Here is a 140960-nt window from a genome sequence, read left to right on the forward strand (position 1 = left end):
GCATTAGCTGTGCGTGGCAGTCGGGCTTCCCCGGCTTGAGTCGAGCCGTGTCAGCCCGAGCGGTCCCGACTCTTCCGCATCGTATTAAAAACACTGGAAAGGTCCCGCTTCACTCACCCCACAGTTTTGGTAGCTCTCTATGGCTTTCGCGGCTGTCTCGGTCAGCTTGACGTGCAGTACGGTGACTCTGTCGGCGCTCTGCTGGCCACAATTTAGTCCGTACCTCCCATCCTCGGAGAGCGCCGCCGCCATCTTTACCAGCCCTCCACCATCGTCCCTCTGAGGCCGGAGCATTTAGCAGCCCGGACTCCCTGCGCTCACTGCGAGCCGGGGAGGGACTACAGCCTCTGCCTCACGGCCCCGCCGCTCCGGATTGGTTTCACCGTGTTAACCTGTTCCAGTTTGTCACTTTCCACTCAGCCACTGTCAGTTCCTACACCTCATGCACGCGTTAGACACACGCACATTGCTTCAAGAGGGATATGATTGTGCTTTGCGTGTTTCTTTGTGCAGCTCTACAGAGCTCTGCTGTGCGTTTGCAAAAAAAAACAACATCAGGACCTTGGGTCAGATTCTGTGTTTGAAAGTGTTATTAGAAATTAGAAAAACAAACTGTGAAGTCCCTAGTTTGTTTTTCTCCTCAGACCCAAGGCTGGTCGCTGAAGACACAGTAGCCGGTCTGCTCCTGCTCCTTTCTGCTGACATGGAAGAACTAATTCTAGCCTGGGGAAGCTGTTAAAGGTAGCTTTTGTGACTGTGCACACACCCACACACACATGCACGACTCTTTATAGTTGTGAGGACATTCATTGGCATAAAGCATTGCACTAACCTTAAACTTCATAACAACATCTCTAACCCTAACTCTAATTCTATCCGTAACCCTAACTCTAATTCTAACCCTAATCCTCAAACCAGGTCTTCACCCTCAAACTGTTTTATGAATTTGTGAGGAGCATCCAAAATGACTTCACAAAGTCAAAATGTCCTCATGATGTTGGTATTGAACCAAAATTGGCATTCATAACTAAAGATAGACATGTGCACACAGTTCAGCAAACATCAAAATAAAGGGTGTGAATGAACTAATCAAACGATCAAATATGCTTTAAGCAAAGATAGTTCACGTTTATTTCAGATTTTGGTCCACATCAGTATGAATATGAATTAAAATGACCAAAATACAGCACATACATATGGAATACATATTTCACACTTCATGAGTCCACAGGGACTATTATATACTTCAGTTTCAGTGTTTTCCAAGACGAGGTGAGTAACTTTCATCTCGGTTAAGGCCCTTATGATCGTGTTTTTTGAGTCAGTTATTCAAAAAATTTGAAAAGTACATTCCTCGGCAGAGCATGAACTTGTGGACCTTGCCGGCTACAAATAAGTGAGTTGCACTTTTCCATCTTGGAAGCTTGAGTAAAATTCAGAATGCATCATTACAGGCTGAAGGTTCAGTATTTATTTATTTAGATGCATTGTGTAAGCACAGTGAGGAGATATCTTAGTAATTGTTCTACCTAAGATTTGTAAACAATTTTGCTCTTATCAGGTGTCTTTAAATGTGATAATTATCAATATTGACTCATATTTAAATTTTTGTCCTGGTATCAGTTTATGTCTTAAAGCCCAACTCCGACTATAAACACATGCATCAACCAAATTAACATAGCATGAGTCACCATGGCCAGCTACTTTGCCTAAATGTTGCCCTAAATCATCTTTCATGTGGTTCCTCTAATGATATGCGGTGTCACGTGACATCAGCTTAATGGGCACAAGTGTGTCCTCCGATGCGACGCTGCTCCTCTACTATCTCCCAATGTCAGTCCCCTTGACCTGATGATTAGGGCAGTGTGTTTTGGTGTGGCGTCGCCTCGGGCAGGGTGGAGAAAGGCCTGTGTGAATCCAGCAGATTACCATAGCTCTACACACCCAACCCATCCCCCTGACGAGTGTCTCTCTCACACCCACACACACACACACGCACACACACACACGCACACACCAACGTTATTTGTGGAAGACTTCTTGCACATTACCCTTCCACTAATTTGTCTTATCTCTCGAATAAACCGCTCCACAAATTCAGTTTATGTAAAGATTAATTCAGAACATTTTCAGAGTGCACAACACACCCCTGCCTGGGTTGAAAGCCTAGCACTGTGCCTAGTTTCAAACACAGTCACAATCTGTTTAATTCCAGAGGTCCAACGGTTTGTCAGACAGGTCGCCTGCTGTGCAAACAATTAAATAAAGCCTTTGGGGTGGATAGGACTCATTGATTTCCAAGCCTCTGTGTTTACAGAAGCCCTGAAGGTGTCACCTGATGGAAGCTTAGGAGCACAGTGTAAAGAATAGGTTAAAATTACACGTCCTTTGTTTAACGCTAAACATAAAGCACAGGAAGACCACGGCTAACGTAGCAGTGATGTCCCTGCTTAATGGTGTTACCAGGAACGCAGACAATCAAATTGAATTTGAATCTTTTTCGTTCCACAACAGAGGAGCAGTCCCATCCTACCTTTTAAAGCACTTGTCATGGCAGTTCTCTGTGGCTACCTTAAAAGCTGCCCTGCCCGTCTACAGAGGTTAATCATTCATAGTTGCATTATTTGGCCAGGCTCCAAATTGGCTGCTAATCAGAGGCACATGTTTTAGTGGCTGTGGCATGGGGCCTACAATCAGTAGCAGTGATAAAGATGCTCTTATTTTCTCCAAAGGGTTTATATTTAAAGTTACAACCCATGTGATCCTTTTGCGTATTGCTAATGAAGTAACTCCAGCATGTACAAGTATTTCTCGCTCTCGAGCTCAGTGTCATTTCTTTTTTATGATTATTCAAAGGTTCCCCTGTTAATAAGACTTGTAAGCCTCTCTAATGAGCATCAATTTCTTGCTGAATTGACTCATTTTATGTGAAACATTGCGGCTCTTTCCCGTGGTTATATGCACAGACGTTTCCGTTTGGTCAAAAGAAAATTAACGCATATATTTGCCAGAAGTTGAATAGTTTTATCGAATAGTATTAGCAGAGGAAGTACATTTTAAACATAATGCACAAGGTATGGGCAGCGCTTGTCATAGAGATACAGACGGTTGATTCAATTCAAGCTCAAAGGCCATTCAGTAGCTCCTGGGCTGAAAAGTCAAAACTGTAACTTCGATATGAGAGATAGATACAGCAGATAAGAAATGAATCGCATAGCTATATAAATGAATAGGTGTAACTGTGTACAGTTAAAGACAGGAAAAGTAAAGTATAGGGGAATTGAATTATCAACAGCTACTTGGGGCTGAGTAATTGCACCATCATCAACAAGTCTCCGGCTGTTTAACTTACCTGAAAGTAACCTGTAATTGAAGCTAATAAGCAGGCGCTGCTGTGGCACAGTGGCTCATTAGCCGGCACCATTGCCTTGCAGCAATATCCGTGGTTGGTTTTTGTCCAGATGCTCCGTCGTCCTCATTCTGTCCAGACACATGCAGGACAGTTGAGCTCTAGATCCCACCAAACTCAGGATTACCTCTTGGACTAATTGATAATGTAGTATGCTTCTTCTACTTTATCTGTTCAGTCACATATATAATCTCTCTGGCTATCAATTTATATACTGGTATGTCAGTCATGAATTACTCATCATTAAAACGACCTATTTCTTACATAGTTACCGATAAATTACAAGAGCTATTCACCATCTCAAGGTTTTAGTACATAACATTACTGAAGCTACACACACGGCGCAGTGTCAGCATGGCAGATGGGGTTTAAGTGCTCTCGGTACGTTGTCTTTGTATTCAGAAGAAACATGCAAAATCATCACCACATACCAGACACATTCACATGAGGAAACGCTAAAGTAGACCAGAGGAGAGAGGTTCAGCTCAACCCTTGAGCACATCTCGGATGCTTCTTCTGCGAGATTCATTATTCAGCGCTTAGAATAATAGTTGACAATCACAGAAACAGGATTGCATGCGTATACATCCTCATGTTGAGGATTGCTATACTGCCTCCTCATCTGCCTTAGGTCCTACTGACCACCAGTGAACCACATGGCAAGGATTAAACCAATAATTCTTTAAACTGCTTTGCATTGTGTCATGAAAAGGGGGACTCAGCATGGATCAGGCAGCCTATGTAAAACAAAGCTTTCAATACAAGTGACAGAGGCATTTTCAACAAAACTACAGCAAGTGTTATAGGATGTAGAGGAACATCTGCAGAGGGCAAACACATTGGGCTATATTTATATGATGATATATGAAAGCAGAGTGTTATATCATGGACCTTTTTATTCTTTAGGCAAATATAGTTTACATTTGAATAGAAATCAGATGAATTGGTAAATTGAAACACAAGTATGTAGCAAACCAATGATCATTTAGGTTTCAGTGAAAAAAGAAAAGAAAAGAAGGAAAATTGACTTCTGAGGATTTTCTGAAGTTCACCTCCAACTTCACTCAACGTGGCGATCTGGCCCTGAGGACAGATTCTCTCTGGCAGTGAGAAAAAGCCATCTGCTGCTGCTTAACCCTCCCATTAAAAAAACAGCACACAAGGAAGAGAAAGCAGTGTGAACGTGGGAGCGGGTTTGTGTGTGTGTGTGTGTGTGTGTGTGTGGGAGAGGAAGAAGACGGCTGACAACATAACAACCACTGAAATCAGGACATATGAGTTTTACTTATTTTACTCCAATTCATAATGGGGGGAAACAATAATTTTCCATGGGAAATTACTTCAGCACATCCTGAACCAGATTCCTCCGTCTGCTGATCTTCTAACATGGCAGCTTCTGCTCATGTAACCCGACAGCAGCAGCATCTTGTTGTATCCATTCTGTCCCCACCTGGCATTTAAAGACCTTGAAACAGCAGCCCATCCAGTTAATGATTGGCCACTGTGGGGAAAGTGTGCACTCACACTGTTGACTCTTATCGCTGCTGACCACAAAGCTGCCGGAGCAGTATCTCCTGGGCTGACATTAATGGAGAGGACAGTGCTTGGTTTAAAGAGACAGGTCAATTTGTTGTTTTGTCTGCAGTGGGAGATAGAGCAGCCACACAGAGGTGCTGTTCACACAAATGGGCCTTTAATTGAGAGAATGTTTTACAGTTTGCATCTGTCTGTTTGCAGACTGCATTTAAAGAACAGAACATTTAATTGGAATATGTGTTTTCTTTTATAACTGCTTGCTTGTCTTACCAGGAGCCTTATCCAAATGAAATGTAAAACATAGGTTGTTCATATATATGCGAGATACTTTGGTGGATTGAGCCAGCGCAACCCACCGATTACTCAGCATCTCCTCTCCTCTCTCGTCTGTTTATCATAAGACTCACATTGTCTTCCCAAAGAGACCAGCCTCTGTACAGGCACGTCAGCAGCCAGGGCCGAGTCCCACCAGCTGTACTCTGGAGACAGCACACTGGTCGGCCTGTGGTCGATCAGGTAGCGGTTCAGGTAGCTCTCCTCGAGGCCCCTCGCCACCACCCCATTTGCCTGGTCTTGGAAAATGAGCATGGAACAGGCGCGGGACATTCTGTACATCTCAGACACCGACCCACCGTACAGTTCCGAGGTGTAGTAGTAGTCCCCTTCGTCCTCATCCACACAAGCAGACGAGTCCTCTTCGATCTCGTAAGGAAATGCATTTCGAGGCATCCCATAGAGCTCTGGGTGCAATGTGGCCACCAGGTCTCCGAGGATCTCCTCCCCCACGGGGGCCACAAACTCCTGGTCAATGTCAGCGCAGAAGATGTATTCAACCTCGCTGCCGATTTCGTCTCTGATGGCGTCGGAGACCAGGGCCATGCGACGATAGGCCAGCCTTTCCCACCCGGGCAGCTCTGCGATGGGTAACACCTTCAGCTGTCGTTCAGGCCCCAACTTGACAGGGGGGTCCAGAGAATGGGGTCTGTCTGTGAGGATGTAGTAGGTGACCATCTGACCAGGGAGGAAGTGGGTTTCAGCTGAGGAGAGGAAACGTGGCATGAAGTGGCTGTACGTTCCCACCATCAGTACCAGCAGACCTGTGCGGATTCCACCTTGGGCCAATTTAGCTCTGCGCCAGGCGGAGTTGCGGGTGTCCCCCCACACTAAAGGAGCGCCCCATGGTGTCTCCACAGGAGTTTGTGGCACCGCTGCTTTGACGACCATCATGTCTGTTATAACGCTTCCTCTGTCCAATCCCATGGCATTAAAGATGGGATGAGACGGCTTCACACCGGCAGCTGCCTTACGTCCATGGAGAAAATCTGAGGAAGAAAAACATGATTTATTTTCTTTTTATTTCAAAATAAAACTACAGTATTTTCACTTTGGGAAAAATACTTTAAAGATACCTTTGGACTTATTTAAACTACCTTTTAACTTTTTGTGTCTTGATTATTTAGAGGAAATATTAAATATATATATATATAAAGTGCTACAATAAAAAATCATGCAAATATAGAAATTTCAGGACTGCTAAACATGCAGCTCAAAGAACATGTTTGTTTGTTTTTATCTCCACTTAATGTGATTTTACTGTCCCGGCACAAAATGTTAGAGTAGAAAAAAAGCCTTCTGTAAACTTACATATGATAAGAGACAGGAGAAAACAGTACAGGACCAGTTGTATTCTGGTCACTCTGACCGGTCCTGTGTGAAGGACAAACACACACACAAAACACAGACACACACACACAAACACACCAATACACACACACACAAATGAAAATGTAATGACAGTAGCAGCAAGTCCAACTGTAGCCTACTCTTCCAGAAAGTTACTTGCACGTGTCCCTATAAACCCTGATAAAGGTAAAAAAAAGCATAGACTGAATATAGAAAATATGCTGCTAAAGAAATATAAACCTGGGATTGTACAAATAATGTCATCTCTGAACCATAGGCAGTAATTGCTTAAAATATAGCCCTTGTGATGAGATAATCATATAGTGTAAAGTCCTGTTCTCTATTTTGAGGAAGTTTAATAAAAGGACAAATAAACATGTGATAGCTCAAATAAACAAGGAGCTGTGTCTGCAGTATACAACATAATTAAACCATGTCATCTAAACGTGCAGGCAGGAACAGCAGGACGCGGACCGGCCTGATTGATGGGTGTTTTATGAAGAGAGATTGGTGTTGAACCAAAACTGACCCATAATTGCACAAGACAAACCCAGAGCAGAAGCACAGCTGAGTGAATAATTCTCCACACGTGTTCCGGTGACGTGCACGCTCTTTGCACAAGAGCTCTTGAAAGAATCATGGGCTTTATTTTGCCTCCTTGGAGATATGCTGAGGCTCTGTTTGCTTGTGGAGGAGCACTGAACGATTTAAAACTCGTTGGTATTTGCACGTCATCTTCCCTGCTGGCTCGGTGCGACTCTCGTCGTCTTAAAAGCAAGCCGAGCTCCCACCAAGCAGTCACAAAGCAGTGATAGGTGAGGGGGAAACAAACCATATGGCACACGCAAAGGAGGTGGAGCGATGGCTGATGGTATACTGACCTGTGGGCGTCTTGCAGAAGGGAAACAACGCCATACTTTGACCTGCTGATGGATAAGCACACAAACTTTAGTTTGAGGCTGCATCCCCAAATAAAAAGAAATCCCTGCCCCTCTCTCCCTGTTTCTCTCATGCTCATGCTCTCTCTTCCTTGAAATGTTTCTGTTTAACTCTCTGTGTTTCGCCAGTGGATCGTTTCTTACCTTGCCCCTCTTTCTCTTTCTTCGTGTTGCTTTTACAATATTTTCCTCTCTTTTCTTCACATACCTTCCGTCTTGCCCCCCCTCTCCTCTCCCTCCCTGCGCTCTCTCCCCCTCAGGCTTTTCTGCTGTATTCAGTTTTGGAGCAAAACCAAAAAGACCAGATGTTTGGGGAATTTGAGTGAATGGGAGGAGTTGAGAAGTGGAGGATAAGAAATGGACAAGGAAAGACAACCGATGAAGTTTATTGTACATGCAGTTAGTGGAGAGGTGGCCGAGCATTCTTTCCTCTTCGCTGTGCATGTAGGATGTATGACTCAAATTTCTTCAAACTAATTCTCCTTACAGTTAACGCTGGTTTACTCTTTTACAGACTTTTATACAGGAGAGTAAGAAGTAGACTGTTGTTTTAAAACTGTTCACTAAACGTCAGCATAGTGTTGTACTCTTCATTTCCACAAGGTGGAAGCATTTTAGAGAAAATCCAGGAAGAGGAAGTTATGGCCTGTCAACAGTAAACATGACAGCAAACTTTTAAGTGCCAGAACTATCTTTTTATCAAGGTATCTGTCACTGTAATATAATTATATTAATAAGAATATTTTGAGAATTTGGAAAATAAAAATTAATCTCTACCAACTAGCTCCTGAACGCTACAAGACAAGGTTTCTAGGTGTCTAAGTACAATAAATATATATTGTACTTAGACATGGAGATAGCATAGCATATGACTGAGCACTTGCTTTAGTTTAGCTGAATGTTCAAATGAGCATTCAGCATAATGTTTTAACTTGAAGCATGTTCTCCACTTTAACTCAGCTTGTTTATTACTGACATGTATTAATAACCACTAAACACAGATTATGTCGGACCGATTACATTATCTTTGCAGGTATTTGATCATGAACTAAATTATTGATGATGGCCAAAAGTTAAAGGATCACCAGAATGACCACAGTTCATCCTCAGGTCACTGTGGATAACATCCACCTCTTTTCACTCAAAATCACAAATGTCTAATGCTCAAGTAATTGTTCAGCTATTTTAGGCTGGACTAAAATGTTGGACCAAAACATTGTCATTGACTGCTCCCGTGTATTTTATCCCATGGACTGTCAGTGCCATTTGCATCCATTAGTTATAATTCACACATCCAACCGTTAGAGAGACAGAGTATAAAGAGATGGAGCGAAGCTAAAAGCATCTCAGTTGCCCTCGGATGGTTGGCTGGCTCACAAAGTGGCAAGATGGGAGCGTTCATATCCATCTCATTTTTGGCTTAATATCTGGATAGTGGGAGGATTGTCCATCTTTATGTACAGCATGTGCTCGGAACAGACAGAAGCTGAAAGTCCACTCATTAATTCATCTATGACCTCTAAATTATCTTATCAGGCATTTTCATTTTATGATACACAGAAACATTTTATTCATCTTCATAATGCTAAATCTAATGAATTCATATGAATTGAATTACCCTTGTTTCGCCCTTTACTCTCATTACTTTTCGACAGAATGTTAACAACAGTTGATAACTGCTCGGTGCCAGAGACTCAAACAGACTCAAGAGGTCACTTTGCAGTTTATTATGATAAATCTCTTCTTTTTTTTTTTTTTGTACATCCATACAGAATTTGCAACATAAATATTTGTTTGTGTAATCAACTTTTGACTGAGGCATCAGTCAAGAACAAAGAATCAAAATAAAGAAAACAACACAGGTTACACTAAAGAACAGATCAATTACAGGGTGCATGTAAAGCGTTGTCCCACACGTCTTCTTTCTCCTGTCACATTGTTGGCAGAGAAGCGGGCCAGGCAGTTCCAAGCTGGAGGATCGAGACTCTGCACAGAGGCTTACGAACTACTCATGTCATAAATTCCTAAGACTAGCATCGGCAAGTGGATCTACACCGCGTGGAGATGAGTGAGCACATTTATCATTGAGCAAATATTAAGGCGTTGAAGACAAATCTGCTTGGAGCTTGCGGTGCAGAGCCCCCATACTACAGAGTCTCTGGTTAGCTCTGATAGGTCCTTTAATACCAAATGAATAACAATATGTGTCAGACTCAAGGAACTGACTCGAGTTGGCTTATTACTGGTGATGAACAAACAACATGTTTGTCATTTGCGCAGTCAGAGAGTACACAAAGCTTTTAGACAGCAGAGATGTTGGCAGTGTTTATCAGTAGTTATGAGACGTACCAGTTAGTGAGTTAACTGTGCCAGAAAATAAGGTTTTGATACTGTATATATTGATATTATTTCCATAAACTATGAGGATCCTTAGAAAAATATTTCATTTAATGCAGCATTGTACTTGTACAAAATCAAAGAAACTGCACCAGAAGATAAATCTGTTATTTTTTTCCACTTTGAATGTATCTTTACTTCAACTTAAAGACTTTCCCGTGCTCCGTTGGCATTTGTTATCAGCAGAATCAAAGCTTTTTAATTTTCAATTGTTCACGTTACAACTGTATAGTTTCATGTGCATACTTTAATAATAGATTATAATAAATATACTTCTCTTAATACTTACAATCCACAATACAATTATTTAACTTTCTTGAGCTTTGCAGAGACCCTGAGAATAAATCGTTAGTCAACATGTTTTCAAACTGCTGGTCAATTAAGGTTTTCTTTTAATTGTTACTCTAATTAATTTTTTTTTATGAGAATCAATTCTGTTTCTAAAGTAAAGAAAGTGAGTAAGTGTCCTGAAAAAAAAACAAAAAAAACAGGAAAGACATGAAAAAAATGTAAACGTATAAATAGAAACAGGATTTTTGAACGTGTAGATTTGAGATGTCAAGTGTTTTCAAAACCATATTACAATCATTGTCTTTGTATAATATATGGTGTAGATAATATGTAGATACTCATACAAAACGTATATTCTAAATGTTGCATGCTAGAGCAGGCAGTGAAGAGAGGAGACACAAGGCGGCTCCCTTCTTTTCTTATACGTTTAAACGTTCTCGCTTTCATTACATGGACATACAGTTTGTAGCACATATGTGGTCAATTTTCCACAACTGAATAAAAGGAATAGTTAATGAATGGAGACTGGCAGATGAACTTAAAGAGATCAGATATGCAGCATTTTGGGGGGAAAGACTGGAAGAGTTTTCTTTCCTGTATTTATTCTCCTTCACTCCTCCAATGCCTCATCCCTTCCCTCCGCTTTCTCTCTTCGCCTTGTTCCTCTGCTCCCCGACCAACACACAGCACAGCTCCCCCTTTTCTCCTCTCCTCTCCTCTCCTCTCCTCTCCTCTCCTCTCCTCTCCTCTCCTCTCCTCTCCTCTCCTCTCCTGCAGGTCTTCACTTGCTGTTGTCGTCGATCATGTCGAACAGGGCCTGCAGCAGTCGGTCGTCTCTGTGCCTGTACGGCTTGGTGCTGTAGAAGCCGTCGCTGTAGTCGCTGTAGATGCTGTCCTCGGGGCCGCTGTACTTGTTGATCAGGTCCAGAGCCTGGTACAGCTTCTGAGGGGGGAGTCTTGTAGCTGGAGGTGAGAGGTTCCTGTCCTGCTGCTGCTGCTGCTGCTGCTTCCGCCAGATGGAGGCCCTGGATGTGGCCGGGGGCTGCTGCAGGACCGGGCTCTGCCTGTTGAATGCAGTCTGCAGGAGACGCAGCAGGGCCTGAGAGGGGGAGTAGGGTGGGTTTGAGGGCCTCTTGGGCATCTTCTGTGGCTTGGAAGAGGGAGCGGCTTGAGCAGCTTTAGTCTTAGGAGGTGGGTTGGCCTGTGTGGGCTCCTGAGTCAGCAGACCAAGAAGAGACATATCATTGGTATATGAGACACACAACGAGTTTGAATTTGAATTTAAAGTTAGATCAGACGATTGACAACGCTCTCATCCCTCATTCAATATGCACAGTAGCTGAAGTCATCGAGCCAGGTAGCTTAGCCCAGCAGAAAGAGTGAAAACAGAGGGAAACAACTAGCCTGGCTCTTTTCATTTCAAAGGAAATCTTATGATCTACACATTTTGTTACCTGTAGACAGAGGCAGGCAGCTGGTTTACAGTCATTACGCCATGATCATTTTTTATTTTAATATTTAACTTAAGGTTTATTTCATGATTTGTTTTTAGGAGTTGTATAAGAACATTTATGGAATCTTAAGAAGTTCAGCTCTACTTTGTTATCAAGAGTAGGTTGAGTGTCACTACAATGAGCTGTTATTGTCATGGGCCTAATATGAACACTCATCAACAACAGCCAGTGTTTCCTTGTCGACCTCCACCTGTAGTTTACACTCACCTCTAACATGTCATCCATATGTTCCACACCCCGTCGGTCATTCTGCACGGCGTTGTAGGGAACGTACACTCGAGCTTTCTTCATGTGATCCGGCTTTTCTGACGTTCCATGAAGAATCAACTTCCAATTCAAAATCCGACCCTGGTTCTGCATGCGGCCCGACTGTGAGGAAGAGGGTAAATAATGTTGAACACTGACTGCGCTCAATAATACCCACATTTTGTAGAAGATTTTTCAAGACCATGTTTATGCTTTTAGTATTTTCTAACCCTAACCCTAACTGTGTCCAACTCCAACTCACGGTGTCTGTGATCTTTAGCGTCCATGTCCCAGCAGGGTCTTCTCCCCACGTGTGGACAGACATGAAGTCCCAGTTTCGGAACCCGTTAGAGGACGTGTCCCTCTCTCGCTCAGCCAACAGCACTGTACTGGTGCCTGAACGTCAAATGAGATACAGTAAATCCAAAGGCATACGTCAAATGAAGGCTTTGTTATTGCACTTGTAAATGCATGTTTGTGTGTCTGTGTTTGTGTGTGTGTGTTTTCTCTGCTCTAACCGGATGGGGAGGTGAGTGTGATGTGCAGGTCTCCTCTCCTGGTGTACTCGATGCTGGCCTCCACCTGCACATGCTCCAAAGAGCGGACTGCGTTCTCCTGCCCTGCACAGGCTTTGGTTGGAATCTCTATGGTGATCTCCCCTGCTGCCTTCAGCTCCCTGTGGGACACATTAAAATAGCCGGGGATGAGACACACAAACAGCTCTCCATGACAACACAAGTCCGTCATTAGTCCTCTGACATCTTCATGATAATGTAAGTAGGTCTGAAAAACGACAGGCAAAATGGATCACACGCATTCATAAAATGCGTAGACAGATTTGGATGCTTTTGGTCATTCATTTGCTAAAACAGATAATCCTCATCTCTGCTAGACATGAATGAAAGGATTTCCATGTTCAAGCTGGCCTAAAGCTGAAGGGGGGGGGGGGGGGGGGGGGGGGTTGTAGACCACTAAGCAAAGCGGAAATGTCAAGCCAAATCCTTTGGATTAAACAGTGATGGAGAAAGGTAATGCGGAAACTGGGTGTCAGTGTCACTGAGTCTTATAATCCAAAGCAAATTGCTAAATGGACACTTAAACAAACTCAGAGCTCAGTTGGACTTCATACAATATGAAGTCAAAAAGTTTTATATGTACATGTACACACAAGTATAGCATATTGGTTAATCCAAACACCAACGAAACATCTGCTTAGACAACAGCTGGGGGTATTCCCTCCCCTGCATGAGTTTCTGTCCATGCTCGGCAGATTTGAATTTGGATATTTAATCCAATTGTTTGGCAAATTATAATTATCAAAAAGTGTTGATATTCATCTGACCTCAAATCAAATTGATCGAGGATCGTCATGAAAAACAAAAACTTTGTAATTCATTTAGATTTTCATGGTCCCTAAAACCCGAATGGGCTAAAGACTTGTTATTGTCACGACTCCACATGAACAAAGCAACAGATGCATCTTTAATAACACAGATGGTTTTATCTGTTTGCTTCATTGGACCAAAAATCTCTGCCTGGTAGTGAGCAAAATTCTAACTCTCTCTGTCTCTCTCTGGAATTAGATCTGTTAGTTTGTCCAAATGCTGACAATCCCATGAATAAACTAAATGTTTAAACTCAGAAGAGCGTATACCTCCGCCAAACATATTCTCACACCAATTATCTGAATCTGGATTAAAAACCCATAGATCTCAATGCATAAACTACTTTTAGACCCAAACAGGATTTCTTCTGTAAAAAGATAACAGGTAAATGTACCTTGGCTGGAAAGAGTCATCCCTGACGATACACTGTGTCTTCTCGGGCACGTGCTTCCATGTGGCCGGGTCAGCGAGATCCACGAGGGCTTTAGCGTTTAGCAGGCCAAATCCAAAGCGGCTGTTCACCATCAATCCTGCTCCGTTCCTTTTCCAGCCGGGATTATTGGCCAGGGGATCGAACTCTGAGGTCCAGACTACGATGTGCTGCAGGTCTCTCCAGGTTAGATCCGGGCTGATGATGGGATGATAGATAAGTGAGTATATACTGATATACAAGTGTCAAATCACGAGTAATAGTTGTGCCATTAACGGTGGCTTGTTTTGCAGTGTTACATACTTTTGTTCCAGTGCCAGGGCGAATATCCCAGCAGCCAGCGGGGCAGAGGCCGACGTTCCCGTGTGAGTCTGAGTGCACTCATTGTGCAGATCAGCACTCGTCTGAGAGCAGGCAGGCAAAGAGTAGCACAGGGACAGAATTAATACATTGCGATGACCTTAAATAACCATGACACAACACAGCTAAAAATAGAAGAGAGCAAGTGAAGTTACTCACAATCCTCTGGTCGGTGTAGTCTCCACTGCTGTACGCTGTGGCCAGAGTGGAGGAGCACTTCTCAGCGTACCAGGGGGACAAGCCCTGCTGGGAGGCACTGCTGATCGAGATGGTGTAGAGGCTGTCCGTGTAGCCGTCACAGTCACAGTTATCGCCCTGACGCCCGCCATTCCCTGACGCCCAAACAAAGATAGAGCCTTTCCCCCCACGGCCCTGCAGGAGGTGTGTTGGAGAAAATAAATACTCCCGTCTTATACTGAGAACACATTTTTATGTAGAAAACATGCAGGAAATGAACCTATTTTCTGTCCTGTCTAAATATTATATATAAGTATGACTGATGGCATTTTGTCATTAGAAGCTTTATTCCCTGCAGCAGTCGACCTTGAGCTTATTGATTTACATCAGTGCGGCTGCAACAGCTCCCATCAGATCCCACAGCAAGACTGTTTAATAAAATGCCAGTCTTGTCATTCACCTTCTGGATCCCGTACTCAAAAGCCTTCTGGGCGAGGCGGCCGGGCCCCTCCACTGTCTTGCCATCATCGTTGGGTCCCCAGCTGGCACTGTAGATGTCCACATGGTCCGGGTTGAAACCAATAGAGCTGGCCTCGATGGCATCGGTCACAATCCCATCCAGCATACGAATCCCTGAGCAGAGAGAGAGAGAGGAATGGAAAATGTTAGCACAGTGCTCTGTTGCTCTGGTTTTACTCATATTCAAACTCAGGAACCCAATGTAAATCGTCTTCGGGAAATAAAAAGGAAATATTGCAATTTACCCCTTTGTTAAATATACAAGATGTTAGTCTTCTACGTATCAGGAACACACTGCTTTGTTTTCAGGACAGCAACGTTCCTATGTTCCTATTTTAAGACTCAAGTCCTCCTGGGAAACTATAAGAACCAGCTGTCCACCCAGATGTTGCAGCCCTAAAAATTTGAGATTTACATTCTACAACCATCTGCTGTACAAAAAACCAGGTCTCCACCAGGAAACCTTCTTTTACTGGTTCAGCAATGATGTCTAAAGGCAGAGAGATGGTGTCAAGTCATACTCTATGCATTCTATTCTTGTGTTCAGCTTCTACCTACAGTGGTTGCATTAGCACGTACTACACATGTTTTGTTGTTTCTGACAAACAAACACACTAGCTTCCATTGGATTCCACCATTACATACCTATATCTTACAATCACAGTCAGCTAGGTTGTGCAGCATGACACACACACAGAAGAAATAAAAGGATTTACCTCCAACCTTTGAGTTATAGGCCACTCCAACTCCACATTTATTATTGTCTGCCTGCATAGCGATTTCCCCAGCACACCTGGTGCCATGCCTGAGGAGAAACATCATATTTAATAAACACGTATAAGGAAAACAGCCACGGTAGTATGTCTGTGCAAAACCTTTAAATAATGCATTTCTTTATCGAATGTTTTTCGGCAAGAGTTGCAAATTTTTTTTTTTTGAATCACAAGAAGCCACCACATTTTTGGTTGTGGAACTCCTCTTTGAATATTGACACTTTGGGGACAGGGTCAATTTCATCATCTGGAAATGGATTTATTCATCTGTGAGACGAGGCTTCAGGCTGCGGACTACTCTGATAACAAATGATAACAGGGTTCTCGATGGAGTGTGTGTGTGTGTGTGTGGGTGTGTTTGTGTGTGTGTGTGTGTGTGTGTGTGTTTGTGTGTGTGTGTGTGTGCGAGCATGTGTGGTTACTCTTGCCTACTTTATACTTTTTTTATAAATATTTGATGATGCAACCTGTAACAATTACAAACAACCAAATGGTTTTAAGCACATTCCCAATCTAATGGAGGGTAAATAAACCAGATGTTCATGATGAGGTTCTGCCAAACCAGGGGCAGATTTCTGCCAGTTTCATAATAAAAGGAGAGACATCCTTTTTTGATGATGTAGCCTTACTTGTTTTCATTGGTGGAGTCGTATCTGGGGAAAGGGTCGGGGTCATTGTCGTTGAAGTCGTAGCTGGCTGCTGCGTCCTGAACAACAGAGAGGAAATGATCAGACATCACGACGCGATGACGTCAGTGCACATCAGTGACAAAGGCTCGTCACGGCCTATCTGCTGTCATGGAGACGTATGCGATTGTTGACAGGAGGAGAGAGCGATGTGACCAATTATTGAAATAACCCATGCTGAATAACTCTGAGGATGAAGGAGTGCTCGACTGCAGCGATCTGCTGAAAGCTCCTGATTGCTTTCGAATGCGGGTTCTGCCTGGGGGTTGTGTCATGTGTTGACAAAGTGCAGAGTTCAAATGCTCCTCTGTGTGTGTGGCACGACTCGTCTGCTTCTCTGTTATTCCTCTGCACGCAAGGTGTTCCTAAAAGGGTCGTTTTGAAGCTTCCTCTCAGCAACAGGTTTACTACCCGATCTGAATTACTGAAGCTATGCAAATGCAGCGCGCTCGTGTGACTTGATTGTTGAGGATGAGCACCCTCGCTTGATTGAGCTCCTTTGATTAATCCGTGTTAACGTAATTACGCTGGGAGTTGTTTCCATCAGCTCTGTTGTCGTACATCACTTCTCTCTCTCCCTCCCTCGTTCCTCCTCTTTCGTTCACTTGCGAGGCGCCGACCACAGCTGGAGGCTTTTTAGGGTTCCCGCCAACAGGAGAAACTCCGCCGCGGTGAAACCTCTTTAGGCTGCACTTCAGCCATGATTGCTCTCACTGGCTCGTAATTGTCCTCATAAACATACAGGCTGTCAAAACATTATCGGAGGAGTCAGGGTTATTTCCACATCACTGTACAGTGAGGAGGAAGGAAATGCCTGTTTTTAAAACCCAGAGATTAAAACCCCCTAGCAGCTCCTCGGAGGCAGACACTATCATTTCGGAGACCTGTTACTCTCCTCGTGAAGCGGCTTGTGAGGTGTCGCCGACAGTGTTGCTATGACGACAGCAGGCCCAGACTACGGAGGCTGTCTCCATGGAAACAGGGGTCTTACGTAGTTGGAGTAGATGTCTGTGTGGTTCCACTCCAGCCCGTCATCCAGAACAGTGATGACCACTCCTTTCCCTGTGATGCCTTTCTGCCACACGGGGATCACGTGCAGGTCCAGCTTCGGCAGCGAGGAGGACGTCCGTGTGTCTTGCTGGAAGACAGACATAGAGATAGGGAGGATATGTTATGGTGTCAAAGATATGAGCTGAGACAGATAGGCCTGGTGTTTTCCTGCTTTGGATTGTGAGATTACACACACATAATTCAGACTGAACTGAAACGAGCGGTTTATCTGAGCAGGCTCTCAAGTGTTAAAAATGTCAGGTGAAGTGGAGCCTTTCAGACTGTTCCTCCACTGACCTTTACTGAAATTCATCACCCCATTGTTGGCTTTGTCAGGGCTTTGGTCCACTCCTGCTGCAGATGGCCACTTGCAAGGAACACTGCTCCCAGTGCGTCATTATCATACAGGCTTTTGTGTTTGTCCACTACAGCAGCTCGACTGATTCATTTTAGCCTCAAGATGCTATGAGTCAACCCACAGTTCTTCTGGCTCGTCCCACTTTAATTCCCTGTGCCGGATGGTTCTCAAATCCATTTCTGAGGCCTACAAAATATTACACAGGGTGGGAGCTGCTGCTATTGTTTCCACTTTAAAACTTTTAAAACTGTTTATTTGGCAAAGTTTAATATAGACACAGTCTGGTTTTTAATGTTTTTTCCCCCAATATGTCCCTTTCCTCAAAATGTACAAACCCCTTCAGCTTTACTTTCATCCATGCACTTGTTCAGACTCTGCAAACATCCCTGCTTATACACATCTTTGCCTCCACGTTCATCCATTGCCCCCTGTCCCTTTAATAAATAACAAAAAAAAGAAAAGAAACAATAGAAAAAACAGGACAAACAAAGATTTACGATACAACACATAGACCAAATGAAGTGATAAAACAATAGCACAGGCATTAGGAGGCTGCAATAACCCCACATGTTGCCTCGATTATTTTTTAAGGTGAAGGGGGATCGAGGCTTTCTTGGGGGAAGATTATGATTCAGAGCTGGAGACTAAAAAAAGAACTGGATTTGCTCTTTCGCTCTGTGCGCATTATGCACAGACACTGCAGAACACCACCCCAAGATGTGACTCATCTCTGTGATGTATCTGCTTTTTTTCCCTCTCTTCCTCACTTTGAATCCTCTGTCCCCCCCCCCACCCCCCCCCCCCCCCCCCACCCCATCCTCTCGCTAGGATCTTATTTCTCTCTTTGCAACGAGGGCAAACAGGACTCCAATCTCAAGACATGCATACTGTTTTGCTACAATTTGCTCACAAGGCCTTGTACTCCCGACCACCTCTCATCTACAGTTAGGTTGTTTTGGTGTTTATCCAAATGACTCACTTGGTGATGCTGGCAGCGGACACATGGACTTTAATGGCAAACAGCAAAAAGCACAGCAGTTTATAAAACCAGTGAGTGGACATGACACGACATGAGCACATCATGCAAGAGACAACACAAAGAAATCCCTCGATGCACAAGTAACACAGACTGACACTTGCACTGCCATGGATACTCTGTCTCTCTCTCTCTCTCTCTCTCTCTCTCTCTCACAAACACGCACAACACACAAAGCCATGGAAGCAGGAGGAATTTCAAGCTACAAGTATGAGTCACTCCATGATTAAATAATCAGGCAGTCACCCACTCTTGAAAGATAAAGACATTCATCAGCTTCACAGGCCCAGCCTCTCCCCCAGTCACACAGCTCCACCCCACGTCTGCCTGTGTCTCTGTCCTCCGAAGTCTCCCCCTCTCCTCCATTATCACACCTTTTATTCATTTGAAAATACTCGAGGTAGATAAAATAACGTTGCAGCGCAGGCAGACAGTCCTCTCCCGACCAGAGTTCTATTCCTGCAGAGCTGTGTGTGTCCTTGCTGAATGGACGAGGCGAATGAATCACGACACATCAGAGGGACTGTAATCGGGGCCGTGCACCCTCACAGACATGGGCTCATGTGGAAATAGACTAAATGGCACTTTAAGGCCAATTCCATTAGAGGCATCATCTGTGATCGGCAAAAATGATTCATCTCAATTTATTTTCTTATTCCACGAAAGCTTGTGACTCATGTTTGGTTAGAGCAGGTGCAGGGACGGCTCGGGGAGCGTATCACCTCTCTCTCTCTGAGCTGCAGATGCAAACACCGGAGCAACACATATGTACATACACTTCCTCATTTTCCGGGAAAGCAGGGACAAACTAATGAGTGCGACCGAGCTGAAGATGATTCAGTGACATTTATTAACTCATCAGGACGGATATATAAGATCAGGTCTTTCTCCCGCAGCTTGTGGTGAATATGTTGTGTTGTATTTCCGAGGCTTTCAAGAAAAACGTACTGATTCAATTCTTATTCTTAAACTTTTAATCATTACCGTCCCCTGGTATATTTACAAATCTTTACTAACATTTGCTTTTTATTTTGCATTACTTTTGCCATGGTTCACACATATTTCTGTACTTTATTGTGTTTGCTATGGTTCAGTATTTAGTATTAATTAACTGTCCCTACTTGTATTTATATATATTTTTATTTGATTGCTGCCCATCTTGACCACGACTCCCTGGCAGAGGAGATAATGGGACCTTCCTGGTTAATATAAATACATTTGTATTATCTTCAGCTTGAGTACTTATTTATTTAATTAACTGTTGTATGTTAAAAGAAATACATCAAAGAGAGCAACATATTACACTGCACTAGGTGAGAATTCGATTTTATTATCGTTTTGTTCGAAAGCAGTTATTTTATTAATGAAACTCAACAGAACACGTATCAGCAAATTAAAATCAAAATTTTTAAATAAATTACCTTATTCCATGGAGTTATCTGAGAATGAAATTGCTGTTTTTTCCTAATCTTTGGTAATTTATTTATTTATTTTACTGCTCAGTCATTTTCCCAAATGACTGATCAATAATATAGGAAAATACTCGTTAGCTGGAGCCCTAGCTGTGTAACAGAGCACAAGGTGTATTATAGTTTGATGTGGTTATATATATAAAAGCAGCCTCCAAAACACTCACTACATTATCCCCCCAAAATACATGCAGCCACCATTACACCAGCATATATGAGCTGTGGTCAATGGGACAGAGTCCCTTCTAATCTTACGGACTAAACTCAGCAGCGATGTCATTCAGCGTGGTGATGTCAGGGTCGTCCTGCGGTCAGGATAACGTAAACCTGTGAGTAATGGATGCTGAAGGGGATACACAGCTGACAATCTACTGTTCACTGCTACTTACTTGGCCTCAAAGGGCTAAAACATCCCATTCAGGGTAAATTGGGACTTAATGCACAGTGCTCTACTCTGCTCTACTCTGCTCCATCCTGCTGGATTATAGTCTCTCGCCCCCTCTCAGCTCCACATGGACTTTGTTCCCAATTAAGCAAATAGCTCTTTTGGTTGGAACTGCTTGATAACGTGCTGTTGTTTTGCTGTTTTCACGGTTTTTCTCTGTTTGTTGTTTGTTTAAATTGTAGCATTCTTGCACGTTACATTTACTGGACGCACACATGCATGCATGTCCTTGCTGGCATGACCGTGCGCATACATAATGCACACATACATGAGAGCAGTGAGCGGTGTGGAGTAGACAAAGCATTCACAGGGATTCAGTACGTCTCAGGGGAAATCGGACCAGCTGCAAGGTAACAGAAGGCCAAACCAGTACACAACATGTGACCAGCAGGGTGGACATCCGCTTAAATCTGTGGTTTATAGAGCGTTGGGAAGTACACAATGTTCAGATATTGTCACCATCAGCTAGATTAATTGTTGAATCACTTGTTGAATTTGTGGTTTGTCAGCATGACGAGCTTAATTCCCTGCTGCGTGTGTTTTTGTGTGATGTTCAATCGAAACTGGAGACTCACCAGGTACCACTGCTGGTTCCACATGGGATCATCAAACAGCTTATCCACGGGGCAGTCCCTGCACCCCCCGAGGGACGCTCGCTTGCTGCGAGTTTTCTCATACTGCTGCTCTGCCCACAGCACCTACACACACACACACACACACACACACACACAGACAGGGGGAGACATTCAGTCTGGGCGGATCTCGCACAGACCAGGACAAGATGATATCTGAAAAGAGAGACCACTCACCCGATCATCCTCCGACAGCCGCCTGGTGATGTGGTTGGCGCTTCGTTTCATTCTGCTAGGATGATTGCGATGTTTGAACAAGAAATGGTCCTTCAGGGCCCCAATCTGCAGAGAGGAAGACATGAAATGAGACCGGCTGAATATTTGATAGGAAATGACATGATACCATCAATCTGCTCGCCGAAGCCACTGTGCAGGTCGTGTGTTTTCTCATTGAGACTGTAAATGATTAAAAAAATCCTTCTGGTGTCGACTTCTGCCCTTTATTTTATCTGAGTGGTATTTCCTATCAAATAGAAAAATTTAAAGTCAGATGAACAGACAGACTTTATGTATGTTTTTTCCCCCCATTGATTTCAGCTGAAAGCAAACAAAACACAATGTACAGAGCACACAGGTGAATGTTCCGCTACTAAGGAGGCACTATGTGGATCTGTATGGCAACCAAAGCATGTAATATCCACATTAGTGTAAATGATTGATGTGTAGCAGTAAAAGTTCTAAATATTTATCCATTCCACAGTTGATGACATGTTCTTTGTTTCTATGGAGACTGAATACATGTATTGTAAACTTCTATGGACATGAAAGTCTTCCAAATTAATGTTATGTTATATAAAGTAGAAGAAATACTGTGTCTCAGTGTCTACCACATCTTAAAGCTCATTAATCTCTGAGCTCATGGTCACAGACACAGGTTAGAAGGAATGGTCCAGATTAATGCTTCAGACTGGACCTGATGTATATTTGCGAAGGAGAAGACTGCATTCGACTTACATTTACTATGAAACCCAGTCTGTGGTAGTTGTTTATCAGAAATGAGTCACACACTGATTAAAATCTTGCGGCTGTGTGCTCGTGGGCTAAAATAAAGGAAATGAGTCTCCATTCTAATGGCCTTATCAAGCACTGATACGGCTATTGCCTGGTGCTGCTGTTCCAACACAGTCCACAGCTCACACTGTAGGAAGCAGGCTTCATTAACATCCAATGATTAATTTGGCTTTTTATGGTTTTATGAAAGAAAAGACTATTTGATACATAAATAACTAAAAAATAACAACTGGCACAAACCTCCTTATAAAGTTTTTTGTTCTTCTGTTTTCCTATTTGTGCATAAATCTGTGTCAAACTGGTGCCTGGTTACCTGTCGGACCAGCTTGTAGTCCAGCTCCCTGGCGATGGCCTCGGCGGCAGACATTCCGCCCGGGATCTCCACTGCCCACTCGTTCAGGTACTGTCTGTCCGTGAGGAGAGAGCCCAGCGACCGGGGCAGCGCGGAGCACAGGAGCGAAACAACACAGCACATCAACGCGGGACGACATCTCACTTCCATCTCAAAGGGAATTCAGCCAGAAGAGGAAATGTGTCTGCTGCCAGGGAGAAAAGGCAAGAGGAAAGCTCTGTGCTGATAATAAAGAAGATGTCCTCGCTTGTTTCTGTGCTCACTCCGGAGGAGAGAGCAGCTGGGCTGAGATGGAGCGGACTGCGCGGTGTGGTTTGGACCGTCTAGGAGAGCAGATGCTGCTGATGGGGAGGGCGGATCTGCGTGCTGGTGTGACGGGGAGGTGAGGGTGGGTGGAGGGGGATCACACGTCAACTTACTGGTGCTCTGACGTCAGATTGGCGTCTACCTTTGGTAATGTGTTGGTTTGAGTCCCCTGGGGGAGGGAGGAGGAGGGAGATCCGACTAAAAATATCCCACTGTTTGTCCCAGGAGGAAGAGGAGGAGAAGGAGGAGACAACACGAGGAAGAAACAAACAGTATTTAATCTGCAATAAAATAAATTTTTATTTGTGTTTGTGAGAATACATATTTAGTGTGAGGCAGATGTCGTGAAGCCTCTTTCTCCTGCACATCATCCTGTGTGAGACAAGAGCTTTTCTTTCTGCAAAGGTTGTTATCCTTAAAAGAATTGATCTGTAAGATCCATCTCTGTTTGCTCTCTACTGACGTCACAGAGAGAGAGAGAGAGAGAGAGAGAGAGGGACAGAGAGAGAGAGAGAGAGAGAGAAAGAGAGAGAGAGAGAGAGAGAGAGAGAGAGAGAGAGAGAGAGAGAGAGAGAGAGGAGGCTTCAGCACCGCGGACAGCTCCTCCTCCTCCTCAACGTCGCACGTTGGGTTGCACGTTCTCATCAGGGGATGAAGAGATGAAAGTGAAAGCAAACACTATTATAAAAACACATTTTGACCAAGACAAGAAATGCTTATCAACTAATGATCAACGATCTGTAATGACATACAGTCGGTGCTGTGACGTTACAGCAATGCAAAGATTCAGAATGCATCCTCTTATCAGTAGAAGGACATCCTTTGTATTCTTCTGTTTGTCAGAAATACTTTCTCCTGTTCTGCAGCAGAATGGTCCCTATTACAGTTTTTCTCCATTGCTTTGGGTCATTTCACGAAACAGAAATGACATTCTCAAAACAACACGTGCAAACCTCCAAACCACTGGGCACTTGTTCACAACAGATTGGAATATCTCATTCCTTTAATCAAATTGAAATTGTATTAGCACATCCTTTCAATGACAAGTACAATTTCCAACAGCTTGCACAAATTTCAAATGATTTAGAACACCTTTGCAAACGGTTAGGTACAATTGCCTTCAGTTAGTTCAATTACCAATTGAATATATATTGCTGGTGAAAACTGACTGTCGCTTCTCAGTCAAGTGGTTGTTCTCTGCAGAACATGTTTGCATAATTTCATTGTTTACATCATCACCTGCACAATAGTTCACTCTACTGTCAAAATCGTACAGGCACATAATACCATGAAAAACATCATGGTATATACTGTAATAAGGATATCTTGGATCATTGGCTTAATTTTCAGGTGCAACTAGAACTTTAGTAATCAAGGTTGAGTTTCACACATCTGATCACCAATCACACAGTAAGTTTACAGTTTTTCTCTATTGACTCAAAAACAGAAATGACATTCTCAGAGCTCTAAGTGCAAATGGCAAAATAGCCCATATGGTTCAGCACAACTACATAGATCACCTTCAAAAGGTCATATCTCACTATGCCAAATTTTAGTTTTGATGTGCTTATTGTTTGACAGTATATTGTGCTGTACACATTTTCTGTTACTGTAAGCACGGTGTATGGCAATTACTGTAACAATTTCCATGGCAGTATGAGTTCAATAAACATATTTTATGTGAAACCTTGAATTAATCTTTTTTCTGTTTGATACACATAATATTCTGGAAGGAAAACATCTACTGTAACCATTCAGTGACCATTCAAGGACTGAGCTAAGATTGAAATGTGCACATGAGGGATATTTCTATGGTCCACTGCCATACTGACAAAACATCTAAACATTTTGACCTGTAGTGTTTAAACAATGCCAAAGGGACTTTTCATTTTGGGGGCACTGACTATTTGTATGAGAAAAGGATTTAGTTTTGACTGATGAGTTTGCTGTTTTTGGAGAGATATGACCTTTTGCAGGTGTGCTATGGAGTTTTGCTGAACCATCTATGTTATTTTGAGAGATGAGCCACAGCAATCGAGAAGGAAATTTTCATTTTGGGGGCACTGACTATTTATATGAGAAAATTGTTTGGTTTTGAAACTTGAGTTAACTGTTTTGGGTGAGATATGACCTTTTGAAGGTGATCTATGTAGTTGTGCTGAACCATATGGGCTATTTTGCCATTTGCACTTAGAGCTCTGAGAATGTCATTTCTGTTTCGTGAAATGAACCAAAGCAATGGAGAAAAACTGTAATATGGAAGTGCATCCTGAGCTGGAGGAGGAGTGTGTATTCTGTTCACAGGTTGAGACCCTGAAGCTTTTAGTTCTTCAGTGTCCTCGGCTGGTCGCAGCTGTTTGAGCTTTTACAGGCGGCTTTCAGGGTCTCAGGGAGGTTTTTTCTTTTATTGGTTTGTTTATATTTGGTCCAAAATACTGTGCCAAGAAGAAACGTGCTCATTCACAGTAAACGCTCCATGTGTGGCAGTAGTGTGGAGCTGGAGATGTATATGAGCAATTTCAATGGATATTTTCAAAGTCTGTCTAATAATGAGTTGCCCATGCAGGTTTTGATTGTACAAACTATTTATCCTGGTCCTCTCATCCATGTAAACATCACGGTAATGTGCTGTCACTTCAAGACAAGGCGGAACAAAAAATGTTTTCCAGTTTGTTTAGGCTCGTGAGGCTCCAGGAGTCTGGATTAGATAAATAGAGTTTGCATCGTATTCTGTGCTGAGCTGCGGTGAAAGGATGGTCACAAAAATACATTTTGTAATAAAAAGACTGCACCCTTTGAAGCTAATCATTTGATTGGTCATAGTCAGCTTCATATTGTTGTTCACATTTCTACACAGAACAGGAAAAATGGATTTTGTCCACCATCATTTACAGTAAATTAATTGAGGAATATATATTTTTAGAGGAAACAACAGGTGGAAGCATTACAGTTGAGAAAACCCCTATTAGTGTTCATGAGCACATGACCCAGGTGTTGATATGGACTTTTAGAAAGTGAGCTTGTCCTTTAATGAACTATCAATATGGCGGAGGTGTGAAGTAGTGCTAACACAGAAATAAGGATTCTAGAAACATACTTTACAGTAACACAAAATGAAAATACACAGGTAAAGTACAACTGAATATGACTTTACTACTTTGTACTTTGAATCACAGTCACCACTGTCGTTGTTGATGTGTATTCTCAATAACTTCTTCAAAATCGTCATATATTTGTTCATGTCTGTATAATTTGGCAGCTGTATTGATCGTTGAAGTACTGAGATACATTTACAACATCTGTAGCTGTACAAATATTCAAATTATTTAAATCAGCGAACAGAAGGTTTTCAAGACTGAAGTCAAATACTTTATAGGTAAATATTCCAATAAGCCGTGTGAAGTAATGTATTTTTACAGTCACGATTCATTATTTATCATTATTATTTGGAGATGTTAAATATAATTCATAAAGGAAAAAGACATTAGGAATATAACTATATACGGAGCTGCAGATAAAATATCCACATATCACAAACTCTTTTATTAACTATTATCTGAGTCGCCGTATTAAAAAGGTTTTTCTCAACTTTGTGGGAAATGGGCGTGATAATTGTAAGTCAGGGATGATGTAAAACATGCAGTTTTTAATGAGTGAAACACAGGAGGGTTTCGCATCATGAATGTTGGCATCAAACTGATATAAAACTCATTGGTGTGTAACAACTGCTGGTACATAACGTCAAAATGTATAAATACGGTAGGAAATGTTGTCCTTCATTTAGAAATCTACAATGGGTTTTTCCAACTGAAATGTAAAGAAGGAATGTGTTCTGTCGATCAGTGTTTGCAGGCTGTTAATTTTGACAACCTCTGTTGTTTCATGATGGGAGCAGTGGGCGAAGTGCTCCGATTGAATCCACAGATAAAGGCGTCGTAAGAGAGGAGGTTCTTTTTTTTCCTCTTGGACACAATGGATGTGGTGTCCGGCTGAAGTTCATCTGAGACAAAGTGTATAGGTGCAAATAAACACAACAATATGAGGAGCATCATACAGTTTAATTCAGACGCACAGTGTTTGTCCAGAATGCAGAATGGGCTTGTTAGTCATTGTGAGTTAAACTTGTGTGAACTGATGATGTCTAATACCTTTGTTCATCTGGCCGTGTGCAAACAGGTCTGCGCCAGATCTGCAATATAATCCACCTTTACCTAGCAACCGCTGTTTGCTTTGACCGAAGCTCACACTCAGGAACACACACAGACACACACACGCACACACACAGCTGGGGAGCTGCAGGAATATCAGCCAGATGGAAACGAGTCTCAGGATATAGTTTCATTACAAAGCACAGAATCTTTGACTTTATTTTTCGCTTATTCTCATCATCATCGGTTCTTATCTTTGTGCTGTGAGGTGGAGCTCGCTGTGGTGGCCTGAGATCACACATCCGGCCTGCTTTATTCCACTGAGAACACACACACACACACAGACAGACACACACACAGACACACAAAACCAATACACAGCATGAGTTTTTCGTCAAATGAGGTCAGAGGTCTTTCCGTGTTTTTTTCAGCTAATTATTTTCCAGCTCCGGAGACGGAGGCTGAAGGAAAGTACTTGCTTTTAGCTGGAGGATGACGCACATGAAGCCAGAGTGACACGGAGCCACCTCGACAGACACTCAACCAAAATCAATAAGGTGAAGTAAATGGATGGAAGACTTCAGCCGCACTTCCTCTTGATATCAGAGTACATGTATGGTTCACCAACATGTGACAGTATTAGATTGATTACTATGTATTATATAGTTTTTAAGATATTATATTTTAAAATAATAAAATGATCTTTAAATTCAATATAAAGAAGAGAGTTAATGTTAAAATGTGTTGGTATTAAAATCATATGAAACGTATGATCATATAAAACGGGCTGTCATAGCATTACCCTGTAGTCTATAATAATCATAAACCCATTGTGAGGTAAAAGAGATGGATAGTATTATAGTGGTGAACATGATTCATACATTCCCGTATCACTCACCCGCCCTGCGGTGAAAATCCAACGCCTGTGACACGACAAGGACACGATCACCATGCCAACAGCCCCCCCATCCTCACTGTCACTGTGGATGAATCACATAGATCACGGGTCACTAATCACAGTATCTTTCAATAAAAACTCGTTGTTTTTTATATATGTCACAGATGCATTGAGTTTCCTTTTTCATTTGCCATAGTCAGATCGGTGCTAAATTAAACTAATATTTTAACAAGTTAGATCGAACCCACTTATGCTTTCAATGATAGTAAATATACATTTTCATTATATATTAGGTGGCCATGTCTGTAAAATGATGTATAATTGATCAAATATCTGATGACAGGGCATATGAGGTTATATTTAAAACATGCAGTAATTCTCAGCGATATTACAGTTTACAGACGTTTACATTACTGATGTAAACGTTTTTTTCCCCTGGAAAGGTATCCAAAGGAAACTTAATGAGAAAATTCGAGAAGAAATGTAAGTTTCAATATATATTTCAAATCAAAGCAAATCTTAAGCTTAAGTTTGAACTTATAATGAACATTTCCATAACAGATACAGGCACAAACCAGAAAACAGAACATTGCTAAATACACACACACACACACACACACACACACACACACACACACACACACACACACGGTGAGAGAGAGTGAGAGAGTGAGAGTGAGAGAGAGAGAGAGAGAGAGAGAGAAACCTTCTGAAACTGGGAATAAGGGTTTATTTCTATAATATATTCTCAGACCAGACTGCTTCATGATTACATTTTTCTTTAACATTTTTAAATCAAATCTTAAATATTAAATAAATAATGCATTGCTGCTCAGATATATGTGATGTGGTCCCTTTCAATGAAACCACATTTCTGGCAGCTGAATCCTAAACCAGAGTGATGGTTCTAACTTAGTTATTTGTTTCTAAAGCTTATTTATTTATGAATCAGTCATGAAGAAGTCATCAGAGGCTACTCAGGCTACAGCAGTGCAGAGCCTGCAGAATAACCCAAATGATTCCCTCACTGACAACATGAGTAAGGCTTGGGGGGGAAAGCAGCAAAGGTTAAGAATTGAATTCATTCGTGTCACCAGAGCTCAGTTAACTCAGGACAAATGTCAGCCGTTATCAGAGGGCTCTGTAAAAATGTCTCTGTCGTGTCAGTCAGATTGGCATCACTTTGCAGGTGATAGACTGAGGTGACAGTTAATGGATGTGGGGGCGTTCATACTGTTATCAGGAGGTGGGAAGGTCACGTGGACTCTGAAGGGCATCGCAGTGACGGACACTGTCGGCTCTCATTCAAACATGCGAGTCGCCGCTTCCTCCGTGTATCACTGACATCGAGGTCGCCAGCGCACAAAGACAGAGATAAGGGATGATGACAAAGCCTCAGACATCACACAGGAAATTAATCTCAGAGATGAATTTAATTTGCTTTCGTTCTGAAAACTTTATTTTTTGCTGAACGACAATGATCTTTTCACATCATTTCAACCAGTATTGTTATTCTGATACTAAATATACCACTGATGTTTAAAGAAGTTCATGTTAACAATTAACTGATTGTGTACGTAAAATTAACCACAACTGTAATCATCTATTGTATCACATCACTATCCAGATGATATCCACAGGTCAATGGTTTATTAAAAACATATATCGTTTACTAGTTGATGGGTTTTTGGACTCAAAGTGCACAACACAAGCACGATGTAGGTCATTTTAGATAAAAAAGCTAACTTCTTTATATAATAGATGGTAAAGTGCTGATTGGGCTAACTTCAACAATAAGTGATTGTACACTCGGAAATACAGGGTCCAGAGGGTCCACAGCTCAAAAACTAAAAGCTACTCAAGGTAAGACGAGGCAGAGTGAGCATTAGTGTGCTGATCAGGTGGGTTGCTGGGGGGGGGGGGGGGGGGGGGTCTGCCAGTAAGCAAGCAGGTGACCCCGAGCACGAGAGGTTAGACCACTGCAGGAGGAAGTAGATTGTAGACTTAGCAGAGATGCACGTCATATCCTTATCCTCCTATCCCTTTACCTGATACATCTACATGAATCTATTATATTTATTCAGATATTTTTGTTTTTTTTTGCTTTCGTTGACGGAGCAATTCGAGCGTGAGAAGAGCCAAACCTGCTGCAGGAGGAATAAAGCCCCTTCTATCCATATACCATACTATACTATACTTTATTGTCATTCTTTAATCATCATTATTATTAAATGATCAACTTAAAGCAGACAGACATATATTTGTAGTACCAATTTAATATTATGCCGACACAGGAGACATGACCAACATCTAGCTGAGTGCCTTTAAAGAACACACTGAGTGGCAGCTAAGTGATAAGATGATTATTTTCTTCAGTACTGATTATTGTTTATTCTGAACAGAAAGAGAGAAAGTGGAAATGACCATCACAGCCCAATGTGACGGCTTCATACTCAATTTAAATGTCTAATGACAAAAGACAAAGAAAAACTAGATCGCCTCTTGCATTTTACACAAAAGAAAATTAAAAAGGATTCTTACTTATATTACTGAAATTATTCATTGATTAACAAAATAGATACGGATGGCTGAAATATGATTTTTGACAGATGGACAGATAGATAGATAGATAGATAGATAGATAGATAGATAGATAGATAGATAGATAGATAGATAGATAGATAGACAGACAGACAGACAGACAGACATATATAGATAGATAGATAGATAGATAGAGAGATAGAGAGATAGATAGATAGATAGATGGGAAATATTGATTTGATTTTATGTTTACAAAGAAAGTTGCATCAGCTCTTCTGTTCATGTGAACCTGCCGTGGCTTTGTGTGGACTGGGACAGTGACATATTTTGGCCGCCAGGTGGCAGCGTTGTACTTCTCACAGATGAAGCAGCTGAAAGTGGAGAAGAAGGATAAACAACATAAGCGGTGAGTCAACTCTTCCCTGAGCTGTGAGGGTGTGTCCGCATAGCAAAAATAAAAAATGAGGTCCTCGTGCTGCATGTTTGACTCAAGCAGAGACATAATTTCCAATGGTCTGTGAATGTCTGTACATCTACATCCACACAGACCACACACACGTGTTGAACTACAGTGGGTCCTGTTGTGTTTGATGACACCAGTGTGGACCATCACAGTGGGAACATGGATCTGATGAAGCAAGATCTCACACGCACATTTATAAACGCACGTAGCTGGTACTAAACAATCTGCCCGAGCCAGCCTGCACCTCCATCAGACATCTGGAGCCTCCATTAAAGTTTCCACAGCGGGAGGGGCCAAGCGTTTTGTCTCCAGAGACGCAGATCAGCCTGTTTCTGCTTCAGAGGAGCGAGGACGTGTGTCAAGATGCCCCACAAGAAGAGAACCCATGGTCACCCCAAGCACCCGAAGGAGGACAAGGAGGCCCAGGAGGTGAGTTCACACCTTTTCTTTGCATCGCAGCCTTCACGTCCAGGGAAACGTTTTTTTGATGTTGCAAACAAGCTCCAGAAACACTCGCATGAGTGAGTCCACGTGTACAAAGGAGAGGGAACCCGTTGTTTTCATGCTCAAGACCCAGATAAACGAGGCTGGTTGCATTTTTTTTTTTGTAACAGTGTCAAACTTATTCAAACTGCTAAATAAAGTTTTGAAATCACATTCCCTGACGTCAAAAAACAACTCCCAGCTTGAGTCCAGTCAGAGTGCTGTGGTTGATCTGGTGTGTGGGCTGTGTTTGTGTGGAGGTAGGTTGCACAGGATGCTGCAGGGGCTTAATGCACCGATCAACATGGTCTGAAGGATAATTCAGGATCAATAATCGGGTGGTTGAAGAGATATAATGGTGTGTCTCTCTCTGTGTTTGTGTGTGTGTGTGTGTGTTAGTGTGTGTGTGTGTGTGTGTGTGTGTGTGTGTTAGTGTGTGTGTGTGTGTGTCTGTGTGTGTTTGCAGTTGTTATTCCCAGTGCTGTAAACTACAGCAACAGCATCAGGCTCAAAGTATTTTGGCCAACCCCCCTCAACAGTTGAGCTGGGGCCGATTACATTAGTAGTCTATGTAAGTTCCTCCTCAGGAAATCTCTCGCTCTCTCTCTCTCTCTCTTTCAGTGTGTGTGTGGTAATGGCAATGGGGGTGGCAGCTCTCACATAAAAGTTCACTTCTTGAGAAATGTCTGGCTCAGCTCCAGTGATCTTTGCTGGATAGGAGCGATTCTCTCTTTCGACTGGAAGCTCACTGAGTCAGAGGAAGAGTGCAGCTCAGACACAATCATGTCTGTGTGATAATCACCTGCAGAGTGCAGTGGGGAGTGGCATCGCCGTGTCAGAGTTTTTGGGAGGCTTGACAGCGCACATCTTGTGGCACGGCTGGTTGGACACTTCCCTTCTCCCATGTTCACTCTGCTCCTGGTCCCTCATGGCGTATGCAGCGTACTGGATGAGCCTTGTAAGTAGCCTAAAACTTTTCTCCCTCCTCCTCCTCCTCCTCGTCCTCCTCCTCCTCTTATCTCTTGTCTGACCCTCTGGCGATAAACTTTGAATAACTCAAGTCAGTTTTGGAACCTGTAGAGACACTGCATTTGTGCCATCGCTGGATTAAAACCTGCAAAACTGGTCTGAAAGAGTATCAGCTCTGATGAATGCTCTCTAAACTTGGCATAGGCTGCATTATGATAACCTTTGATTTGATAGTAAATACATGCAAGTCGGGCTTTGCCCACAGTCTGTCGCACACAGTATTTGCAGTGAGCATAAGGGTGTGTGCGTGTTTGAATTGAGATAAGCTTCACACACACTCAGGTTTGAATTAGACTCAAGCTGAGGATCAGATGTAAAACGCACTGCAGGGTTTTGTGACCGTTTCTACTTGTTTTCAATATATTTCAGACAATATTAAACATGTTGAAACATTCAAATATATTGCATAGCATTGACACAGCAGCATTGTTAGACATACAACAGTAACTTGTACTGATAAGTTGTATCTGTCCAAAACCTATAGTTGTTATTCATTAGACTGCTGATAATAATGCTTCAAATAGTAGCCTGCATTTTGATTTGCCTCATTTTGTGATATTAGACTTTTTGCGACAGTTTAAAAAGCATTAGGATTTTACAACTTGTACATGAAACATTTTTCGTCAGATGTTAAATGAGTAATCCACCAACACAATAGGTTGTAATCATAGCATCCGTTTCTTCCCTTCCATTGAATTGAATGGCAAAAAAAACTTGTTGGAAGCCTTTGCTCTTACAATAACATGCTGGTGTGTGTGTGTGTGTGTGTGTGTGTGTGTTTGTGCATGTAGCAAAAAGGAGCAGCTTCCTCTCCACTTGACGTCCGACCTAGTAACAGGTCTTCAGCCTACTGTCCCCCGGTGGGTCACTGCTATGGCAAGGTACAGCCTCCACCATCTACCTTTCTCTCACAGACGAACTCCCAGATGTCTTCAGAAAAATCTTTTTGGGAGTGAAACATTTTCTCCGGTTCACCGTGTTCACTGCTTTGTATCTCTATGTCAACACCGATAACTAACATTATGTAATACTAAGAAACACTCCCGAATCTGTACCTTAGAGGGCCCACAACCTTGAAGCAGATAAGACTGTGGTATACATGCCAAAGATTAACTTATTGATTTCACATAGTTTTCATGAGAAACTGTGTAAAATCTACTTTCTACGTGTGAATGAAAACCCTTCACAGATTGTATTGTGTGGTACAATCGTAGGGCCTTACAATCCAGCCACAGCTGAGGAATGTGTAACATGTTGTACCTGTGTCAGAGTAGATTAGTGCACATTGTTCACAAGGTTGTATTTCTGAGCCGATTTTGCTGTACAGACCGGAAGGAGAATGAGAGTGAGTGTTTGTCTCCCTCTGCTGAGCGCGGCCGTGCAGTTACGCTGTTTCCTCAGATAAGAAGCGTTGGTCTGTAAAGCTGCAGCCGGGGAAAGTTGTTTGTGTTGGCTCTGGAGGAGGCGAGAGCCACGTTAAACATCAAACGTCTGTACCTTGGTAATTTGAGGCACTGATCGTCTTCCATGATCTCATCTGCTGCGTGTCATTAACCTGCCATCAGGTTCACTGAGCGCCTGGAAAAATAACATTTACTCTGTCTCTCGGTCATTCTTTTCTGAATCTTAGTAGCCACTTGTTTACTTAATTACTTTTATTAGTGAACAGATGTTTTCTTTGTATCATGTTTATCTCAACAAGGATTTTGTCCTAATCTTTATAGTAAATGTAAATCATTCTACTGAGATTACATTCAACATTTCACCACTACAATAAACGCTTTCCTGACCTGTAATGATTTTAACATTAAAAAGATTGTATGTTATCAGATTACAAAGTGAGTAACTAAAATCAGTCAAGACGAAATTTAGAAAATAAGCTTATTACATTAAAGTTATATTGTTGAGGATTTAATGATTTCTGAAATCTTGTAAAAAAAGATTTATCCTTATACCACCTATCCTTTCTTCATATAACTAACACGGTTAACTAATGAATAAGTGACTTACAGAGTTTTATAGACAAGTGTCCCAGTTTGTGGTTGAAGGTTCAAGCAGCAGCAGTTTCTCCAAAACCTAAAAATTGCAAAGATACCCATCAATTCAACATCTAATGTGTGCAGCACAGTTCCATCTAAGTCCAGTGCAATTTTTGCAAACATGACATATCAGTATTTGAAATAAACCCAACAAAACTTGAAATCTGAAGAAAATCTGAAGCTATGACTCCGTCTTAGTTACTAATACTAGTACTTATAATAATAATAATAATATTAACACTGATGGAGAAAATGAGTAAATACAAAAAGTAGTAATGACAGCATCACGTAAAAGCAGCAATTACAAAAACTATCAATAGGAACAATAAAAACAAGAGGATGACATTAAAGGGCAAACCAATACGAGTAGAAATAAGATAAATGAAGATGAAAAGACGACATTACATGAAAGCAAGTCTGTAAAATGGGCTTTAAAGAGGTGATTTCAAAGAAGTCAGTGAATCTGCTCGCCTTATCTCCTCAGGCTGGTTGCTCTAAAGCTGAGGGCCCGCATGTCAAAAGCATTGTCCCCTTTGTTTGAAGTAATCCAAAAGTATCCAGATTAGATTACATTCATATGTAAACCATTACCTGAATTTGTATTTAGAATCTGATAACCTTTCACACTAATCTGACCCAGCCCTGATGTTTGTGTATGATTCATACATTCCCAGACTAGCTGGTGTCCCAGCTCGCTGCAGGTGAAGCAGCGTGTGAGGTGGGGACAGTGTGTAGATGTCTGTACCACCATGGTGGAGAGAGCAGCGACTGTAGGGGGACAGCTAAATATAGAGATGAGCTGCAGTTTAGCACAGGTGTCCACTTACATATACGTACTCCTGTTCATACACCGGCCCACAAACATGTTGATGACAACATCTAGTATTTCCTCATTCACTTTCATTACACCGATACAGCTCATGGCGATCACACAGGTTGAACCTCTTTTTGTGCAAATGTAATGGCGGCTCCACCACACGTCACGCAGGTGATACAGGTTCCTGTTGGTGTTCGGTGAGTTATACAACATGACTTGACTTGTTTCTGCACCAGCTCGTTCTGCAGGCTGGCTCTGTTGGCACTTCACATTGCCAAAGGTGTGTCTCTCAGTTTGGGAATGTGCCAGGCCCTGGGTTTGGTGGAAACCTCTGTATGAACACGTGGAAGCACCATTTTCTAACACTTGCACTCTAAACATGTTAAATACACCCACACACACATAGAGCCGTGTTTGCTCCTGTGCTGCTCATGCCTGGTTTCACGTTTTTCAGCTGACACATGACGGGAGACAAAAGATTCAAATGCAGACTTGTGTGACTTCATTCCATGACTGTGTGTACAGTGGCTCATCAGACTGACCTGCATTGTTTTCCCACAGTGTGACTCTGTGACCTCCCTCACACAAAACTATAAACCGTCTTTCACCTTTATATGTCAAGTTTTTAAAGCAAGGCAAATCCATAACAATATTGCAGGAACGTAAGAACTATGAAATTATAGTGAGAAACTACTGTTCCCATAATGCTATGGGGCTTGCAAACAGGAAGTAGGACTCTGGGAGGGGATCACTGAGTGAGCTGTGGCTGCAATTCGAACCCAGTTTATTTTGAACCCATGACTCTCAGGCAAGTTATAGAGAAATAAGAAGTGTATCATTTGTCCATGACTTCGGAGCACAGTTATGAATATACCTGTGAAATTATTCATGAAGTAAAAAAAATGTAAAGGCCCCCATTTCAAATTGTATTTGATTGTCTGAATTTTAGTTTTAACATTTCAGACCCTCTAATGCATTGTCAAGACAATACTACACTGCAGGAAGTACAGTACTGTGAATTGCTTCCACAAGGGTGAGATAGAGGCATGAGATAGGGATTTATTCTACAGCGAGATAATAGATCATATAGATTACTAGATAGATCACAAACTATTCAAAGTCATTGTACCGTCAAAAGTTACCATGGATGATAAGTGACACGAATCATCTGCACAATGGGTGATTTGTTGTTTTTAGAACTGCGTGCACCTGTCTGTTTCACCTCAGGTCTTATTTTCGCCCCTTGTCTCCCCCTCCGCTGCCTCATAGTTTAAAAAAACCTGCAGCGTGACAATGTACACGTCACATGCAACTTCAGCAGAACACACATGAACGTGTCATCAAGTGAATTATAGTTGGCATGTGTAAAGGGGCAGCTCTCCTCTCCATACGGCTTCAGAGACAGCTCAGCCGCCTTTGTGCTGCGCAAACGGGAGTTTCATGTCGGGCTGGTTTGAACATTATTTTCATATTTTGCTGAGGTGTGCTATTACGAGGCGAAAGGCTTGGCTGTCAGAATTATTGCACCACAGTGACTCACTCTAAGACAGCATTGTCTGCTCACTCCACCCAAGCCCGGCCCAAAGCGACGCACAATACACCCAGGTCACCGCTGGAGTACAGCCTCGGTGATGGAGCTGGAGTTGTACTTTGCACTGGACTTTAACAATGGGAACGATATACATAAGCCTCGGCTGCATTTTCTTACACTGTCAGTCATTTCATATCAGAAAGTGCTATTGAATCGCAATTTGAATCTGGTTGAAATACATTTTTTAATAAAACAGCTGTCTTAAAAAAACTGTAGGTGAGGGTTCAGAAAGCCAACACCCATGCCGTAAGCTTGGGGAACCTCGAAACACTCCCTTCATTCCTGCTCTGTACATTCAGCATTTGCCTCTGAGGGGTTTTCTTGGGATCCGACAGCAGCTATTGATCGATTCTGATCATGTGACCAGATGTATAACGTGGCTTTAATCATTCAGAGGTCATGTTACCAGCACAGAGGTTTAACACTGAACGCTTCCAGCTCAGCCTGGTCTCTCTTGGCCATTCGATGATGCAGATGTAATGCAAACCTAATGTCTGGGCCCCTCCTGTTATTCTCACAGGCAATTAGCCTCAGCCGGGATAGTTGCACAACCTGGGTTTTACGGCTGCGTGCCGATAAGAAGTGTGTAACTGTGTTCATGTCTCTGTGCCTGTGTGTGCACAAGGCCTGCATTTCATCATGAATCTGGGTGTGTGCTTGTTGACAGTGTGTCAGATTAAAAGGAGGGAGTTTTACAGGAGGTGCACTGTAAGAAAATAAATTGTTCTCATAGGCAGACCTGTTCTTAGTCTTATGTATGCATGCCCTTGTGTGTGTGTGTGTGTGTGTGTGTTGGTGATCTATCTGTTTCCCTGAGAAGCGGCTCAGATGTGGCCCCCTCGTCAAGAGGGTGTCAGTCCACGATCAGCTCACTTCCCTTTATAGCCCGGAGAGCCTCCTCTGACTTCCACGTCCGGCCCTTGCCCCTGCTCTGCTCTGCTCTGCTCTGCTCCACAACCACGCCCACCCCTTGGTCCCTCTGCCCTCCCCTTCTCTCTCTCCTCGCTCCCTTCTCTGCGTGTTGGAAACATGCTGCAAGCCGACAGACAAGGCAGGAGCTGATAGACACACACACACACACACACACATACGCAGTCGGAGGCACTTTCAGCCAACATGGGCCAGATACTGAGCTGGATCCGAGGCCCACGGGATTCCCCGGCCCTGCACGATGTGGCGGTGGAGGAGCAGGTGTGTGCAAACGTGTGTTTGTTTATGTGTGGGCGAGTGTTTGTGCCATGGTGTGTGCTGAACAACTAATCCGATGGGCTTCCACGTGTGTTTTGTTTTGTTAAAGCAAGGCAGCCTGTAGATATAAAAGTAGAAGTTTGCTGTTAGTGCTGTTAGCACAGTTTGTACTGCATGTCTGAGAAAGGCTCTTTTGGGAAAAGACGCAAGTCGAAAAGCTTTCTTGGCTCTAAACCAAGTCAGACCCTCTTCTCTCTCTCTCTCTCTCTCTCTCTCTCTCTCTCTCTCTCTCTCTCTCTCTCTCCCCCTCCCTCTCTCTCTCTCTATCTCTCTCTTCCTCTGGAATGTGAGAGGCTCCTGGTCAGCCTCTGAGAGTTCAGTGGGTGGATGTTTTCTAGAAGTGAGATATTAAACCGAGGCCGGGGCAATGCTTGCAGTGTTTGTATCCAGTTGCCACATGCACCAAACCACAGGGAGGTTCTGACAGACGAGTCTCTGTTGCTGTTCTGAAGGTTGTAGGTGTGTGTGCAGCTGAGAGAATCCGGTGTTTTTATTCCATATAAAAGAACATCAAGTTCTGTTTGGGAACCTTCATGGGAAAGGGTCTTGATCTTTTTCGGTTTTGCCCAAATAGCATTCTCCAGTTATTATCTACACTAGCAGACTTAAAGGGTGGGTAGCTCCAATAATTGATCATTCTTTCATTTATTATATTGTTTTTGTTGCACGATTAAAAATGGCGTGTTGTGCAGGTCTCATGCTGTAGCCTCAGCGTCACTGTCTTTTTTCTAAATTGTCCATCTGGCAGAGAAACTGATTGCGTGTTGACATGTAACCGGTCAACAACGTCTGTCCTGATGCCATTACTGTGTTATCAGGGCTGTGTTCATTTGCTGTGACTCACCTTTATGTGTGAAAGGTTAAATAGCAAATGTGTCCAGGGTGGAGTTCAGTATCTCAGTGGTCTCAGTGGTCTGAGTTCTGGTCTGTAGCAGTCTGCCCCCCAACTTAGAGTCGGTCATCAGGAAATGGCCTCAGGGAAACGTATCTTGACTGCACGACTGTGTCCATCAGAGGACAATGGCTGAGCACGAGTACACACGTCCAGTACATTTCCTCACTGCCATACACACCCAATCCATTATGAACTCTAATGGAGCTTGTACACATCCGTCTTGACAGCTGACACTTGTGTTTTCACACTTATTGAACAGCATGACAGCAAATTTCAGTCCTGCTGTGTTTTTTCAATAACCCTTAGCCCATCATGTATTACAGTATTAAATCAACTGAACCTTTACGGTGTCTCTGACCTGTGCAGCATTGTGAGTTAACAGTAGGACTTTGTCATTCAGTCTTTTACGTAAAACAAAATGTCTATGTTACAAGTAAAATGAGTGGAAAACCTCTATAATCAATATGTTATAATTTATTATAGCCTGAAACTGTGGTTCCCATCAGCTTTGTAGAGCTTCATAGTTGTTGTTATATCACATAATTAGTTAATTATGATTAATGCATTAACATTTAAGCAGCATGTCACTGTTGCAGCTGTTGTAGCTACGTCATTGTCAGATCTTCCCAGGATTTGTTTACACGTACTGATCAGGAACTGAAGGCATGAGAATATCAGCTGTATTGATGAGGTGCTTCGTCACGTGTTACACAGTCATCAACCCTCGGGCTGTGTGTGTGTGTGTGTGTGGCAGACGAGAGGGAGAGCAAGTTGTGCGATCATAAACACACAGACGTTTTTTGTTGACACATCCTGTACGGCTCAATATCTTCCTCCCACAGCCTGTGAAATGTGCCCTCGAAGGTTGGGCTTTGTCCTGTGCGTTATTATTTCCCAGCAGCACTCATCCGGACTTGCGCTGCAAGATTCCTCACTTCACTGCCAGTTCGGCTCGAACTCAACGGCTGAACCAAACGTTGCTCTCATGTTTTTGTTATGTCATTAAAATCATGTGATAGAAAAGCAGCTCTGGTGTCCGGCCTCACCGGAGAAAAGCTGTTGCTCAAGATAAACATGATGTTTGTCTCGATCAGTAATGAAGACCGAGCAGCCTGATGGTTACTGGAAACTGTAATGATATATCTGACCAACGTTCTTGGTAACTTCACAATAACACATGTAAGTGGAAGCTGGTGATGACGTGTTCACAACGGTGTGATTATGATGTGCTAATTTCCTAAATTGCTGACACGTTCTAACTTGATCTTGGTGTTATTCATGTTTTCCAAAGATTTATTAAGAGAGCAAACAGTTGGAGGAGGGTTTTCTCTGCACTGTAACTCTAAGACACAGGCCTCAGTATATGACAACGGATATTGTCTGTATGAAGACAAAGTCCAGATTGTCTTGTGTGGGTTTCTTGAGTGGGTTCAAATGTGGGTCAACAAACCAGGGGGTAAAGTGTAGCGCTAAATTTAGAGAAGGTCTTCTGATGTGCAGCAAAGGGCGTCTATTTTACGGTAGGGTATGGGGGACACAATGGAACAAGAGTTTCACCATGGTCCCTATTTGTCTATTTGCACCTCCACCTTAAGATGTTTTTCATCAGTGGGTATTATATTGATTCACTGAATTGCTCCACCTTTTTTTTTATAGTCATTATTAATGGTTCAGTGAGTAGAATTTAATGAACACATCACTAGGATTATTTTATGTTCAATTTCTCCCAATAGATCCCTTTCACCTAAATCACACTGGACTTTTTAAATAAGAAAACTTTTCTGCTTGACTATGATCTATGATGAACTGAGCTCTCTGATTAGCATTAGTTGTCATGGTCATGTATATTCTCTTTGTTGGAATTTAGATTTTATGTGTGGATTTGTGGAGTGGTTTTTACCACCCAGCTCTCATTCCCCATATTTCTGATCGGCACCTGAACATATCATGCCTATGCTATGACATTATAAATGACTTAAAATGCCATAGCAACAATAAAGCAATTTGTTTTCAAGCAATGTGTTTCCCTCACATGCAAGAAAACAATGCATTAAAACAGTTTGCATAGACGTCTTGAAGTATGTTTGATGGCACAGGCCCTGCATTCCTCCCTGTGTGAGCCAAGGGTTGAGAAAGTTCAGCAGTGGATATTGTGGAGCTCAGCCTTGAATTAAACAGAATATGAATGAGAATATATGGCACAGTTAACAAAGATAACATGGCTTCCTCCCATTTTTTAACCATCCAACAATTATGTTTGCTGTTGTGTTATCAGCTGTGCGGGCTCAAGGGGCACTACCTGTTCTTGTTTCACATATAGGATGCAGTTAACTGCATATACAAGTTTATTCATTATATCACTGTTAAAGAGACTCTCCTCAACATACTGATTCATCTTCCTGTTTCTCTGCGCCTGATAAATGAAATTCCTTTCAGATCTATTGTTCTCTCCCTCCCTTTCACTTGTTGTTGCCTGTTCTGTGATAGGTAGTTACTCTTCTTAGTCAAATGCCAGAGCTATGGTTGATGTGAGTGGAGAGACTGAGCCCCTGTTTTTATGTGTGAGATTTACAGTGAATCCCCATGTCTCTGGTGTGATCTCTCTGCTAACTTATATTTAAGCTTATGAATATTTTAATGGTCTGCTCACTATGTTTTATCTAGTTCCTTTATCTCCTAGTTGCAATGCTGTCTACTTGTCATGGTGCTGGCCAATTATATAATGAGTATAATACGTCAGATAAGACGGATACTTTTTACAAACTTTCACCCCCCATTTACACCTCCAGAGATAGGATTGGTCAGACCCCTCATGATGGGCGGGTCTGCTTCAGCTCATTACTTGTCAGCTAAGATAAGTCTTACCATGAGTTACCAAGGAAGGCATTGCATCCAGTGTAAGAATGTAACCACACACACACAAACACAATAACCAGTCACACAAAGCTAAAGAGGGAAGGTTTACTTCGTGTTTTTGTCACCCAGAGACAACGCTGTTAAAGAAGGTTTATTTTGAAAGGTCCAGGAACAGACACAAGTATTTTTGCCATGGAGGTGCTAGGGTAGTGGATTGTGCAGTGAACAGCTAGAACTAAAGACTGCATTCTTTTCCCTTTTTGAAGATATTTTTAGACAAATGACACTGATGCTTTTGATTTTTCCAGGGTGATAAATAATCCTGTGTTGCAACCATCTGCTTGGTTTAGTTGATGTTTAAGCAAGACTGCTTATGGTCAGGAAAGAAATGTTTCACAGAAAATGATGGCTTGGGTTTATTATGAGGTAATATAATAAGTTAAGTGTGCATGTCATCATATTTTCAATTTACATTAAGTATCCCACGCCAAATTCCTTACTAAATCTAGAAAAAATAAATAACAATAAAAGTTTTATAGATATATGGCTAACATCGACATGTTGCTCATAAGTAAGATATTGTGCCTTTATAGCGGAGACAATGCAAACATGACATAAACTGTAGTTGATATGTATATTCTTCTATAGATGTTAGTCTTGTGTCCATGAAGCATGAGCACAGACGGATATATAAGCTGACTCATTCGGCCCACACAACAGTTTCAGTAATCACACTGCACAATCGTCCATTCATTTACACTTATGTGCTATGAGTATTCTTAGACACAGGGGGGTGCTCTTTTCTAAACTCTTCTCCTATCAACACCTTTTACTTGTTTTGTGGTGTGAAATGTTCAGTCTGAACAAATTAAGAATCTGCGGATTGAATCTAGGAGGTCTGCTGGGTTTAATCTGTGGCAGTGTGGAAGAAGGGAGATGTTACACTGCTTCGTGTTTTTAGTTTTGTGTTTTTATTCTAACGTGGCCTTTGGCTGCTGTCCAGAAGCTGCGTTTCCGGTCTGTTCCTTTGTCCAGGCTCGACTTTAAAGCACCGCGGAGGCCAGGGAAACCATGTCTGAAAGTTCTGTTGACGACCAACTTGTTTAATGGTCTCCTCCCTCCATCTTTGTCTCTCTTTAATTGGCAGTTTTTCTTTCTCTCTGCTCTGGTTGTCTTTGGGTGTGGATTAGATTCATGTGATGTGATCCCTCCTCCCTATCTTCTTTTCTTTCTAAACACACACACACACACACACACACACACACACACACACACACACACACACACACACACACACACACACACACACACACACACACACTCTCTGTTGTTAGACTGGCTCTGACGTCTAGATTCCTGAGCAGTGACTCTCTCTCCGACACACCCAGTCTCTGCCAAACAACACTGCTACAGCAAATCCACTTCTGCCTCATTACATTTCACAGTCTAGCGCAGCCTCCATAATGCCGCTCCCTGCGATCATCTTGCTGTGGGTCATCGGGCCGTCTTATCAAAGTGCAACATCCCTCCTTTAAAAAAAAAGAGAAATCTCTGGCCTGGCCCAGCCCAAAGTTTCCCTCAAGCTGCCTCACTTATTTTTCCTGGCAGTCAGGGAGCAGTGGGCGGGCCTTTGTGTGTCCAGCCGTCCTATCCGACGCAGGCTGCTCTGTGCCTTGTCACCGAGGAGGTGGAGCCTGAGCAGCACAGACTTGTTGTGCCTCTTTCAGGAGGGCGGGGCAGCAAGTTTTTGCCCTGCTGACAGGGTGTGTGTGTGTGTGTTTACATGTGTGTGTCTGTGCGCGCATGTGTTTGACATACAGTGTCGACTCCATCGTTTCCACAGAGGGAAATCTAAGGTGAAGCGGCCTCAGTGGAGTGTATTGGTAGTGTACAGAGCAGCATATAAAAAGGATACACACTCACGATCCCACCTATGGTATGTATCTGGGCAGTGAGCTCGCTCTTTTCTGAATTCCTGTGCGTGGAGGGGCTTCCTGTTTGATACCTGTCAACTAGACGGCTGTTGTGTGTCAGAGCAGTAGTTGTGATCTGACAGTTTGAGGCTCGTTGTTGTCGTGTTCGCAGCAGTTCACCACGTTCAGTGCGAGTTCTGCGAGAGTAAGATTGTGTCTTTTTTGCGTAACTAGTTAAGGAAAGCTGTAAAAGGGAATAATGATCACTGTTTTACTGTTATAGACGCAGAGAGGAGTTGTTGCCGAGGTAACAACAAAATAAATAAACAGTAAACAGTGTATTTATATCGAGGGGTGGTGCTCGCGAAGTCTGTTTGTTTGAGAGTCAATTTAAACTAGATTGTGGTGTCAGGGTGTGTTATGTACTGAAGAAGTGAGACACTATGCACCTGATACACATATAAAGGCACACAATGTAAGATCAGCATCTCTGCTTTGTGTCTTTTTATCGGGGGTGATTTTTTAAAACTTTACATACTGTTCAGAATCAGGCAGTGTGATAAACTAACATCTAAAAACCAAAAAGTGTTGTTGTTTTCCTCATCCTAGGCTCTGCTGTTGTAAAGTATATTCACAGCACAATGTCGGCACAGATAGACGATTGGGTTCTGTTCGACCAATGATATCCGTTGTGAGTTTACCAAGCTTCCTTCCCAACTGCAGTAACCTCCATCCTCGTGCAGCTCGACAAACTGCAGTTACATAACAACAGTTAGCTTCCGTGCTAATCTTACACTTCTGCTCCAAATGCTCTCCTCCTAACACGGGCTGCAGCTTTTCTCCACTTCCACCACTGAGCCTGACCATTTTGCGAGGGCTATTTAAAAGCTGTGACAGCAACTACAGCAACAAAGTCATTTCATATATTCACATACGCATGTTTGTGGTTTGGTCGGGTGGGGCCAAGCATTAGTCATCGGTTTTCATAGCAGGGCTCAGCTACTGCTTTCATCGCTCTTGTTGGATAAGTCCTAGATGAACTGAATTGTTTTTTCATGTTTGTCATGATTGGTTCTGGATCATCTGATGTACGTGCAGGTATCATGCCCTTAAAAATAAAGGAGGGACGTCAACCGGTTCTGTCAGAGGACGATGTGTCCAGCTGAGAGACTGGAAATCTGAAAAGCTTTCAACTGGCACCTTACTGCCAGAATCCACATCACCTTACTGCACAGTCATTGGTGCTTCAAGTCATATGACAGAAGCTCTTCAGCTTTAAAACCCTGTGTCTAATTTTGGCCACACTCACTCGGGTTCAGATGGCAGTGTGCCCAGCTCTCTCAAAATGATATACCATGCTGATATATCAGTTCCCTGCCACCAGCTACGTCATCCAGTAAGGTCCTCGGGGAGAAGCCCACAGAGGCCACAGAAGGAACTGGTCAAGCACCAACACAAGGGATGTTGGTTTGTGGGGTTTTTTGGTCTGACTTGCAGATTGTGTTGACTGGAGGCCACTCGGGTTCTGGTGAGCAATAGGTCGCCACTGATATGACTAACGAAGTCACTTTTGCAGCTGATTCAACAAAAAAAGCCGTTGTTTCCACCAGTGTCCTGCTTCACTGCAGCTGTGCATGAGCCCCGAACTGACGCTACTTGGACTAACCAGCCTCTATGTGCATCAATGTAAATTAATCATGTGTGATTTAATTTGTGTCAGACCACATGTTTACATCGATCTACTGCCCATGAGTTGAACTATTGTTTAATAACCTCAGTATTTCCCTTGTGAAACAGATTCATGGCAACTATCGACCCCTTCCCTTACCCCGACAAAATTTCTATCAGGTACAGCTGGATGAAATTTCGACCGACTGCACACTCTGATTTTGTTTGTGTTCGGGGGCTGGACAAAATAACAGGAACATGAGTATGTCATGTAACACATTAATTTCCTTGTCTATAAAAACCACTGCACTGCTGGTTTAATTATGGTCTACAAATATAATTTCCTGATGAAGGTATTATTTGCACATCGGATACTGTTATTTTGTCTTCTCCATTTATGGCCATTGTCGGCGGTGCGAGAATAAACTTCAGATGGAATGAACCACTTAGGACTGGCTTGATTTTGCCAGCTTAATGGTTTCTCTTTTGTTTTCGGAAAAGCTGACATGACTGTTAGGTGTTTCCCTTCTAAAATCAATGGTCAGAAAATAGATTTACTTTCTATAACAATTCACCTGCTATTGCCACAGCTAACAAGCTACCACACCTACTATGCTGCATACGCCTGGTTACTGTCAAAACATTGAAAACTAAGTACAGACGGTTGGCACAAATACATAAATTCTTTACTACATGATCAGATGGTTCATGATTTCAAAAGATTTGTAACCATTTTCAGACATTTTATTTTATTTTTTTTACATCTGCTCTAGTAGATGGAGCTTTGAAGAAAAGTCTCATTTTATTTAGATATTACTAAAATAAAACTGGTTTGATTTTGGCAAAGAACCTTGGAGGGTGAAGTCTCACCTCTTACCTTTGAATATGTTAAGTAAGTGTCATGTTCCTGCTTTTCCAGAAAAACAAACTCTGCTAACCTGGAGGAAGGGCCGGACTTAAGCTGTGTTCTTTATGAAAGCATCAATCGCATGAGGTTTTAAGAGCGGCTTGTAGTGTGTGTACTGTTTGTGGCGTCTGTGATTGACGGTACTTAGTCTGTACAGGAGGTTTGAGGAATGGAGTAATGGCTGCAGTTTCATAGCACACGTAAAACCCGGTCTCAGCTGATATTTCAGTTCTCAGATGAGCACAGACCTGGTTACACAATGACTCCCTGGTTCAACTTTAGCTGTTCATCATAAATAAGTTGAATAGTACTGAACTTCCCCTAAGCGTTTGAACACCCTCAATTTCACCTTCTATTTAATAGCGCACTCTGGGCTGCCGATTGGTAGTAGTAGTTAGTATAGTCGGGAAGGTTTAGTGAGTTTTTTCTGATTGATTTCTTTACTTATTAGTTGAAATTCTCTTAACGTCCCGACAGCTATCAATAAGATGGTGTCTGTCTGTGGCCCTCGCAGAACTGTGATAAACGTTACCAATTGGAACTGAAAGAAAACGATTGGCTGGTGTCCCTGCGACGCAGAACTAGAGCTTCTAGCAGTTGTTAGGCAGTGCATATTTGTTTTTTATAATGGGAGTATCAGGTGTTTTTTTTATTTATTTAAGTATAGCCTTCTCTTGCTAGTCTCTCCAGAATTACCAACCCTGGCTTTAATTTAATTCCCTTATTTATTTATCTTAGAAAAAGGTTTGAGTCCCAGGACAGGCTAACAAAACTCAAAAGGAGCCTTGTTAGCCCTGTGCTACATTACAGAGAAATGCAAAGCGGTCATAATGACTCTTTTAAAATATATATTTTTACAAGCACACATGATGCTAGTTATCTGTCAATGACACCAACCACAGCTGTAATGATTCTGAACGTTGCAGAGCAGAGAACAAGAACATTTTGTTGATTTATTTCAAAATATTACACAACCTATGACCTTGTAACACCAATACAATCCAATACCTGGATAAGAATGAAAGTGCATATTTATGAGTACTGTCTAATGTTGGATGAACAGCTATGCTAATTGGTCAATGTGTTTCAAAGGATGAGCCATGTTTAAGGTTGATGATAGATTGGTGTGGATCGGTCATGTTTTCAGGGAGCAGCCCGACTTTCTCGAGGCCTTTTTTGTTATTAGTATCATAACAGCAGGAGTTGTCTCGTAAACATGCTGACGCGTCGAGCTGTGTCCTCTCCTTCTTTTCTGTTATACCAAAGCATTGTTTTCCTTTTAATGATTTGTAATGAAATAACCGGCCTGTTTGCATGTAAGGAAGGATCTAGGTGGTTCACTGTGTGCGCTGCCTAACCAGTCATCTGTCACACAGCAGAGGTTGGGCTGGTGGTTTTGAAGCATGGTTTCAAAATATGTCCCCTCAGTGCAGTGCGTATGGATGCTAATCGGCACAGCTTGTACAGTTGTTTTGACTCTTGGAGTCTTTCTACTTTAATGGTTTTGTTCCAGCTCTTTGTTTGTGGAATGCTCCGCTCTCATATGAATAAAAGGCAAATGAGTCACCACATCGGATCGACTGAGATTATTTTACACATGTATTGACAATGTAGTGTGATAGTAAATTTAATTTTAAGATCCAGATTGTTTGAACACTGATAATTGTTTTATTTGTTTCCGATAAGATTTCTGGAGTCACACAATAAGTTAACAGAATCTTTTTATTTAATGGAACTAGAGTAGCGTTTTTAGTCTCTCTTTAAACTATGTCAATGTTGTACCCAAGGCTGGGTAAACCTCAGCATCATTTGAGAAATCTGTTGACAAGCTGAGCTCAACATATGGGAAATATGTTTATTTATTTTCTTGCAGAGAATTTGATCACTGCACCTTATAAATTCAGGCAAAATTCAAAATTTAAATTTCACTTACGGTTTTAACCCAAACAACTAACCGGAGCATCATAAATATACTTGCTGCATGACCATGTTTGCCTTTTATCTTAATTAAAGGCTAAAGGCTTTTGTGGTTACTTGGTAAAAATCATTATTTATAACCGTAACTGAAGCAACGTGACTTCCCTTGTGGCAGGGGTTGCCCTGGCTGCTTGTGACGTCACTTCCTCCTCTGTGCCATTTCCTCCTTAGTCACTCTAAACAGTAATGTGGATTGTTCAGACTGTCAGTAAATTAATAATACAACTATATCTTATAATGGAAGTCAAAAGACGAGAAAAGAACCAGTATAGGACAGGTAGAAGGAATGTTCTTTGCAGGACAAAAATTTAATATTATTTCTACCACTAATTTCACTAGTTGCATAAGATCTAAATGTAAAGATATTCTTAGAGTAAGATCTTTTGAATAAATATTGAGGGTATGTGGGGGAAAAAAGGCCCAATAGTTGACAAAAAGTTAGTGAAGGCAAAGGTTGTGAACCTTCAGCTGGCCGTGTGTGTGTGAAATGGAACACTAGTGTGTTAGGCAATCACTGACATTTCTAAATCTGACATCCCAGATGGCAGAGTGGTGCAATTCACCGTGTCCTCAGCGTCTCTGTGTCTCATATGTATCTGTTATGTTTATCTGCTTCAATCACTAGAGTCATTTAGAGACATGCAAACTGTCTTTGCCCTTCATGCTGTCCGCTCAGCAAGAACTCAAACTTCATGGTGCACAACTGGCTGAGCAGTTCAACTCAACCTGGCTACCATCCGCCTGTACTATGATACAGTTTCATACAATGCAATGGGCTGGATGTGAAACTAACAGCAGAGGCCTGGTGTCAATGGGGTGGAGGCTTTGTCCTCATTATTTGCACCAACTGAAGGAACAGGGCTGGGCTCTGCAGCACACAGGACTCCACCTGGACTTAGCAGCTCCTGAAACCTGTTCAGTAGACTGTACTGTGTGTGTAGCTCTGTAAAACTAAAAGTGCATATCCTTTAGTTATTCAACTGCATTAGACATTGAGTACACACAATATTCTGCTTGTCATTTCAAGTAATCCCACGGGAAACTGGATTTTACTTCCTTCTTTTTTTAAGTATATCCTTGTATCTCATGGAGTAGGTCCTGGATCTGATCAGCACATGTGATACACTGGTGACCTGTTCCTATGGTCCCCTGCCTTTCAGTCAATACCCAGGGGATAAGTGATGAAGTGAATTATCCAGGTCAAAGACCCTGGTGCTTGAACAAATGCAGTGGTTCATGCTGAGGAGGCGCTGAAATCAGTTTCATACGTTCAGAGTTAAGAGTAAATACAGATTTAACAAAATCAGAAATGAGAGTTTAAGACTAGTAGATTAAAAGTTGAGTCAAACAGACGGGATCTGTCTAAATCAAAGTCTTATGTCTCTTTTGTCTATATGACGACAGATGTCAATGATCTCAGTGTTCATTTAACATACTGTGATGTCATCAAGAGAATAACCTATGTTGCCGTGGCGACCACAGAAAACAATAATACTCGGCCTCTTTGCTCTCCGCTGTCAAACAGCAGTCACACCCTGTGGTGTGGAATGTAGTACTTGTACTCTACCACCTCTGGTAGCAGTATGATGGATGGCTGTTTCAGCAGTAAATGACTTCACTGTAGTTCTTCTGGTGTGTGGTTTCTTCCTTTACCTCTGTCTTCTTCATGGTTTACAGCTGGAGAGACATTTGCCTGTGTAGAGATGAGCTGCACTGAATGTTTTGCACCAATCTTGCCTCTGTTGAATCCAAGATGTTTCTGTGTGTGAATCTTGAAATGATGACGATGGTTTCTTGTTCAGTGTAATTTTTTGTCACTGCACATGTGTAACTTTTCTGTCTGTGGCTCTTTTTTCTCTCTGCAGTCGCTGCCTAACCAGGCCGCACCCAAACCAGCGGCTCCGGTCTCCACTGTGAAGCCGGCCCAGTTTGAGGTATTAAACATTCCTCTGTAATACCAATTAACCTCTCCTCACCCTCTGCCTGACCCTCCCTGACCCCACCCCCTATTATCAGGACTATGTGTGCGACCGTTACACAGACAAGAACACTTTTTTCTTCCTTCCATTCAAGGACCAGAGAGGTTACACCCATTTTCTCAGTCAGTAGGAAGCAGTTAAAAAAGTGTAATGCTCTGAAACAATGGATCAAAGTGGTTCAGTGTGTTTATCACGTTGGTTCTGCAGGTTTATTCTAAGGATCGTGGTTCTTGCTAACATACTGGCATGATGTCACTAGCTAGCAAGCAGTTGGCAGAAAACACCAAAACTTTTTGTCATGTGGCTCAAACTGTATTTTAAATAAATGTCTCACCAGGGCAGTTTATAGGAGACAACATCAGGGCAAACTGGTCTCTTTGGTCTAAATTAAAAGTCTATTTCTCTCAACGTTTGGCTCCTCGATTAGTAAAAGAGCTGAAAGTCTCCTAATGTTTTAGTTTCTATGTTGAAACAGTGACTTAAACCTGTTCTTGGCCCCAGGACAAGGGGCGTCCATTGCCTTCTTAAAGACATTGTTTTGAAGGAACAGTACCAAACTGAAGTGTCTTCACTTGGCTCTAAACACCTGCAGAGACTTTGTCTATTCTGGTGTCTGGCCTGTAGAGAGAGGCTTCAGTAACATATGTGGCCATGAAACAGCAATATTGAAAATAGTATTTAATCACAGTGTGAAAGAATTTTTTTTTGAAGTTACAGAGCTGTTTATAGACTCCGCTTGTATTACTCAGAAATTAACCTTCAGCTATAAGGGACTCTTGTTAGTATTTGACCTTGGTGACCCCTCTCATAACTCTTAATGGGCTTAGCCATAGTGGGCTACAGCTACTCAAGTTACAAGCAGTATATATGATCACATTGTACAGTTTGAGTCTCTGCTATTGGACAAGCTGTGAGAACACTCTTTCCTACATTTCCCATCATGCAGCCCTACCCGTAATTCCATCGGACCTTCCCTGTCCTCCACACACACCTATTTCTAACACAACGTCCCCTGTTTGTAACATTTACTTGTATATGTGCACATGAACCCAAGTGGAGATAACTTGTGATGTCACCATGATGTCATCAGGGTCATTTTCTCAGTGCCGCCCATAGACTGTATATATAAAGGTTCTGCCTAGAGGACATTATGTACAACTGTTTGCACAGGCCGAGTTGAACTCCTAATGATGAGTAAACTGCGTTACAGAAGGCATCATCAGGATCTGCCATGGCTACAAGGCCTGGGGGGGTTACCGCAGCAACGGGCAGAGCCACAGGAAGTGGTGTTCCGGCAGCAAGAAGTGCTTCGTTAACGGCCAAAACAGAGGTAGAGAGACTCAGGATGTGTAGCTACGCGTGCAGGGGGCTTTTGGCTGTTTGGTGTGATGTAACATGGATCACCGCTGTCTTTTCCTGGTCATGACTCTCAGCGTGTCGTCATCAACAGCTCCCATTTCTTCACCACTGGCTCTTTCTTTACATCTTGCAACATATATCTCTACCTCCATTTTTACCTCTTTATGCGTTGTCTCTCGGGCTCGGGCCGTCCACACATCTGGATCCGAACGCTCACTGAGTTCTCATATTGTCACGCTTGGGACTTGCTCTTCACAGACTGTGGCGATGACTTCATCAATAACCTTATCATGGCTTCTCTTTAAACACATGCTCCTTGGTTTGTAGACTAACACTACGCAGAGGGGTGCTACTGTTATTGACATGTCGTCCGCTGGGCCTGCTGTTGTTGACATGACGTCAGTAGGGGCGAGGGGCGGTCCTCAAGCAAGGCCAAAGGTAATGATGTCATAATGTCCAAAGCGCCTGTCTGTGCTTTTCCATGGTTTTACCCTGATTATCATTTTAACTTTTAAACTGTGGTTTTTACATTACTGCTGATTACTGGTACTTTCTGTTGATAGGCATTTCCTCATACTGGATGTAACATCAGTTTTATTTTCTGCTGGGGTTTTCAACAGAAACTGCAATCTCATGTGATGGTGGGAAACAACAACATACATGAGTGTCAGCTGCTCAACAGTGCCATTTTAAACCTGACTACTAAACTCACATGACCCACATGATCTTCCCCAAACCAAAGTTTGGTTATTGCATTGCTTATTATCTTGTGGGATAATTGTTTGTAGCATACAGTTATTTGTGAATAGAAATCCCAAATTCACTCGAGGGCTTCCATATTCCATGAATGTAAATCACTGTAATAAATTCAAATAAAAATAAAATAGAAAGTTTAAAACAAGTTCAGCAGTACTGTAAAGTGTAAAGTTGGTTCTAAATGACTGACTGGAAAATAAACTCAGCATTTCAGAAATTATTTTTATATTTTTTGGGCCACAGTGACAGATCTGACCAGTTATCACGGAACATTTTCTGTTCTGTGTTCACCAGCACAGTTAAAATGCTTCACACGTCTTTGTCAGTATGTTTACAGCTTTAGTAAAGCAGTGTATCTGTCGTCCTTGTGTTTGAGTAATCATGTGGCCACATGTTTGTAGACGGCACCTGTCTCCCAAGTCAAAGCTTCAGTTCCCTCTCGTGCCACTGGAACAGCTGCAGCCGCTGGCACGGCAGTGACCGCTGCTGTGACCAAACCTAAAGTGTCGCCCAAAGTCACAGCCAAGGTAGACTGGACTGCTGTAGGGATCTCTGACCCTTCATGACTCTCTCGGGGTGTTACCTTCCAGGCTTGCTTCGGTCATTGCTTTTTCAAAATCTGTTTCCTACGAACTTTCAGTTTCTTTGAGAATTGCTTCCTCAGTCTTCCCTTTCTTCTTCTTTGGAGATGACAATTCGATATGAAAGGACAGATCTCAGCTAAGCATGTCTTTGCTTGTTGTTGTGTTAGCTCATGGTAAGTCTGTCCACTTGCAACATTACACATGCATCAGAAATCTGAGTCAGCCAGAGGAAACAAATGGAGAGGACAGGCCCACACTTTGTTAACTGAATCATGGGTCATCGAACTGCCGGAGGCTTTTCTTTCACTCCTCACTGTCCTGTCTTTCATCTGTATATTTGGATATATTTATGACTTTCTACGCATAAAGTGGTCCTGTTATATTACTTGATAAGTACTTGGCCGATAATAGATTTTTAATTAATTGTATTAATGGACATGGTTGTATAATTGTCATGGTGCTGGCTGTCCCCTCTCTGTGGGGCCTGTAGGGAGTTTTCCTTCTCACTCTTTCACCCACTTTAGGGAAATGTCTTGGGTCTTAAGAAATGATCAAATCTCATGTGTTATGATTTTCCCCGGGGGATATTATTATGAAGCAGTTTTTCACAATTTGTATGTCTCTTTTTAATCATTGTCTTTCTATATCCACCATGCAAACACATTTGTTGTTGCCTGTTCAATTTCAACTGACTCTGGATCTCTTTTGCAGGTACAGGTGGAGGTTCCTTCCACAGCAGCTAAAGCCAAAGAGGTAAACAGTTTTGGGTCGGGTTTGCTCTGAAATGCATGTTGCTTGCTTCCAGTGTGCTAACTTGTATTGCATTCTCAGGCACCTGCAGTGGATCCATTCGATGCCCTGGCCAGCATACTACCATCCGCTGATTCTATCGTGCCCCAACAGCCGGTGTACACCGGGCCAGAGGTCAAAGAGGTACAGCAGAGCTACAGTGTGAATGCATATGTGTGTGTTCATAAACTGACCAGGTATGTGATTGTAGGAAGCTGAAGCATGGATCTGGTGTGAGTAACTGTGTGCTGCGTTTGTATCACAGCATGGCGTCACCTCGGAGAAGGGTCACAAGTGCGGAGAAAGAGATGACACACTGCCTCCAGGCTACAGATTTGAAGATATGGTCAGTTCTTCCCCCGTGTACCTCTCTTCATCACCTCCTCTGATTTTGAGGACATTTTGTCACACCGCCAGTGGAGGGATGTTTTTGTTATTTCGTTATAAAAAAGATTTAACAGATGTCTAGTTATGTTTATACATTTAAATGAAAAATGTATATTGTATTGTATTATATATTGAAAATACAGATCATTTATTAGGTATTGTGGAGTCAAATATCTCAAAAGCTGAACTAAAGCTACCTTCATGGCCGGGTTTCTGCAGAGGAAATGGGAGAATGTTTTGAACTGAGCCTTTAAGGCAGCTTCTGATATTTCCTGAATTATTTCAGCACTTTAGTTTTTTCTTTGTCCTTCAGTCTAAAATGAATCTGTATTTTCTAGGCTCCAGGTCCTGCTGACGTGAAACCCATGGACGTGCCTGTAAGTGAATCTTTCATAACTCACATGTAGGGATGAGACAATAAGTTCAGACATGGTGAAACTCTTTCCAGAGTTTTTCAGCCAATCAGAACACACTGACATCACAGACACACAGATACAGGAAGCTCTGTTTCCACTGCATGATCCGCTGGTTCCTCTAGAGTGGGGAATGTTGCATTACATTGGTGGGTGTTGTCTGAGCAAACAAACACACAAGACCCACCTTCCCCATTCAAACTTGTTTGCTCATGTCCTACCATACCCCAGGACTTGTGTAAATACGTGCATGGGCACACACACACACACACACACACACTCCGACAAGAATAAGCAGGTACGGTAACACTTTGATGTCCACCCATATGTCAGTTTTTATATACTCAACACACCCACATTTATCTCAGAGCCAACTCCCACTTTGTCATCTCATCTAACTTAACTTTTTTCTCATGATGGGATTTTATCTTCTCCAGTGTGAGTTTAGTTGTGTGTATCATATTTTTGCCAAATCTGCACAAATCTACGTGGTACATGTTTCTATTTTGGTAGTTTATTTTGTATTCATGGAATTTTAAGGGTGTGTCTGTACTTTTCCTTCACTATCAGTACATGCAGTCTGGTTCGCATTACTTCGCCCTTTTGTTTAGTTGTACATGCCCTCTAGTGGAGGATCATGTGACTGATGTGGAGCATTAAAATCAGTTTTAGGTTGAGGTTATTTAATATTAAGGTTTTTGTTGAAAAAACAAATCTGATAAGAAAAAGTTTTGTGTTGTTATCTGCTGCTGATGCACACCCTGTGTCTTTCTCTCAGAAACCAATGAACAATGATGAGGCCCTGGATCTGCTCTCCACTGGATTCATGACTTCTCCTGTTTTACCTGCTTCCAAGAAGCAAGAGGTCAGAGTCGTAAAGACAAATATGACATGCATGCAGCACCCAGTTGCTTGTCCATGTTCTATCTTAACAACTCATGTGCTTCCTTGTGCATATTTAGAATTATCAGTGTTATAGCTGGTATAGGCACAAATGCCTTAAGTTCTTATCTGAAAGGCATATGTAGAAGGCATAGCTAACAACTGTCATAAACAATGTTTGTTTTTCCTTCATGAAATATTTAGATTACGGACAAGGTCTGTTCAGCATCTGCTGGGCCGGCAAACTTTGCACCGCCTCCTGTAAAGGTAAAGTAATTAATAACTTGCCGTTAATGGCCTTATAGTGGCCTCTGATTGAAGAAGCAGAGACTTTAAGTCGAAATGTCACCCTGTTTGCAGAAAGGTGAACGTCCTGCAGCTGCTCCTCCTGCTGATAAGAAAGCCAAGATGGAGAAAGTCTCAGACGATTTCTCTCTGGAGTCTGTACTTTCCTCTGAACCTACCACGGTATGTTTCTTGCAAGGGTGTCTTGGCTGGTCAGATATCAGTCTTAAAATTACAAAATGTTGTGTGCTTGAATGAGTTAGTATTAGACGATATAATTCCACTCAGTGAAAAAGACCCGAACTGACCTGGTATTAACAAACGTCATGACTGATATGATCTCAAGTGGTCAGTGCTAAGTTCGGGTCTGAACGCACCCAAATTCATGAGCCCTGAGATCCTCAGGGCTCATTATGTTGGGAAGCATGTGTCCACATTCTTTTTGCAGTGTGAGCGCAAATGCATCCTGCATCACATATGAAGGACCAGCTCCTCAGCTAAGATCTGTGACCTGCATCAGTTTGTGTCTCAGTGTCAATGATTTGATTTGTTTGTGGCCACAATATCACCACAGGATATATTTTTTCAAAAGTATCAGCATCAGTATCTCTCTCTCTCTTACTCTGTCTCTCTCACAGACACACACACACACACACACACAGTGACATCAGACACATCTTTAAACTCAAGACTGGGCAATAAAACAACATAAGTCTGTCTTTTGGACAGAAATGACATTTGTATGTATTTTCATATCGAGCAGGGAAGTGATCCAATCCCAGGTGGTCACACGAGACACATTCAGGACGCAGTTTAATGTCAGGTGTGAACAAACGAACTGTCCACTTGTGATCACATCTCTCAGAGTGGACGTTACTACCAGGTCTGAATTTAAAATGTACAATCATACTACTACATTTAAAACTAAAACTTGCAGTGTTTTTTCTGTTCATGGTGTAGAAAGCAGCTGCTCCTGCGGCTGTGTGTACTGCTCCCCCCGCTGATAAAAAAGCCAAGATGGAGAAACCCGTGGTCACCAAGCCCAAGACTGCTGAGGTGAGATTTACAGGATATGCAGAGGATATTATATACTAATATGCACCGCCTCTAGCCCTCTACTGTCTTATTTCTGTATTCAAACACTACATGAGGGAGCAGTCGATCATTCATTTCCTCTCCCGTCCTCTTTGCAGGGTGCGTCAATGTCTCTGGACGCTCTCAGTGCTCTTAGCGACTCGTTGCCAGAAGCCGCACCGAAACCTGAATCTCCCAAACTCAGGCCTGAGGACATCGTCTCGGTAGGAGCACAAACAATGTCTTGGCCTCACAGCATTTCAATGCCTCTCCTGAGAGCAGTGAAAGACACTCATTGTCCTACTAACACCTACATTTCCTACCAGAAAATATTTTATCTCTTCCTCCTTTTCCATTTCCTTTTCATAGGTGGACAAACTAAAGGAGGAGAAGGGGATGCGTGTAGGAGATACGGAGGAGTCAATTCCTCCAGAGTACAGGTTTAATAGGGCGGAGCTGGAAAAACTGCCTGCTCCTAAACCTGAGGTGAGACCTGGACAAGTTCTCAGATTATAAATCATACTTTAGAGTATGAAGCTCTAATTTCACTGATGGATCTTTCACTGTGGCTCCTCCTGCAGCCCACCATGGCCACAGGTGACGCTCTGGACTTTTTGTCTGGAGACTTCATGACGTCCTCAGCAGCTCCGTCAGTTCAGGCTCCTGTCGTCGCCTCAGCTTCTGCACAGGTACACTGTGGATCTATAACTTGTAACGGTATAGACTAAATCATACAAACAAAGACCCAGAATTCAGTATCTCATCCAATGACATCTGTGTTGTCTGGTGTAGAAAGCTTCTACCGTTCCTCTGAATCTTAGCGGTGACATTTGAGCTATTTCTAAATGTGTTTTCAGTGTCGTAACTCAAATCTAAATATACAGACATCATTCAGACACTGATACAGTCAGGGTAACTCACTCTTTCCCTGTTAAAGTTACTGCATCGTTTCTAATGTCCATTAAAGCTTCACGTCCATAGTAGTGATCATCATTTCAACAGCTTCAACAGGAAGTGCCACCTGCCAGAGCAGAAAGACCTTCTTTGATGCCGATTTGTTAGATAATGAGGCTGCAAGCTGAATACAAACGTGTGGTAGATTTAATTTTAGTATGCTCATATCCATTTTTCAATTCATATTGTCAGATTTCTTGTTCATTACCGTAAAAAGCTTTGCTGATGAGTGCTAGGTGTTATTTTTACATCATGATCCCGTATTCACGACTGCACGGCACCTTATCAACTGGGCAGTAGATCAGTGAGATAACTTTCAAGCTGCTTCACTTTTCTATTAGCATAGACACTTACCTACCTCTTCCATCATTGTTTCACTGTTAAAACCTCTCACACGACTTCCACTAATCATTTCCACCGAGACTATTGACAGTTAAAGACAAATCAGGCTTCATTATTTGACTACAAGAGTGTAAACAGATACAAATGTAATAGATTAATAATGCTATAATAATACTAACACTAAAATAATACTATAATAGCTTTGTGCTCCCACCACTGCATTATCCATTTGAATACAATTTTGTATATACTGTCTATGAATATAGCCAATAATTGATTACACAAATGAAAGCGAGTTATTACTACACTACTTCAAATCAGATATTTTTTTATTCACTCTTAACTCGATTAGGTTATCGCAGATTTTTAATTCAATCGGTGATTTGTGTTGTAGAAAGTTGAATCCTCTGCACTTCCCCCTGCTGATAAGAAAGGAAAAGTGAAGAAAGCCCCGGCTAAAAAGGACACCACTGATGGCAAGCTCCAGGCTAATCCGGTAAGACACAGATCCACAGATTACTTTTCCTACCTTGCCGTTTTTTATTTTCCTCTGCCCTGTTTCGCCTTGTTGTCTTGTCATCTTTCGCATTGGGAGAGACAGTTTTCCATGTTTATGAATCCGATCTCCTGTTGTCTCCTCAGGGCGACTCCATGTCCCTGGACGCTCTCAGTGCTCTCTGCGACACGTTGCCAGAAGACGCACCAAAACCTGAAGCCCCCAAACTCAGACCTGAGGACATTGTCTCGGTAAGGGACAGATAGCTTCCTGGTGTCGGCATACCAGTTCCATTTGTGTTTCATCGAACTGCTTTCTCACAGTGTCATTATCTCCCGCCCCTGTTCATAGGTGGACAAACTGAAGGAGGAGAAGGGGATGCGTGTAGGAGATACTGAGGAGTCAATTCCTCCAGAGTACAGGTTTAATAAGGCCGAGCTGGAAAAACTGCCTGCTCCTAAACCTGAGGTGAGGCCAGCACAAGTTCTTAGATCTTTAAATCATACTTTAGGGTATGGAGCTCTAATTTATCACTGATGTACCTTTCACTGTCTCCTCCTGCAGCCCACCATGGCCACAGGTGACGCTCTGGACTTTTTGTCTGGAGACTTCATGACGTCCTCAGCAGCTCCGTCAGTCCAGGCTCCTGTCGTCCCCTCAGCTCCTTCTGCACAGGTACACTGTGGATATGTTGTCAAGATAATCTTTTAAGGATTGTGTATTTAATTTCGTTCCCTCTGTGTTAAAACACAACACTTTCATCTCTTTTATTTAGACCAAAGTGGAGGATTTGTCAGCTCTGGATTTGCTCGCTGGAGACTTTGTTTCTCCAGCTAAAGCTACCGGAGTTAAGGCGCCCGTCCCTGTCAGGAGGGAACCCGAGGTAAAGCTGTTACAGTGAATGTATGTTTGTGAGTTTCCATATCGGGGATCCACTCTGTCCTCTTACAGCAGGGAAGGGCTATCATTTTTCCTGAGGGGCCACATAAGAAACCCAGATTGTTGCCAGGGGCCAAACCAACTCTGTTAAAAAATTATAAATATTGTGCACTTACTTTTATTCCTCAGCATTTATTATATTGAAAACCATTAGAAAAAGCATCCTATTTAAACAATTTAATATACAGGAGTCTTTAAAAATAATGTAGAGTTTATCCAAAGCAGCATAATATCAGGGACTCTGTCATGGATTAAACCCATCCTGTATTCCTCTTATATCATTTATATGAACTTAACAGCCAAACAAAAATCCAAACGAGTATAACATCTCCTGTCCTGACCAGGTTCCTTTTTTTAATGATTGAGAACAATTCGTTTTTTATTGTTTTTAATGTCCTTTGTCATTTTCCATCTATGTGTCACACTGTATTTCCCTATGTGTCTGCAGATTATGGTTTGTCCTATGCCCACCCCCGTCCAACAGAAACTGGAACAACCCAAGACAGTAATCGTGAGGATTCAAATCAATCTCTGTCTGAAATGCTTTAATTTCACTGTAGATCTCTGTTCATTTGCAATCACACTTCAAACTGAATATTTAATAAAAAATAAATGTTTATTTTCAGATGTCTTACTTTAGCCCCTCTTGCCTTGCTTTTATTGATTAGCCTAAGAATATGACAAATATAACAATCTCCTGTTGTCTCCTCAGGGCGACTCCATGTCCCTGGACGCTCTCAGTGCTCTTTGCGACACGTTGCCAGAAGACGCACCAAAACCTGAAGCCCCCAAACTCAGACCTGAGGACATCGTCTCTGTATGAAGCACACAATCTGTCCTCAACATACACACATTATACAGAATTATACAAAGTATCTACAGAGCCATGCTGAAACATTGGCCTTTTTTCTCTATTTCTGTGTATGAAAATGTGAAAATATTGATCTCACCAGGTTTTGTTTACTTTTATTTTCCTTTTCATAGGTGGACAAACTGGAGGAGGAGAAGGGGATGCGTGTAGGAGATACGGAGGAGTCAATTCCTCCAGAGTACAGGTTTAATAAGGCGGAGCTGGAAAAACTGCCTGCTCCTAAACCTGAGGTGAGACCAGCACAAGTTCTTAGATCTTTAAATCATACTTTAGGGAATGAAGCTGTGAGACATGATGAATCAATGTCAAATCAATTTGCATCAATAAGTTTATCACTGATGAATCCTTCGCTTTGTCTCCTCCTGCAGCCCACCATGGGCACAGGTGACGCTCTGGACTTTCTGTCTGGAGACTTCATGACGTCCTCAGCAGCTCCCTCAGTCAAGGCTCCTGTTCCCCCCCGCTCAGCTCCTCCTGCAAAGGTACACTGTGGATCTGTTGTTAGCATCTGCAGCCAAAAGCAGGGTGATGTAGAGATCAATCATTTTGTTTGTCAAGAAACAGTAGTGATGGTGGAATGACAAATTTATTTTAACTAAACTTTTTTTATTTTAAGTATCACAACAACAGGTTCTGCTTGTACAGGCTGTTTTGTGAGTGTTGAGAGACCAAGGCTGTTTCATTCTGTTTTCACTCTTTGTGCACGGCTATATATTTATTACCAGCAATGGCAAATAACACAAGACAATTTGAACTTAATAATATTGGAGCTTGATGAAGTTAGTGCTCAAGCTTCAGTTCAGTTTTTTAAGTTCTCATTCAGCGGTGATATTTTTTTCTAATCAATGGATACAGTAATAAATGAATGGACGATTCATCCTTGCCGTTCTTTCCCTCCTTCAGCCCTCTGCAGACTCTGCTCTTGATGCCTTGGCAGGAGACTTTGTTGGCGCCACTGCTGCTCCAATAGTGAAGTCTGCTTGTGCTCCGACGGAGGCTGATCTGCAGGTAAACATACAGATACACACTTTTTAACTATTTAAACATTCCAAAACCCTGCAGTCACATAACAATATTTTTGTCTGTGTGCACTCAGCTGGCAGCAGGAGCCGACAGTGCCCTGGATGCTCTGTCCAACACCTTGGAGGATATCACACCCATCCCTCAGCCCACCCCGGTTCCTACCAAAGACATTGTGAAGGTAGCTAGGATGCTTCAAGAGCAAGAGCAAGAGGGAGAGAGAATATAAAAAAAAAACAGTCACTTCAACTCATCTGTTTGGTTGTTGCAGGAGAAAAAGGTTGTGGAGGAGAGGTTGATCATGATGGGAGAGCGAGACGACTCTCTGCCGCCAGAATATCGACTCACTGAGGAAGATCTTAAGGTAAACTGACGTCTACATTTATACACTATGATACAGTATGTGATTTTGAGTATTAAAGGTGTAAACTGACCCTATATGACTTGTATGGCTAATAAAAGATAAATATAATAAATAGAGTGGTTGATATGAATACTGTGATGGCCGCTGTCTATTTATTTGTACTGCAACTACAGTAACACAAAAATGAATGCATCAGAAAATCTACTTAAATGTTTAATTGGTACATCAGGGATGGAGAAGATCTGTCCCATAAGGGGCCTTTCAATTTTCATAACATCCTTCACAGGCCATATTGAGTTATTGAGCACATATAACACAATAGCTTTTCACATGGGATGGCTGGAGCTGCTTCTCTGAGGCAAGGCGTCTGATGCCAGATGGTAGTGATGGTAATGATGCTACTCACAGCCAGTTTAGACCTAAACAAGTTGCTCAAACAAATCTTCACCCACTTTTTTTTAGTGTCACACATGACTTGAAAAGACAGCGATTCCTCAGACATATCAAACTCAGAAAGTGGGCCCACAAACAAAAATGGCTAGTTAAGCATTACTTGTTTTGTTACTTATGTTTCTTGTTGTAGTCTAGCCGGTCTTTTACTTCAACAAAAAAGTATTTTACCTTATGCCATCTTCTTTTTATTACAGAAAAATAGAATACACGGCCGTATGCCCCTGATTTATAATTGTTGCTTTAGTATGTGTCTAATTTACATCTCTTTCATTCTGTAGAATATGGCAGAAGCAAAGGCAAAAGCAGCTGCAGCACCCAAGGAGGTAAGTGTGTCACAGAGTAGATGAATGGTAATACAATATATATGGAATGTGCAGATAGGGTGTAACTTCCTGTCCTCTTCTGCCCTGTAGAAGGGCCTGGATGATGCTTCAGCCTTGGACCTGCTGTCCCTTGATTTCTCTGCTGCTCCTCAACCCGCTGCTCCGGTCCAATCAACTGCAGCCACGACAAAGCTTGAACCTCCTGCGCAGGCCTCAGAGCCACTGAAGGTAAAGCACAGACCCTGAACTGCAAAACAACCTTTAGTGAGGGTGGTTTGGCTTTATATAACAGATACCCCTGTATATGTTGACGTGGCCGCATTCCATTTAGGCAAGGCAGTTCCAGGGTCCTCGTATCGTGCATATTAGTATTTCATCGCAGTGCAAAATGTGATTGTTCTACCATGTACATAAAAGTTGGAAAACTGCTTTAAATTGTAACTTAAACTACTGTGGGTTTAATATGTTTGTTTATCCCCCTATTTTCTTAGCCGATGGCCGGCGCTGTTCTGGACTCCCTGGCGGACACCTTGCTCCCGGACGCCAAAGAGTTGAAATCCAAAACAGACCAGGCAAAACCAAAGGTACAGAGAACGGAACAGGACGTGACATCAGCTCTTCTTGTACACATTTAACTTGTAAATCTGTCAAACTGAAGAAACCTCTTATAACATATCTTGTGACTTCATGCATTACATTTTTGTTTCAGCTCAAGTAGTAATCACAATCAAGGACGTTTTTTCTACAGTCACATCCAATAATGTCTCGGAAGTTTTCACCGTTATTTCTGTCCTGCAGTCTTCTAGGCAAATACATATATCTCTGTATCTCTACTGTGTTACATTTGAAAAGCATTTTCAAGTTTTATAAAAACCTTTAAGTAGCGAACTTGTTTTTGCAAGTTGGAGCAAGAGTGAAATATTTCACCTTCACTTCAGCGTAAACACAGTCACAGATTTATATCTTTGTATAAGCTGACATCTACTGGTAAAAATCTCTTACTCACTAATGCTGGTAAGTACAAACATGTTACTGATGTGAAGACACTTTATCAGCTAAATGGCGCCCTCTATAGGTTGTTTACTAGCATTTACTGAGTCAGGGGTCACCACCTCCCAGAGCGACACGGGGCCGTTGAGCCTAACCAAGGTGTTGACTTTGTTACAGGGCAAGAGCAAGTCAAAGTCAAAGTCCAAAGTAAGCAAAGTGCCTGCTGCATGGAGACCGGAAATAAACTGGATCGATTGAGCTGATGCATCATTATGGACTAAATGAATCTGTGTGCTTTTGATCAAGCTGAAGTTCAAACTCGAATGTTGGAGCCTGTGCTCCCTCCACACAGCTGCATGTGATGCACTCTATGCTACTGCTTTACGTGATCATCATTTCTTTAATAATTATATCCAATCTGTTTGTGTGTATCGTCTTTGTCTTTTATGTTATATTTGTGTACTTGCACTTTAATTAGTACAGTTTGTACAAACCTAATTATCGTCTGTTGCGTGAGTGCACGTGTGGATTGTCACTAATTTGCTGTTAATCTGTGCAATGACAACAAACCAACCTACCTACCAATCAGACTACCGACCTACAAACCTACCTACAAACCAAACAACCTACTTACAAACCAGACTACTTACCTACAAACCTACAGACCTACCTACCATCCTACCAGCCGACCTACTTATCTACCCACCTTAATGCCCGCCCGCCTGCCTGCCTACCTATCAAACTATCTCTATAATTATTGCATGCAAAGGTGCTGCTCCTTCTATTCCTTTATATAGATACTAAAAACAACTTTAACCCTGCGTTTCAGAAACATCATGCAGAGGAGCCATCTGCCACTGACCTGTTATCAGCTCAGCTAAGCTCAGACGTTGTGTCAACAACTACAAAGAAGGGAGGCAAGAGCTAGATCACCTTGTAAGTTCGGTTCTCCTCTTTTTTCACAATTGTACCTTATAAAAGATGAGATGTGAGATAATGTCTCCACAGCGCTCCACTGACTGCTGAACGTGTCACATGTTTTTTACAGGTGGTCGGTGCCTTTTGTCCTCGAGGGACGCAGGGACTCATCAGTGTGGGATCTGCTCTGTGGATAATTGTTCTATTTTTCTAAATCATCAAGAATGTACATTGGATGAAAGACAAACCCACACTCACACACAAATGCACACAAATGCACAAACATGCACACACGTACACACACACAAACACACATACACACACGCACACACACACCTCTGCGTGTAGTGCCTTTCTTGTTCGGTTTCACATGTGTTGTTGGATGAGGAGCTCTTGGTTTCTGTCTCTGCAGAAAGTGACTTTTTTGAAACATGGATGGATATAAAGAACGAGGGAAGAACAGAAACAGAAAGAGGGGAAACTGGGGAAAGAGAGGAGGTTAAGGCACGTTAAAAAAAAAAGTTTGTTTTGCTGGTTGCTGTGCTGAGTGTGCTGATGGAAGGAAAGCCTGGTGGTATATTGTGACGCTGATTGGAGTGGTGGCGACTGTCAGCTCGAGTGGGAGAAGTATGTAGGGGGGGTTATAGTATCGGGATGTTTGTGCAATCTTGTTGTACACAGAAAAGTCAAGTTTTCTATCACCAAGTGGTCAGATGCCAATAAGACACTAGTGTACAGCTTCGTCTGCGTATATTTTGGACAGCGCATAGTTTACATGATTAAATGTGTGGAGGATTCACGGGAGGTTTTCTGCTTAATTCTGCATCTGAGAGCTTCTTCGCAAATGCCTTTTTACTTTCTGTAGAGAAATATATGTCAAGAGAAGAAGGGTCTTTTTTTTTGTGTGTGTGTGTTTGGCCTTGCATTAAAAAAACATTACTGGTGTCCAGAAGAGCACTTAGTGAACCGAGGTGGTTGCGAGTGTGAACTGCCATTCTGTATACTGTAAAAGAAGATTTTTGTTCTGTATAAGACAACACTGTATAATTTACAAAAGGCTTTCAGCTGTAAGGTCGAATCACTATAATTTCCCCAAGGTAATTTTTTTCTTCCTGACACAGGTTTTGTTGTGTGGGTATGTGTCAAAAGATATAAGAGGTGTTTTAGATGTGGGAATACTAATTAAATAAAATGAATGTAAAGTTTTAGATTTAGAATGTGTAGTTATTATGAGAAGTTGGATTTGACAATTTGCACAAAAGCAAGCATGAAGTGCCTTAAAAAGTTAAATATAGCAGGACAAATATATCATATCAAATCAGTCAACAATTATATTTTCTTACAGGTGCAAGGGAAGTATGTGTGTGTATACAACCGAATGAGAACAGAATCTCTTCTTAAAAAAAAAAATTCTCTCATCTTGAATTAGTTCCTTTTCTGTTTCACTCTGCGTAGTTGTAGCCCACTTCCTTCTCTCTCAGGGGGATCAACAACTAAAAGTCTTTCGCTCAAACTTTATATTTTTGTGCCAAGAACCTGAATGACTGATGGTGGATGCAAATGAGTGGGTTTGTTGTGTAAAATAAAGAAAAATACGAAACTTAAATAAAGACAAATGCAATTCATTGTAGTCGTGGAAGAAATTTGAGTGGTATTAAAATTCCTTTTATTTTATGGGTTTATTTTTGTTTTTACAATATTTAAAAGAAAAAATCGACCAGTTCTAAAACACTGTACATCCATTTATAAGAAGACAACAATTCAATACTTGCTCCTCATTACTTTGAAACCAGAGAAATTATATTCACACCGGAAAAAAAGCTTTGATATATTTAATATAAACTAATTCACATTTCAAGTTAGCATCCTGCCAGATATAATTTCAGCAGAGAAGATTATTTTCGTCACTATAGTCTATTTCTTCTTTTCGGGTTGAAGAGAAGTTAAATCACAAAACTACCAGACGTAACTAAACAACAAAAAGACTGTAGTTCAAATAAAAAATCAATGCAGCGAAACAGAGAAAGGTTAAAAAACAACGGTGAAAACGTGGCTTACAAAACACGAACTTATAAATGTAGCCATAAATGAGATCTATACAAAAGGGAAATTATATACATACTTTTTTTTTCACATAAATGTTGATTCAAATTCTAATCTTTTTTTTATTGTTATTATTATTTGGATTGATAGTGATTGGATAAATTAACACTTTTTAATTTGAGTAAAAGAGATCACAGTGATTGCGACAGAGCGGCTCGATCGACAAGTTGACAATGAAAAACTTTCAAAGTCAGATTAGTATTTGACTTGATAGATTCTTGTTTTGTATTTTCTGTCACACACAGTGAAAAGGTTTTAACTTGCCAGTAAATTATTCACAGTGTAATTAAACTGTAAATAAGATAATTTTAGGAACAATAACAAATAATTACAGTTAAAAGAAATAAAACAGCCACATTGAGATTAAACGTGTGTGTTGTTCTTCATCTGTTTTCCATGAGCCATCGTACGCGGCCTGTTTAAAATAAACAAAGTATTTAGAAATAATAAGTGAAAAGTTATTTCAGTGACTTGTGTTTGCACAAAACAGGAAACAGGTCTATGAATACACTGAGGTCTGGTTTAAATGAAAACTTTTATGAAACATGTAACAAATAAATAATTCAGTTTCAGCGATACTAAATCCCTCTATTGAAGAGGCTTTGGACAACATTGAGGCCTTTGTGGATATAAAACTAGGCGTTAATCAAATGTCTTAATAATTTCTTTGAATATTTATACAAAAAGCAATATCATAAATTACACTGATTACAGGGTAAATAGAGACAAAGCTCTCAAAGTGATTTGAGCTGCAGTTATTGTTGATTTAATAAGGACGTTTTAAATATTTTCAATATTCTTGAAGAAGGTATGAAAATGATTATTTAAGAAATATGTCTGGGGTTCGTTTAGAGGACTAATGACTTTAAAATCCTGGCTAAGGTTTGTAGTGGAAGGAAAACTTTGACTAAAATTAGATAAAAGAAAGACTTACTTTCTTCTGTGGTGGTGGGGGCATCTCCGCGTCCTTATTTCTACAGCAAATCAAGAGTGTTAATCATTACACACATTTTACAGCAAACCCATCAAAGTTTAAATCAAAAGCAAGAAATGAATACTGAAAAATGTTCAGGTGGATAATGTAAAATTAAAAATAACAGGTTTCCGGTTTCCAAAGCGTAGACGTTTATTCAGCGTGTGTTAAACTCCATTCAGCGTGGTAAGACGCAGGCAGGCCCACGAAGGCTGGAGGGCTGTCAGGTCACAGATATCACACAAACTTACGGTTACAGTACAGGCTGGTGATGATGAGGAGGAGGAGAAGAAGGCCACAGCCGCCGGCCAGTGGTCCCAGAATGATGGTTGAGCAATAGATGGAAGGACTGGTTTCACCTACGAAACATGTCTCCGGTCAAACCCATTTTTTCTACAGAGGATTGCTAAACTGAAATGCTCGTTACTTGTTTTAGTGCCGCTCTTACAAACACAGGCCTTGGTGGTCACGGGGGGGTTTGGAGTGCCAGTGGTGACGAGTGGTGCTCGGGTCGCAACCACAGCTTTTTTCTCTAAGACACAGGATGAATGCAAGGTAAAGATAAATCCACCATGTGTTGATCAGACCAGACGTACAGGAAACTAATCTCACCTCCTTTCAGTCGAGTTTCTTTGCCAAATATCAGCTCGTTGTTTTTGATGCAGGCACAGCCGTAGGCGCCGCTGTCCCGAGCTTTGTTGAAGGACTTCAGTGTCAGGACTCGTTTGTCCATCTTCGAGTCATCGACGTTTGAGGAGAGGGCAGTCGGGGTCAACTTTCTCTTGCCATGCATGTCAAAAGATGCGATGAATTCCATCCCTGATTTTTCCAGAACTCGGAACCAGATGACCATGGAGTAAGCCCCAGGAGGCTCACACTTGATTTCAAACGTGTCCCCCTCTTTTAAGACTATTTCACTGGTTCCTGAGGCACTCGCTAAAAAAAACCCAAAATAAAATGGAAGCATTAAAAAATATACATCACCTCTCAGTTTCAGGGGCCCTCGATTCAAGATGAGAAAAATATCACACGGGCCCTTCAAGGCTTTTTATGAATAAACTTTATATCAAACTTACTTTGATAAAACACCAGAATCACCAGCATCTGAATCCACTTTTGGTCCATTTTGATCTCACAGACGACAATAGGTTGAGAACCAGGCTTTGTGGTGCTTGCTGGCGCCTGCCTAGAGATAATTCAGCGAGATATCAAACCACGCCCCACCTGTAACCTTCTTCTCCGCCGTGTCAAATGGGATCATTGCAACGCAGCTTTGCAGAGGCCTCCTGCAGCGCGGTCGTGGTCTGCGACATGTTTTGAAGATGGAGCCCACCGATGTGCAGCTCCTTCACTCCTCCGGCACGAAGCATCGAACAGACTCCATCCACGGCCCGCTGGCCCAGAAGTGCCACAGTGTGTGGGCTGAGAGAGGATGAGGGGCACAACGTGCACAACACAGAGAAAACATGTGTGTGGCAGCTCACTTAACACAAATACAGCCCTGTTGTGGGTGTGAAAAGTCTCATTTGAATTTCAGTAAGAACATATTTCAACAGACTCGTCTTTATACACAAATGGAAGCAGGAACCTGTGAAGGCTCTTTAAGTAAGAGACTATGACCTTTCTCCCTCCTGTCTGAGATGTGACATATGTCTTTCATAATACTTTGAACACATTACCATTATTCCAGCGTAACACTGTGTTAAAGGTTCATTGTGTAAGATTTAGGGGAAAGGGATCTTTTGGCAGAAATTTAATATAAAATAATCCTAATGATGTTTTCACAGTGTGTTTCATCTAAATTGTACAATTGGATGTTTTCTTTACATTACAATTCATTTAGCTGACGCTTTTAACCAGAGCGACTTACAATAATTGCATTCACCATGAGGGTATAAACCCAGAACAACAAGAATCAAGAAAGTACAATTTGCTTCAAGAAAGCCAAACCACAAGTGCTACATGTAAGAGCAATACGAGTGCTACTAAAGGGCTACTTTCTTATTTATTTAGGATTTTTTTTATCCAAGTTATAGGAAGAGATGAGGACTTTTTGCTTTCCTGATGTCATTGTGGAGCTTGTTCCACCAATAAGGAGACAGGGACCTTCTCTTTACCCTAGAATGGGCCCTTTATATTTGAATACTTTATATTTACATCGGGAGCGGGTCCTCTCTACAGAGCACACCGTTTTTTACAGTGGCCCAGACTGGACAAACTAAACACCTTTTGAGTTTTTCTGACAACTGAAGGCTTCCACAGGTTTTCTTTCATGTTCGGAAGGGGAGGGTGATGTGAGGGGTATTCAGCTGCAGCAACTCTGCCACTAGATGGCACTAAATTCTACACTCTGAACCTTTAATGTGAAATAATATGTCACTGCAGGACCAACAAACGCTGACAGAGCCAATGGAAAATGACTCCTGTGACATCAATGGTTGGGTTGTGGTGAAAAGTGCAACATGTCTGAGTGATTGTCATGGGTTCAGATTGTATTTAAGTCAACTCAAAGTGTGTTTCCTTCTGGCTCTACCCCTTGTTTTATTTTTAATTTCAATTAATTCAGTTTTTTCGGATTGGATCTGCCTTGCTTCTGCTTTTGGTTCCACCTGCTCATCCCACCCTGACAATCATGACGTTTCACACCATTTTAAGAGTTAAAAATAAGAGATGAAAATCTTAAACCTTCACAAACATCAGTGTAATAAGAAATACCTGAGAAGACAGAAACCCTAATTGAGATACATTTATTGTAAGTTTTAGATCTTTATTTGGGTCCAGGTCCCATCATCTAACGGAGCAAGGGTTTATGATCATATTGCAGCCAGCCACCAGGTGGCCATTGAACAACTGGCCTCACTTTTGGGGAGCTGTCATGTCGTCCATTTTTACAGTCTAAAAGGGTCCAATAAGAGAAACTGTTAGTGCCAATTTGAAATTTTGAAAGAGCATCGGCCAACAGGAGAATATTCAGCCACTCGCGTTAAACAATAACTTTTTTTTTTCAAAAAGATTTGAGGAAAGATGACACCAGAAACAAAATTCACCACCAATCAGTCCAGTAACATTGCTGAGTATCAGTTTGTTATGTTCATGTGAACACAGATTTCACAAGCTTTGCTCAAGGAATTCAAAGGAAAATTCTAACATAACCCTGTGTGACTTGATTTAAACTCACTCGCTCACTGTGAAACCTGCTCTAACAGTTGTGGGGAAGTGAAACTAATGCGATCGGATGAGGAGAGATTGAGAGCTACAGCAGCTGTGGCGCAACTCCGGGCCCGTCCTATTTCCTCTACAGTAATGGAAAGTAAAATGCAACAATTTGGTGATGGGCAACAATAGGTGACATTTTGGCTCCAGTGGGCGATTTATCTGTTCCACTGGTGGGTGGAGAAACAGAGAAAGAGAGTTGAATAGCAGAGAGGAGGAAACATTAACCAGCTGTACAAACTTCCTCTTCCCCCTCTCACACAATTTCTTAAATCTTCGTTATCATCTCAACTTACGTTTGATTTGTGTTTTTCAAAAGTTACTCTGATAGCTATTACAAATGACACCGTGATGGAAACCATGATGGTTTCAGGTTTCGGCCAGATTTTCGGTAAGCAGGGGATTCTGTTGATGCTGTGTGTCAGAGGGGAGACCCAGTCAGAACGTCCTCAGTGAGCCCACCTCACCTTTCCATCCTCTGTTTCAGGTCTGAGTCACTCCAACACCTGCATGGGCTTCCCTGTCTTAGTCACACAGAGGGTATCCAACCTGAAACTCAAACCTGTATGTGTGTGTGTGGCATGTAGTGGGTGACCAGGGAACGTCGGTGAGAGAGAACCCTTGTGTCGCACAGCTTGAAATTCAAAAGCGGACAGAAAGGACGTCCTTACACTCGGACAACAGCCTCTATATTAAGGCATCTTCTTCACTTGTCACTGTTCCGTCGCTGGACCGGCAGTTTCAGGCATTGTGGGAAATGGAGTTGCAAGGGGGAAGTAACAACCAGGGTAAGTTGCGATGGAGAGCTCTGAAATGGAGGAATTGAACACTAGCAGGTGCCTGACTGATGCAAGTGTTCGTTCAGCATTTGTCACCAGGACTTCCTGTTGACACTGCATATGTAGGTTTGCAAATTCATTTTCATGTTTAAATTATAATTAAGTTTTTGTCTCTTGTGAAAAAGGGCGAAATCAAATCTTATATATTTCTATTCAGTTTACCACTTGTAACTGTAAATGTATACATAAATAAAGGGTATATGAAAAAGTGATTATATAGAATTTATATCATAAACAGACTTGTATATTCATTCAGTCTCTTGTGTGACTTTGATTGTTAAAATAGATAAAGACTTACACTATCCTGTGAATATACATGAAGTTAAACGATCCTTTAAAGCATGAGCCTGCGTATTTGTTGTGTTGCAGACTTCACCACTTTACATTTTCATTTTTGAAATCAGAAATTCTATCTTTCAGTTGTGTCCTTGTATTTTGTGCATATTCTTGATTTAAACATTGGGGATTTAGGGGAAAGGAATCTTTTGGCAGAAATTGAATATAAGATATAAACTCAACTGTATTTTCCCGATCAGCGATGTACGACATATGTCTCTCATACGTATTATACTTTCTCATATATAAAAATATATATCATCGAATGCTGTGAAAGTACTACATTAGAATATTAAGAATAAAACAGTGGGTCTACATTAGATTGTACTTTAGTTCAACATCTGATTTCCCGGCTGTTTTTTCTTTTGACTGTCTTCAGTTGAATTTGAGAAAGAAATTAAAGATATTTTTATGAAAAACTGAACTATTTCTACCTAACTTAAACTATAGTCAGGTGAGTGTATGTTTATAACATTTTCAAACATTTCAACACTAAGATTACTACACATTAATGTATCTCTCTAAATGTTTATGAAGGTAATACAATTTGATTATGATTCTACTCAACACACAGTAGAGGAGCAGTTTTTATATGTAATTAGTTACTAAAAGAAAGTGCAGTATTCAACTCAGACATATGTTTTTTTATCAAATACCCTGGTCTGTATTTCATTTGTACTGTGTTTTTTTTATTTTTACAATTATTTACACACCTATGTAATTATAAATGAGTTCTCTGCACTCGACCATGCCTCCTGGATTCATTCATGACTCTTGGAACTGAGAAATGTGACAAAATCTTCTGAAACATCTACCAAAAACGATGATAATGCAGTAGCCAGTTTATTAGGTCAGCCTACACCTAAAAAGACTCAAATTAATCCATCCCGCCATCAATCCTTGACATTAGTTTTCTCTAAAGAGTTTGACGGCTGGTTCTCGTGGTGCTGATGCCTTTGTTTGAATAACTTTAATCACTCAATGAGTCAAACTGTAAAATTAGTAACTGGATCTAATCTTGGTCTGCTTTCCTCTAAATGTACATGTCGGGCAGGACACACACAGCACTATTAAAGACTGAAGATGTTTGATTTGATTTTAAAATAACAACGGTAGATACAGGAATCCATCAGGCATGTTCCTTCACTCTCCTTTAATTTAATGTAAGAAACTCATATCAATTAATAAAGATGCAGACATCCATTTGAAGAAATGATGAAGATGATGATGATGTATTACATCAAATAAAGCACACTACCAAAAGAAGTTGTCTTCAAGTTTTTTATACAGTTTTCTCATGTCAAACGTGTCAGGCTCTCTGTCGTTCTCTGTCAGTGCCTGTGGTTGGGTCTGTGGTATTTTTGTGGTCTTTTTGTTTTAGGGGGGATGAGGAGCTCAAAGCTGAGCGAAGCCGAGCATCTCAGTGAAGACGGCTCTGTCTCTCTCCAGCACACAGGAAAGGGTCGTGCACACGCTCCCCGAAACCTGAAAACCCATCAGCTAGGTCGTTTCTTTACACTCCTCCATCGCACAGGTGTGTGTGTGTGAGAGAGAGAGAGAGAGAGAGAGAGAGAGAGAGAGAGAGAGAGAGAGAGAGAGAGAGAGAGAGAGAGAGAGAGAGAAACCTTCTGAAACGAGCGACAGACACAGTTTGCAGTGAAGTGACTTTAAGATTTAAGACTGTATCATTGAAGTTAATTGTTTCCATTGGAGGCAGATCAACAGAAACTGAATGTGATGCAAGTTTATACATCAAAAGTAGAGGAAGAAACTGAGCCCTGTCACTCACCTACTCAACTTCCGCCAAACACAATATCGACGATGGAAGAACAAAAGTACGACACCCACTCCCAAACTTCTCTTTCTCTTCTTTTCAGGCACAGAACTCTTTCACTCGTACGACACATAGCAACAAACAATTAAAGTGTCTGACTTCTTACTAACATTAGACAATAATGCACAAGTCATCGTTGTCATTGGAGACACAATCAGCATTTGAGCTGGACCTGTGTTATCATTATTGCTGTTGCTGAAGTGCCCTAGAGCAAAGCACACAAAAAGTGTGACTATCTGTATATAGGAGACAGTGGATTGTTATAAAACAAATTTAATAAGTATAAAGAGAGACACACCTGTAAATGATTGGAAATATACAATTTTATTGATTCATTGATTTTATAGACGAATCTTCACAGAAACGAAAACTTGAGCGAGTTGTTTCCTTCAAGATTGTTGTTTGAACACTTACACTTAAAACAATGTAAAATACGAAACAACTAAAGTAGATAGCAAAGAAAGCAATTAGCGATTCCTATTGGAGCTGTCTTATGATCTACCTGCTTTTTATGTGTCAATTAAAATATTCCGGGTAATCTACATAACACATTTGTACCACAGAAAAGTACAGCTTTGAAGTGTCCCAACTTTTATTTATAAAATTATAAAATAACACCTCACAAACCTGAAATCTGCATATTGATTTTTACAGATGAAAATAACAGCACTTGGGTTAAATTCAAACTTGCTGGAGCTCTGTGTTGTAAAACATGCAGGAGAAATTAGTCGATAAATCACAATTTACATATATCACATATATCTGCTGCTGAAGCTACAGTCCGGGCGAACATTTAATCTGACTGCACCCGACGGGTTGTCGGCCGCAGAGCAGATCTGAATCCCGGCCGTCATTCTCCACTGGACACCAGCTTAAATGAAGCTCTTCAGCTTCTGTAGAAACAGAAGCAAGTGTTGGTTTATATGAAAGATCTTAAATATTCAGACAGAATTAACGACCCTATGATTTACCTGAAAACATTTGATTACACATACAATAAGTCATTTATATAAATAGACTAGCAAAATTAACATACCGTGAGTCTCAGCTGTGGATGTATTGATTCAGGGCTTAAGTCTTATCCTTAATGGAGCAAAACAAAACAAATAAATGCTTAAGTATAGCCAATGAGGTAAATCTAGATTATAAAATAATATAATCTAGATTTTGCAGTTTCTAGTCTATATTTATTTTTCATCATAAAGGAAAAGTAATCACTCTTACCTCTCAAAGTGGTGGCGGCATTTCTTTGGAAGCCCTGTACGCGAGAAAGTGTTAAAATAAAATGAGACCCATAGATATACAAATATATGTCAGTATACTTTGAACTCTATAAACCATTTAGCCCTATACTCACGACTGAAGTAGTACAGTGTGCAGATGAGAGCCAGAGCCAGGGCTGCAGTGGCTCCAACCAACGGCCACAAAACCAGGTAGTCACAGCCATCTAGAGCAGACACACAATATACACAGCAAGGTTTCCCTTAAACCAGGTAGCTTATTGCATTGTAGCCATCGGAGATATAAGACATGGCTTCTTCTGGAGCAGCACAGACGATTTAAAACATGTAAACTCACAATGTGCTTTCATATCATGAGGCCTATGAACCCGAGCGATGACATACAACATACAGATTATGAACTGCCATCTACGCAAGCTCTCATTTTCCTTCATAGCTAATTCTAGATAACTCACCATGGGTAGGTTTCTTCTTTGGGCTACAGCGGCAGACGGACTTGACCGGAGGTTTGGGTTTTGGCTTTGGAGGTGGCGTCGGAGGGGTCCCTGTCAGATAAGAACCATATAGACAGATGACAACTAAGCAAACTGAAGCAAGACGATAAGGAATCTTTTAAGGACCTAAACAGATCTAGACATTTCCAACCTGTCCCTATTTTCGAGCACAAATCATACATTTTACCGACCACAGTCTAAGGCACATGTTCTTTCTACAAATACATCATGTACATTGCTTGCGTATGACTTGCATGTACCTGTTGGGCCAGTGGACAGTTTTGCTTAACTCAAAGACATTAAAAATGGACTGTACACGTACATTTTAGAAAGATGTCAGTTCTATCTCTCCAAAGTTTTTGATTGTACATAAATTTGGAGCTTCCGATAACTCAAAGAATTCGGCCGGCGCACTCAGATCAGTGAGGCTACCTTGAAAACACAGCATTTGGTCAGAACTAATGATCTAAGGCAAAGGATTAATAACCAGTGTCCAATAAGATAATTTTTTTGATTTGTTAGAATAACTTTTTTCAAGGATCGTAGAAAGTGGAGAGTTAGGAATGATAATAAGAGAGCGACTGTGCACGCAGCATCGTACCTGGTGCTACATAGAGTCAACATTTTAATTGACAATAAGTGTTAAAATATTGTGTTTGATGTCACTCAGATAAAAGGGCAGATATTTGTTTATTATTTTCATTCAAACTCTTGATATTTGCTGCTGTAAATGACGCTCTTGAAATTTCAGCATACAAACCTCCCGGCCGAAGAACAGTCCCAGACCTCCACGTTTCTTGACCGCTCTTGTCCTTTAGGACGCAGGAATAAGTCCCTTCATCGTCCGCCCTCACACTGTTGATGCGCAGCACAAAGGCAGCATTCCCTCTCTTAGTGAGTTTAAACTGTGCCTTTTCTACACCAGTCCCGTAGGTAACACGCTCAGCAGTGTTGCATTTGCCCAGGAACTGTAGGTCGCGTTGAAGGGAAGTCCTGCGGAACCAGTAGACAGAGTCACAGGAGTTGATGCAGTCGCACTCAATATTCTCCAGACTCGAGATCTCAGGATACAGAACTTTGACGGGTTCTTGTACGAGGATCTGGCTCGAACCTAAGCAACAGAAAACAGAAGAAGGTTTGAGACACCTTTAGTCAACTCATACAGCCTGAATTGAGAGTTTTTGCCCTTTTATCATCAACAGTTTAGGCTTTCGAACGCTATAGCGCAGTCGAGGCCAAACTCTGAAATCATGTATTGTCTTAAAATGTTTACTCAGTCATCTTTGGGGTACAGAAACTTTTGTACACAACGTGCATGTGCAGTCTCTCTACGTAAAATTAAGAGTAATTGTAAAGTAGAAGCACAAAAAAGTGATTGTACTTCAACGCAGAAAAAAACCAACATAGAAACACTACAACTATCGCCCGTGTCACGCGACTGGAGATGAAGCCGGGGAGTGAAGAAATCTCTCGTCTATATTTTAAACTTGTGAAGGTGACATTTTAAAATGGGTTTACGAGGAGACTGCTTTAGCATTTATGCAATGTTTCAGGGATGGCTTCATAGGAAGAGCTGTTTCAAGTCAGGTGTGTAGGTTTACGCCTGTTGCAATGACTCGTCTTATGAAATGTCTAAAGGTAAGAGAGGCTGCCTGTGTGTGGGGAAGGTTAAGACTCACTGAACTGATCATCTTGTTCTTGTCAACATATATGAAATTTACGAAAAGCGCGGCGTTCAAGAATTCACCAAACAGATGATATATTTATATAATGAGTCTGACTTTACAAAACACCTCGTTTAAATACTTTGGTAGAGCGACAATATATAATAAATATAAATGAATGATATAAAATGAACCTGCCGCAGAGCACCAACAGGGTCATGACTGTAACTTTAATCATCACTGTGCATTTTGCATCTTTGTACTAATCAATTCAATTACGTATTAACTGCATCAGTCATGTATCGTATTGTATAAATCCTAAGATAGAAAAAAATGAGGTAACCTGCACGGCAGTTTGGCGAATACAGTTTTAACAATTCAATCAAAGGCTGCTGGATCGGCCGGTTCAAACTGTCCAATGCAAGAGATGGATCCTTCAAAACATATTTCATCTCTCAGCCCAAACTATTAGGACTAGAAAAGTTTATGACATAATTTAGGTTATACGTGAGATACTTTTCAGCTTGAGGAGACATCAACACTTCCCTCGCTGCAGGCCCCTGACCGAGTGATGATGTCGACAATGATGGAGCCTTACAAGCTAACGCAGATATTTAGAAATACCATGGTCCTACCTGCTGTACACAGAGAAACAGTCAACAGTGTCCATGCCAGCGGCAGCGTGGTCATCTTGGCTTGTCGCAAGTGTGTGTGTGTGTGTGTACGCGTGTTTATGTGCTGAGTGGTAGCCGAGGGAAACTGCTGATACTTTCTTTTCCTGCTTATCTATCTGTCAGAGAAGATGGGAGGAACTGAGTAGACAGGGCCCTGTGAGTCGTCAAGGTGAAACCCCAGTGTGACGCACTCAGGGCCTATCAGAGTGGGTCTCACAGCAGCACTGCCGAAAAGACCACTTACACTGAAGCCTGTGTAACAACACAGCAGACAGCGGGGGAACATGATTCCAGCATTAACCAGATGCTGATCGTCTGATCCTGACGTTTGTGTCCAACAAACAACAGTTGTTTTCACCTCAGAGATGCAGGTTGTTAATGGAGAAACATTCAGCTCTACATAATATTTATGAAGTGTGTCATGGATGATGGTTAAGAGATGAAAACATGGAGTTGTTTCATCACAGCTGACATGAGACCACATATCAAGCAATATAAAAGTAGTGTGTTCACTTGCAGCAGTTTGCAGCACTGTGGTCTCTGCCCAGGTGCATGACCTAGAGCTCAGCGGAGTCCCACATAGAGCAGCTTCACGCCGCGCTGCAGAGCACGGATAGGGAATACCAGTGTACGGAGCTTAACGTTTAGGTAGGAGCTGGAAACAAGGGGTCAATAGTATAAATGATGTATAGTATGTTGGTTCAATTATTTCTCTTAAACTGCAGGAATGAAGGCACGTTTCTTACATGTGCACGGTATCTGGCAAACATAAACCGCTGAAATGCTTCATCCTCTCTGAAAAGGTTCATTTTTATTCAGCTGCATCAGGATAAACTGCACTGGTATCAGTATCAGTGGATACATAAAGTTTAACAATGAAATAATTCATTCTTAATTATTTCAACAGCTTGAATATGTTTTCCAGTTATCTTAATGAGCAGAAGTTGATTTTAAGTGGGATGTTTTAACTTAGTATATATTCTAAAGAAATGGCCCTCTGCATTTCTTCTTGATCCTTTTCTTTCTTTGTCACATGAATGTTAAATCATTCTCACTTTGGATCAATCTGACATAGTTCAAAATAATTAAAGGCAAATATCCACTTTTTAATTATAAAGTAGATCCTTTGACTAACACTATGAAAAAGTGAAAACGAGGGGGGCTGGTTTGTGTTCAATCTGGCTGTCATCTGGCACTCACATATACAGTATGACAGGTTCAGTTTGTTATGTAACTAATGAGTAGTTAAGGGTCTCAGCTACCAATTATTTACAGCATTGATTGATTTGTGTATCAATTGTTTAATGGCTCAGTCTTTAAAATGTCAAAAAAGTGCACGATTTCCCATTGGAATCCTCAAAAGCCTCAGGGATTTTCTTTAAATAGACTTTACTTTGCCAAATATCAGCCGAAGGTTCCTCACATGTGACAGAAAACAGAAAATCTTTACGTTTGGAAACAATGAACGACACAGGACTTTTGCTCGTCTATTGATGTAACAACCCCAAATTACATGACAGACTCAGAGAGATTCTGCATTCATGAGCGGTTTTGACATTATGAAAACCCAAGGAACCACAGGTTATTTCATTGTAATTTATATCTGACTTAAAAGACAAACTTAAAATGCTTTTGCCTGTTCACAAGTCCTATCATCCACAGAACTCAGACTGATGAAGCTAAACGTGTGTGTGTGTCAAGGTGAGGGCGTATAACGGTCTGGCGGGGGTCTTAAAAATGAGAGGATGTGGGCACCGTATCGCTCTACGGGGGTCGAGGCCTCGAGCGACACAGGGAACAAGACCACAGGATTCTTTGAAAACAGGAGATCTCAGGGGGCCTCAGACGGAGCTGCTCTTTACACATCGCTCCGCTACAAAGCCTTTGTTGCTCTCTGTGCGCCGACGCTTCAATTCAAAGGCAAATCTTGTTCTCATTTCACTTCTCTCCTGCTGTCATCAGCCAATGCTGTGAAAGTTTAGTTTAGGTCCATGCCATTGCAAAAGTCACACATCTAGGAGTTGAAAATTCCTAGATGTGTGACTAGGAACACATCTAGGAATTTAAAATTCAAACATCAAGTCTTTGCCACAGCAGCAGTTCATCATCTTCATCAACTTTCGTCATTTACATTTGCTTTTAACACGTGTATTGAGCTATGATCAAACTTTAATTCAAAGTCAATTAAATTTTCGCTTTTAAACATACTTTAAAGCAGATTTTTCACTTTGAATCCAGTGAAACACTTATCAGTTATTCCAACAAGTAAATACTGTGCACCAATCTGTTCCAAGGCTCCTGACACAATGCAAAATAGTCCTTATACTGAACCTTCAACTGACCTGTTAATCTCATGGCCTGTTAAGAGCATGTACCGACAGCTTCTTATGGCACCTGCGTGTAGAGTAGTGTGACCACCAGTTCAGTGTGAAGTCTTGTCAAAGTCCAGAATGCCTTCAGAACTGTTCCTTGAAAACTCTTCAGCAAAATAAAACCAACCATCTATTTCATACGGCGGACAACAGTAGAAAGCTATATATCACTTATTGGAAAGGTTTTCGCAATGTTGTCCACGAACTACCCTGTTAATAGTTTGAGGAAATATAGACTCAAAAAACATAGTAATGCGGGCTGAAGTGTTTTATGGCGAATAAGTACATAGATCAGACAGCTGCTTGGCCAGTCCGGGTTTTTATATTTTAGACACGTCGGAAACTTCTTTCCTAATGGATCAAGAAGGGAAAAATGTGGATTAACGTAAATAATGTGTCTCTTTTCCGGCACCTTTAACTATTGTAAACTGTTTCTGTTCAGTTCATCACATATTGCACCTGAACATGAATTCTGAAGTTTGTAAAGAGCTGTCCTCATTTGAACTATTGCACCTGTCTGACCCCAAACACTTTATGTGCTTTTTACATGTGCAATGGGGGTGTCACACATGCACGCAGAATGCACTGGGGCAATGCCTCCACACCCTCCTGTTTGTTTATAAACAGTATTATGGTGTTGAAGTGAATGTACAAAGTGCTCAAGGCCTGTTGTATCATATCATTAACATTATATTCAGTTAGCCTTGTTTGTGTGTTTCTTAAGTGCAAGCAGACATTACTTCACAAGAAATGAAATGACTTGAACTGTGGGCTTCCATTTGCGTTACTGTTCCGTTGAAGCTCAACAGCGCCAACCACAGGCTGCTAGAGGGAACACAATCAAACGCAGCCTTGCGAGGAGCAGATATACAAACATAGTAGTGCTAATCAATAGGTCAAGATGAGTGATTGATGATTCAAAAAAATAGGCAAGAAAATAAGAGTTTATAAACATGACAGACATTATCTGAGGTTGACTGTGCACATTGATTTACTGAAATATTTTAATAAGTGCCATAGTGAAAAAACAAAGTTATCACAGCTGAGCTATGTGTAACGTAAACCCTCCAAACACAATGACACAACAATTATTTTGTGTGTATAAGTTAACACAGCTATGGAGAACACTTCCCCTGCAGATGGTGACATTAACCCTTTGTTAACTGTTGTCAACATGAGTTTAATAAATGCATTTATACTTTTTCAAAATCCTGCTCTAACAGCCCAAGATGGAGACATCCCATAGCTTCTCCTCTTCCGTCCTAGTATCTTCTCTCTCTTTATTTTTCTTCTTCTCTTTCCTGTATTTGGGTTTGGCCGATTCATCCTGCTCCCCCTCCTCCTCTTCAACATTAATTTCAGCCTGAATATGCACTTCAGTGTATTTTGTATTGTCCATCTCTTCTGGATTTGCATTGGTCATCGCCCCATCTCCTCCCTCCCCCTCAAAGTTCACATCCAGGTTTTTTTTGTCTTTTCGTCTCCTCTTGCCATGTTTCTTTAGCTTTTTCCCCCTCCTCTCTTGCTCCCACTCTCCAGATTCCTCCTGTTTCCTCATAAATTCATCATCGTCTCGTTCCTTCCTCTGCGATTTTCCCTGCCTCTCTTCTTTGTCGAACTCCTCATCTCTTGCTCTCCGCCCTCTCTCCTTCTTGGATCTTCTAATCCTCCGTTTTTCTCTCCGCTTGTATTTGCTGTCATCACTGTCACTCATGCTGCTTCTATCAGAAGAGGAATAGGAGGAAGAGGAAGATGATGACGCAGTGAACGAGGAGGAGCTGGACGTTTTTCTGGGTCTCCTTCTTTTCATGGGCCGACTGGTTAACTGTGGACCGCCTGGGAGGACTGGAGGAGGGAAGTTGTAGTCCCAGCTGTGAGGAGGCCAGGGAGGGCCCTGATTTGGAGGATGCCGCCCTTCAGCTGGGTAGCAACTACTAGGGCGTGAATGACGAGGGTCAGAGGTGGTAGTAAGGCTGGGCATAGGTTTATTTAGTTCTATGATATGTCTCTTATCAAACGCTACCTTTACTCCCTCTTCTTTTTCCTCATCCTCCATTTGTGTGTCACCCAGATGTTGGACTTGACCTGACTTGGGAGTAATTCCACGAGCTCTCTGAGCCTGAACGTAATCCGCCAGCTCATCTGCAAACGTGCCGTAGACTTTCTGTTGGGATTTGCACAGGTCGGTGACCTTCTTCTCCCTGTTGAAAAGAATGTGAACAGGAATTAAGATGCTGGTCAGTCTGGTGATAGATTGTGATTGTTAACCGTAGGCACCAGAAAAACAAACCTACAGAAATGTAAATTATACAACAATCAACTTCTTTAGGTTAAATTGACATGTCGAATTATTCCTTACTTACACAACCAGCAGACAGTGCAATACGGCCATCCTGTGAGGTTGTATGTATGATAAAAGCAAAGATAGTGTGCATACTGAACACTGGAGGAATTCTGGAGGCCTTCTTCCTCAGGCTGGTGGTAATTATCTCATAGAGTTTGCTATATTCAGGGTTAAGATGATGTTATGTCCCATCTCAGGCTGCTTTTCTCAACCAAATTGTGAGTAGCTGCTTTCAAACATGCACTGAACTCTGGATTATCTCCAGCAATAATCTAAAGAACAAAAATCTCCAGGTCAGAGGCTGCAGACAATTTCCTGAGTTTCTCCTGATGGCCCTCGGGTATAAACTCCAGATAGGGAGGGATCCAATGTAAAGAAAAAAAGAATAAAAATATCTCTGGATGAAAAAGAGGTGCGAAACAAGTAGAGGACACAGCTTTTGATGATAATGTTGATGTTCAGTTAACAATAACATGTGATATTGTTTACATAATTTATGTTATGTCCTGCCTCCTGCGTCAGCCCTCAATTGAACGCGTCTGACTGTAGAATCTCCTTCTACTTTCTTCATATGTGAAAAGACAAACGGACAAAGTCTGGACCAAATTGTCGGGACATTTTCCTGTTGATGTATGAAAACAGCCAATGGACTCAGCCACAAAGCTGGTTATAAACCAGCACATACAGTGGGGTTAAAAAGTCTGAGACCACTGCCCCAATATAAAGTGGTCTCAGACTTTTGGCGCAGAAGTCTAGTCTAATAAAACTAGGCTTTAATGTCAACAAAGTTCTCTAAAGGCAAGTTGAAGTGTGGTGTAGCAGAGGCTAAATTGATTATAAAATGAAGACACAGTGATAATGACCATGGTCTTTTGTCTAAACATTCATGCCCTTACCTAAACTGGTGCTTGTTTCCATGAACGTGTGCTTGATACATCTCCACAGAGTTAAACTGCAGACTACATGTCTGACACATCAGGGAGTTGGCTGCGGACAGAGAGCCAACATTGTGTTATTATCTAAGAGAGACACAATATGACCAAGTAAATCATGTCAACACCAGTTTATTTTCATAGAACTAACACCTAACAGTCTCATCCGATGAAATCACACCTTCATGGCAGACTGGGACTTTATAAATATCAGTGTTATTTTTAGAAAGCTTGGAAAATTCATGGGGTTTCTCTTCACTGTCTGTGCAGCTACCACCTATTAATGAGGTCATGTTTTCACGCCTGTCTGTTCGTCGTTTGTAAGCAAGATTATACAAAAACAACTTAATGGATTACCATGAAATGTGGTGAAAGGATGTTTGGTGATTTTGGTACTGATCTGGATCAGGGGGAAGATACAGGAATATTTTTTCCACTTTCTTTAACATTGTGAAACAGGTATTTTATTTCAACATTTACGCCAATTCCCCGGGCAATAATTATTGGATCTTAATAAAAAAAAAAACTGCCATGTTTGGTGAACTGATATCTATGAGTGTGTGAAATGTGGTGCACCTTGATTGAATTTCAGGGGACTGTTGGGCCTTGGCTGAGATATGTACTGCACTAAGGCCCATTATAATTGTTTCTTTTTCCTTTTATCTTCATTTATATGCTTGTTTGGGCTGCCGTGCTGATGCCAGCTTCTACTTATGTTATTTATTGTGTACAAGGACACTTTGTGCATATAGTGTGTCTAAAAATATTAAATGCATTCTTTTAATTCCATATTGCCTATTAAAATACATGTCAAATAAAGTGTGGCTAAACTTAATTGTCCTGCTTTACCTTGTTGGACATCGTCTCCCAGCTCTTTGATCAGCTCCTGTTTGGCCTGATTTCTCTGGTGTTTGCGTCCATTGTAGTGCTGCAGAGCCATTTGACGGTTGTTGAAGGAAGCTGCACACAAAGGGCAGTACCTGTTCGGGTCCTTCAGATCAACCTCTGTGCTGGGGGTAGTCGTGGTGGCTGCCTGGGTCTCATGATGCTCCACACCCCCCTCTGGGGGTGACTTGTGATCAGCATTTTCAGCATCGTCAGTCAGCCTTGGTAAATTACACACGTCTGTGTACTTGGGCAGGACTAGAATGAGAAATTATCCCATTTAAATCAATGTGAGTTGTGTTTTGAAATTAGTCAAAACTTCAGTTAAATCATACCATAAACAATATTTACAGTTTATCTGTCAATATTAAAATTCAAATAGTCTACGATGAGTTTCCACCACACAACCTACACTTTCCTGGGGGCTGGAGACCTTGTTTTCGCAGATTTTTTGCATGGATTTTTCCTTCATAGTGAGATTTTGCCGACAGGTGGGAACTAAACACCATGCTACACAGCTCACAGAAACGGTCCTTATCAGTAGGCATGGTCCACTGCAAAAGAGCAGGCACAAGAACAGGCTGAATATGCTTCCTGGCACAAAATGTAGTAAGTAGTAAGCAAGCTATCAAGATATCTCAGATCAGTTTCATCAATTTATACAGTTTGCATACAAGAAATTGTGTTTTGGGATTTTGTTATGTTGTATCCTTATGATACATTATTTTATTAAAAACTATTTTACTAAAACAAGAGGTAAAACTTAAATATCCACTGACACAAGTATTTATATATATATATATATATATATATATATATATATATATATATATAATGAAGGGAAAATTGACAAAAGGTGAACGGGAGGCTGCACACACCTTGTAGTGGGACAGTCGCTGAGATTCAAATAGCAGCACAGCCTCACACACGTGGCAGTAGTTGTCACTGAGGAGGCCCTTTAGGAGCTCCTCTTCTTCCTCGTCTCCTGGAGGGGAGAGCAAACTGTTACGAATAAACCCCAGACAACAAAGTGGGAGATTATTTATGAAAAAAGAAAATGGTTTATTAAATCACTTCAACAGAAAAGTGTTCAAACTTCAATTTCACAGACTTCTAGATAATGCAAATCTGTATTTAGCAAATAGTTGTAGATTAAAAACAATCTGACTTTTGCCCCATGTTAGATGATTTGGATCAATCACAGATTCATTTGTATTTCTGAATAAAAAAGATAATGCTTATTTGTTAATTTTTTGTTGTAAGATTGATTTAAGATTGCATCCGACATTCATGAGTGAGAAAGATAACACAAAACAATGGCGAGAAAAACAAGCATTTCCTGCAAAACATGCTTTAATGACAACTTCCTGTTCAATGGAAAATGCTGTTACTTATCTTATATGTTAAAAGTGTACAGAATTTCACATTGATTCAAGATGCATCCTCAGGACGCATTTAAAGAAAGACGTTATCCCTCGTAAAAGAGCATATGTTGTATTTACTATTTACGATAAGTTCTTCGGAAAACAACTGTGAACTAAGAGCTCTTATCCTCATTAAATTATACCAAACACCCAAACTGCTGTAAAAATTTTAAATGTGATTATTCTTTTTTGACATTAACCTCTCAAACACTTGCAGCATATATAATGAATGCCTCATCCTGCGTGTTCAATACCAGATGCATGTTTATTGCTCACTGTACTGAACCTTTGAGTGCATGAAGAGGTCGAGCACTTTGGCCGGGCTGCATAAATACAGTGGACAACGCTCTGCATACTCTCACACAATTATTCAGCACTCACAAATTTCTGACTTCCTGCAACAACACTGTGTGAGAACTACTCATGAAAGCTCAATTGGTTGTGAAGAAGCAATCTGTGAAATGTGAGTTTCATTATGAGATTCCTGAAAATAAGTCGATAAAAAAAGATCCTGACGTTTAACTTCACCCTTCATCGTAATTTCCCCATTACATGGTTTGGTGCATGAATTGATATGGTATGCTGTAATCATAGGGTATAACTGATCCATGCTTTTATGACTGGTGGTCATATTGATTTATTATTTAAATGTTTGTCAGTGCCTCAACTGCAATTACTTTTCCTCTGTTTATGCACTTTTTACAAATTAAGATGTATGTTTAAGATGATCAGCTGCAAGTGAATAAATCATTAACAGCTGCTGTATTTTTCAGTGCGGAAAATGACCATCGCAGCTCTGTCAGGTGTGAAACTGACACTGGAGTTAAGGACTAAGGACATCTTTATAATTGTTCCATGAGTTCCTAGAAAAAGGCATTTCTTTGTGTATTAGTTAAAATTATATTCAAAGCTCCATAACATTTGGACAGCCATAATTAAAACTGTGTGTACAGGCTGATGGATTCTGCGGGAAAAAGTCATGTCTGCTGATACATGTCAAATGTCGTACTTACCAAATGATAATCACAGTACAAATTAAAAGAGAACAGAGAGTGTCGCTGCTGCATCTCAAATCATGTTTCAAACCTTTAAATAGGAGCAAATGTTTCCAGTCACACCCTCATCTTGAAAGTAATGTTATCCCACTGCTTGGTCCGGCCACAGAGTGTGGCTGATTCTGATGAATGACAACTGAAGAGGGTGTGAGAGCCTCCAAACTGCCTGCCTACCAGAACCAAATATGTTTAAACAGAACTAGTCCTAGCACTTAACTAGCACTAAGCTATCATGTAGGGATAAGTCAATGTCACCCACTGACAAGTATGTATATGATGGCTTCCGCTCTGAAAACCTGTTGGATCCCTAACCAGAGAGGCTGAACTACCAGTAAGAGGCAGTGGTTTAAATGGTAAGAAAGGCTTTCTGTGTTGGGGGACCGACAGCCACTTACAGAGCTCTGTGAAGACGAGCAGCCCCTGACTCTGTGTGGTGGCACGATCAGGCTGCACTGAGGATCAACAGGGTCCTGCTCCAAAGCAATGAGAAACCCCCAGCGTTTCAGTTAGCGTCTAACAGCTAGCACTAGCGGGTTTAGCTAAGGAGCTAGCTAGCCGATACCGGAGAACACGCAGGTGCAGCCGGGTTTCCGCTGCTTCCACCCCTACTCCGGGCAAGTGAAATTAATTTTATCTGCCGTGTGCGACGCCATCACTCTTCGTATACACCAGCGAAATAGCTGTTGGCTTCGAGTGAACGCGGCCGTTTGGCTAATGCTAACGCTGGAGTCCCTGCAACGCCCGACCGCGCTCCGTGTTTCACCAGAAACAAACGCACCTCTTTATTCGTGTTATTCTTGTGTTTACGTGCACTGGGCCTCAATGAATGAAACCCGGTCCGGGCAGCGTCACCTAGTTATGTGTCCTCCCGTGTCGAGGCTTCGAAGCGTGTGTCGACGAGTAATCGAGGATGATTTGTGTGAAGCGCGCATCGAGGCTCATGTTGATGACGTTCGAAGCCTCGCGAGCCGGCTGAGCACGTCACTGATTCAGGAAATGGTTCGCGGGTTTGGTATGCGATTCAAGATATAAGGGGGCGCGAAAAATAAATAAACGATTATCCCTATTGTACGTGTCACGTGTATTGGCATCACAAACACCATTAAATCATTTATTCAATTCAAAGCTTCACACACCAAAGCCGTGGTTTCATTATAATTACATTTACATTTAATGTCCACTTGATGGCGTAGTAGAGCAAATGAGGCATCATGAAGCTTCGGCCCATAAGCGAACCAATTGGATGGAAAGCTTTATGAAGCTTCATCTCGCCATCACTACCAATGAGTAATAGCAGACAGACATCCTATAAAAATGTATGAGAGGTAGATAGTTTCAGGATTCAAAGATCTTCATTATCTTCATATTCAATTACAATGAACCTGAAGGATGCTTCTCTCTCCAAGATATCTATATATACATGTAAAGATGTATAGAAATAATAGGAAAAACAAATGGTACAATCAGCAAATACCTACATAAAGAAATTAGAAATTCATTTTTTTCATATTTATACATATTTTGTAATTATTATATTGCTATATTTCATTAGATTTGTTTTAATTATTTTAAACATAGGTTTTTATAATTAAATAAATATATTTTTTATAAAATTTCACGTCTTTAGATTTTTATTTTCTCTTTTAAAATATAAACATATATTTTTATAAATTAGATGGTTGTATTTTTTTATTAGATTTGATTTTATTATCATTATATTCTAATTTGTTTAATCCTTTAAAGTTTCTCTATCTATAAATAAAATATAAATAAACATGAATACAATCATAGCAGCCCTCAAATCCGAGATCATTAGATTGTTGTTTAGACACATTTGTTCCAGAAATGAGGAATAACTTAAAACCAAGATGGCATTTGTCGAATCAGTTAATCGACACAAAGTTGTACTTAAAAAAAAATTCCTCCTAAATTAATATATGGAAGCTAATAGTGATTTGGCCCGCTGTCTCGAATCCCATTCAAGGTTTTTGTAAAGAAGCCGCGTTAGGGAAACTAGTAGAGTTATTTACAGCGTCTGACTTCGTCTGAAAGAAGATGGCCGACATTTCTGTCGTCCATCTTTTTCTCTGGTGGTACACAGCGTGCGCAGGGACGTCACCTCTTCTTCTACGGCTTTTATGTTTACGTGCGGGATGTTGCTGCACGGCCACCCCACACTTTTTATACTTCCTCATCTTGAAAACGAATGTTGTTGTCTTGTTTGCTTTGATGACATCATGTCAAGCTGTGCCCTGGTGTATTCCAAATATTTGTAATTCAAATATTCCTGCAGGAAAAGTTTCATCTTTCCAGATGAGAGGAAAACGTAAAAGCATGATATAGTTTACTTTGAAGAGTGCTTAAAAACATCCCATCAATGAATAGATTTACCCCCTCTGACATGTAAATGCACTGTTACAATGAATGAGAAAGCAAACCATTTTTGGTTATGCTATTGTGAAGTAACTTCTTCCATCATTAGAACAATGACAAGCAAAATATTGTGTTTTAAGCTTATCCTCTTCCTCATACAAACATCAAACAGACTGAGGAAGATTATTGCCCTTCATTTGCATCATTGGCTTCACATCTTTTCTTTAAATATGATTATTTTTCATGCAATTAGAAAAAGTTCACTTTCTCTGAAATCATTCCCTAAAATGTAGATTCAAGTTTTCTGGGGATAAACACGATCCATGTTTCAAACTGGTAATTTGATATGTTTGTCCCTATCTCCTCCGTCCAGCTGGGGGCAGTGTTGTCGTCTACTCAGCACTGCTGAACGTCCGCAGCGCCGGAGAAGAATCAGTTCCGTTGCTCAACGTGAAACCATGGCGGCTGCATTGAGGGGAAGCCTGGTAACATTGGTCAAGGTGAGTCTTCACATTAATAGGATGTTTTCAAGCTTATTTCGTTAACACAAACGCGGCGAATGAACCAATGTACTTGAAGTTGTATTCAGGTAAAGTCGGGCCTCATAGCAAGAGCTTTAGCTTATGTCTCATTGCTAATAATGAGGCTCCCTCATTGACACATCTTCTTCTCTCGTCTCCGGATTAAAAATGACAAAGTGCTCTGTTGCTGTCTATACTCTTATCAGCTGCTTTAGGAGGAACCAAGGCCTGCTGGCTTTGGTTTGTAATTATCAGAGTCAATCTCTTCAATGGAAGCTGTGTCTTCATGGTAGCTAAAGTGGCTGACTGACAACAGCACACTTCTTATAGCAGGGGCTCACCACAGCTAAACCAGCGCAGCGTCAGACCTGCTAAGAAGCTGCCTCTGCAGATAACGTGCATCTGATTTGATAATTAATAAGTTTACAATTGTCTCAGTCACCTTAAGTGTCAGTCGGAACCAACATGTGTGAAACTAACATATATTAACTTGTTCACCTTCAAAATGTAGGTGATTATGGCCTCTGGCATTGTTCATTTGATATGGATTCAGGATCCACACAGATCTCTCTAGCTCAGTATTATCTATAATTGTTGACAAGAAGTGAACGATACAAATAAACGCCACCATCAAATTATCACATGTGTAGTTGGAAATCATATTCTGGCCAATCAATGAATAAGATCTTAATAAATTATCCGAATTTTGTCCAGCTTTTGTTTAGGCTATCTCAGTCATTTTCAAGTAATATTTAAATGCATCTCATATTATATTGGTCATTCATTTATAACAGTGCAGGTATTTATAGAAGTAAAACAGAGGAAAGAAATTCCTGCCACACACTTTGGTTGCATTGTTGAGTTTTTTCATTATCATTTAATTTGCCGGCACTGAATTATCTAGTTTTGTCTATGAAATAATATGAAACATCAGTCATGTTTACATCTGGCTTTTGTTTACCTTTTGTTCTGTGGCAAAAGTCATCATAATTTCAGGGTTTCCATCTGTCCCTCAAAATGTTCTGAAAATACACGTAATGGCTTTTATCAAAATAGGTTGTCAAAGCATTCACTGCATAAAGTATATTAGTCTGACCGATTTGGTTATAAACTGTAACTTGCTGTTGGCAGAGGCCAACATCTGTGAGGAGGCTAGTTACCTCTTCCTCTACCACTTCAATCCTTAAAAACTGAATAAACACGCCTCATATCCAAAATGCGTCATGAGCAGACACACTTTGTTTCACAGGGGTCACAAGTAAGGTCGTGACTGTACCATGTTGCAGATGTTCTATGGTTTTACATATTTGTGATACACGTCCCCTTATTTGTTGTGACTGTCTTTTTCCCCCCCGTCCTCCAGAGCCTGAGTGGCCCCCAGTGGCAACAGCTGGCCTCTCGACCTCTGAGTTTATCAGCTGGTCTCTGTGGTCCAGAAGCCCCGCCTGCCCGTGCAGATGCTACCTTCAAGGTTACTATGGTGCCGGGGGACGGAGTGGGACCCGAGCTGATGACTGCTGTCAAGGATGTCTTCAGGGTATATTTAAATTTTCCCTTCTTTTTTTTAGTTTATCGAATAATTTTATTTAAATTCCACATCAAGAAACGCACCAGAAAGTGTCAGTTAGTTATATGAAATCCTTAAATGCATATGCTTTTCCTTAATATTGAATAATTACAGGTAAAGAAATTAGAAATACTATGTATCATACTTAACAAGAGCAGATAGCTGCATGTTATACAATCTTCCACTCTAAATGTTGTATGTTTTTAAATGTTTATAAGAACATTAAATCGTAGCAACCTTCCCAATCAAGCAATAGATTAAGTACATATCGATTTGATCGGGTGGGGAATGTTTACAGCATCTGTGTCGTTTAACGGCAGCCAGCTGTGGACCTGTGTTGCATGTCATACCAATTTCATCTCACTCCCCATGTGTCCTGTCTGCCTTCTCACTGAAACAAAATAGACAACAATTTCTAAAAAAAAAGAAAACTAAATCTTGCATTTAAGCATGAAATTGATTTAAAAATATATATTATATACATTATATAAAATTGTCACTCTTAAAGTTGTTTTTCCCTTGTTTCTGCTCGGTCTCCAAGGCAGGAGATGTCCCTGTAGAGTTCGAGGAGTTCCACTTGAGCGAGGTGCAGAACATGGCCAGTGAGGAGAAACTGGACCAAGTGTTGACTTCTATGAAGACCAACAAAGTGGCCATGAAAGGTACAGTAGCTTTGCTTATTCCTTTTTTAAGCCCCCTCTCATTGGTCATCTTGGTTTCATACCCAGAGAAAATGTGAGGCAGTTAAAGTGATGCTGTAATGTTCCTGAAATAAAGCAAAGTAGCTCAACATTTTAAAGAGAAGCAAATTAATCTTGTGATATGTGTGTGTGGTTATTCAGGAAAGATTCACACACCCATGGAGTTCAAAGGGGAACTGGCTTCATATGAGATGAGACTGAGGTAAAACAATGGAGTCGATTGTATATTTTAGTTTTTTCTTTTCTTCTATTCTTTTAAATGACCCCTGAGTGTCTTTTCCACAGGCGTAAACTGGACCTGTTTGCTAACGTGGTTCATGTGAACAGCCTGCCGGGCTACAGCACTCGCCACAACAATCTGGACCTGGTCATCATCCGTGAACAGACTGAGGGGGAGTACAGCTCACTGGAGCATGAGGTAAAAAACACTCCTCCTCATCCTCCTCCTCCTCCTCCTCCTCCTCACTGCAGGAACAAAACCAATAGTTGTTTTTAGCCAGTATGAAAAGGAAATGTGATTCTTCTTTTGAAAAATCACATTTTAGTCAACGTTAAATTAGGTAACAAAACAAAGATGATGAACCGTGACCGATGTACTGAAATGGTAAATAGATTTTTGTGTGCAGCTTTTAATGAGTTTTTATTTTGAACTACATCTCACACATATTGGCATTTGTTGCTACTCACATAAATTAGCTGTCCTGTAGACTCAGTTTATTATAAGCTGGATAGCTATGAGATTCTTAAAATAAGACTGTATAATATAACTCATTATGTGTGGGAGAAATACGGGAACTTGCGTGACACATTCATTAAAATTTAAAAGAGTATTTTTTTGTCAGACACGATATAGGACGACTATATGCATCTGCTGTTTTTAGAGTTAAATATTTGTTTACATTCTCTTCTCTCATCCTCCATTAAATGTGTTTGTATTAAAATGATTGGACTTTTTCTTGCCCTGCAGAGTGTGCCGGGTGTGATCGAATGCTTGAAGATCATCACCAGAGTGAAGTCCCGCCGCATCGCCAAGTTCGCCTTTGATTACGCCACCAAGAAGGGCCGAAGCAAGGTCACTGCTGTTCACAAAGCCAACATCATGTAAGGGAAAAGAACCCGCCCTTCCTTTCTGGGTTTTTGAAATCATATATTTTTTTTAATATTATTATTATTTTTTGTGTAATTTGGGTCCTGATTTGCATTACAGCCATGGCAATACTTGTTCTCCTCCCCTGTCTTATTACAGGAAATTAGGCGATGGCCTGTTTCTGCAGTGCTGTGCGGAGGTGGCAGAGCTGTACCCCAAAATCAAATATGAGACCATAATCATTGATAACGCTTGCATGCAGGTACTTACAGACTCGTACGGTTTACTCTCCTCACGTGATAAATAAAGACATAATAATATGGTGTTACACACTTTTAATTATGATATGGCTTAATACAATATAATTATTAATATGTATTTTATTTTATAAAGAACATGAAATGCATAATTCTAATAATTTCAAATTGTTTGTTTACTGTGTGACTAAACTCGAGCTGATTTCATATTTAAATTTGTCCCTATCTGTGTTACATTGCGCAGTTGGTCCAGAACCCATACCAGTTTGATGTGTTGGTGATGCCCAACCTGTACGGTAACATCATCGATAACCTGGCGGCAGGGCTGGTTGGAGGAGCAGGAGTCGTTCCTGGGGAGAGCTACAGTGCAGAGTATGCTGTGTTTGAGACTGTGAGTTTTCACTTTTATTTGATCGTCTACAGAGTTTAGGCTGCCCATCATTCTCCAGTCTTCCTTCTTTTTCACTATGTAGATAAATTTGTTATTAACACTTGATTAGACAAAAAAATACCTCAGAATCTTATCTACAATGGATGCAGAGTTGTTCGCTAAATCGCAGTTTGTCTTCCACTGTTAATAATTTCCTCACCAACTCTATATTACATCACATAGATTAAATCAATATAAACCAGAGATATCAAATATATGTTTTAGATGTGGTATAGAGGAGGGCTTGTTACATGTTCAAAGCTTATTACACTCTGGCACGACTACAGTGAGATCATTACAAAACCTACAGGAAATTTGCTCACTGGTCATCAGTGCCCATTTAAGAAAATAGGTTTTTAGAAATTGCTTTGTGCATTGCAGTGTCATGGAAGTCTGATTCCCATCTCCCCAGAGCTAAACGATATTGGGATTAGGGTTAGAGGTTCGCTGATTCTTCAGACTGGTATCACATGACCCCCTTCCTGAAGATAATAACAGTAATTTACCTCAGCTCTCAGTGTAGAACACAAAATGGATAATCAATTATAAGCGTTGCTGATCCTGTTGCCTTTACTAACAGGTGTTGTGCAGTTCAATTCTGCAAGCTAGGGTTGCTCGCATTGCGTCATGTTAGTCTCTTAATGTTTACCCTTTCATTTATCAATTACCTTTTCCAAACTATTTTATTTTGACGACTACCCGCTCCTTTTGATTGAGGTCCTCCTGTAGTAGGCGGGCCTGGGAGGGGATCTGGAGCCATGTTGTGTGTGTCTGTTACGCGTTAAACCATCATCCTGTCATTCTTTACCCCCTTTGACTTTCCTCTTACAGGGTGCACGCCACCCCTTTGCACAAGCTGTAGGAAGGAATATCGCCAACCCCACAGCCATGCTGCTCAGCTCTGCTAACATGCTCAGGCACCTCAAGTGAGTCAACTTGTTTGGCCTTGTAGTAACAAGTACACTATGTTTTACACCACACCCTTCTTCTCCCCTGTCCCAGTCCACCACACATCTCCTGCTTTAGAAAACAGCTTTACGTGGTTGATTGTGTGGAGACATGTTCTGCTCACCTACTAATCGTCACCGTATTGTGTTGCAGCCTGGAATATCACTCCCAAATGGTGTCAGATGCTGTCAAGAAGGTCATCAAACAGGGCAAGGTAAGCGAGTGTGAACATAATCATATCAGTGAGCACTAACACTTTAACAGAACATTTCTCTGTTTGGTAATACCAGTTTAACAACTAGTGATCGTGCAGAATGAGGATATGTGAAGCCATCAGGACTTGTTTACCCCAATGCTGTCATCTTGTGTTTCTGAATTAACCTGTCGCTCATCGGTGTTGTGGGTCAGCAACTGCCATCTCACGTGTATCAACTGTCATAATGTTTCAGAAAATTAATCTTCCACTAAATAACACTTTCAGTGTGCAAAAGGCTCCGTCATGCACATTGGCCAAACAGCACTGAGGACAGTAATTCATTTAAGCTGCTTTCAGACATGCGGTCAAAAATATTGATAAACAAATAATCTCAGGAACGATAACGAGAATCGACAGCTCTTAACAATAAGAGCCGAAGCTGGTGCTCATGTGCTGTAAACAAAAACACAGGCTTTCTGCTCTTGCTGATCTACCCCGAGACCGTACCCTGGCCTGAATGCTGCAGACATGTTCCTGTTGTTGTGAAAGTGTCTGAGCCGCACAGTGTCCTGCTACTTTTCAACATGTGAAAGGATCACTCCAGGAGAATATCCAGGCCCAAATTGCCTGACATTTTTTAAATTCATGTCTAAGTTGACATGAAATGCTTCAGTGTGATACTATCAGTTCTTGACCCACACATGACTACAACTAACAACCTGCACGCTTCACTTTAGTGTGTTAGAGAGCCTTTAATCATGCTTATAAAGTTGTACACTCATGTGTTTAGCTCCTCTCTTGTGTTTCTCTTCCTGTCTCAATTGAACCTCGAATCCATTTGTTACCAGGGCATGTTTTTCTTTCTAGCTGCTTTTAGCACCCAAACCCTGTTGACACTAACACACACTGACACTAACATGAAGTGGGTCAATCCTCGTCCCTCTGCCTAAAGACGTCGTGAATTCACTTCTAGAAATTGCCTTTCAGCAGTGGCAGCTTCAATCTGGACAGATTGTTTTTTAGTTTGTAGTTTGCTTCTCTTCAAGAGGTGGTTCGATCAGTGGGGATAGTGTTGTACTTGAGGCTGCTGTGAGAATGTGATAAATTCTTTTTTTTTTTAAGGAATGCATGTTAAATGAAATCAGAATTTGCCTGCATGTTGTGTTAAGTGCCACTCCTCTCCCTCGTTCCTCTCCTTTAACCCCCTCCTCTCATGGTACCCTGTTGCCCTCTGTCTGTTTGCGTGTGTGTCTGTGTGTGTGTGTGTGTGTGTGTTTTACGTGTGCACATCCCAGGTACGGACACGAGACCTTGGCGGGTATTCTACCGCTAGCGACATAGTGCGTGCTGTTGTGGAAAACCTGCGTCACCGACCGGTTTACTAAGATGTTTCGTCTCGTTCCTCGCCGACTTTTCCTTAAATCTGGACATTATCTCAACATGACCTGAAATCATGATAAGACTCACCTCCCCCCTCACTGCCCAATAACTATCCTGTCAAACACCATCAGTTTGATCCTTATGTGTATGTTTGTATTGGGTTTCCTGATAGAACCAGTCTAATCACATGACCTCTTGTTGTACTTTATTAAACTTCGTCTGAAGGATTTTTGTCAAACAGCCTAATCCTCTGTCCCTTTCCATGAACACCCCTCATTTCTCAAAGTTAGTGTCCCTCATGCTGCAACTTTTTGCTTTTTAGATATTTTCTTGGCTGAGGAGGAGCTTTGTATCCACCTACCTATATGTGCTTTATCAGCCATATTGGCCAGATACACTACCTCTCTGCTGTCTCACATTAAACATGAACTGTTGAAAAACACACCGTCTTGGTCAACAGTCTATACATTATATCGATGATCCAGTCCGCTCTCACAATTCACCAACAAATGACTTAACATTTTAACTTTGATTTCCTCTTTACTATGAACTGAATGATCTAAAGTCTGAATATTACTGTAATAAAATAGTTTGACCCTGATATGTCTTGACCTACTAACACTATACCATTTTTGACCTACAGATTTGGCTAAATGCTTGTTTTTTGCTCTGACTAATAAAACAGGAAGTATGTTAACATTTTAACATGAAAAAATAACAAGCCAACATTGAGAAAACTAGAAATATTTAAACTCATCATATACAGAGCTTTCAAGTATTGCTCCAGTTAATGAGAAGTGTTATAAGAATTACAGTTATATAGCCACAGCAAATCTTATTAGGGGACACATTTGGTCAAAGTCTCCATGAAACTACACAGGCTGAATCATGAACTGGTATTGTTTCTGAAAACGAATATAAACAGGTTCGGTCCTGATACGGTGCGGCTCACTCCCACAGATGCTGTAAGACATTAGAACATTGCTCTATCATCATGACGTCTGTCAATGCTTTTTGTATTAGTGAGCAGCAAATGATAAGTTATCCGTTGTTAACCACAAATACAAAAAAATAAAGATACATGCTAGTAGTTATACTCTTGTGCAGTTAATTACGGAGATTGTTGAGCAACCCCAGTGTAAACAGTTTCGTGTCTTTTTATGTTTATCCTTTTTATTTACTCTTTGACCACAGATCTTCACTGTACATTTCATTCTTGCACATTGAAGCTGGTCACAAGTATGATTTGGTATTAAATAAATGACATGTCAAATGTTTTTTATGTCAGCAACTGTGCTTTTAGATGCAATGTTTTACAGCTGCGTTGTTTTCTCGTCTCTGAACCAAAGAGTTCTTTACTGATTCCTTTGAGTGCAGTTTTTAAAGGCTCTCTAGCACGCTGCCCATGATACTGTATGTGGACATGTGTCGCTGCAGCTGTGCACATAGTAACACACTGTCCTTATGTTTGCAACAGGTGCGCACTGGAGACCTGGGGGGCTACGCTTCAAGCGACGAGTTCACCCGGGCTGTCATTGCTAACATGGCAGTCTAACCATTGTGTTTGAACATCTGTCAGCTGCTGAGATGCACATACACCCTTTTTAATTTCCCTCCTGTTAAACAGATCTCTTGACTGATTGTACACAGTCATTGTACAATATATTATAGCTCACACGCATTGTCATCTTAATAATACTAGATAGAGATATTATATCCACAAATACTGTTTTTCAGTTGAGCATTTCCTTTAAATACAATATCTAAAGCAGGAAAGTATTTTGGGTTTAAAATCCAATGTCTTAGAATCAGCACACAACATTTTTCCATTGTGTTAAACTGGCTTAACATCAAACAGTCACACTGTTCTCTGACAAGGGCCTGTTACTTATTCTTAAGGGTTTTATGTCTGGATATTAATCGCTGTTTATACACATTGTGTATTTATACTTTCAAATTATTTATTACTTTACAGTTTTATCTTTATTGCTTCATTTGATATGAGATATGAATAATAAAGAGAGAGATATGACATCTTGTGTGCGAAATCCTTGCATGAACGTTACTAGAAGACAGATGCAGTAGTTATTAAATGTTTACCCGGGCTGCTGGTGGCTCAGTCAGCACGCATCACCACCCCACAGTGTGAGGCGCTCACATCCGAGCCAAGACCCTCGATGAGACCAGTGCTTTTTGCACGATGGCGCCACACCTGTATCATAATAAAGCAAACCCACTATGAACTTAAAATCTCGTTCAAAAAGATGCAGTCTCACACACTTTTCATCCAAAGAATATATAGAGATCAGTGAAATTCAGTCGAAACTCTGAACAGCGAATGTTTCCATTATGCAGTGGTGGATGGCCACTGACACTGTTAAACCATTGATTATTGCCAAATTTTGAGAAATGGTTTAATGTGTTTTAAGTGGTGATATAATGTGGCTGTTTGCTGAAGTGGATCTAACTTTAGCTGAATTTAAATACTGTTAAGTGCTTTGATCATAGTAACGTGTGATAATTTACACAATGTTTTATGTGTAAAATCATTATCTGGCTTTACATTGAAAAAAAAACATTCTGGTAAAGATAAAAGATTTCCTCACTATGATGACAATTATTATTCAGCCTCAGGATCCGGATAAAATTCAACACAACACAGATGAAAAATACATTCTAATCCAAGTGCATAAGGTAAAAATAGGTAAAGAATAAGTTCACTGCAGTGATATGAAAGTCTAGTATGTAAGTTTGTTTTAATGGAGATAAAGTATTGAAGCCAACTATAAATATAGATTTAAAGATAAAAAAACTGAAGCTATACAAGTACATTAGACTAACATAGCCTGTAAATTGATGGTTCAACCACTAAGTGTATACAGTAAGTGCAATTTTTTAAGTGAAAAACAGTGCAAGAATACATGTTAAAATATAAAAGTAGCGACATAGAACATATCAAATCAAATAAATATGAACATTGGCAGCAATGGTGACAGCCTGGCAGCCTAGTGAGTTGGTTAATGCTTTAAATATATATGTGTATGTGTGTGTCTGTGTATGGGGGGTACTCATGGTGTACTTTAATGAAATACAATATTTAATATTTAATAGTTATTAAATGTTAAAGTGATGGGGTATGTGGGGGCCCCATCATCATCATGGACCCCTTAAAGGACCCCGGTGCACAGTCTGGCCTGCTGTCATACTCAGCTGGGCCGGTAGGTGTCGCTGTGGGCCAAGCAGAAACGTGCGCGGGGTAGAGACGGGGCCTGGGAATCTGCTGCTTCCCATTCTTCCTCCGCAGACACACACACACAACATGGCGGACTAGAACAGTCGGCCGACGCGCCCGGATACAGCGGATAAAGAACCGTGGGATTTATTACCCAGGAAGGCCGAAGAAAGTAGCCCGCGGAGGGACGGTGCGTGAGGGCGCCCGGAGGACTTTCAGGACCGCGGGGAGCCTTCCCTGCCTGGATGTGGCGGACTAACGCACCGCGGAGTGTTTGACTTGTGTGTCCCAGATCGCGCTTCCCTCCTCGGCTCACCCAGGTCCCCCCCACCCCGCTCGCTCACTCTCGGTTCCTGGGGTGTGGAGACGGGGGCCGGGGCTGTAAAGGCGTGGGAGAGACCGAGAGGACAGACCCCAGCCTGGCTTTACTTTGTCTCTGTGAATCTCCTCTCGGGCGCTTCGGGAGTTGCGGTGAGTTTTTTCCTTGTTTTTGTTGCGCAGAACCAACGGATCACACTTGTTACCACGTCGCTGTGGCGGCGGCATGTTTAACACCACAAACATACACAGTTGGCCCCCCTCACACTTCGCCCCTCTCTCGCAGGCCACATCACACCACCTCACATCTCCACCGTCACTGTTGTGCAAGGAGCTCGGGAGTTGAACATTTCACAAGTCGCTCGGAGGCAGGGAGGGATTTTCCTTCTCTTTTTTGGGGGGGGGGCTCTGTAGAAAACGGGTCTTTTGGAGAAGTCAGGGGCTGTGATACGGTTGTGTGTCCCTGGCAGTGGGACAAAAGGCTGTGGTGGGGGGGGGGGGGGGGGGGGGCTCTAGGTCGCCCCTGCCTCTCTGGAAAGTACACTTTATTGATCAACGCTTTGTTATTACACGTTCACGCAGAGGAGGGTGGGGAGCTCGCTGGATGGGGGGGGGGGCTTCCATGCGACCCACAACAGGAATTAGGTCGCACCCCTAACTCTGAACACGTATGGTCTGTCAAATCACAGCAGCTGCTTTGTGTTGTTGCTCCTCTGATTCTCAGCAGTGTGTATTCCCCCTCCACACAACCTCTCCCAAAGTTTTTTCTCCTCTTAATGATTAATATTCTCCCCTCTTCCTCTGTGTGTGTGTGTGTGTCTTGGGTGTAACCGAGCATACCATTTCAATCTTGTGGGTGTTGAGATTTTGTTTTCATGACTTTGCCTTCATCTTGATTTCCCCTCTCATAAGAACATGGATTATTCCTTTTTTGACATATGTGCCAAGATGGATAGTGGGGGGACTCGAAAACTAACATATTTATGAATGGATGCGGCTGCCACTGCTTCGGTGGAACATCAACAAGATTTCTGCTCCAGGAAAAGTCATGTTAAAGGCCGGAGAGAGCTGAGGAGGCCTGGCAGAGCCTGGCTTTTCTTATCTCAACCCTCCAAAACCTGCATGCTGTCTGCATGGAGCTTGACTCATCCCATCTGGATTCATTGAGCTGCAGAACGTATCCTCCATACTTCCGTTTCAGTGTCTTTGTGTCACGAGCCGTCCTCCTTACAGGTGTCGTTGTGTCATGGTAGGTTCATTCAAGAAAACTAAGGCTACAACTGTTGTGGTCACCTCACTGTGGACCAGGAGGTAGAGATGTTCCAATCCCACTTTTTCCTTCCTGTGTCTGATACCTGGACTTTGTGTTTCGGCCGATACAGATTACTGATCAGATATCAGTGCATTTAAAAAAACAAATAAACTATTATCATCCTACTTACCCTGTAGGGACGTGATGATTGCTGTTGTATGGCCTGGCTCAGACTAAACCCTTTCAAAAGCAATTGATACAAAGAATAAATATCCTAGAACTTTTCTAACGATCTATTTTGACAGTTGTATACATTCCTGTTTTACTTGTGGGACATTCCAACATGAAAAATTGCCAATCTGCTGACACTTTAGCTAGCTCTGGCTAATGCTATCAGAAATCACAGCACTTGTCAGTGGCAGTACAGTGCTACTGCTGTTTTGGAGTGGTGAAGAAGAAGTGGTTTCTGGGGGGAAAGATTGTAGTTTTATCTGTAAGAAAGAATACATTTAAAACGTGGTATGGGGATTTGGCACAAAGATTTGCCCACTCAACGATACCCAGCCTGGTGTTTTCTGCATTATCGAAGGCATTTTTTTCCGATGCAGGGGGCATCTCTACTGACAGGCCAACCTGGACCTCTGTCTGTCAGGCCTGCACACGTTCCACCACTGTCCCAAACCACTGTCCAACAATCTCGTTGTCAGGCAGCCCCATCTCATGACACCGTGGGAGGAGTGGGGGGAAAACAGGCGTGCTTTGGCAACATGGCAGAGAAAGGCAGACCTGTTATCATCATTCTCGCTCTGTCCATATCTTCTCCTGCCTATTTTTAGAGAAAGCTGTTATTTCTGTCTTGGGATCCTGAAAGGGTTTTAGCAGAAGTGCTCAAGTGATGCTCACACCACACTTTTCATGATCGGCCTCGTTTCCAAAAATAAGAACAAAGTACAGCTTGAAATCGCCTGTGTTGGAACTTTTGCGTGATGTTTTTGACGGGTGGGTCTTTGAGATTAACTTTGTGCTGTGAAATCTCCCCATTTCAGGGAACTGACACAATATTATGAGTTGGGTGGGGTGGGAGGTGTATTTTTGTTTCCACCTGTTCCACCATTTAACTGTGGACGGGCACTGTAATTCATCCTCCCGACGGGATAAACACGGTGGCGTTTAGGGGATTATGAAGCATTATGGAGCTTGATTGCAGCTACATGTGATATGTCATTGGACTGTAATGACATTTATTTTGCAGCGCAGGAAATGAACCTATGTGATGACTAAGAACGCATGAATGAAAAAGCTCGCCTGGCGGGGAAGACTTCACCAGGAGTCATCCAGTTATGTTCTGTCTTTGTGTGGATGTGGAGGAGTCGTGATGCAATCTTTTCAAATTACTGAGTAAATCTTTGTCTCACATCCTCCTGATGTGGCACGATTGATGTTCCTGGTTTATAATGACTTTGTTGGATGTGGATCAAGGTTTATGTCCCTTCAGTGGATTTCAGAGACTCGACCGGATTTAGTATTTAAGAAGCACTTTAGATGTATAAGAGTTTTCTTTAATCTTGTGAACTTCATGTTTGCTCCAGGTAAACTGAAATTCCTTCCTCAGCGTTCATTTTATAAGGGCACTTTCCCCCCTGCTGCTGTAAGGTGGGGGGATGGTGCTAAATGTTGGAAGGTGGGTTTGGCAGAAGTCAGTTTATTAACAGGATTGGGCTTCACATCTCTATGCACCACATCTAGAGGTGCATAAATTCCTTGCTTGTTATACAGATCATCTCAGAAACAGAGAGGGCCACGTTAATGTGGCCACCATTCATTGTGTTGTGGACTTGAAATGCACATTTTCTCACATTAATCATCTTATGTTGTATTTTTGTCCGTTTTTTCAACCTGCAGAAAAACTTTGATGCGCTATTTTCTTCAAACAATGCCACCACAGTCGAGGTCAAACTTAGTTTGAATCCAAAACCAGTTGAGAGCCTTTGTTGTAAATATTTATATTTGCCCTTGGCATTGGCCTCCAAGACGATGAAACCTTTCTTGCCCTGGCAAAAGAATGTGTCAACATGCCCGAGCATTGTTTCAACGCACCACATTAAATGGACTGGAGAAGCACTGTGCTGCTGACACTGCTGTGAAGTTCACCCTCAGAGGATTTCTACTTCTCTGTCAGAGGAAGAGGAGGGTTCCAGGGCAGAAGGATGCTCACTTTAGATGTTGGAACCTGTTGTAAAGGAAAGAAATTGCAGTTTGGACATTAGGCTGCTCCGGCTGTGTGTTTTCCTGTCAAATGTAAATCTAGATAGCCTTTCAATGCTAACATTGGTCGATTTATGTAACAGAGAACACATATTCAAGCATTGCACTTCGACAATTGACGTGCACTCCATGAATATTTACATTTGATGCCGCTTAATTCTTCTAATACACAATTCACGGATTAAATGCACCTTCTCCTCTACCACATTATTTGTCAGTTATCAGGTACTGGTTCTTTATAAATTAGAAATTCATACAAGACAAGAACCTGGAGAGTACTCATCATTGCCTAACAGATATAAAACAGATTCACCTTCAATGCATCTGATTCTTACACTTAGACGTATTTATTGCAGTAAAAAATATCTATCTTATTGCAAACTAATCCATTGTTATTCAAATCAGGAACCGTCTCATTAAAGTATAAGGCAAATACACAATTAAGTTTGTTGCCCAGCCTCAGCTGCACTCTGGCTGCAGAATTCAGTCTCATTGATAGTGAATCAGGTTTTGTTGTGGCTCTTGAGCTTCCCCTTTGGCCCCACACCATGCTTCAAGGTCACAGTGGCTTCTGTGGGAAGGCCATGCTTTGCGCCTCCACATCCTCTCTGTCCAATGTGGGAAAGCTTGAGAGGCCCCTGGCATGCCCTGTGAGAAACCCCACAATGAGGCAGACACGGCGCAGCGCTTCACTGACTCACACACTGAGCTCTCTTGATCCGTCCAGCCTGATGGAACCGAATCATCATTACAGGCTTAATAACAGACACGGTGGTCACTCTTGCCTGTATGATTAGCCAGAATAGTAATCCCATGCATCCCTTCATCTTTTCATCAACTCACCAGCTCATGAATGAAGCCAACAGGAACACAAACCACACCAGCAGGGAGTAGTATCCCTCAGAAAGGGAAGTCCAGAGGATTGTGGCTGTTGTATGTGGCACTGGGGACATATAATCTGTGGTCGGTTTTAGAGCAAGAGTCCTAGCGGCCCTGAGTTAGGCCTACTTCAGTCTCCTGTGAAGAGAAGCATTCACAGTATTCCTGCTGCCCCGGACCCCTCCCTCCCTCTCAAGACACAGAAACAGTATTAATATGCCATGAATGGAGACAGACAGAAAAGCATTATCTAGCGCTGCAGCGTGTAGTGAAGCGGGATACTCAGTGGACGGCCAGAGGGAAATATGGGCCTGCATGAAGCCTGCTTGATCCCCACTATGGGTGTCATGCCAGCCAGGCCTGTTGCGTGTCCAGCTTACTCATTATTGTGTCTTCTGTAAATAATCAAGAAGCGTTGTTGATAATTAGAACAACATCACAACAGAGGATTCCTGTAATTCTTGTCTTTGGGTTTCATTCAAATCTAGTTTAAACAACAATAAACAAATTGAGATTTCGCTTAGATCACCATAAAAAAAAGCTCCTTCTTGATCTATTCATGCATTTTTGTCCAAGCAGTCAGAAAAGATACTCCTTTCTTCACCTAAGGTTGCGAAAGCATCAGTGAAATCCACAGACTTGAGCGGCAGCTCTCCATATTAAATGACTACCTTGCATTGATCGCAAGTCTTGGCCTTTGGTTGTCATGGAGATGTAATTGGACTTCCTTTATGTTCCACCTATAAGTGTTCCTTTCACTGTGTGAATGAAATGGCATGGGAACAGCTCGGCCCATTCACAACTGTGCGATTTCAACCCGATGAGGTCTGCAGTTGGCCACAGGCAGAGAGACAACTGTCCTCATTACTTGGGCAGGCTCGCAGCTCGCATGTGCAGGGAGCCAGCTCTGCACAGTGCTGCAGACTTGGACACAACATGAAGCAGTTGATAACAATCACTTTGTTGTCTTAAATGACAGGATGTAGTGAAATAACTGTGTACATTGTTGCAAATGTATGTCATGAACCTGTTTCTGAAATATATCTCTCCCTTTTCTTTGTATTGCTGTTTTGTTTGTTACTAAGAAACACTTGGTTAGATGATGAGGTTTTCTTTTCAGGCCTTTCAAGTGTGCTCATTCAGATGCAGCCAAATCCAACATGTTTAAATGAAAGGAACTAGAATGGCCCTCAGTCGAGTGGACACCTCCACCATGGCCCAGCAGTCTCCTTCAATTCAACCAGGCACCGGTTCTAACACAGCTGGTTCCTACCGGACCAAATCACAATGCGGATTTTTATACCTCATTTCATTACCAAAACTATTTCCTGAACAATGTTATCCTAATGCCAAGTTAACATTACACTTAATCTGAGTGCAACCCTATTGCTCTGGTAACACGTAACTTTAGCCCAAAGTTAACCGGTAGCTACCTCAAACTTTACTCAGTCTAAAGTGTGGTGATTCTGACATGGATGTTTGAAAACAATTATTTGTAAATGGAGGAACACGAAGGAGCTAGTGACACACAGGACACATTTGACAGCAGAGGGATTCGCCACGTTCGACTGCTTGTGTGACACCATGCTAAGCTCATCAGCCGGCAGTGTTTTTAGCTGTTTTGCACTTAATTTAAATTTAAAAGGAAAAAGAAGCTTGATCTGCCCTTTAACCGGATCCATGCCAAAATTGTATGGGTTCTTTCTTGGCCCTTGTCGCATCCTTACCCAAGGTGGAAATCCATTCAGTATTTTTGCATAATCCTTCTGACAAACAAAGCAACAAACAAACAAACAAACAGCAGGAGAAAAAAAAGGAGGTCAAAATCTGGAACAAACGTGAGACTTTGCCATAAGATTTGTGTTGTTACTCAACAGGTATTAGGATTTGTCAAACCACACCTAGCCCTGTTGTTTTTCTTGTCATTGAAGCCAGTCCAGTAGGTTCTTATACTGCTAGTTTTAATATTACTGAGGGGAGCTAAAGAGTGTTAGTCATTTTTCGATTTTCATCAGAAGGTGAACAAACATCCTGTCACATTTTTATGCTGTTACTTATTCCCTCCGGGTAAACCACTGGTTTTTGTAGCTTGTTGCTTGTCACGGTGGCAGTTTTGCACTTTGCCACAGGCCAGCTCATCCCCAGTTGCGGCTGCTGTGAAAGGGCTTGCTCTAAGTGCTCTGTCTTGTCTTCAAAATATTCACATGGTTGCACAACACAAGCCCAAAGTCAGGACAGCAGCATGGGATGCTGCATGACTACCTTTTGATTCGATTGAGTTACTAATAGATGGGCATGTACATACTTCTTCTTCAGGGAATAGCGTGAGGAAAGAGTAGAAACTTCTAATATTTGGCTGTAACCCAACACAGGGCAGGAGGCTGGTTTGTCAAAAAGTGCTTCATCAATTAAATCTGTTTGACGCATAAGATCAAATCATCAGGAATAGGTTGCGAGCTGTGTCTTTGATTGTCTCTGAGAGGAAGGACGTCTTGTGCTGTCAACAAAGGTGTTGCACAGGGGAAATGTTGAGCAACACAGTGTTAATTATCCATTTGAGGAGCATTATTTGAACTGGTCCCAACATCATCAGTGGATATGTTAAATGCTTTATTGTCCTGTTTAGTAATGTAAAGAGAATGACACTCTGTTCAGCCTTGGTAGAGGTATGTGCTCAGCTATCTTACATAGGATTAGCTAGTTCTTAGTGTAGACAAATATTAAAGAAAATAGGAATTGGACTGATAACTTCAATTGTTTTTGTCATTAAACATACCTAAAGGGAGAATAACGTTCCTGGATTCACATCTGGATTGAAATTGAATGGGTTCTGCCCGTGTCCTCATCCCTCCACCATAGCTGCTTTAAGACATGCACTGAACCCCGGATGTTCTCTTTTAATTATCAGATGGGGCCGACAATGCAAATGTCCGAGTCAGTTGCTGCAGACATTCTCTGGAGTTTCTTCTGCCAGTCCCCTAAACTCCAGATAGTGCCCGAATGAATCTATATGAGAATACAACAGGAAAACCAAACCCCCAAAGAATACAAATATCGACGGATGAATAAGAGGCGCCATTCAGTTAGAAGGCACCAACAGAGATGTCAACTTGGAGAGACAACGGGATTCAATAGGTTTTGGTGATTTGACGGACACAATTTAAATGACATGTCCTGCCTCCTGCATGCTTTTATTTTGTTTCGAATGCATCTGATCTCAGAGTTTCATGCTGCTTTCTACATATATGTGAAAGACGCAGTCGGGCCGAAGTCCAGATCCCATTGTCTGGACATTTCCCACAGTTCATGTCTGAGAATGGCTTTAGTGTGTGTAATTTGGTGCAATTTGATTGAATTTAAGGGGACTGTCAGGCCTTGGTTGAGGTATGCACTCTACCGAGAGCCATTGTAGCTTAAATGTGATTTATATGAAGCCATTAGCCCAAGTGTCTTTTTTAAGAGAAAGTACTAACAGCACGAAACCTGAAAGTGGCACAAATAGAAGCACTTGGCCAGTCCCTTTTTAAATTAATGATGTCCTTCACAAACCAAAACACAAGTCTCAGAACAGAATAAGAATCCCATGCATAAAAAAAAACAAACACACAGTGCTGAAACACATTAGGATGCACCTTAGGGGAGTTGTTCTCTTGGGTGTACACAGTCCCTCTTTGGCTCCCGCAGCATCTGTGAAGTGACGGTTAGCAACAGGAGCGCCTCATGTTACTTGCACCAATGCAGTAACACGTCACACATCCTCCCTGGATGGCACGCAGAAAACGATGAGTCATGCTTCTTAAGAAAAGGTAAATAAAACAGTTGGTTGATGTGGACATACCCATTAGTAACCGCTGTCTATCACATCAAATATAGCCTAAAACACTTACTAGATGCTATATAGCACCAACTCAGACCAAATAAAACCAATTCCAGATCTGGGCCATTATGGCTGAGTCACTCTTTTTAATGAGAACTGGAGGAGAGGGTGGCAGAGGTAGGGGCTTGAGGTTGTAATGTGTGTTCATGTGACAGGGAATAAAGGGAACACCGCGATTTATGACTTAATCTGATATGGGGAGGATCTGTAGGTACAGTGACGGGCCATCCTGGATGTTGTCAATTCTTTTGATTATGGAAACAGGTTAAAAAAATAATAATTTGATTGTATGTATCATTTGAAAATAACATAATTAGTTGTGGTTGCCCTTATTACAGAACTGCAAAACAAGTACCACAGTTATGAAGTTATGAATTTTGATTTGTCATTTTAGAAGGTCCCACAAATTACAAAAAACAGATCCACTTTCTCAAATGTGAAGATTTGCTGCTTGTTGTGATGATAAATTAGATTTATGGTAGTAAATCAAATATTGTTGAAGTTCTCAACTGTTGTTCAGTTAAAACAAACATTTTTAAGACATCCCGTTTTAGCATTTTTATAGGCTGAGTGATCAGTATCTTAACTTAAATAATCAAACCAGTTCACAATCATTTTAATAATCATGCAAACTGTTTTTATCTTTTAATCTTTTTATCATTCCATAACGTTTGTAACCAGTTTTTTTCCTGCATTCATCTTGGATGGTAAACTGAAAAAGGGCTAAATATGAGAATCTTTAGAATTTGTTTCTGGGTGTACGAATCGTTATTTGGAAACAGACAATTGCTGTCTAAGTGGACGCAGGGTGAATGACCGCGAGAGGGAGAGCAACAATTGGATTTGTAGGTTAATAGCCTCATTGACCACATAACTTGCTCATTACGCCCTATTTCAGGATTCAGTCAGAGCTAGATAGAGCTGTGCTAGAACCAGAGCGTAAGCACTGCAATGAGTGAGCTCAGTTCAAAACATCAGACGATTGGCAACTGGCACTATTAGAGCTTTTAGCGCCCAATTTATCCCCTGCTCACTGATGCAATAATCCGTGATGTAAAGCATCAGTTTCTGTGCGGGAGCGCTGCAGCGTTTGGCCGGGTGCAGCGCTGGAGTATCTCTGTAGGCAGAGGCAGACTGGATTATTCCAGGGTCAGGACCATGGGATTAGGTCTAGAGATTATCACAGCTCAGTCAGGGAGACAACAGCCTTCTCGGACCCTGGAATTGTACAGAAGATTTACAGTCAGCCGGACCAACCCCCCGGCCACCATCGTGCTTTCTCCATGTCTGTCTCCCCCTGTCCTCCGCTTGCTCATCCCCATATCAGCTGCAGAAGATTTCCTAAGTGCTGATTCACTGTCACTGCAGGAATTTAAATGTGACACTAATTCTGTTTTGGTCATGCTCCGGGCGATGACTGCTTTGTCTCAGTGAGTTGAGCGTATCTCATTTCTTTGATGAAACTGTTTCAAGGTGTTAAAAAACATACAAAATGTTCCAGTTTTCTGGAGCCCACGGTGGTGTCCTTATACGCCTGGTGTCCCTCTAAAACCCAAAGACGTTCATTGTAGAATAATGACATGAAGAAAGAAAAGGTGAACTCTGATACTGGAGAAGTAGGAAGCAGGGAAAAATGTAACCTTAAGAATTACAATGTTCCATCAATGTTCCATGTTTCCTGTCGTTTCACCATTCATATCAACTTGAAATAAAACACTGTTAACTAATACCATCGTTCAGATATCATGTGGTAAATGCAGGTATTTTGCATAACAAAATAAAGGTGACTTTTATTTAAATATCACTTTTTGTATAATAAACAATAAAATAAACAAATCGGATCAAATCAGGAAATGCTTTCCTGTAGATGTGTTTTAAGAAGGGACTTAAAAGACGACACTGAGTCATGATGTCCTCGGACAAGTTGTCTCTTGACTCGGGGGCCGACAGCAAAGACACAGTGTGAGAATTTGTCTGGATACAAACTTAAATGTCGCTTGCAGCAAGTTTTACTTCAGAATAAATGATGCATCATGTGGAAAAACTCCTCCATACTAAATGTCTTCCATTTTCCTTTCTAGGACAACGCTGTGCGAATGAGTGATTGATGGCAACTCCGCTTCTTCAGGTAAACAACATGTAATACGCAAGCTAACATAATACAAGCATTTCATTTTCACTGCTATGTATTACCTTCCAAAAATGAGCATGTGGGATTATGATCGAAGAAGAAATATAGCTGGTTATATAACAGATAAAACTTTAACTCATGGTCTTAATGAAACATTTCTGTGGTCACGATCTTTTGTTACTGATTTTCTTTTTTTTAACTTGTGTGCGTTCGTCCCTTATGTTGTCGTCCATGTAGGGCAGAATGGGTGTGTGTCCCCTGCTCCTGCTGCTTGGTGTGGCCCTCGGGGCCTCAGCCCAGGATCATGTCCCCGTCACAAGTAAGAACCATGTCCATCATTACAAATGGCTTCATTCACTCACCTTCTTCAGTTCACAGACAAATCGTATGCAGGAAACACTCCTTGACATATTTTTATGTTCTTTTTTTCCAGGTCCTCCTAATATCACTGCAAAACCCACAGACCCCCCCACTGCACGCTCCCTCGACTTTACAGCCGCACCCACTCCAGCCCCCCCAGGCCCAGCCACAACACTTGCCCCTGCAGACGTCCCGGAGACGACAGTAGCGACGACCATCACAACCGCAAGCCCGGCTGATGGAGAGGACATAGAACCAGTTGGTCCCAATGCCACTGCAAAATTGTTACCGATTCCTCCGCCCCCACCTCCGGCTCCAACTGACGCCCCTCAGGCACCACCGACCACCGAGCCTCCCCCCGGGGTGGGGGGAGACAACGACACCACAACTGAGACTCCAGACACCCCAACTACAGACACTTACACAGATGAGGAGATAATCGATCCGGAGACAGAGACCACCGCAGAACCTGAATATGACTTCACCACAGAACCCAGCCCACAGGGTGAGTACCGGACACTTTTTTGTCCTAAGGTTATGAATATTTTCTTTTCTCTTTGGTGTGAAAATACTTTCAAAGATACTTGATCAGATACAGATGCTGATCTAAATGGATGTCGGGTGCAGTTAGCCCTCCTACTTGTCATCAGATCACTTGACACATTTTAAGCTTCATAAGAATACCTCGCATATAATATTCAAGGTATATGCTTTTATTTTTGGGTTCCTTGTATTCGTGTTATTCATGTAGGCCAGAAACAGCTCGGAAAAAGCAAGTGAGCTCTCTGGTCAAGAGCCGACCTTTAATATTTTAGATAGTTGAAAATTATTCTGCTTTTAGACTCCGATGCAGCTGTTTGGGAAATATCCTTACGTGACTTACCTGTCTCAAACCAGTCATCCACATGAATCAGAATACCATCCAAACTGGAGGACCAAGGCACTGTCAGAAGTGTCGGATTTTAATGTAAAAGCAAAGAGTCATGTTTACATTAATTTCATGAAAGTACTCATTTGAAATTTGATTTTAATCCTTAACTTTGATCAGCTTTGACTCTGTGCAGATGATCCTAGTTATATCCCTGTAAGTGAAACATGACTCCCCCTCCATTTTCTTTTACATTAATTATTCACATGACATGATTATAGAGAGACACACAAATCACTATCAAATGTTACTCATTGATTTTGAAGATGTTTTTTTAATTATGTTATGTCCGGTATGTTCTGAATGATCTTGGAAAGGGTCACTGGTTCTGGTATAGAACCACTGAGAGAGAGTACCAGGGAGTTTTTGATAAGCATTCACACTTCTGGTCAACATAAATGCAACAGATGTGATCTGCACTATATGGTATTTCTAGTAGTCAACGTAATCACTCTGGGTTTGTAGGTGTTATGTACTTGCTCTATTGTGTCTCTCTGGATGTCTGTGGGCCTTGTGTGTGGAAAGCTGTGAGAAGTACGAGATGGCAGCACATCAGTCAAGCCTGTGTCACCTCCACATGATGCCCGCAGTCCGTTGTTGTCCCGCTCTGTTCAATGTACACCTTGTCCCAGGGAGAACACTGAAAAGTCCTGGGAGCTGGGCATGAAAATGCAACACATCTGGGCAGCGTTCCAAACCAACCACCCCCAACGCGCCCCCCCTCCCCCCCACACTCCTGAAAGCGCATATGGAGCATGAAGTCAAATGATGCATTCTTTGCAGCATATTTTTTCTGCAGCGTTTAGGGCTCTCTTGAATTTTGAGTCGACCCGTGGAACAGCTGATTTGGTCATTGCTTTGTCACCGGCACCATGCAGTTTTCTAGAAACACCTCTCCTTTTGTTGTGGTCCAACGTGTCTTACAGTCCGCTCATCAGCAAACAAACGGCATCCACATTTTTTTTGTGTAACACCAACCTCCCGTTGTTGTTCAAATCTCGTGTCTTTTGTGCGAATGGCAGCAGGAAGACTATAGGACTGCCTTAACCAGCGGCTCATGCACGTGGTGGAAACAAATACAAATTGGTTAGCCATTGTAATCTACAGCATGCAGCATAAGAATAGATAACTCGGCCTGTTTAATGTCTAATTTCTACAGTTAAGACTGTGTGAACACAATCCGTTACCAGCATCACATTAGAGCCAAACTCTCTCAGGATCAGGAAAGTGTTTTATCACGTTCTCTCTGATTAAGTTGTGTAGAAATCTCAGCAAAACGTCTGAAATGTTTAAGTGCTTTATTCGATCCTTCTCTGGCTGCTGTCATCTCGGGCACACACAGATGCAGAAGCTCGAAGGTCACGATCTCGGTTAAACTGTGATTTATCTGCTCACTCCAAAGGACAGCCTGTTGCACTCTCCATTTGTGTTTGTGTGCGTTTTCCCCTCTGAAAGCCACTGAAATATTAACATGGACAACCATTATCGAAAAGAAACATACAGGCTGTTGTTGAAAGAGGCAGAGGTCACCTCAACACCGTGGCTTTTATTTTTCTACCAACATTCATTTTAACAATATTCAAATCTGTCTTGTGTAAATGTAAATGAAACCCACCACTAAACGTCTCTTCACATAATTAATTAATTAATCCTACAATAGATATAGATAAACATTTGGATTGGCGCTAAAATGAGAAAAATATTCCAATAGTTACAAATTCAAACATTTAATCTAATCTCTTTAATTTAATGTTTTTAAACATTTCCTGGCTTGACAATTCAGTTTTCGTTCAGACACATAGAGTTGGTGTCAGTCTTCTTACCTTAGCCTCTGCCAGAAAGTGAACGTATTTTCCACAATGGTTGGGAATTAGTTTTTTAAATGTTCTCACCACGGTTATATATTTTGTAGATTTCATTGCCTTCATTAATTGTGAAATGAGCTGGTTATGGGAATTCTGGTCAAATGTATCAAATCATCTTTGGTTTTGGGGCGTAATGGTTTGCATTTCTCACAATTTTCTGAGATTTCTTTGAACAATAATGAATTAATTAATTTGCGGATATGACATCAACTGTTTATTTGTAGCCTGAGAACTAATCTAGTGTGGGTAACGATCCCTCTTCTATGTTGTGCATAACATATTTGCTAAATCTTAAAATTGTCTTGACAAAACGTCCACATTTTGCAACCCCCATTTGCAAGTATGGAGACACATGTTCAATTGTTGTCTTTACTTTCTTGCTATTGTTTTGGTGAATCATACAAATCATATTAAATCTTGTATCTTTCCGTCTCTGGTCTAGACAACAACCAGTCAGATGACATGCCGATCATCGCCGTGATGGTGGCCCTGTCCTCCCTGCTGGTCATCATCTTCATCATCATCATCCTCTACATGCTCAGGTGGGTGATGCACTGTCGATGGTCATTATACACGATCTGCCAGAGACCTGTGGGGAGGGGCCTAAGGTGCTGCCGTTACCATGGCAAAGACTGATTGGCATTCTGCTGTGAGGCTGAAGCTGTGTGTGTGTGTGTGTGTGTGTGTGTGTGTGTGTGTGTGTGTGTGTGTGTGTGTGTGTGTGTGTGTGTGTGTGTGTGTGTGTGTGTGTGTGTGTGTGTGTGTGTGTGTGTGTGTGTGTGTGTGTGTGTGTGTGTGTGTGTGTCAGTGTGTGAATCTCTGTGCATTAATATGCACTTTGATCTTGATTGACAGGTTTAAGAAGTACAAGCAGGCAGGAAGCCATTCAAATTCCTTCAGACTGACCAATGGTAGATCGGATGATACAGGTAAACAAGTTGAATGTGCATTATTTTGTGTTTGTGTGTTTGTATGCTTTGTGTTTGTCAGCAGATGTGCTGCATCCTCACAGAACAGTCATTTATTTGTAATACGTTGGATCAGCTGATATAAACCTCCAGCCTGAGCAAACTTGTTTCTCTCTTTTATTTTCTGATAAGACTTGATTGATCTTGTTTTCCTAATGATAACATACCACTGGTTGACTGTTGGCAGAAAGCTTTTGTTCACTGTGATTACCTAACCAACAAGGCGGTAGTGTGCTTCCTCAGGTTATAACGGTGACCCACATCGCCCTCTGGTGGGCATCTTTAAGAAAGACAGAGAAAGATGAAGTCTGTGTTCCCTGTTGAGATATGGTTCCAGTTCCCATGTTCTTACCCCATCCCCTGTGTCTTTATCTCCTCCCGTTCCTTCCCTGCTCTCCTTACTCCTCCTCCTTCCTTCCTGCTTGCCGGCTCAGAGCTCCAGACTGTTCCGCTATTGGCCCGGTCACCCAGCACCAACAGGAAGTACCCACCGCTTCCTGTTGACAAGCTGGAGGAAGAAATGAACCGTCGCATGGCTGATGACAACAAACTCTTCAGGGAGGAGTTTAATGTACGGCACACTCAAGCACACACCCTCGGATACTGGACTGTAGCCCAAGATTCACTTGCACCCTAGAGAAGTGGCACCAGGGGCACCTGTATGTCAGGGGCATGGGGGCATGAGAAAATATTATGAAGGTTCTGATACATCTGATACATACATTTTTGATTAGGATAAAATGAAACAAATACAAGATAAATGGCTAGTTAACAGAATTAAAATAATGAGAAATAATAAAAAGATATATGAGCTATTATACAGATGTATAAACAGGTATAATATTTAAAAGTAATGCACAAAAAGTTAAAATAGTTGGCTAAAAGTAATAAACCATTGAAATTATTAGGTACTTAAGTGAATAAATAATATAAATAGTTTGCTAAAAAGTTTAAATAATAAGCTAAGTTGAATGTATAAGTTATTGAAATAGCGTAGAAGGTTTTAAGTAAAACTTTGAAATAATTAGCAAAAGATAAAGGATTACTAATCTGTATACCTATAAAGTCATGATTCAAAAGTTGAAATATATATAAATAGATGAATGAATAGTTGAAATAGCCAGTTCATCATGGAAAACAGGTCAAGTGATTGATAGTGACCCAGTGAATGAATTTGAACTTATATGTGATAGATAGATAGATATGTGAATTTGGGGTGATTTGTATTAAATGATATGATAAATAGACTATAAGTAGTGCGGTACAAGTCACAAGTCACAAGTCACTCATACACTGCAAAAGCCAGGGATCAAACTACAGACTCTTGGATAGTGGAGGACCCAGTCTACTTTCTGAGCCACAGATACCCATTTAAAAACTAAGCAGGCCAAAAGATGAGGCCAACAGAGACGGTTGTGAGAAGTCACTGAGAGATATAAGACTGATATGCATGTGTCTGCTGTTCTCCCTGGTATCTAAATTTCTTTCTTTCTGTGTTTAGGCGCTGCCAGTCTGCCCCATTCAGGCCTCGTGTGACGCTGCTTCCAAGGAAGAGAATAAAGAAAAGAACAGATACGTCAACATCCTGCCATGTGAGAAACAACACCAACGTGACACATTGACACTAACAGACATCAACAATCCAGAGATCAGGGTTTCTGATATATTATATATATATGCTGCTAATTCCAGCTTTTACAGCAATACACAGTAAACAGCAGATAGTAAACAGACAAAGCCAGTTGTGAGTTTTATAATATACCATGTGTAATGAAAATTCCTTTTCTTAAAGTGCTGCTCCACCTCCTCATTTACATTTTCTCTCTCTGCCCCTCTCTCTCTCTCAGATGATCACTCGAGGGTGCATCTCTCATCTCTGGAGGGAGTCCCCGACTCTGACTTCATCAACGCCTCCTTTATTAATGTCAGTACAAGTGCAGCACATTTCCCTCAAAAGAAACAATACTGCTCTAAACACGGTTGACTCTTATTTCACATCATCCTGACTTCATCTCCCTTGTTTGCAGGGTTACCATGAGAAGAATAAGTTTATTGCAGCTCAAGGTAAGTGTGTGTGTGTGTGTATGCATGTCAGCAGTGGAGCAGAGAATACGATGCTATGTGGAGCATTAAATATAACCAATATATATGGTTATTGTCTAAACACTTTTCATCCTGATTTGTTGATGTGTCTTGGGCACTCAGGGCCGAAGGAGGAGACGGTAAATGACTACTGGCGAATGATCTGGGAGCAGAACACAGCTACCATTGTCATGGTGACAAACCTGAAGGAGAGAAAGGAGGTAAGAGGAAGGCTAATGTTGATGTTTTGTTTTTGTCAATGCAGTTAACAACATCATACGAGAGCTTTTAAGGACATCAGGGTTGCAGCAGAGCACAAAACTCAAAGTTCGGATCAGATCATCGATTCGAGTCACGGATTGGATCCTTTTTTCGGATATTCTTCAACATAACAGAGAGAAAAAGATGACTCTGCTTTTATTTATTAGAGAACTTAAACATCAAGTATAACAACAAGGTTAAATGTTTATAAAGAATGTTTTATTTACTTACTTTTATTATTATTATTTTACTTGAAATTTAGTGCAATTTGAACAATAGTAAATAAAAAAACTGTCTTTGTTGTTGTTTACTCAGTGTTTCCCATTAATTATCTGTGTGTTAACCTGCAATTTATCTGCAGTTGACATGCATTCTGAAGAGTGGGGGTTGACTGGCCCTAGTGTCTACCGGGGCCCGTTACACCACTAAAGGACATGTGTTCTTTAGGTGTAGATTAAACACAAACAGCTGAGTTAGTTAAAGAGTGCCCTTTTTTCAGCACCCATGTAAATCAGTCCAGGAGGCCAAGGGCAAGCACAACTTGTTTTAACTGTACTCACTATTTACTGTTAATTTAGATAAACTCATTTGCACGTTTTAATCTCTGTGTTTCAGTGTAAGTGTGCTCAGTACTGGCCGGACCAGGGCTGTTGGACCTATGGGAATATCCGTGTATCTGTAGAAGACTCTATGGTTTTGGTGGACTACACCATCCGCAAGTTCTGCATCCAACAGGTACCCTGCTAACATTGTCACAGATGTATTTGTAAGCATTAGATTAATGCCTGCAGGGGAAATCCTTTACAACTCTACCTTTGTTGTAGTGATAGGTGCTCGTGACATAAATGAAACCCCTTGTGGCCTGGTCCATGACCCGGTTTGTTTGTGTTGCAGGTGGGAGATGTGTCTGGGAAGAAGCCCCAGAGGCTCGTCACCCAGTTCCATTTCACCAGCTGGCCAGACTTTGGGGTGCCCTTCACCCCCATTGGCATGCTCAAGTTCCTCAAGAAAGTCAAGAACTGCAACCCCCAGTACGCCGGGCCCATCGTGGTCCATTGTAGGTGAGTGGATCATATATTTTTACCTGTTAATCTTGCGTCTTTGTCCGAATGCCACACATTATTTACAAGAACTATTCTTCTGTCCTGTCAGTGCGGGTGTGGGGAGGACAGGTACCTTTATTGTGATCGATGCCATGTTGGACATGATGAACGCTGAGAGGAAGGTGGACGTGTTTGGTTTTGTCACCAGGATCAGAGCCCAGCGCTGTCAGATGGTCCAGACTGATGTAAGTCCAATGTCGACACACTCCACCTGGGACTCACTGCTGCAAATATATCGCAATGAAACAAAGTTTTCATTGCAATGATTTTTGGACTTCTCCCTCTCTCCCACAGATGCAGTATGTGTTCATCTTCCAGGCCATGTTAGAGCATTACCTGTACGGAGACACCGAGCTGGAGGTTACGTCTCTGGAGTCCCACTTAGCCAAACTTTACACCCCCTCACCTGGAGCTGGCTGCAGTGGTCTGGAGGCTGAATTCAAGGTGTGTTTTGTTTGTATTCTTATTGTCTGCAACTCCTCAGTCCTCATACCCTTGCATCAAACCGTTTCAGTCCAGTAGAATGTGTCACTGTTTTTGAAAAGTAGATTCATATTTAAACCACGCTACTTCTAGAAACTCACATCCATCAAGATCCAGAACGACAAGATGAGGACAGGCAACTTGCCCGCCAACATGAAGAAGAACAGAGTCCTGCAGATCATTCCATGTGAGTGATGCAGATGTGGATGTGTGTCGTGGGTTTAAACAGTGTTGTGCCTGCAGACAGTCACGTATGCCGTGATGCACATAATGAAATTATAGACTTATAGTCCTTGTGTCCGCAAGCTTCCCTTCAGTCAAGGACATTGTGTCTCTTTGCTCCCGACAGATGAGTTCAACAGAGTGATCATTCCAGTCAAACGAGGCGAGGAGAGCACAGACTACGTCAATTCCTCTTTCATTGATGTGAGTGTAACAGCACCTGGATTAGAGTGGATCGATTCAGTAAAGCAAGCAATCCATCAGATGTTGTAAGTCTTCCTCTCACTGTTTATTTTGTCACATACAACCTCCGTCATTTTGGCACAGGGCTACCGTCAGAAGGACTCGTACATGGCGAGCCAGGGCCCCCTGCAGCACACCATGGAGGACTTCTGGAGGATGATCTGGGAGTGGAGAAGTTGCTCCATAGTCATGCTCACTGAGCTGGAGGAGAGAGGGCAGGTATGTGCTGGAGCCCTCTACTGGTCCTGGACTGTAATATCATCCAAAGAGTCTCTTCATGAGGCTTCACTCACAATTGGAAAGGAGTCAATAGCTCTATAAAGTTGGGTTACCTCTGTAAACCCACTAACCTTGGTGGAAAATATGTATTAGTAGCAACCAACATGTTGAATTTGATCGTCTTTGTTCATTTAATTTATTATTTAATGAATTTCTGTTTTTAATGGTAATTCTAGAAATCTGGCAAACTAAACATCTTGCATACACATAGTATACATCTCAAGATTTCCCTGAAATGTTCAGTTGTCATTATTTTACCACCTCCATCTCGTGTCCCACAGGAGAAGTGCGCTCAGTATTGGCCCAGTGATGGAGTAGTGGTCTATGGGGACATTTCCATCGAGCTGAAGAGGGAGGAGGAGAGCGAGAGCTACACGGTGCGTGAGCTCCTGGTCACCAACAACAGGGTAAGAAACGACCATACTCATAATACAGGTTCCATCACTAATACAGTTTTTTAAAGTGTAAATGAGCCTAGACTGATAATGTATCAACAATAAACTTTGGAGGGCTTACTATAAAACTCCATATTTCCAGGAGAACAAGGCTCGAGCGGTGCGTCAGTTCCATTTCCATGGCTGGCCAGAAGTGGGCATCCCCACTGATGGAAAAGGCATGATCAATATAATTGCTGCGGTGCAGAAGCAACAGCAGCAATCTGGCAACCACCCCATCACTGTACACTGCAGGTAACAAACACACACATACACATACACACACACACACACACACACACACACACACACACACACACAGCTTCACTGAGCAAGACACTGTTTAAACTGTGTGAACCAATGTAAGAAAATAAATCAAATTTAATAAAAAATGCTTCTGACGTTCGGTTGTGTGTGTCTGGGAAATTGTCGCAGCTATTAAATCACAGGAACAAACAGGTCAAAAGAATTGTTCTCGTCTTCCTTGTGACATTTTAATTGCCCCCTGTTGACCTGTTGCTATGACTCTTCCCTAACATTTACGCTTACAACAAAGCCGTTTGTGTGTGTGTGTGTTCATTTTGAATAAGGTTGCTGCACTGTGTGTATACTGAAGTTTACATTTTGTGTGTTTACAGTGCTGGTGCTGGCCGGACAGGGACTTTCTGTGCGTTGAGTACAGTCCTGGAGAGGGTGAAGGCAGAGGGCATCCTGGACGTCTTCCAGACAGTCAAGAGCCTCAGACTGCAGAGACCCCACATGGTGCAGACACTGGTGAGGACTCTGAATGTTTATTGTATAAAATGAATTTAATAGTCAAGTATTTCTTTAAGAAAATAGGAGTTTAATTGTATTTAGGACAAATATTTAGTCTGAGTACAGGTTGGATTTAGAGTAGAGGTTTGGATCCCCCCTGTGGCGTCAAAATGTTTGTAAATGTTTACAATACAACTATCTGTTCATGTTTTACTGAATATTCGAATGTGTTTCTCTTAAAGTGTTAGACACTTTCATTGCCCATCGGTAATCAAGCTACACCTGTGGGGTTGTAGTGATTTTGCTTCAGCTGACGTTGCCGTTTCTCTCCTCCCTCGCTCCTCAGGAGCAGTACGAATTCTGCTACAAAGTGGTCCAGGAGTATATCGATGCCTTCTCTGACTACGCCAACTTCAAGTAGGGACGTTCCGTGGAGGCATAGAAGAATGGATCACAACCGGCACCAGAACCTACAACCACACACATTACCCAGCAGAGAACTCCATTTTCCCATCTGATGGATTCAAAACAACGGGAAAAAAGCAGACTGATCACAACTTGATCTGATGATGGGATGAACTGCCCGGAGGAAAAGGGAACAGACATCTCGGCCCGGAGGACAGGGCGGTGCAGTCGGACAGAGAAATTAACTGAGATGCCTTCTTGAATATTTTGTAATATTGGTCTTGTCAATACAGCCCCTCCCCCCTATTTGCTTACCGCCCACTCTCCACCCCACCCCACCCCACATGTATATATCCTTACTGTGTTGCATCTTATTACTTTGGTTTCAGACACAGTTTTGAGTTTGGCTGCATTTTTGGGTGGCACCTGTAATGTATTTTATTGGTATATATATAAATATATATAAATATATATGAATATAAATTGGATGCTTTTGAGGCTAATGTAAAAAAATCCAGAGTCAAGGTAATGATGTTTGGATTGTGTCTTTATAGGGACAGAGACTTGAGACGTTTTTTGGCGTTGCCTGAGCCGCGCTGTAGCGACGTGTGTGGTAGACAAACTGTGGTTTGTTTTCACTCCCACACACTCACACACACACACACACACACACACACACACACACACACACACACACACAAACAGAGACACAGTTGGAGCCATTTTTCTTCACACAGAATTCGATGCATCTACTCAACAAAAGCATTTTTCAGTCGACTTACAAGATGAGATCAGAATCTCTGTGGCGTAGCGCAAAGTCTCATGTCGCCACACCCACACACACTTTATACCAAGAGCATTCATATTTTTGGAGCACTAGCATGTGTGTATGTGTGCGTTTGTTGGAGCTGAAGCATAAGCTGGCAGCGAGGACACTGTGTGTTTTCACATCACTGTCATCTCTCCACTGAGTGCCAAAGTCTCTCCCTCCCTTGGTTTTGCAGCTCTGGAGGCTTGAGAGACTTAACCAAACATTATAAGTGCATCCAACACATTCCTGGACTGCAACAGGAAAGTAGGAAATAATGGATCTGTTTGATTTTGCCCCGTTCAGTAAAGAAATATGAGTGAGAAGAATCGGTCAAACCTTTTAAACAAGTTTCATTTGACTTTAAGGTCTGTTACAGTATCAGCGGCGATGTTGTTCATGTTGACAAGCCAAACAGCACAGACACAACTAAATCCACTATTGCATCACGGAAATCATCAAATCTTATATTCCCAGCACATTTCTTTTCCTTGTTTACAGACACACGTTAGTATTTCTTGTAGATCGCATTGATGCATTTCTTTTCTTTATGGGCTTCCTTTAGGTCTGCCTGAATTAACTCTTCTTTTGTTTTATATATCGGCTTCACATCACTAGGCTGTACCGATTTTCTTGTATTTCCCAACATGAACACTGATGCCGGTGAATGTTTCCTTTTATTCAAATGCTGTTTCTAAGGTTCTCCTCAAAGATGGATGTGTTGTTACTTTTAATAGTGGAGGTGTGACATGTGACGTTTGCAATGATTCCTTTTTTTAAATGCCTAGGCTCGAACTACGGCGTTTTTTTTTCTTCTAAATTGAGGCCATGCCCTTTATGATTGTATAATGAAAGATGAATGATGTCAGTCAAACGCAGGGCTTCAGGTCAGTCCTAATTTCCACTCGGTCAGCTCAGGAAATGACTGACACCAAGATTGTTTTTTCAAATCTACAAACTGAATAAATTGAGCCCGAGCTCATCTCCGAGGCTGACCGGCGGTCAAATGGTTTGATCCCTCGCCGCAGGAGTCTCCAGATATCACCCTCTCTCAAATTTTAATGCTGTGATTTTAAACAATTATATTTCTTTTTAGGAGTTTTCGAGATATTTCAATCTTTCTTACGTAGATTTTAACCGAAAATAGCCCCATTCTTGGAGAAACTTTACGTCACACTCAATTACAGTCTAAATAACACTAACGCTCCCCGTTACTCATATTAAAAGGAGCACAATCAGATTTAATTTATAGAGAGTGGACGTCATGAAATGTACATGCTGAATTGATTGTCTGAACACTCATGCACTATTTTGCACCAAAAGCAAAGCCCTTAAATGTACAGAACCAAATGAGGTCAGAAAGGTCAGGCAGAACATTTAGCCTTGATATTGAAACATGGGAAATCTATTTGACTCTTGAAGCTCTTTCAGGTCCCCGAGCCTCCTGCGAGGGCCCCTGCAGGGACGTTTAGTAGCAGATCTTTCTAATTGACCAGTCACTGAAATTGTTGACTGTTTGTCCATCATCACCATCATTTCAGGTCTTGTTTCATTCCAAAGCATCACAAGTGCCCGCACTATTAATTAGGTGCCGTTGTTCATCGTGTATTTTGTTTGTCACTTACTGCGTCTTTAAGACGAGGGGATTGTTTGGCCGTTCTCTCTCTCTCTCTCTCTCTCTCTGTGCTTAAATTATATGGGTTTATTGTGTGTATTTGGATCATGTGGTCACCGTCTTTCTGTAGTTCAACAACAAGACAATTTGCCAACCCTCGAGATCCACTATTTTGCGATTTAAAGAGAACTTTAAAAAAGTGCCTCACTGTAATTATATTCCAACGTTATCTACGTTATGCAGTGGAACCATTGGGCTGTACTATTATCGCCTGTCGATCAATGGCAAACCTTTATGTTTGATTGATAAGAGTCAAAACCAAAACTGGGTCAATCATCCTTTTCTTTGACATTCCCTAGATTCCTTGATTGTGCAGATGAAACAAAAATTGAGGTCACTTTATTGAATATCAAACTTCTTGATTTAATGGCTTCATCTCATTCCATATCACTCGAACATGGGATCCACGATAAGTAATCAATTGTGGGTTCCCAAATGTTGAACAAAAAGTCAGCCGATTTCCCCCAAAAAACTAATGAAAGTAGCAGATTTGATGCATTTCACATCCCTTTATTCCTGGAGCTTTGGCCCAGTGGAGCATGTTGAATTCCCTCGACAGGGAGTCCTGAGGAAGACGAGGCTCCAGCGTCCCTCTTCTTCTCTCCACCTTTATAAACCCCTTGTCTTTACTCACCGCTCTCCTCTCATCGCGATATCTCCCTCTTTCACTTTGTCCCTGGACCATTCTTTCCCAGTGGTCACTTCCCACTCCCTTTTGTATATAAAGTAAGGTTATTTATATTTCATTCCTGTCTGCTGCCTTGCTTCTTTTCCTTTCTTCCCCCCCCTTCTTCTTTTCTTTTTTAAGATGTATATTGAACTGTATTGGGACCATTTTGAAATATATTAGAGATGTTTCGTTTTGGCCATTTTTTATTTGGTATAATTGTCTTAAGCAAATCCTTTTTTTTTTTGCCTGTTTGTTTCTAGTGTTTTGTTATTCAACATTTGAATAAATGTATATATAATTATATATATGATAAAATTATATATAATTATATAATGCCGAATGGCCTTTCTAAGCAAGATACTGTTCAAACCTAATAAAGTGCTTGAGATTTTAGTTTTCTTCTGCATTAATCATCTTTTAACACAAAGGTGCAGTTGTGTCATGTGTCAGTCGACTCTAACGTAATCATGGGTTGTGTCGATGCTCATTACGTCTCAATGAGTAATGGTGCAAGGGTGCAAAATAATTGCAGATCGTTCATGTAGCTTATAGATCAGTAGCCTGTCCTATTGAGTGTTGCTCCTGAAGGGTCTTCAATCAGCATTAACCCCTCACCCCTAATCAAATACTAATGTGCTTTTTGCACCAATCGATGATTAATCTGGTGAATTGTTGGAGAATAAAGTGAAAGAACCAGTGAACATTGATACTCGGAAAACATGTCAGGACACATGATGTTTATATTTATTTCACTGTGTCGCTACTGACTGGATCTGGTGCTTCTCAGTGTTACACTTTCTACGGTCGCTGTAACAGTTGAGCCTCTCGGTTGAGCAGTGGTCCACTAATCATTGATTATAGATGGAAAGATATTGGTACAATATAAGAAATGCAAGTAATTCTACTTGGACTATGTACAGTGCGTTAACTGTAACACAATGTGTGCAGGTCCACGTTGAGCTAATCACGAAGGGGTTTAATGCTGTGATCACCAGCAAGTGATTGGCAGGTGCTAATTGGAATTGGCCAGGTTTTCAACAGAAATGTTTTTGTAATTTTACAACTTACAAACACTCAAGTTAAATAAATGATGTCAAGGCTTTAGAGTATCTACAACACGCGAGTACACCAACAGCTTTGTCAACTTCTCTTTAAGATTAGTTCAACCTTATTGATCCCACGCTGGGGAAAGTCACTCGTTACAGCAGATGTAGTCCGAATGAGTTAACAAAAGACATGAAAGTATAAATAGAATAATAATAAAAAAAAATTTCAATGAAAAACAGATTATGTACATAATTATACACCTTTCACTACAGATGGAAATATTTGTAGATGAATGAACTTAAGTAAAGTGCAGTGGCATAAGGACAACAACAACAGAAGAAACTTACACTTGCACTAAGTATTTCCATTTCATTAAATGCTACATTAATGCATTGTTTGGGGAATATTGTACTTTATGCTGTAATCCTTTGATCTGAAAGGTTTGATGATAGTTACCTAGCAGATTATGATTCAACACACAAAAATATACCTATATATATATATATATAACATATGATGCAACTGTTATAAATTAAACTACCAAAATGTCCACCTTTACCAACAATTATAATGCTACAGATACAACAGTATTGAGAGTAATGACCAAATAACAAAACCTATCAAACCACAACACTCAAATGAGCCAGTTTTTTCTTTACTATTCTACTAACAATATTTACATAATTTTGCTCATTATATTTTCAATGCAGGAACTTTCTCTTAATCCCATTACAAATCACTATTACTACTTTTAGTAAAGCAAATGATCCAAAGACGTCTTCCTTCACCGCCTACTGTCACCTTAAAGCTATAGCTGTAATATTGTAGCTATAACAACGCTAAAATAAAGGGATTCTAAAAATCCCTTGAAGTAAATCAAACCACATCAGCTGCTCCAACTGGAACAATGCAATATAGCCACACGTGTCCAGCTGCCCTGACAACACTGACAGGTACGTCTGAGAGCAGGGATCACGTCTCCTCGGAGACACATCTTAGAGTCGTCTTCCTTCGGACCAATCCAACGCCTGAGCTGGAGGATCAACTGAATCAACAGCCACGTGTCACACTGTCAGTCACTTCCTGCGTCTAAAACTCTGTAAACATGCCTCCTCTAATTGGGAGAGTCGTCATGAATCCACGCTGTTGGCCCTGACTGATAGGTCAGCGGGGTCACAGAGAGGACGTGTGCGATGGTTCCCTGTGGGTCCAAACAGGAAGGGGAAAAGAGGAAATAGGATCGATGCTGTCGTTTGTTCTGAGAAATATATCTAATTGCTCTCACTCAAACTTATTTGTCAACCAAGGCCGCGTCTATAGAGGCTGAAAGTTTAGAGTTTTTTCTGAGTCATTTCTGAGACCCTCTCCTGGGTTTAAATAATCCTGGACGTCACCATGTTAGTTCATCTGCTGACCCACATCTGTTATTCAGCCGGAGTGACAGTGTTTGAAGGTGCACATCAGGGATGCACGTGAGCAGGTGAGCATCCCAGGGGCATCAGTGGTGTTTGCAGGTGCTAATTGGAATTTGGCCAGGTCTTCTGTGTGTCCTGTCCCCAGCGTGTGGCTCATTTCACCACGGGGGAACAGAGGGGTCACAGGTGTCATTGATGGGCGGAACACGTACGGAGTGACAGCAGAGATGTGTGTTGGGTGGGGGGGCTTTTCGACTGGTACATATAGTGAGGGGCGAAGAGATCCCTTACAGAATTACACCTGTGAACCCGTGAGACATCTCCCGCCGTTGACTGACTGCAGGACGAGCAGAGGGAGCCCTTGGAGGGACGTCAAGGACAGACTGTGGTGATAAAGTTGTGAGAGTTGGCGCTGAGGTAAGGACACTTTACTCTCACCTCTGTGTAACTCTACTGTTCTGTCAAAGACGGATGAGAATGTTAGAATTATTGTCACATTGAAAATTTGTGGAGACCCATTAATTGTATCATTATTTTCGACAGGATGTACAATAAATTGACTTCAGGTTTGTTCATTACACAATAGTTAAATTAAGTTCAGAAAAGTTTGCAAAACTGCAGTGAAATATCATAACTTTTACAAAACAGTATTTAAACGTATAACTTGTCTTGATATAATCATATAATACATAACAGCTCCCTGGTAACAACCATCTCCAGTAAAGTCGATTGTGTTGAGCATTCATCGCACTGTAGTGGGTATTTAAACATTATTGACTATATTAAGACTTAAACTTTCCATGTTGAAACTAGACTCTAAAGGGTCAGGCCTCTGAACGTGTGTGTTTACCCACAGGTAGAATGATCATGTGTGCATCTCGGTTGGTTCTGCTGCTTGGGCTGCTTCTCTGTGTGGGGGCTCAGCTGTCCAGCGGCCAGCACTGGTCCCATGGTTGGTACCCGGGAGGCAAGAGGGAGCTGGACTCGTTTGGCACATCAGAGGTCAGGACCACCGTTTCTGTCTGTGTTTGTGTGTGTTTGTGTGTGTGCATGTTGTGTGTGTGTTTGTGTGTGTGTGTGTGTGCTTGCAGCCTTCTCTCTTTCGTTGAGTATTTTCTAGTGAGGATGGATAAACTCTTCACCTTGTTTGTACCCCCCCAGATTTCAGAGGAGATTAAGCTGTGTGAGGCCGGGGAATGCAGCTACTTAAGACCCCAGAGGAGAAACATTCTCAGGAACATTCTTGTAAGTGAAGTAACCACTAACCCTAATGTCCCGCTGTAATCACAGGAACTTCCTAAAAATCACCAGTAGAGAGAAGATCATCTGATCAACAGTGTGTAAGATTAAGGGAAAAGGGATCTATTGGCAGAAATTGAATATAAAATAATCCTGGTGATGTTTTAAAAATGTGTGTTTCATCTAAATTATACAAATTGTTGTTTTCTTTATCCTGGAATGGGCCCTTTATATTTTAATACTTAATATAATCTTATTTCTACAGAAGCCGCCATGTTTCTTACAGAAGTCCAAACTGGATAAACTTAAACACCCTTTGAGTTGTGATGAAAATTGAAGTTCCCTGATTTTAGATTCTTCTGTCTATCTCCAGAAAATCAGAAGATATAATGTTGTGTTTCCTACACATATGCAAAGCACAGGGCATACCCCTCTGACACTCAGTCACCTCCCATAGGGTTTGATGATCTAGCTCTCACTTTATAGGCAACAGAGAATTGTTCTCATGAATTTGAAAGACTGGCTCTCAACATTGGGCCTGTTAAAAGGAGTTTAGATTCATTAGTTACTGTACTTAAGTACATTTTTCAGTACTATCAAATCTTCATTAAAGATATACGAGGTAGGATGAACACAAATTCTTCTACCTTAACTCTGAAACATAGACTGTTTATAAAAAGCTCTGCACACAAATAATACAAAGTGTTGTGTCACTATATTGTAGAACGGATTGAGGTGGACTCATTAATGACATGGAATAAATCTGAAGTAGCTTCAGAGCGTTAAAACAGACCAAGCAATCAGCCCAATCCAAACAGAATGTGCACTCCATTAGTAAGAGACCAACAGTTTGGGTCTTTTTTGTGGAAGTCAGAATAATGGTATAGGCTAGGGACAAAGTTCTTGTTCAGGGGCTTATAGGCAGATGATAAATATATCAGTTTAAAATCAACATTTGTAATAAATAATATGTTTTCCAAACACTTAATTGATACCAGTCTCATATCTGCTCTTTAGATATAAAGTTTAAGCGAGCATGATAGTTAGTTTAGCCTAAAGACTAAAATCGAAAAAAATGAATGATTCCTTGTAGGTGCTGAGTCATGACATGATTCCTCACATTATGAGCCACATCACAAAAGGCTCTGCTTTAATAATAATAATAATAATAATAATACATTTTATTTATAAGGCGCCTTTCAAGATATTCAAGGTCGCTGTTAAAACACACCTGCATGTGTCTGCCTAACCTGTCGCGTGTCTCAACTCAAATTTCTCTCTCCACAGTTGGATGCTTTGGCCAGAGAGCTCCAGAAGAGAAAGTGACAGTTTCCCACAATGCACTGCTTTTCTACCTGGTGACCTCTTCATCAGTGTATTCTTCTTGTTGTGAAACTTTAGGTTGATCCTCTGATCTTGTATATTAATCAGTAAATTTGTTTTCCAGCTTCACATTGATTTTACTCGTGGCACACAAATGTTAAAATAATAATATCCCACAATAAAACGTTTATTTTGATATTAACTTCTGGTCATATTTGGTGGTCATTGTATCTGTGAGTAACTATTTTACTTTTGTGTCATTTGAATATAATGAAACTTGATCTTTTTTTGGTTGTGATAGCTCAAAGTCTGAATTAGTAGGTCTTTATGTCTTACGGCTACTGATACAATAAAAGTGCATCCAGTTCATTTGATATCCACTGAATATATCAAAAATGTACAACCACTGACAAAAAAGTTTACTCTACATTCAGATTTGTTTGTTTATTTGCACCTATTACATGGCTTTACCTAACTGAATGGCTTGACTATTTGGCCGACGGGCACTAAATTTACACTAAATCAAGCCTATCTACGTCAGACAACTCAAGACAGTCACTGAACAAATTTGTGGAAACAGAATGCACAACGTATGTGTCATCGAAATGCAATTTAATGCAGAAAATGTATTGAAATATTAAATTTTCCATGAGGACTAATGGGATTTTTGGCATATTACTTGAGATAGTTGCTGCAGAGGTTCCTGCAGGCAGACTGATCATTTGTATTGCTGGACATTTTTTAGGATAATGCAAACCAAGTATTTGAATAATATCATACCAACTGTTTCATAAAAATACATTGGTGGAAATATGCCTGATAACAGACCCTCTTCACCTACTGGACTTCAAGAACTGGATCAATGAATTAATGGGTAATAACAACCTGCTGAAGCTACTTGTATGTTTATTTTAGGCCCCTACTTACCCCAATGTATGAGACAGATGTATCTTGACAACACGCATTTAATGGCCTGATAACAGTTAAAGTGGGGAATGGTCACATCATTTTTGGCCAGAGCAAGAAAGGGGACACTGGAACATGGAGGGGCCCATCAGAGCACATCTCATAGCTTATACTATTAGATTTTCTTCACTACATGTATTGCTGTAACATTACATGTGCTGTTGCCATGGAAACCCTCTGGAATGGGACCATCCTAAATAGGTCAGGGGATTCCCAGTCCTATTCCAGGCAGGTATGCTCCGAACTGACTCACAGGATGACATCAGGATTTAATGTCACCATTATGACACTGTGGGTCAGTGGGTTAACCTCTCACATGTGTGAAATAGTCCTTGTTGGCCATTTCATTTGGTTCTTCATGCATACGTGCATTGTTTTCTCTGGTGGCCAAAGTAGTGCGTCTCATATCTTGGGACAATTCTGCCCTCACTTTGACTTCTCAGGCAACCCTCCAGTGCACATAAACCTGGCTTTGTTCCGCTGTGGTTTCTCTCATACATTATACATACATCCAAGCCACACAGCTAAACATCCATTGGAAACATTGGTTGTGTGAGTGTTTAATGTGTTATCATGCTGTTGTGTGCATTAGGGCAACAATACGCGATTAATTTCAATTTGGTTAAACACTGTTTGAACCATAGACAATATATACATATATACAAGACAACAACAAGGTTAAATAAAAAAAAAGATACTTGAATGGAGGCACATTATATGTTTTTTCTATCTTTTTTTTTTTTGTACGTTTGAAGAAGGAGTCACCATTTACTTCACCCACCCCTCCATCGGCATACTGGTGAGTAGGTAATGAGGGAATTTTCTTTTTTGGGTGAACTGTCCCTGTGAAGCGGTTAATCTGGGAGCCTGACAGGCCGCACTGAGGGAGGCACAGCTCCCAGTAGCCTCGGCCCATGGCAGCGTACTATCTGAGTTGACTATATATGGGCAAAGCCAGGCTGAGCGAGCGCTGCAGCCGCTTCCGTGTTTGTGTGATCGGGGAGTGCACAGCCGGGGAGCCTCACTGTCTCCACTCTTTCATTCATTAGGAAGTGTCACGTAGCGCGAGAGCCCAGCAGAAATAAAAAATGCCGTCTGAACCGAGTAAGTCCCTCTTTTCTTCTCTAACGCCGAGAGGCAGCTCTCATTCAGGGCGACGCCGCTCGACTCACCGACCTACTCCGCCAGGTAGCTCCGCAGCTAGTCAGTTAGCTAGCCTCGCCCATACAGAGCTGCACGACTTTTGACACTTCTTCTCCCGAGTGAGAGACGCACGACCTCACAACACCAGCGAGAAAAGCCGACTTATCAATGGCCACACGCTTGGTAGTGAAGATACAGCGACTCTTCTCTACAGCGCTGCCACCGACTTTTCCTGTCAGTTAGCATTAGCCCGTCGAGCTAACGTCAGACAGAGGAAATAGTTGTCCCCGCATCACATTGTTGTGACATGTCCAGACAGTGAGGAAGCGCCGCCGGGCAAGTAGCTGACAGAGCTGAAGCACTTTTAAAGAGCGGATTTCTCAGGAATAAAACTGATTTATATCAATTCATAATGCCAACATCCTTATCACATGCGGCTTTATGATTCAATCTTTCCCAATGCTTAAGAAAAAAATAATGCACAATGTATTCAAACATTAGATAGTTATGTAACGTTTGCTTGTTAAATTTTTCTATCGAATGAGCTCAAACAAATACCCCTCAAATGTCAGTAATAAAAACGACAGTTTAACACTAGGCACAATCATGTTGCCAAAGAAGGAATTTCAAATCCGAAATAAAGATCAGTTTATGTATACAGTTTTTAATTAGTTTTACAGGATTACAATCACATAAGATTAAACGGTAAAGGTTTATAAATGTAGCATGTTAAACAATGAAACGCTGTTGACCAAAGGGCTTGACACAAAGAATAAAAGAATATAAATATATGCTTAAATCCAAAGTTAAAATTTTGTATAGAAAAATTATGTGGATAAAATATTTCACTGAAATCCAGGTCTTAAACACAACTCAAAATGAAAGCCTGGAAGAAGTGGATCCTCAACAGTGATTTCAACGATCTGCAAATATCTTATTGATATTCAGGTTTTTGTGATGCAGAGGCGGAACCATCTGCGAACCATTTATCTTTGGACAGAAATAAACATCTCATGGGCACTGCCATGATGCCTCACACCTTAAACCAATAAGAACAGAACTGGCCATGTATCTGGAAAGGTCAGTGACATCAAGTCATCAGATTGATGAATTAAGCAGCACTGTGTACCTCTGCATACACTAATATCTGAAAGACTATGTTTTTCTATGCAGAGCAGGCTGCAGGTTTCAAGGTGTATATCGTCTTTATTATATACCGTGTGGTCGTTTCTGTCTGCAAAAAGATCTGTTCAGGTTTATACTTTAGGGTTCCTCAGTGTTTGCTCCTTTTGAGCTGTATTCATCTCAATAATTCACATTATCTGTCATCTCTCATGTCATGTCTCCTCTTTCAGAACATGTATTCGCCAGTCTCCCACAGATGGAGAGGGGAGTGGCAAAAGTGATTGGCGGCGATCCCAAAGGCAACAACTTCCTGTATACCAACGGGAAGTGTGTCATCATCAGGAACATTGAGGTAATCATCATTTTATGAAAGCAGAACTGTATAAATGGTGTTCCCACTGAACTAAACCAAAAGGTGAAACTTCACTGAGCTCCTGGTCCACACCCAGCAGCTGTGTAAGGTGTGCTTTGGATGCCGTCCATACTATGGCTCACCTCTGGTTATCACTGCTAGGTTGCACTGGGTGACATTTTTTTTCTAATTTAATTTGGCCCACACAATAGCACATGCTGCTTAATATGTACCAGGATATGTTTGAAAACATAATAAGTTATAATATAATAAGTTAATAAGTTTTTTATTTGAAAATGGCACTTATTCTTTTGTCTCTCTGTCTCTTATCAGCTGTTTCAGGATTATACTGTGTTTTAAATCTGACTTCAATTATAACTGAAATGGTTGCAGACAAAGAATGATTAAGCGTGGGTATGATTTAGCATAGGGATGCACCGATATGGAAATTCTTGGCCGATACCGATATTTAAAATAACAATCTGGCCGATAGCCGATACCGATACCGATATTTGTTTATTTTCTTTTTGTTGTTATTCATTCACCCTTTTGTGCCAGAAAAATAATTAAATCATTATTAAAAAAGCACTATTCATCACTCTTATCTTTTAATGAGCACAAATTGAATCAGATTTATGAAACAATCTCTGATTTAACTAAACTTTATTTAACAGAGACATATTAGGCCCATTTTTCCGCAAGTTGAAATGGTTCCTTGGGATCTTAATGAAATGTCTGTAACATATTTTGGTCAAAATACCACAAGGGTAATTTAAAACAGCACCTTTTTACCCTGTCTAAAATAGCCCTGTTAAAGTATCATTATAGAGAACGCTCTTATCATTGATTTACGGTAGCAGTATTGCCCGTTTATTAGATGTGTTACGGATTCTGTGTGTATGACGTATGTTGTCAGTTCCCTTGTTACCTGTGCATGAGACGGATGAATAGAGCCGGTGCACATGAGAATAAAGTACTTAAACAGACGCTACGCTCATACTTTTTACACCAAGTTACACTGCGTGAGTCAAGATAACTTAACAAGCCCTCCTGTCGGGCAGGAATCACATCGCGTCAACACCCACCGTGGCCCTTCGCGATGCTTGTTTTAATTAAACAGTCGGATTCCCCTGGTCCGCACCAGTTCTCAGTCAGCTGCTAGGCGCCAGCCGGAGGGTTCCCCCAGCGGTCGCCGTAGCTGAGGTGATCCGCGAGAAGGGCCCGACACGCGTCCAGAGTGGCCGCCGCTGACCGGGTACCCAGTCCCCTCCCCGCCTTCCGCGAAGGCGCCGTGAGGTGCCACCGGATGAGGACCTCCCGGTGCCGCACACTGAGCCTCCGGCGGCGCAGAGAGGAGGGCGACGGAGCGACTGCTCCCCCAGCCGCGGCACGTGCCCAGCGGTTTTACCACAAATATGAACATCGGCCAATGATATCGGTGAAAGTCAAGTTTATTACCGATAAGCCGATATCAGTAAACGAGGCGAATATCGGCCGCTACCGATGTTCGGCCGATATATCGGTGCATCCCTAATTTAGCACTTCTCCAAATTTAACCTTTTATTTTGTAATTGTAAAAATAATCTTCTGCAAGAAGAGTTATTCCTGCTGCTGTAGGTTTTTGTATTATAATTTATTTTATTTGCTAGGGCTGTAATGATTTTCAAACAAAAACTGAAACCGCGATCCAGACGTCCAAAGTTTCAGTTTGCGATACACAAAGACAGAACTGCAACACGACTCCCTGCAGGTATCGCCTGTTGTGTGGGTGTCCAATCACACTCAAATCCAATCACAACCCTGGGACCACAACCTACTTAATCTGAACCAATACAGAAGTGAGTAGTATTTTCAGACCAATGAGTGGAGGTCAGAGAGGAACGTTTACAAAAATGCGTTTTAGAGTTTGCATGTTGTCGCCGCTCTGGATAAGACGCCTCTTCTCTAAAGTCAGTCAGGAGGAAATCATCTGGGGTAATTGTTTATTTCCTGTGGAGTTTCCCTTGAGCTGCCGGCCATCTTATGCCCGACTGGCCGACTTGACCCTCGACGGTACCGTGAGTGCCCTGAACATATTGTATTTAGGAACGCTGTTGTTATTGGAGCGTCACGGATGCTTCTCTTTCTGATTACTTTCCTGAGGTATTGGCTTATGGAGATCTGCAGTTACTAACAATAATAATATTAGCGTGCATTTATATAGCGTCTTTCAAGAGAACCCTTGAGCAATTGGCACAAAAAAGGATAGAAATAAACAGCACTAATAGCAGGGTGGAGTGTTGACTAAGGTCAAAGGCCTTATTGAACAGGTGGTGCTTGAGGAGTTTTTTGAAGCTGTCCACAGATCCAGCGTTGCATGTTTCAGCAGGGAGAGAGTTCCAGAGGGTGGAGGCGCTTTGTCTGCAAAGGTTTGCAGTTTGGTGTTGGGGATAGAGAGCAAACCTGAATTCGAGGACCGCATCCTTCTGAGTGGAGTGTAGGGATGGAGGAGGTCAGTTAAATATAGTGGGGATAGGGCACGGAGGGATTTGTAGGTGAGAAGGAGGAGTCTGTGATTAATTCAGATCTTTATCGGGAGCCAGTGGAGGTGAATGAGGGTCAGGGTGATTTGCTGGAACAGCTTATTTATCGTTGCATCGGTTTTTCGTTGTTTGAATTGGATTGAACTGAACTGTGTGAGCTTGTGGGGGAGACTGACACTTTTCTTCAACAAAACAATCAGCACAATGGTTTGCAAAATGGAGCCCTGCCTCCACCTGTTATTACACATAAGGGTCAAGTAAGGGTGTGAACACTGTAAAGATTTTGTGTTGAACTTCGATGCTTATGCTCATGTCCATTTCATTCTCTTTTTATTAAGCAAACAAATAAAACATATACAGAACTAATAGGATCAAAGTTAGAATTTGGAAATAAAACAACAGAACCATGTCTAAACCATTTGTCAGGCAGACGTGCTGATCTGTCACTTCCCCTGTGTTTTACAGAACCCGGCTATCGCAGACATTTACACTGAACACGCCCACCAAGTGACGGTTGCCAAGTATGCCCCCAGTGGATTCTACATTGCTTCTGGAGGTAAACAACCCCGATGTGAACTTGTTTCAACAAACATGTATCTGCACTGACCACAGTTATGTGGAATCAAAATAACTGTATATAAATCCTTCAGATGCATCCGGAAAGATCCGTATCTGGGACACCACTCAGAAGGAGCACCTGCTCAAGTATGAGTACACGCCCCTTTCGGGCATGGTCAAGGACATCGCATGGACAGAGGACAGCAAGAGGATGGCAGTGGTCGGGGATGGACGAGAGAAGTGAGTATCAGGGCCAAGAAAAGATGTCTACTCATCATCAAGATATGAAAGCACTTCATTATATACGCTGACCACAATGACTCAGTCTGAAGTTCCTCTCCACACACATTGATTAATTTTCACTAGACACAAAACCAGTGTTTGCTTTAAATAGAGTGTCCTCCCAAGGTAGCTTTTTGTATAGCAATTGTATTATAATTTAGTTATGAATTAATCTAGAATTAAATTCTAGACTTTTTGTAGGTACGCCTCAAAATGTTGGGTTCATATTTGTTTTTATTTCATCCTAGGAGACTTGTTTTTACTTTGAAACTCTTCTGATTGGTTTGATTCATCTTTCAGACCTCACACAAACCTGGAGCGACTGAATGTGTTGTTCATCTCTTCCTGCAGGTTTGGGGCGGTGTTCCTCTGGGACTCTGGCTCCTCAGTGGGGGAAATTTCCGGCCACTGCAAATTAATCAACAGTGTCGACATCAGGCAGAAACGCCCTTACCGCCTCGTCGCTGGCAGTGATGACACCTGTGCGTCCTACTCCGAGGGGCCTCCATTCAAGTTCAAGTTCACATTACGTGTAAGTTTAGGTTTTCCTTCTTTACCTCAAGGCATTGGAGCAGCATTTTGAAAGTATTTTTTCAGATTTATTTAAAGTTAAAGCCAAGTTGTTTTTACTGGACCTGCTTCTAACAAGTGAAGTCAAACTCAACACACCAACCAAAGGCTAAATGTCAGCTTCTATTTGTGGTATTAATGTCACTAACAAAATATTATCTCTAGTTAAATGTAGCCATGACATCAGACTGAGAGTTTTTGTCCTTGTGAATTTGAACATCAAGCTTGGGTGGTTTTTGACACTGTTGCCTTGTTTGGCCGTCTCCACATTACATAACCGACTTCCCCCGTACATTCTGGGAGAATAGTTGTCATTTTCCCAAAACCAGGGCTATTTATCTCAAGAAACCTTTTCTAAATTTTTGAGGACCAAACTTTTATATTTTCGCCTTTACCTAAAGATCCAGTAAGTCAGGTTTTAGAATTCAATCTGCTATTATTATATTTAGCGTAGTAGAGAAAAGTGCTTTCTGTAACACTGGTTGTGTTCTGTGTCATCAGTTAATTTTGCAGCTTTAGAAGCAAACCTCCTTTTTAGAGACATGACCTGTGTGTTGTTGCACATTAACTTGCTGGTTCTACACAGTTCCGCAGAGAACAATATATGCAGGAGAGAGAGAAAATACAAGATATATAATTGTTTTTAATCGTCCGCACCATTTAAAACATTTTGGCTGCAGCAGCTATGTGCAAACCTTGTAAACATTTATATTGAATGGTTCTGGTAATGTTTAGGCTATTCTTTCAATGTGCACAGTAATGATTTTTGGCAAAAATATCTATTTTCATATATATATATATATATATATATATATATAGTTTTTGTGTAAATAAACATTAGCCTTGACCAGCCTTGACCGTGTAATATCCGGAAGGTCTGTCATGAGGATGAAAATGATGCATTTCATTCCCTTTGCCAATTGGAACTACCTGTTATGTCTTTGTATAAGGGACTGAAAGTATAACTGAAGTAACAATGTTTCCTTATTAATTATTTGCCTCCCCCTCCCCCTTGTTATTGCTATAGGAACACAGCCAGTTTGTCAACTGTGTCCGCTTCTCTCCGGATGGAGATCGTTTCGTCACAGCTGGCGCTGACGGCCAGGTGAGTGTTAGTTTGTTGAGTGTGTGAACCAATGAAAACGTAGAAGTGAGATTGACTAAATAAAGTAACTATCACTGTGATATTTACTAAAGTAACACAAATAAGGATGTCTTCCCATAGATCAGGCTATAGAAAATATAAAAACTACAGTTCTCAAAAAATTATGTTTGTTCTCTGTATTTCAGATTTTCATGTATGATGGAAAGACTGGTGAGGCTCTTGGGCCACTGGGTGGAGAGAAGGCTCACAACGGAGGAATCTATGCTGTAAGTGGGGTCTCTTATGGAGAACATGTACATTCAGTATATACAGTATCTTGTCTTATGTCTCATATGGTTAATCTAAACTTAAACAAATTCAACCTGTAGTGTTTCCTACAGAATTAGATTATATTATGTTCTATTATGCGGTGGCAGGGTTTTGGGGGGTGGGGGGTGACAGACTTGGGACTGGGAGGATTTATTATTTTGAATTTGGACCCAGTTCTGTCACATGCACACAAAAAGTAATCATACCCTGAACGACAGGTACACAGGAAGTGACGGTGTTATGTTGAGTTCTGTCGATAATAGATCATAAATACTTTTAGCTCTGATGCTGATGCCCTGTTACCCAAAGACCACTCTGATAAATGAATTCTCTGAAATCCGTCTCCTTCTCTCCTCAACTTGCTTATTTTTGTCCATTAATTCCTCATGGCAATTGGTGCTTCTGTTGTGAAGTGAACACTTATTGGGGACTTTGACAGTAAAATTTTAACTTATATTTTGTCACATGCATATTAATATCATGATTTTAACTTTTTACACCCTTTTTAAATTACCTGCTTCAGGTTAGCTGGAGTCCTGACAGTTCCCAACTGATCTCTGCCTCAGGGGACAAGACCGTGAAGCTCTGGGATGTTGGTGCAGGAACGGCTGTCACCACCTTCAACCTGGGCACTGATGTGACAGACCAGCAGCTGGGCTGCCTGTGGCAGAATAACCACCTCCTCAGCATCTCTCTGGCAGGATACATCAACTATCTGGACAAGAACAACCCAAACCGGCCTATACGCACCGTCAAGGTCAGATTCTCACATTCTCAAGGATGCGTGTTATGGATATTATCAGTAGAGTTCAGATTCCGCTAAATCTTTAAATCCAAGAGTTGCTGTTGGAAGAAAAAGAGCTGCTCAACTTTTGATTTGTTGAAACACTGTGGAAATGATCTGTGAAATGTAAATTAGCATGTTCAAATAGTGACTGTTCTTATTTACCCTTATAAATAAATCCTGACATGAACTTGTTCATCCAACAGGGACACAGCAAATCCATCCAGTGTCTGACAGTTCACAAAAGCAACGGGAAATCGCACATCTACTCGGGGAGTCATGATGGACACATTAATATCCTTCCAGTGATTAAGTGCTGCCAGTCATTTTTGTTAGCGTGCTACAGCTAAAAGGGTATAGTCAGGTGTTTTTAACATTCATACCCACCAGACACAAACAATGTGTAAAGGTAAGGTTTTTCTCAGTAAAGCATCCCTGCATCCCTAAGCAACTCCTGATGTTTGAAGGGCTTTTCTATTCATGCTATCAACATTTTTCTCAGAGTAAATAAAAAAAAAAAATGTTTATCACTCAGATGAGTAGTAGGTGATGTTGCCTCTGTGGTACAGTCAGTAACTATGCTTTTCAGTAGAAATGTCCCTTGAACCTCAAATATCCACGTCTAGAATGACTGTTGTCCTTAACATCGACCTCACATTACTGGGATGCCGACACTGGAGAGAACGACTGCATGTCAGGGAAGGGCCACAGCAACCAGGTGAGCAAGATGGTGACCAACGATGCCGGCGAGCTGGTGACGTGCAGCATGGACGACACGCTGCGCTACACCAACATCAACAAGAAGGAGTACAGGTGTGTGCTTTGTCTAGTAACAATGGATCGGACATCAATCTGGATAAGCAGTTGTCCGGTAGAGAGGACTTTCAAGTTAAAGCTTTGTTTCGTCTGTTGATAATGGATTCGCCTTCACTTAATAATTGGCCGTGTAGAAAACCATGGATGCGTTTCATTTTAAAAGTTTTAGATTTGTCATTTCCTATTTATTTACAAGCATTTTCATAATTGAATTATTAAATTAAACTCAGAGAGTTACTTGCCTCCACTGAAGCTAATGGTCCCTTTTCAAGCCACATTTAAATTCACTGAATCCAGTTATGTATTTATTCATAAATATCAGTCCCCTAAACATGTCTGCATTTTTTTCATTTGTCATGCCCCACCAGATATTGGCCTTCGTAAAAACAGATTTCACTTATCTTTGCTAAATGGTTAATTATAATGTAATTAGCTGTAACTGGTGGTTTTCAGCTCCTCTGATGTGGTCAAGATGGATTTCCAGCCCAAAAGTGTGTCAGTGGCGTCAGGAGGCCTGTCACTGGCTGTGTGCATTGAGCAGGTAATGTCATCATCCCTCAGGTGTTGAGTTCAGTGTTGAGCTTTCAAAGGGTTCACAGCATCACAGATATCACATGATCTGACCTCTTTCTTTTCCTAGGTTGTCTTGCTGAAGGATAAGAAGAAGGTCTTCACATTAGACAAGCTGGACTATGAACCCGAGGTGGGAGATATCCATCCTGGTGGCACCACGGCTGCAGTGGGAGGAACAGTAAGCGGAACACAATTAACATTATCTCAGGGATTAATACCATCAGAACATCCTCCTGTTGACATTATATTTGGGATTTATTCTTGCATTTCTTCCTCTCCATAGGAAGGAATAATCCACCTGTACTCCATTCAGGGCAACACTCTGAAGGATGATGGCAAAACCCTCAAGGTTTTAGGGACGGTCACAGACATGGCCTACTCTAATGACGGAGCCTATCTGGCTGTCATTGATGATAAGAAGGTTTCCACAGTCTTTTCTGTGGCAGACGGCTACACGGTAAACACACTTACACTATACGCCGTTTAGGATCCAGAATCCAGAAGCGTAGTTTAAAATGGTGTCATCGCCTCCTTTTGTTATTTCTCACCTCTTAGCTTTTTTCCCCCCTCCAGGTCAAAAACGAGTTTCACGGACACCATGCCAGACCGGTGACCCTGGCCTGGTCACCTGATAATGAGCACTTTGCAACCAGTGGGATGGACATGCTGGTGTATGTCTGGACAGTTGCTGATGCAGACAAGAGAATCAAAATCCCAGGTAGGTAACTCATGCCTGGCAATCGTCTGTGCAGACATACACAGGTATACTTGGATGTTGCTTTGTAAGAGCTACAAACATTTTTTTCTCAAGAGAACGCCACAGTGATCAACTCTATGA

At 41.5% G+C, this 140960-nt stretch overlaps 11 protein-coding genes and 1 long non-coding RNA gene across 32 annotated transcripts in view; 5 read left to right on the forward strand and 7 right to left on the reverse strand.

The window, feature by feature from the left end:
* The window catches only part of ell2 (elongation factor for RNA polymerase II 2), a 16171-nt gene extending 15839 nt beyond the window's left edge, over positions 1–332 (reverse strand). The window contains exon 1 of the mRNA XM_053431559.1: positions 118–332. Coding sequence (XP_053287534.1) covers positions 118–294 — 177 coding nt within the window. The 5' untranslated portion in view covers positions 295–332. The remainder of the gene's footprint in view (positions 1–117) is intronic.
* A 3953-nt stretch (positions 333–4285) lies between these two features.
* Positions 4286–8078, reverse strand: LOC128448810 (globoside alpha-1,3-N-acetylgalactosaminyltransferase 1). 2 transcript variants are annotated; one of them, XM_053431593.1, is made up of 4 exons: positions 7711–8078; positions 7510–7551; positions 6590–6652; positions 4286–6267 (listed from the first exon to the last, which is right to left on the reverse strand). In XM_053431593.1, the coding sequence occupies exons 2-4, from the start codon at positions 7541–7543 to the stop codon at positions 5309–5311; spliced, it is 1056 nt and encodes a 351-aa protein (XP_053287568.1). In that variant the 5' UTR covers positions 7544–7551; positions 7711–8078; the 3' UTR covers positions 4286–5308. The 2 variants fall into 2 exon arrangements, with proteins under 2 accessions (XP_053287568.1, XP_053287559.1); XM_053431584.1 differs by having other exon boundaries at positions 7510–7554; positions 7711–8053.
* A 2957-nt stretch (positions 8079–11035) lies between these two features.
* On the reverse strand, positions 11036–22847 carry pcsk1 (proprotein convertase subtilisin/kexin type 1). Its single transcript, XM_053431570.1, has 14 exons — positions 22659–22847; positions 21512–21616; positions 21278–21400; positions 17336–17482; positions 16288–16364; positions 15602–15690; positions 14827–14999; positions 14349–14561; positions 14133–14233; positions 13794–14027; positions 12533–12690; positions 12277–12410; positions 11976–12137; positions 11036–11467 (listed from the first exon to the last, which is right to left on the reverse strand). Exons 1-14 carry the CDS (start codon positions 22845–22847, stop codon positions 11036–11038), a joined length of 2337 nt encoding a protein of 778 aa, XP_053287545.1.
* Positions 22848–31335: 8488 nt separating this feature from the next.
* cast (calpastatin) lies at positions 31336–66279 on the forward strand. 17 transcript variants are annotated; one of them, XM_053410862.1, is made up of 36 exons: positions 31402–31482; positions 32345–32494; positions 33357–33446; positions 50342–50410; positions 51666–51785; positions 52142–52252; positions 52972–53097; positions 53866–53907; positions 53986–54087; positions 54209–54289; positions 54669–54707; positions 55522–55608; positions 55830–55892; positions 55986–56093; positions 56871–56966; positions 57104–57208; positions 57354–57470; positions 57566–57673; positions 58675–58776; positions 58923–59027; positions 59128–59244; positions 59341–59451; positions 59552–59659; positions 60164–60226; positions 60428–60532; positions 60700–60816; positions 60955–61068; positions 61490–61594; positions 61683–61787; positions 61878–61970; positions 62702–62746; positions 62837–62974; positions 63238–63330; positions 63914–63943; positions 64566–64672; positions 64785–66279. In XM_053410862.1, exons 1-35 carry the CDS (start codon positions 31417–31419, stop codon positions 64662–64664), a joined length of 3330 nt encoding a protein of 1109 aa, XP_053266837.1. In that variant the 5' UTR covers positions 31402–31416; the 3' UTR covers positions 64665–64672; positions 64785–66279. The 17 variants fall into 17 exon arrangements, with proteins under 17 accessions (XP_053266896.1, XP_053266967.1, XP_053266837.1 ...); XM_053410872.1 differs by lacking the exon at positions 63914–63943; XM_053410888.1 differs by lacking the exon at positions 52142–52252.
* Positions 66280–66303: 24 nt separating this feature from the next.
* Positions 66304–69130, reverse strand: cd8a (CD8a molecule). Its single transcript, XM_053411013.1, has 6 exons — positions 68807–69130; positions 68343–68666; positions 68179–68262; positions 67982–68089; positions 67692–67731; positions 66304–67172 (listed from the first exon to the last, which is right to left on the reverse strand). Exons 1-6 carry the CDS (start codon positions 68853–68855, stop codon positions 67121–67123), a joined length of 657 nt encoding a protein of 218 aa, XP_053266988.1. The 5' UTR covers positions 68856–69130; the 3' UTR covers positions 66304–67120.
* Positions 69131–74255: 5125 nt separating this feature from the next.
* On the reverse strand, positions 74256–78152 carry cd8b (cd8 beta). Its single transcript, XM_053438951.1, has 7 exons — positions 77987–78152; positions 76448–76798; positions 75649–75738; positions 75310–75399; positions 75177–75210; positions 74989–75035; positions 74256–74845 (listed from the first exon to the last, which is right to left on the reverse strand). Exons 1-6 carry the CDS (start codon positions 78039–78041, stop codon positions 75017–75019), a joined length of 639 nt encoding a protein of 212 aa, XP_053294926.1. The 5' UTR covers positions 78042–78152; the 3' UTR covers positions 74256–74845; positions 74989–75016.
* Positions 78153–81323: 3171 nt separating this feature from the next.
* On the reverse strand, positions 81324–87993 carry zmat1 (zinc finger matrin-type 1). Of its 3 annotated transcripts, none has more exons than XM_053439908.1 (6): positions 87890–87993; positions 85437–85543; positions 84971–85112; positions 84523–84816; positions 83638–83728; positions 81324–82598 (listed from the first exon to the last, which is right to left on the reverse strand). In XM_053439908.1, the coding sequence occupies exons 3-6, from the start codon at positions 85104–85106 to the stop codon at positions 81614–81616; spliced, it is 1506 nt and encodes a 501-aa protein (XP_053295883.1). In that variant the 5' UTR covers positions 85107–85112; positions 85437–85543; positions 87890–87993; the 3' UTR covers positions 81324–81613. The 3 variants fall into 3 exon arrangements, with proteins under 3 accessions (XP_053295883.1, XP_053295891.1, XP_053295900.1); XM_053439916.1 differs by having other exon boundaries at positions 87816–87980; XM_053439925.1 differs by having other exon boundaries at positions 87433–87980.
* Positions 87994–89783: 1790 nt separating this feature from the next.
* idh3b (isocitrate dehydrogenase (NAD(+)) 3 non-catalytic subunit beta) lies at positions 89784–98529 on the forward strand. 2 transcript variants are annotated; one of them, XM_053439944.1, is made up of 11 exons: positions 89784–89910; positions 91295–91468; positions 92040–92160; positions 92341–92401; positions 92485–92617; positions 93167–93300; positions 93446–93548; positions 93788–93934; positions 94805–94899; positions 95075–95135; positions 97975–98529. In XM_053439944.1, the coding sequence occupies exons 1-11, from the start codon at positions 89869–89871 to the stop codon at positions 98050–98052; spliced, it is 1149 nt and encodes a 382-aa protein (XP_053295919.1). In that variant the 5' UTR covers positions 89784–89868; the 3' UTR covers positions 98053–98529. The 2 variants fall into 2 exon arrangements, with proteins under 2 accessions (XP_053295919.1, XP_053295911.1); XM_053439936.1 differs by lacking the exon at positions 97975–98529 and adding an exon at positions 96413–97587.
* Positions 98530–99816: 1287 nt separating this feature from the next.
* Positions 99817–124386, forward strand: ptpra (protein tyrosine phosphatase receptor type A). Its single transcript, XM_053435061.1, has 22 exons — positions 99817–100200; positions 110402–110448; positions 110689–110770; positions 110885–111316; positions 114047–114146; positions 114460–114533; positions 115007–115143; positions 116074–116164; positions 116420–116496; positions 116600–116636; positions 116778–116875; positions 117531–117650; positions 117810–117976; positions 118068–118203; positions 118313–118462; positions 118595–118688; positions 118851–118927; positions 119051–119185; positions 119527–119652; positions 119783–119934; positions 120318–120453; positions 120782–124386. The coding sequence occupies exons 2-22, from the start codon at positions 110428–110430 to the stop codon at positions 120854–120856; spliced, it is 2517 nt and encodes an 838-aa protein (XP_053291036.1). The 5' UTR covers positions 99817–100200; positions 110402–110427; the 3' UTR covers positions 120857–124386.
* Positions 113247–115092, reverse strand: LOC128451286 (uncharacterized). The gene is made up of 3 exons (XR_008340090.1): positions 114925–115092; positions 114740–114852; positions 113247–114193 (listed from the first exon to the last, which is right to left on the reverse strand). It is a non-coding gene; the product is annotated as an uncharacterized LOC128451286 (long non-coding RNA).
* A 2936-nt stretch (positions 124387–127322) lies between the features above and the next one.
* Positions 127323–129020, forward strand: gnrh2 (gonadotropin-releasing hormone 2). The gene is made up of 3 exons (XM_053440880.1): positions 127323–127457; positions 127617–127700; positions 128982–129020. Exons 1-3 carry the CDS (start codon positions 127323–127325, stop codon positions 129018–129020), a joined length of 258 nt encoding a protein of 85 aa, XP_053296855.1.
* Positions 129021–130927: 1907 nt separating this feature from the next.
* Positions 130928–140960, forward strand: part of wdr1 (WD repeat domain 1) — an 11490-nt gene continuing 1457 nt past the window's right edge. The window contains exons 1-14 of the mRNA XM_053439051.1: positions 130928–131087; positions 132482–132603; positions 135591–135681; positions 135776–135923; positions 136317–136497; positions 137563–137640; positions 137826–137906; positions 138473–138706; positions 138940–139032; positions 139395–139546; positions 140003–140090; positions 140190–140300; positions 140406–140579; positions 140696–140840. Coding sequence (XP_053295026.1) covers positions 131072–131087; positions 132482–132603; positions 135591–135681; positions 135776–135923; positions 136317–136497; positions 137563–137640; positions 137826–137906; positions 138473–138706; positions 138940–139032; positions 139395–139546; positions 140003–140090; positions 140190–140300; positions 140406–140579; positions 140696–140840 — 1714 coding nt within the window. The 5' untranslated portion in view covers positions 130928–131071. The remainder of the gene's footprint in view (positions 131088–132481; positions 132604–135590; positions 135682–135775; positions 135924–136316; positions 136498–137562; positions 137641–137825; positions 137907–138472; positions 138707–138939; positions 139033–139394; positions 139547–140002; positions 140091–140189; positions 140301–140405; positions 140580–140695; positions 140841–140960) is intronic.

This window comes from Pleuronectes platessa, chromosome 2 (assembly GCF_947347685.1).
Source record: "Pleuronectes platessa chromosome 2, fPlePla1.1, whole genome shotgun sequence".
Taxonomy (NCBI): domain Eukaryota; kingdom Metazoa; phylum Chordata; class Actinopteri; order Pleuronectiformes; family Pleuronectidae; genus Pleuronectes; species Pleuronectes platessa.

Bases quoted from the DNA above. Each gene is read 5' to 3' on its own strand.
- LOC128448810 (XM_053431593.1), bottom strand. From the start codon at position 7,543: ATGGCGTTGTTTCCCTTCTGCAAGACGCCCACAG. The intron at 6,653-7,509 runs GTCAGTATACCA...TCCTTCACACAG, and splicing joins CTTCTGCAAGACGCCCACAG to GACCGGTCAGAGTGACCAGA. The intron at 6,268-6,589 runs GTAAGTTTACAG...TTTCTTCCTCAG, and splicing joins TCTCCTGTCTCTTATCATAT to ATTTTCTCCATGGACGTAAG.
- pcsk1 (XM_053431570.1), bottom strand. From the start codon at position 22,847: ATGGAAGTGAGATGTCGTCCCGCGTTGATGTGCTGTGTTGTTTCGCTC. The intron at 16,365-17,335 runs GTAAGACCCCTG...TCTGTTGTTCAG, and splicing joins CAGACATCTACTCCAACTAC to GACGCAGCAGCCAGCTACGA. The intron at 15,691-16,287 runs GTAAGGCTACAT...GTTTCTCCTCAG, and splicing joins GACTCCACCAATGAAAACAA to GCATGGCACCAGGTGTGCTG.
- cast (XM_053410862.1), top strand. From the start codon at position 31,417: ATGCCCCACAAGAAGAGAACCCATGGTCACCCCAAGCACCCGAAGGAG. The intron at 54,290-54,668 runs GTCAGTTCTTCC...TGTATTTTCTAG, and splicing joins GCTACAGATTTGAAGATATG to GCTCCAGGTCCTGCTGACGT. The intron at 61,069-61,489 runs GTACACTGTGGA...TCCCTCCTTCAG, and splicing joins GCTCAGCTCCTCCTGCAAAG to CCCTCTGCAGACTCTGCTCT.
- cd8a (XM_053411013.1), bottom strand. From the start codon at position 68,855: ATGGACCAAAAGTGGATTCAGATGCTGGTGATTCTGGTGTTTTATCAA. The intron at 68,667-68,806 runs GTAAGTTTGATA...GGTTTTTTTTAG, and splicing joins GATTCTGGTGTTTTATCAAA to CGAGTGCCTCAGGAACCAGT. The intron at 68,090-68,178 runs GTAAGAGCGGCA...CATGTTTCGTAG, and splicing joins GACCACCAAGGCCTGTGTTT to GTGAAACCAGTCCTTCCATC.
- cd8b (XM_053438951.1), bottom strand. From the start codon at position 78,041: ATGACCACGCTGCCGCTGGCATGGACACTGTTGACTGTTTCTCTGTGT. The intron at 75,739-76,447 runs GTTTGTATGCTG...CTTATCTGACAG, and splicing joins GACTGTTCTTCGGCCGGGAG to GGACCCCTCCGACGCCACCT. The intron at 75,400-75,648 runs GTGAGTTATCTA...TGTCTGCTCTAG, and splicing joins AAAGAAGAAACCTACCCATG to ATGGCTGTGACTACCTGGTT.
- zmat1 (XM_053439908.1), bottom strand. From the start codon at position 85,106: ATGCCTACTGATAAGGACCGTTTCTGTGAGCTGTGTAGCATGGTGTTT. The intron at 84,817-84,970 runs GTAGGTTGTGTG...TTCTCATTCTAG, and splicing joins TCTCCAGCCCCCAGGAAAGT to TCCTGCCCAAGTACACAGAC. The intron at 82,599-83,637 runs GTAAGGGCATGA...TCTTTTCAACAG, and splicing joins GGAAACAAGCACCAGTTTAG to GGAGAAGAAGGTCACCGACC.
- idh3b (XM_053439936.1), top strand. From the start codon at position 89,869: ATGGCGGCTGCATTGAGGGGAAGCCTGGTAACATTGGTCAAG. The intron at 91,469-92,039 runs GTATATTTAAAT...TCGGTCTCCAAG, and splicing joins CTGTCAAGGATGTCTTCAGG to GCAGGAGATGTCCCTGTAGA. The intron at 93,301-93,445 runs GTAAGGGAAAAG...GTCTTATTACAG, and splicing joins GTTCACAAAGCCAACATCAT to GAAATTAGGCGATGGCCTGT.
- ptpra (XM_053435061.1), top strand. From the start codon at position 110,428: ATGGCAACTCCGCTTCTTCAG. The intron at 116,876-117,530 runs GTAAGAGGAAGG...TCTGTGTTTCAG, and splicing joins ACCTGAAGGAGAGAAAGGAG to TGTAAGTGTGCTCAGTACTG. The intron at 118,689-118,850 runs GTGAGTGATGCA...TGCTCCCGACAG, and splicing joins AGTCCTGCAGATCATTCCAT to ATGAGTTCAACAGAGTGATC.
- gnrh2 (XM_053440880.1), top strand. From the start codon at position 127,323: ATGTGTGCATCTCGGTTGGTTCTGCTGCTTGGGCTGCTTCTCTGTGTG. The intron at 127,458-127,616 runs GTCAGGACCACC...GTACCCCCCCAG, and splicing joins ACTCGTTTGGCACATCAGAG to ATTTCAGAGGAGATTAAGCT. The intron at 127,701-128,981 runs GTAAGTGAAGTA...CTCTCTCCACAG, and splicing joins ACATTCTCAGGAACATTCTT to TTGGATGCTTTGGCCAGAGA.